Consider the following 141,437-nt stretch of genomic DNA (forward strand, 5'->3'; position numbering starts at 1 on the left):
CTTTCTGGTAGAGTGGGTGGTGTTGGTCCTGTTGGTGCAATTAAACCTTTTTCATTTAATTTCTCTAGCAATTCTTTATAGCTCACAGGAAATGGAGTAAATTTTCTTTCTCTTGTCCATCTTTTCCTAGGATCATTATATTGATTTGTGTTATTGTATTGCGTGGCGGTCGCAAATACGCCAATGAAGGATGATGTGCTATCATTCCCCTTTTTGTAGTTATTTCTAGAATGATGATGATGATGGGGTTTATTTGCTTTTTCTTTAGCAAGATCATCTTCAACCCTAGTAGCCACGGAATAGACCTTTTGAAAAGTGTCTAAACCAAGGTAACGTAGATGTTTGTTGTACTTTTCATGACAGTTGTCAATGAATTTTTGTACTAATTCGAGTTCGGGTGGCCTTTGGGCAAGGTGGGCCGCCTTTTCTCGCCATCTACCATAGAAAGCAAGGAAACCTTCATCGTCGCCTTGCTTTAGCATTTCGAGTTCACGTAGAGTGGATTTGAACTCTACGTTACTCTCATATTGGGTAATGAAAGCCGAAACTACAGCTTCCCATGTTGCCTTGAATTTTGGATCTAGCCCATAGTACCACTCTCTTGCGGTTGGGTCTAGAGATAAAGGGAAAGTCAAAGCATAAAGCTTAGGATCAACTCCCTTTAATGCCATGGTGCCAGTAAAACACATTAAATAATTTTGTGGATTATTGGTCACCTTAAATATTGGCAAGTTCGTAGCTACGAACTTTTCTGGTAAAGCAAGTCCTGTGGGAGGAGCAAACTTTTCTGCGTCAAAGTACTTGTTCCCCATTGTAGAACGAAGAACTAGCTTCTCCAACGAATTTTCTTTGATGGATAATTGTTCCATCTTTTCTTGCAAGAATAAGGCTTCAGCATTATTCTTATTAGCCTTTTCAATTTTCTTAATTCTTTTCTCCTCGGCTTCTTGAGCCTTTTCCTCTCTCAAACGAAGAATCTCCTCTTGAAGTTCTTCAATGGTTGACATTGTTGTTGGACTAGGACTAGTTGTCGAATGAAAATGGTTTGAAAGGGATTGATCTTTGGATGGTAAACGTAGAAGGCGAGTGCCCAGGAGTCTTCTTTCCCAAGATTGGAAACCGGCCCTAAAAGAAGTATGAAAGAATAAGTAAACCGATATGCTTTCTTAGAAGGGGAAGAAAGAAAAAGAAAATGACGCAAGATATATTCGAACAGATAACATCGCCCTTAACAATTCTTAAATAAAGATATCGTTTTGATGAGTCAATTTGTTTTTGAAAAATCAAAATTGATTCGTACAGTGGGCGCACGCAAGTGATTCAGTTGCGCACAGACGTCGCGCGCAACGAAATGACTTGCGCTGGGAGGGGTCGCGAAACTCAGTAAGTTGCGCGCGCCACCTGCTCGTATGATTTTTTTTAATTCGAGCGCTTTTTTTTGTTTTCCCTTTTTTTTTTTGCATTGTTCCATTTGTTTTTTTTTTATGTTACCCTTCGAATATTACTCTAAATCACGAACAGACGACTTCGTAATTGGGAACCTAGATCAAACTAAAAGGAAAAAAAAAAAGACTATCCTAACACGTTGCATATAGTCACATAATCACATAAGGATGTCACAAGTCAAGATTCATGTATTGTCATTCTAAGGTCAAATGGCTTGGGTGTCCAAGGTACCATATCTTAAGAAACGACGCATAAATAAATCACTCAACGAGTTGACCTATGACATTGTCCTCCCAACATTTTGTTGGCGATATGGGTGGGATGATTGTTATTGATTTCGGGATAGAAGCCTAGTGTTGGCAACCCCTAGTCAATGAGTCAATCCCCAATGTTTGAGTATGCTATACTTATGCATGATGAAATGTTGCTTGTTTAGTTTTTACTTTTGTGCAAAAGGAAGATATTATGCGTTCAAGTCTCGCTCTCTAACTAGAGATTATCCAAGTTCATTCTCGTTACAACCCATAGGCAACCTGGTGTTGGAAACCTTGGACCACAACTACGAACTAATCATGTAACCTCTAAGTCCCCAGTGGAGTCGCCACTGTAAAGAGGGTAATCCCATCGTAAGGGGTACTCTCCTTAAATGCCCATGGCCCTTTAAAAGCCTAGGACTTTACACTTGTTAGGGTGTATTAGGATTTGAATTCCTGACTGTTTGAGGAACCTTGAATTAGAAATGATTCTATCATACACGCTTTTTTGTAAGGAACCAGTAGGAGTTGCCCATGAGTTTTAGGAAACCCCATAAACCTCGTTCATGTCTTTCTCCCAAGTAGAGTTCAAGGGATATTTAGCATGAATCATAATTTACCCATGCCCAAATTGGTCTACATAAACCATAAATGAGTTTGGGAGCGAGGGTACCAAGATAACGTTCCCTTTAGAGGGGAATCGCGATCCTAACCCTAGTGCGGCCTCTGCTAGCTCTTCCTTTGCACAATTTCATCACCAAACAATATATGCAACGTGATACCTAAAACTATGTTAATTGATTTTATTTAAACACGTCAATTCACTTAGGAATTACATCGTAAGGTCATTATTCTTATTTAATTAAATTCGTGGAAAGAACAAGAAAATAAACAATATTCGCCTTGGCTTAAGTGATCAACCAACAATTATTTTATTCAATTCTAATCTTTATTTAAAGAAAGATACAATATGGAATTGATTAATTAATTATTTTAAAGGTGATCAAACAACACTAATTAATTAATTAAGGTTCTTTTAAACAAGAAAATAAATTTGATTTAACTTAGTGCTCGGGAATTTACCACTTCTCTTTGCTAGATTTCCGTTTAGAACACTTATGGATTCCTTCTTGTTGGGGAACCTCCACCGTAGTAACAAATTATCAAAAGGGGTGAGTGTTTAGGACAAGAGGGTTAGGAAGCACAAGTTCACAAGTATTCTGCCAGCGTTTTAGGTTATTTTCAGTGTGTTTAAGCCTCGGATTAGAGTCTTATTTATAGGGAATGATTAGGTTTAGGGTTAAGAGCATTTTGCCGTAGCACGTTGATATGTCCAATTAATATAGTATTTTACCGCCGTCCCTTGGTCATAATTAGTAGTTTTTTTGGCTCTTTAGAGCCACTTTTATTACTAATTGGTGTTTTCTAGTGTTTTTGTAGATGTGGTCGACTTTTGTAGGGATTTGCACTTTTGGAGCATTTTCCCGAGATATTATGGAGCAACTACGAGCATTGGAGAAGCACGACCAGTTTTTATAGCCTAGGATCGGTTAGAGCCATCGAACCGGTGATTTAAGGCTCGGTATATGTGATACCGGGGCATTTGGACCGCGTATTCAAGACACGAAGAGGAAATCCAGATTGGCCCAAAGAATTGGAGCCCAATCGAAGTCCAAACAGTGGCCCAAGAGTGCCGCCCGGCCAAAGAAGCTGGCGCCCGGAGGCGCGCCCGACCGGGCGAGGGAAGCAAGGCTGGCGCCCGAACTCACGCCCGGCCGGGCGCGAGAAACTCCCTGATGAGAAAAAAGGGCGCGCCCGATCGGGCGGTGCCTCGCCCGATCGGGCGCGTGTTATTATTAGGAGTTAATTTTCGACGTTTAAGTTTGTTTTAGTATAGGATTCTTGCTTAATATAAATACTTCTCCATTAAGCGAGTTTAGTATCTCTTTTTACTCTCTTTTCACTCTTTTTTAGATTTTCTCTCTCTACTTAGCTTTTAGATTAGTTTCTCTCTCTTATACTTTGTTCTTGACTTTATTCATAATTCCAGATTTCTTTGGTAACAATTTCTCTTCTCTTAATCTTAGTTATTTATTTTATTCCTTTGATCATGTCTTGTTTTATTGCTTTGATTAGTTTAGTTTTAATTATGTGTGAGTAGTTCTATTTCTAGGGTTCGTGGGGATCCATAAATAATATGAAGGGGGTAATTTATTGTTGTTAATATGTAATGTAGATTAATTTCCTATTGATTGATTTAATGCTCTGTGACTAGATTTGCGCAGATCTTTTATGCATGAGTTTGACAATATTGATTCGAGATTCGAGAGATGAGAATTAATGTTTAGGTCTAGTTTCAATAGGCAGGTTAATTTATAAATGGTTAAGTCGAGATTCGAGAGATGAGATTTAATACCGGTAAATTAATTGTGTGATTGTAATACGTAGCAAAAGCCCTTTATGATCTGATTAATGTATGCATTGATGATTGATTATTATGTTTTACCCTGGAATATTATTTATTGGTGAACCTATGCCCTAGACCTTTTTTTCATTGTTTTCTCCTTATTCTTAATCTTCGTAGTTTAGTTTTCTTCGATTATAATATTTTGGTTACTTTATAATCTAGATTATATTAATTAATTAGGAATAAAAAAGACTTGTTTCCCTGTGGATTCGACCCTACTTCCCTATCTATTATTAGTTAGTGGTTTTAGGAATTACTTTTGATTCGGTGATACGACTTTAGCATATCACAGGTGTCGCACGCAACTGAATGAGTTGCGCGAGGCTGTCACTCGCAAGTGAATAAGTCGCACGCGGATGATAAGATTCGATTTTCCAATATTTTTATATTCTGAATCCTTCGCGATCGCATCTCCAGAAGTTGCGCGGAGTGTTGTGCGCAACTGAATAAGTTGCGCGCGACAGCTAAGCGCGACTTTGTGAGATGCGCGCGACATTTTCCGCGACTGCTTAAATTTTAACCTAGACGCTCCTAAATCCGTCATTATTGGGTTTTAAGCACGGGCTTAAGCCTAATTATGATCGGGTTTAGTTAATTGGACCTTGTATTGGCCTTGTTCTTTTATTCGGGCTAGTCTTTTGTGTTTTGTGGCTTAACCAGTTATCCATAAGTATTTTTCACTTTGATCTAACACGAAGATGGCTTTATTTATCGTCATTGCACTTCCTATCGGGACAGGAATCCAAAAGTAGAAGTCTACAAAGGTATGTTTACCTTTTTCCATCAATCTATTGTATTTTTTAAAAAAAAGTTTTGGGTAGTGGTGGTCTGGTAGTGCGTATGGTGGGTGTGGCTCAGTGGTTGTGCGTGTGTGATGGTGCTGGTGGTGGTGCGTGTGGTGCTGGTGGTGGTGCGTGTGGTGGGTGTGGTTGTGCGTGTGTGGGGGGTAGTGGTGCTACAATTTTGTAAGGCAAGAAGAAGGATCCTACTCTCTTTTTTTTTTTTGAAAGGAAGAAGGATCCTACTTAATCGGTACTTCTCACACAGGGTAATATGATGTGAACAATTAAAGATACTTTAGTTCATGTTTGTTAAAGCATTATTTTAACATTATAGATCTAATTAAATATAAGTATAAGATTTTATTTGACTATATTTGTCTAATATATAAGTATAATACAATATTTCAATAACAAAAATTCTTAAATAAAATGAACTTTTATCAATCTATTGTAAGATAGATTAAAGTTACACCAAAAAAAATTAATACATTAACCACAAATTGACCATCTTTCAAAAAAAATAAACCAAACTTCAACTTATACAAAAGACAATAATGGTGATCAAATGACTACTTAAATCTTGTTAAGAGTTCAATCTCTTTTAGGTTGGATTTGTACCTTCATCCCCTAATATCTAGTCATGGTTCCAGACCACTATGGATTCAGCGATCTCATGGATCGTGAAGGGGTGTAACCTTCACCTTGTGAACGGTTTACAAGTTCCTAAAACTTGTTGGCGACTCTTTTACTCTAGCATCCTTTCCTTTGGACGCCACCATACTTAAGTGTATGATCACAGTAGGGCTCAAGTGTGAGATGCTTGAAATATTCCCTACAGTTTTTGGCGACTCCGCTGGGGAGGATTTCTGTTTTAATTCCTAAAATTTATTTTGGCAATGATTTAAAATGAGTGGATGAGACTTGAAAAGTTCTAAGTATTCATGTGCATAATTTTGATTGACATTATTGGCATAAGCATAAAAAAGGTTCGCATTGGATAGACCATCCGTAATGCGTAAAAAACATAGGATTTTTACACGTAGGAAATTTGGGAAATATCATTCACAACTATGATCGAAATAACGTTGCGAAAAACTGGAAAATTCAAAGAATAGAAAGCTGTTGAGGCATGTAGGAATTGACGCTAAGAAAACAAAGCCTATCGCAGTTGGACAACAATGAAGCGTGGCGACAGAGTCATCGTCTCATGACGGAATCTGTTGTCTCGGGTTAAGTTCCTCCAGTATCGAGCCAGAAATCTACCTTCTTGTTTCGACAAGTTCTAGTAGTGTTTGCTCGATTCTACTTCCTAATTGAGTTTTTCTCACTTTTCTGAACCCATATGTGCTCTACATATGGCCATAACCCTCTGGGATTTCATGCCCCATCTACCCAATTGAACGCTCATGACAACGAAGGGTACGTACATTCGAGTTTGTGAATTCACCAAACCGTGGAAGCAAGTTTAACTTGGGGGGCCCATCCACACGCGCCAACCCTTCCAAAGGTAAGGCTTCCACGCGGTGCATTCGGACTCATAACCATGGACCCTCTTTGTCTAACCCTTATCCTTGAACTTTATTAGAGAGCTAGAGCGGCTATGGTTAGGTTGCTAACTCATTGCATCATATTGTACTTACTTGACTACTCGTGCATCTCTTGTTTGTGCATATTTACACTAACCGTTTGTTTGACTTGTGTTTGATTCTAAATAAACTAATTAATGACTAAAGGACTTTTCTTAATTAATTAACCAATTAATATGAGTTTTTTAATACTAATTAAATTAATCAAACCTGACTTAGTACGGCTATAGGATTTTCCTCTAAGGTAGAACACTAGAAACAGACCCAGACTGACGTTTTAGCAATGATGCCAAAGCTTGGCCTGTAGCGCGATACGCTAGTGTCGGACGCGACACGATAGAAATGGCACGTTGCGACAGGGTCAGCGCATCGCAACAGTTCCATCGTTTGTGCGATGGTCCAGTTTTCTGCCTAAGTCTTCACGCCGAGACTATTTAATCAATTTATAAATGGTGTAAACCGTGTTGATTCCTTATTTGAGTCTGAGCACATAGTCCCATGGTCTTACACAAGAGTCAAATCATGTCACTTTCACTCACTTCTAAAGTACACGCTTTGTATATATGTTACACCTTGACCATGTCTAGAGATTCTTGTGTGCGCGTGTTTTACGTCATTTTTTTAGGGGGGTAAGTCGGATATTAATCCTCCAAATATAACCATATTGTTTGAACCCTATACTTGATTCCCAAAATATATGCACCCTATTTTTGCTTTTTTGCCTTTAAAACCAATAAAGTCAAAGTCAATTTGAGTCAAGTCATTAAAATAAATATGGTTTAATTTATAGTATTTGGTTAAGAAGAGAAGGACGATTAATCAAAGACAACACCTTTGTTAAAGGTCTACTTTTCGATATGACATAAGGAGAGCCGTTATATCTTGTCTCACGACACAAGAGAGCCAAAATACCTTTTTTCATTCTTTTTTTTAATAAAAAACTTAAAGCAATGTCTTTGTTTTCATCTTTACCTCAAGATACCATAAACCACTAGCTACCAATAAATTTATCAACAGTAAACAATATCAAAGATCTTTTAAAACAAGTGTGGAAGCTTTTTTTTTTTTTTTTTGAAAAAATAGAAAATAACACCAAATATTTTACAAAAATTGGATTATAACACCATAAAATCTCAAAATTTTATTATAACACCACAAAAAAAAAAAAAAAAAAAAAAAAAAAAAAAAAAACCCAAAAAATACGATTTTACCACAATTTAACAGAATTTTGGATAGAATCCGTTAGGGGAACACACCAAGTACACGTGTCATTCATTGGTTGGTTAAAAAAAAGAAATAAAAAAAACAACCTAAACCCCAACCTAGCCCTACCACTGGCAACTAGCTACCGCAACCCCTAAACCCCAACCCAGCCCCACCATGGACACCCCGAGCCACAGAGAAACCCACCTTATTCGACCTTGAAACACCCTAGCCACCGAAAAACCAACTTAACCCATCCTTGAAACACCCTAGCCACTGATAAAAACCCCAGCCGCCGCTAGCAAGGGATGGATCGCAGACAAGGGTAGGGATCAGGGAAGGGGTTGTTGCGTAGCACTACTAGAAAACAGCTCATTTCCGATGGAAAAAATGCATCGGAAAACACGTTTCCGACATAATTTCGTTCGAAAAAGGTTGTCGGAAAAGGGTTGGTAGGAAATAGGGTCCCTTCCGACGGAAATTCCGTCGGAATTCTTTCTTTGAAAGGGATTTTCCGGCACCGGAAAAATTCGTCGGAAATCTCCGTCGGACACAATTCCGTCACAGATTTTCGAGGGAAATTCTGTCAGAAACTGCATCAACAAAAATAAAAAAAATACGCCGCACCACCACGGCGCAGCGTATCACCACTAATAACCCCTAACTCCAACATCAGACCACCACCGCCACTACCACCCACATCAGACCACCACCACTCCACCACCCCCTAACTAACCATATCCCTAACCCTAAGCCCAGACCATCAAACCACCACTCTCCCCACCTGAACCCTAAACCCACCTAAGCCCATAGGCACCGCAAACCCAGCGCCACCACCAAACCCATACCCAGACCTATACCCTGACCTAACACTAACCAAAACCCCACCAAACCAGCCCATACCTAAACCCAACCAAACCCACCTCTCTCTTACCAAATTAACCCACCCCACCCTAACCCGTAGCCCTTGTCGGTTCAAAAGAGGACAATCGAAACCACTCAAACCCGAACTCAAACCCACCACCACCGCCATCGTAATTCTATCAAAAACCATTAAAAAAAACTCACAAACCAGAAATAATTAAGAAAAAAAAGAACATACCTTGAATTTCACCAACACCACCCCAAAATTGGCTTGAATTTGGGTTTTTTAAGGTTAAATTCGACCAAGAAAACTCTAGAACGAATTTGATAAGAAAAACTTTACTTTGTTCAAAAAATTAATTAGGGTTTCATGAGTTCGAGTTTAATGAAGAAGAAACGAAAAAGAAATTGGAAAGGGAGAAGAATGAGGGGCGAAGAAGAAGAGGAGGAAGAAGGAAGAAGAGAGAGGAGGAGGGAGTGGGAGAAACAGAAAGAAACAAAAAAGGAGAAGGGGCGGAGAAGAAGAAAGGAGGAGGGAGAAGGAGGACAGGAAGAATGGGGGCAGGAGAGAGAAATGAAGGGGTAAGGGTAAAGGGGTGGGTTTTATAATTAGGGTTTTGAGTTTTTTTTATTTTTTTAATCTAAATTCTGTCGGAAACCCATACTATTTCGTCGGAAATTTTCCAACGGAATTTAATTCGTCGAAAATTTCCTACGGAATAAAATCCGTCGAAAAACACTTAATTTCCGACAGAATTTAAATTTCGTCGTAATTTTCCACTGGAATTTAATTTTCGACGGATTTTCGATGGAAATTCCAAATTTGTCATAAATTGCCTACGAAAATTAAATCCGTCGGCAATTTCGTATTTTCCGACGGATTTTCATGTCCGTCGGAACCGTTCCGTTGGAATATGACCTTTTTCTTGTAGTGTAGGCGAAGTTTTTGGGTCGTCATTTGGGTGATGGAGTCGGGCAAGCAGAATTCTAGGCATTGCGTGAGACGGTTGCGCCTGGGGTGGTTTTTGGGAGGAGTTAAGGCGGATTAGGTAGGTGGATTTGACGGTTTTGAAGGATCAAGGGGTTCCAACGGGAGGTCAAGGGGTTTCGGCATATTCAACAGGAGGTTAGGGGGTACCGGCAGAAGTTCAAGGGGTTCCGGCGGTTGGCTTTGGGCTGTCGGTGGCTTTGGCATGTTGTTATGATGGTGGGGCTGGGTTGGGTTAGGATTTATAGTTTTTTTTTTAATTTTTGTTTTTGTATTTATTTATTTTTTGTAAAAAAAAAACAAATAGCTGACTGGCATGTGTCCACAGGGAGCCTTGCTAATGGATTCTCGGTCAAGGGTTACATAAGTTTTTCGGTCAGGGATTACTCAAGTTTCTCGTTCATGAGTTACTCGAGTTGCTGGGGTTACTCGAGTTTCTCGGTCAGGGGTTACTCAGTCAAGAGTTACTCAAGTTGTCGGGGTTACTTGAGTTACTCCTAACCGAGTAACCCCTGACCAAGTAACCCCTTGAGTAATCCATGATGGAACCCCTCGAGTAACCCCAGACCGAATAACCCCTGACCGAGTAATCCCTCAAGTAACCCCTGACTGAACCCTCAAGTAACCTTTGACGGAACTTTTTAAGTAACCTAGATACTCGAGTGGCCCTTGACCGTACTCCTAAAATAACCCTTGACCGAGTAACTCCTTGAGTAATCCTTGATCGATCCAAGTACCTTGAGTAACCCCTGACCGAGCAACTCTTGACCGAGTGAACCCCTCGAGTAACCACAGTTCGAACCCCTCAAGTAACCTCTAATTGAGTAACTCGAGCAACTCCAAACTGAATAATTTGGGTAACCCCAAATAAAAAAACTTGGGTAACCCCTGAAAAAAAAAAAAAAAAAAAAAAAAAAAAAAACAAAACAAAACAAAACAGATAGCCCCTAACAAAAAAAATCGGGTAACCCATGCTGCATGGTGTGACCTGCTGCATCAAAAAGTTGTTGTTTATGCAAAACCTAACATCATAAGATAGGAAACAATATTCCTTAAAGATATACTACTATAACCATATATCTTATAGATATATTCACTAAATATCATTTTAACATAAATATCCTAAATATATTATTTTCTTAATAATATCTACGAAATATATGTCACACATATATTTTCCGATATCTTATATCTCTAAGTCCTTACTCTAAATACATATATTTAAAAAATGGGTAATATTATATGTAGCACTTAGGGCTGTGTATGAGCATTAAATATATTTTCTAAAATGGAATTAAGTTGGGAATTCATGACAAAATCACGTGCAAATCGATGTGATTAATGTTAATTTATTATCAATATTTCCTTTTCCAAGCTTCTTATAGGGCTATGTTTATCATTTTCCAAAAATTAATTAAAAATTATGCCCATACTGTTGCATGTATCACATGATTTTCGTCCATACATGCCTATATAATATTATTACTATTAATTTAAAAAAATTCTCAAGTTGTAGGTGAGATGTGAGACAGTAAGAACCACAAGAGTTAGGAGCCACGAGGTGCATGCTTACCAAAATCACTTCTACACATTTTAAGAAGAACATTAGTATAGTAAAAGTTGGTTTAATTTGGACTATTCTCAAATTATTGTTAATTATTTAAATAGTTTTTTAATAAATTGTCCTGTATGGCCGCGTTATATTACTTATATATACAGTATAAAGCAAGGGCAACGAAACATATTATAGTGCTACAATATAGTATAGCCAAACAAATAAACACAATAATATTGTTGGGATTTTACATATACATAGCTATGGAAAATCCCATCAATCCTGGAATTTATTTGTTTATTTTCTTCATTTGGTTCATCTCTATTCTTTCTATTTTCCTAAAAAGCCAAAATAATAGCGTTGGCAAGCCTCAATTGCTTCACCAAGGCCATCATATCACTAGAACAAGTTTTAGTGCTTTTGCAATTCACTCAATTAACCCATCTTTTGAGCAATGCTTGGATTTTCAAGATCAAATGTGGGGTACGAGGTTCAATTAGGTCACAGCAATGCCCTAAGAAGGGCACAATTTATATGGCCAATGATATTGGAATGATGTACAAAAAAAAAGGGCTTCGTTTTGGATCATGGATTCGTTATTGGGTGCAATTTATGAGAAATTCCTCATTTTTTTCAAAAATTGATGAATGTAAAATTGCAAATTATACATTCAAAAGTACTTGAAATAGACATATCCAAGGAAAAGTTGTGTTCATTACTCATACTTTAATTTGCTAGAGGGTGCAATTGAGCAAAAAGAAAAATAATTTTTGCCTTGAGCGTGTAACTATCTCTAGCTAACCCTAAATGTATATAAGAAATTGCACAAATTCCGAGCCATTTCTATGGTTTCAAAAGGTCAGCCAATCTTTTGATTTCTTTCATTTTTTCACCCTTCAATTTTTATTTTTTTTAACCCAAAAGTGAGCCTTCTTTTTTTGGTATATACCTTTACTTATTTTTTTTCTTTTTCTTTTTCTTTTTCTTTTGGGATTATATAATCAAATAGTAGTGGCCTGTTCATAGAATTATTGTGGGATGATGTCAGAATCCATTAGCATACTTGCACAATTTATGAATGTAGGGATGGAGTACATCTACGTGCATAGGGCTTATGTATTTGGCATGTACATAGGAATGCATTCTGAAGTTCGGTGTTACATATTCTTTCTTATTTTAGTACAGTGGTATATTTTTGTGTACTATACATGTATAATATACCATTAAATACAAGTTATTTAAATAGTATTTATTATGTATTATTATGCATATAGTGGTACTTTTTACCATCATATTGTTCACCTTCAAGTTCCCATTATTAATAAAAATGACATCCTATTTGCATCCTTAATACATAGGGCCTATGCGCCAAGAGTTTTCCGTAGGGATGTAGCAAATGAACCATTCACTAGCTATTATTGTTATGTGCTGAGATGTGAAATTATACTTCATATATTAATACTTATATTACTGTTTCCCACAAAATATTGTACAATATAGGGATTTGTATTTTGTAATTTGTTGCTTACATGCAACGTTACACGCTGTTTGGCGTAAATTATAACAATGATTTTGATATAAAGAGTTGCCACTTGCAGTTGCAAGTTACAGTTGATTTTAATAAAATACTCGAATTTCGAATCAAAATTTGAGGTAGAACATGTATTGATTGATTTAGTTCCAAAACGCAATTGACAACACATCTGAATTGGCAGCAATATGGAAGTGAAGATAGCTTACATGAATTTATGGAAGACAATAATTAAACTAATCATTTGTGGAAAATGATATAATATCATGTATGGTTATACATGTGCGAGGGAGTATTAAAGTATCCTACAAAACAACACATTGAGAAAAGAAGAGAGGATTAATCACTTTATAAGGGTAAGGACTTGTTCTCTTCACCTAAAACAAAGAGATCTAGTCTGATTTTATTAAAGACTGGTCTGGTCTAATTTGAATTTTTTTTTTTTTTTTGATCTGATGATTCAATAATTTGACTAAACTTTGACCGCATTTTAATACTAATTTATACAAAAAAAAAAAAAAAAAACATTATCAAAATGGATCTTGTTAGATTTATCTCATTATTATGAACTTTTCAGATCTGATCTAAATGTTTCTGATCTAGTCTGATTTGATCTGAACTTATTATGAAATAAGTATTAAGTATCTGAAATAAGTTGAAGAAACTAAGTCTTCAAGGGCTAATAATTCTCCTATTGTCATATGGTTTTGGAATGGAACCTCCTTAGGACTTGTGAAGTGGACTCTCTCTCTCTTGGTTTGCAGATACAGCCCAGACCCGTATTTAACAATCTTTCATTAGATTTTTTTGTAAATCTCGATCTAACAAAGAATGAAAACCCCAAAAAATACAATAAATCACTATAAATGTACATAGTAGAAGGAGATAAAAAGTTTAACAAAAATGATATAGGCCAACCACCAATTTCTATTTGATTTTTAATCCATGGAAAATTGTGTAGTTAGTTAATTTAATCATAAAGTTTAATCCATGAAAAAAATAGGAAATATGCTATTTATCTAACAATTCAGAACCTTTATTTATCTTGAAAAAAAATTGATGTTACCATTAAATTTTTGGAGAGAAACTTTTTTATGAGAAGTTGACACTTGTACAACGATGATGTCAATAGTTATTACTTTAATTACTCTGTATATTTATAGATTTAACTACATGTTGTCTCATTTACGGGAAATAAAGAATCAATTTCAAAATATTAAGGCCTATATATAAAACAATTACCAATCATATAGAGTATTCCCTCCACATCATAATATAATGGTGAGGGTATAGGGTGTGGTGGTGGTGAGGCGACAAAGGGAAGGAGACGGGCGGCTGGTTTTCTGGGAGGAGGAAGGGTAGTTAAGCGTTGTCAGTTGTAGGCGTTGGATAGAGGGGTGGTAAAGGTGGCAATGGACCGTGGACAGTGGACAGTGGTGGTGAAGGTATAACTAGACTTAGTTATTGGGCGGGTTGTGTCAGGGTCGGTGCGGGTCGATTACGGGTTGGATCAAAGAGGGTCGCGGGTTGATAATAGGCAGGCCAACAAAATATTAATTAAAATAAATATTGAACAAAACCATTATTAAGTATATATGAATACAAATTTATCTATGTAATTATTTTTACATTATCTATTTTTTCTATTTATTAAATTGGAAAAATATATTGACCCTACTCAATAAGGGTCATGTCCGTTAAAGGCTCTATCCATTAAAAGCCCTTTAAGATTGGCCCTGACCCTATTATCATCGGGCTACCTTACATAATAACCAGATCTAAGTCTAACCATGATCAATCATTAAAGATCAATTATGTTAATTAAATTTCCTAAAATATAGCTAAACTAGTTCTTTGCTCGAGCAACGCTCTAATTCATTGAAAAAAAATTATTTTTATAAGGGTTCGTTTTGGCATCATTGTGGTTTTCTATTTTTTGGTTTTTTGTTTTTCAAAATCATATGATATATGTCATATAATGAATCAAAAATTAGTCAAATTTATTAAGATCATGATAATTTTGAAAACTGACAACAGAAAAGTGGAAACACCTTTATCTTGTTTCCTTATTTGAGCTTTTTTTTTTCAAAAAAATTAAAAGCCAAAAACAAAAACGATGCCAAACAAGGCCATTATTTGTTTAATTTGTATTAGTTTATAGGTTTTGTATAAAGTTAAATATATATTTACGTTTTCAAATTATTATAGACTACACATGTTAATATAAATATCTTTATTTTTATAGTTTGTTGACAAATTATGAATTTAAAATTTAGTAAATCTTTTCTCCGACGAAAATGACTCAAATGTACGTAACCATACCTCTGCTCGAATGACGAACACCAAAAAATCTGATTGAAAAAAATGCGAAAGAAGAATTTGGAGATGTTATTTGTATTAATCAATCCATATTAGCTTCGAATTTTTGAGCAATAATTTTAGTGTTTGAAACAATTAAAATTTTGATGAAATAAAGGTTCAAATTAAACAGGGGCAAAAGATGGAGGGGTTTGATTAGAAGGGGTTTTAATTTTCTATTTTAATTTAAATTATTTCCTTTGAATTTATTAGTAATTAACTATGGTGGGTGGTTAACCTAACCACATGTTAATTACCATTAACAAAATAACTTATGAAGGGCATATATTAAACAACATATTAAACTTGTGGGCACCGTGTAGAAATTTGGATTTAGGAGCGAGGGCACAACATAGAAAACACAAAACCTTGGGGGTACTATGTAGAAAAACCCAATAAAAAAAATTGTGGCTTTCCATGTGGCCAACCACATATGAAAGTTTGTATATTTTAATGGGTTATTTAATATTTAAGAAAACTTATTTTAGATTTTTAACAAAGTAAAAGTCATAATAATATATATTTTTTTTAATAGCAAAAGTCATAATAATATAGGTACAACTAGGTTAACCCCGTGCGATGCACGGTTTTATAATAAGAATTGAATTATAAACTTTTAACACATATTGAAAGAAAATAACTACCTCCTCCATTTTTCTAATTAATTTTTGATTAAATATGAATATACAATTCCCAAAAGTGCATAATTTTCATATTTAATTACGAGTTTTCAATTAAATTATATTATTAACTATTGTTTTTTTTTTTTTTTTTTGAATGGTATTAACTATTGTTAACAACTCATAAATAACTAAATAACATTTTTTTTTTTGAAGAAATAACTAAATAACATAATATGTGTAGAAAACCCAAATTTTAAAAGGCAAATGCTAACGAACTCCCCCGGGGCGTTGGATAAGCTAGCTAAAAGTAGTAAGATTAAAGTAAAAATTAACATTAATTACACCGATCATCGCGTGAATACGCTTTCCCTAATTAATACCACTTTAGGTAATATTTTAAACGCTTATCCAATGCCCCGGGGTCGTTCGTTAGCAAGATCCATTTAAAAATTCAAATGGAAATTAATTTTCAAAACAATGTTAAATAGAGTAGCTTATAAAGGAAAATAAATATGACATCATCCTTGCATTTTGGAGGGAAATATTAAATAAGAAAGTGACACGTAGACAGTGATGACATCAGCGGTTGTCATTTTAGTATATGTATAGAAGATTGTAGAAACCTTCTTTTTCTGTAACAATGAATTTTTTATTATTTTAAACAAGTAATTTTGAAAGAAAAACTTTATTTTAATAACATGCTGATAAGTGTCCCTTTAAGTTTTTCCATTAATATTATGTGATGTAATTGATTTGCAAATAAAAGTTTTTGAAGGAATCGTTTGTGGTATTATTCAATCATTATTTGTCATACAATATTACGTGAGATCTTAAATAACCATTTTTCAGAAAATTGGAGTTGCTTGATCCATTCATTAATGCTTTGTTTGGATAGCAAAGAAGGAAGGAAAGGAAGGGGAGGGGAAAGGGATGAAGGGAAGGGAAAAGAAAGGGAGGGGGAGGTGAGCTTCATTTTCCCTCCAAATCTCTCCAATTTTGGAGGGATTATGCTTATTAAAGAGAGAGGGGAAATTGATCCCTCTCTCTCCTTTCCCTTCCTTCCCCCAATCCTTCACCCAAACAAGAGAATTTACCCCCCTCCCTTTCTCTTCTCTTCTTTTCCTTCCATTTCTTTATATCCAAACAAAGTGTAAGAGTACAGCCAGCTATAATCTTGTTATTTGGGTGTATCATATATAGTCATTAGCCACAGCTATAATCTTGGAGAATCATTAGACTACGCTAACTAGCTAAGACGGGTTATAGCTGGCTGGCTGATGACAATTATACCCAAACATCAGCCAGCTATATTGTTTAGATAATTGTACCCTCTATAATATTTATATACTTATTTACCTTATTAACGTCAATTGTGTTAAGAGTGTTTTTTTTCCTACCTTTTAAAAGTATGAGATAACTCTTATAAATAGTGTTTGAACAATTAATTATACCCTCTAAAATGTTTATTTACTTATTTATCCTTATTAATCAATGAGTTATTGTCTTATCTTTTAAACTGTTAAGAATAGTGTGTAAATATTTATATCCTTAAAAATATTGTTTCCCTCGTTAATATTATTAGCTAAAGTCATGAATTAAGACAAATCAAAAAAGTTTTCCAAACATAGCTAGTTATGGCATGCACATATTAACCACCCTAGTAAATAATAAAATACTTGATGTAATCCGTCTTACGGAGTATTATTTTATTTTATTTTGAAAGATCCGTCTCATTATTTTAATCATTCACATTACTCGTATCTTTTAATTCAATCAATGAACTTTTAAAGGAAAATATCATAAATCATGCATTAGTCTGAGAAATCAGTATTAAGACAAGAATATCAATTTCATATGCTTTGGGAGATCCGAATTGATTATTGTTCCTGACTTGCTTATTGATTTCAGTTTCTAACAATTAAAACAATATCTTATAAATAAGAGAAAATCTCGTGCATTAATTCTTTATTCCATACGTAACACCGCATAGGCGCGCCTGTTTAATACGTATACGATTAATCGCTGGCATTCGCAAAAGACGGCCACGAGCAGCACGTGTAACCACCTAATTAAGGGAATGAGCAAATTAAATCGGATACTCCTCAAAAATTTTAAAACAGGATTTAAAATTACCTTGGAATAATTTCTAAAATTTTGTTAGGAATATTATCATATCTTTGTGATATTTATCATATACTTAGTTTCCTAGTTTATAGGCATAAGATATATATTGAGAATATTATTTGCTAGATATTAGGAAACTATGTACTCTATATATTGAATGATCAATCAATGAATGAGGCTTAAGCTTTGAGCCCTTAATTAATCTGACATGGTATCAGTCACTCAGGATTTCTGAAAAAAAAAAAAAAAAAAAAAAAAAAAAAAAAAAAAAAAATCAATCATAATCGAAACACACCATGGCTGGTGATGATCTACCACCGCCACCTCCACCTCGCATAGACATCACGTCTCCGTATTATCTAGGTCCTCACGACCGTCCAGGGGATTTCATTACTCCGACTCGCCTCCGTGGTGAACATTACGATGAGTGGGCCGGAGATATTCAAACGGCGTTGGAGGCTCGGCGGAAATTTGTTTTCTTAGATGGAACAATTAATACTCCTTCCTCTCCGTGCACTCTAACGGATTGGAACACTATACATGCCATGTTGATTTCATGGCTCGTGAATACAATAGAACCAGAGGTCAAGAGTACTTTGTCGAAATACAAGGATGCAAAGCGTTTGTGGGAAACCCTCAAGATGCGATTTTCGATTGTCAACGGTCCACGAATTCAACAGGTGAAATCATCAATTGCAAACTGCGAGCAGCCAAGGGACATGTCCGTGGCTTCTTATTTCGGTAAACTCACGGCTTTGAGGGAGGAATTGAACAGTCATGAACCTCTAATTACCTGCTCTTGCTGCGAGAGGTGCACTGCTGGTCCGGAACATGAACGGCGTCGCGAGAATACGCGTCTTCATGATTTCTTAATGGGGTTGAACACTGATTATTATGCTCAAACCCGCACCAATATACTCTCTCAAGACCCCCTCCCAAGTCTTGACCGTGCCTACCAGTTGGTTGTGCAAGATGAACGAGTGCGGCAGGCCAAGCAAACGACCACAGAACACCCACCAGAAGCAGTGGGCTTTGCTCTTCGCACTGCGTCAAAAAAAGGGAAGCAAGCAGGCAGCTCTGAGGATAAACCTGATCGGTCAGGGCTGCATTGTACACATTGCAAAAAGACTGGTCACTTAGTGTCTGATTGCTTTGAATTAAAAAGGTATCCAGAGTGGTGGCCAAACCCTTCAAAGCGTGGCAAACCGAAACAATTCAGGGGTCGAGCACCTGCTCGGGCAAATGCTACAGCAGTCAGCGGTCCTAGTTCAAGCAATGTGGATTCTGTGGGTGGTTCATCGCAAACATTCACAGCGGAGCAATGGAAAGCAATCGTCGGTTTTCTTGGTAACACAAAAATTCTCGATGATCGTTTGAATGATGAGTTTGATAACGACTTGTGGATTGTTGATACAGGTGCATCTAGACATGTCACAAGCAATGACAAATGGTTATTTAATACTCGGATCATCTCTCATTGTCCGGTAGGCCTTTCGGACGGCAAAATAGTAATCGCCACAAAGGAGGGCTCAGTTCGATTATCATCGAAAATTGTTCTTAACCATGTGTTATTTGTTCCTGATTTGTGTTGCAATTTAATTTCCGTATCTCATTTGATCGATGATACAAATTACACTGTCCAATTTAACTCTAATATGTGTGTTATACAGGACCAGTCGAGGGAGCTGATTGGAACGAGTGTTAGGCGGGATGGACTGTTTTATTTCGAAGGACGAGCTTCGGTGCAACATGTGGCTGTTTCTGAATCTTCAGCATTGTTAGAGTTATGGCACAAGCGCATGGGTCATCCATCGGAAAAGGTTGTGAAGCTTCTACCTCCCGTTCATAATTGTAAGGGTAGTTTAAATAAAGCATGTGAAGTTTGTTTTCGTGCTAAGCACCCTAGATCTAGTTTTCCTTTAAGTGAAAATAAAGCCTCTAGAATATTTGAAAAAATTCATTGTGATTTGTGGGGTTCTTATAAACATGCATCGTCATGCGGTGCTCGTTATTTTTTTACAATAGTGGATGATTTTTCTCGTGCGATTTGGATTTATTTGCTAGTTGATAAAACGGAGGTTTTTCGTATGTTTATGTCTTTTGTGGCAATGGTGGATAGACAATTCTCTCAAACAATTAAAATTGTTCAAAGTGATAATGGCACCGAATTTAATTGTTTGCGTGATTTCTTTAATGCAACTGGCATCTTATTTCAAACTTCATGTGTTGGAACCCCACAACAAAATGGTCGGGTTGAGAGAAAACACAAGCATATTTTGAATGTAGGTAGAGCTTTGAGATTTCAGGCTAATTTACCTATTTTTTCTTTGGGGTGAGAGTGTTCTTGCGACCGCACATTTAATAAACAGAACTCCTTCTCCTCTCTTGCACAATAAATCACCCTATGAAATTTTTTTTGGCACAAACCCATCTTACTCAACCATACGTACTTTTGGGTGTCTTTGCTTTGCTCACAATCAAAACACTAAGGGTGATAAATTTGCAACTCGGAGTCGTAAATGTGTCTTTGTTGGTTATCCGTTTGGGAAGATGGGTTGGAGATTATTTGATCTTGATTCGAAGGAATTTTTTGTGTCTCGTGATGTTAAATTCTTTGAAGATGTTTTTCCGTTTCTTAATCCAATTTCCACAAATATTATTCCGGAAAAAATTGTTCCAATACATACGGATGTGCCATTTGATTTTGACGATGTGAGTTTTGGATTTCACGAGAATGGTGAGGGCCACGCTAATGTGCCTCAAGTGAACTCGGAACAAGCTCGTTAACAGCCCACAACACAGCAGCATGCTGTGGGCAGCCACGGCCAGGCAGGCCGCGGCTGGAGCCTGCTGGCCGCGGGGAGGGTGCGGAGCCACCTGATCAGTCACGGAAGCACTCACATGACACCCAACAGCCTTCGAACAGTGAGCAACAAGCATAATTGGGCCGGGGAATGCGACAGAAATTTCCAAATGTCAAACATCGAGACTATGTTACGCATACAGTTATTACAAACAGTCCATCTCCATCTCTCTTACCTAACACTCCGTCTCCAAGGCATCCCTCAGGTACTCCTTACCCTATAGCACATTATATTAATTGTGACAGTTTTTCTCCACATTATAGAAATTATATTGCAGCTATTACTTCTGGCAAAGAGCCGCGGTCTTTTAAGGAGGCCATGAAAGATGCAGATTGGAGACGATCAATGCAAAATGAAATTCAAGCTCTAGAAAAAAATGGCACATGGAGAATGGAAGATCTCCCTCCCGGCAAGCGCCCTCTAGGGAGTCAGTGGGTGTATAAAATTAAATATAACTCCGATGGAAGTATTGAACGCCTCAAATCCAGATTAGTCGTCTTCGGCAATCATCAAAAGGAGGGTATTGATTATACCGAAACATTTGCTCCGGTTGCTAAGATGACCACAGTTAGAGCTTTTCTTGCTATTGCAGCTTCGAAAAATTGGGAGCTACATCAAATGGACGTCCACAACGCTTTTCTTCATGGCGATCTAATAGAGGAAGTCTATATGAAACTTCCCCCAGGTTTTGAATCATCTCATCCGAATAAGGTATGTCGTCTTCGGAAATCTTTGTATGGTTTAAAACAGGCTCCTCGATGTTGGTTTGCCAAACTAACGAAGTCTTTGAAGGCATATGGCTTTAGACAATCATATTCGGATTATTCTTTGTTCACTTATACAAAGAGTGCCGTACAAATTAATGTTCTTGTCTATGTGGATGATCTCATTGTTTCTGGTAATAATTCCGCTGCGTTAAGGGCTTTCAAAGCATATCTCAGTGAGTGTTTTCATATGAAAGACCTTGGTACTCTGAAATATTTTTTGGGAATTGAAGTGGCTCGTAGCTCTTCGAGCTTGTTCCTATGCCAGAGAAAATATACTCTTGACATCATTTCAGAAGCAGGGTTATTGGGATCAAAGTCAGCCGACTTTCCTATGGAGCAGAATCACAAACTTGGTCTAGCTAGTGGTCCTCTTCTAGATGATCCGGAACAGTATCGCAGACTTATTGGTCGGTTGATATATCTTGTCGTCACTAGGCCAGATTTGGCCTATTCAGTTCATATTTTGTCTCAGTTCATGCATGCTCCAAGAACTGAACATTGGGAGGCAGCTCTACGGGTTGTCAGATATTTGAAAGGATCTCCGGGTCAAGGTATTTTGCTACGATCAGACAGTGAACTAACCTTGTAGGGTTGGTGTGATTCGGATTGGGCCGCGTGTCCCTTGACACGTAGATCTTTGACAGGGTGGCTAATATTTCTGGGTAAGTCACCTATTTCTTGGAAAACCAAAAAGCAGAAGACTATCTCCACGAGCTCTTCTGAAGCCGAGTATCGTTGTATGTGTGCTACCACCATGGAGTTGAAGTGGTTGAAACGACTACTTTTGAGCTTGGGAGTGCAACACCCTAAGGCTATCAATTTATTTTGTGATAGTCAATCAGCTTTGCACATTGCAAAGTATCCGGTTTTTCATGAACGGACTAAGCATATTGAGGTCGATTGTCACTTCGTCCGAGATGCTATTACAGAAGGTTTGATTGATCCATCTTATGTTCCTACACGTGAACAACTGGCCGACATCTTTACCAAAGCTCTCGGCAAAACTCAATTTGATCTATTACTTGGCAAGTTGGGCATCTTCACTCCACCTGCTCCAACTTGAGGGGGGGGGGGTGTTAGGAATATTATCATATCTTTGTGATATTTATCATATACTTAGTTTCCTAGTTTATAGGCATAAGATATATATTGAGAATATTATTTGCTAGATATTAGGAAACTATGTACTCTATATATTGGATGATCAATCAATGAATGAGGTTTAAGCTTTGAGCCCTTAATTAATCTGACAAATTTAGAAACGGAATTAGTATCAGATAACTTGGTTCGTACTCCGTAAAATGATGGATCCAGAATTGACAATACCAGTTTAACCGGTTTTGCATTGATTTCAAGTACCTGCTTAATTATATACTCCCTTCGTTTTTAAATATTTATTCCACTTTTCTTTTTCGGGCGTTTAAAATACTTATGCTATTTTTTTATTAGAAAATTTGTCAGAAAAAACTTTTTAAATGACTCATTTCAGGGTCGTAGCATTGATTTTGAGGGCCCTGTTCTAAATCGAAAAAGGGGCCCTTAATAATGTAAAAATTATACTATGAAACGAAGTATTTCGTACTTTTTATCTATAATTTAGACAATGCACAATTTTCCTATATATACATTACAAAATGAAAATGCTTTTGTATAACAATGATATATTCAATTATGAAAAATTAATTCAAATATTTTATTCATGTTAATATATCAACTAAATATAACATCATAATTATAATAATAATGTCACATATACAATTATAGGTCCGTAGAAAACTAGAAACAACCAATTAGAATTCTAATCTTTAACATACAAGTTGCAAAATTAAAAATAAAAAATAAAAAATTCATCCAACTGTGAAATAATAGTAATGATTAAGATACTGCATAATTGCATTCATACAATTTATACATGCCCATAGAAAAATTAAAATCCAGGAGTCTAGGACCGTATAAAAAAAATCAATTAAAATTGCTTCAATTGATATTATCAAACCAGAAACATTAAAAAAATTTGAAATAAAATAAACATCAAAATTTTACCTTTAACCAATAGACAAAGTAGGAATCAATGAAATCAATCATTCAAAAAGTTATCAAAACAATACCCCCAAGTGAAGTTCCAATTGGTTTTGGTTTTTGTTTGATTGTGTATCAATTGAGAATTAGATGAAATAATCATGGAAAATAAAATATAATTAATTGTTCATTGCCAATGTGATAGAAGAAAAAACGTTTGAATTTGACTGAGTATGTATATGTAATTTTCCATTAAAAATCCTTGAATGGAGAAATTATTTTCCATGGAATTGAATTGATTTAATTAAGATACTACGATACTAATTTAAATTGATGAAGGAATTTGGAAAGTTGTAGAAATTAATATGAAGCTTGAATAAAGGGAGGAAAATGTTTTTGATGAAAATAATAGCGTGATTTGCTACATTGAAACTTGACGACATTATAAACAAGAAGACTAACAAATACTCCGTATACAATCAATAGTTAAAAATAAAAAAATTAAAAAAAATGGGCCCTCTTAAAATTAGAGGCCCTGTGCAAGAGGGCACCTTGCACACCCTCTTCTACGGCCCTGACTCATTTGCAAGAAATAACCGTTTTAAGCATTTTTTGTTAAAAAAAAACACGATCACTTTTTTTGTTGAATGAAACCTGGGCTAACTTTTCCGACATTGACCAAGACTTTCTAGCGTTGACTCCCTTAGAGTCGTGAGTTTGAGATCGACTCGAAACATTAACGAGCCAAGCCGAGCAAGTCAAAGCTCGGCTCGAAAAGCTCGTGAACATGCTCGACTAAAATATATATACTAAAACATACGGAGTACAATTGTAAAAATATAAATTTATTTTTTAATAAATTTTTACTATGAAACTATGAATTTTTTTAATTGCCACATTCATTAAATTTTTAATATTCATTTTAGTTTATATACAAGTATATATGTAAGTATATTAATTATATGTATAACCTTTAGATTGTTAGTGGGGTAAAACTCTATAATTTTTTAACCCTAACTAAAGTCCCACTAGTCCACTACTCCACTGCTCCACACCAATCTCGCATAGCCGTCATCCAATTCTTGTTAAAGCAATTCTTGTAAAACAAGCACTTCACCTTCCCTCATAACCTCTACTCACGACTGCCGTTGTTCAAGCTCCACCATCGTCAAATTTGACTTTTGTACTATTTTGTGAAATCATTAACATAGCAAAATCGGTTTTTCTTTTCCATAGTTCCCTCTAGGTTTTCCTTGGGAGGGTTTGCGTTCTAGCTTCCTTGGCTAGTTTTTCCTTGTTTCTTGAGGTTTTTCTCGATTTCGATCGAGTTTTCTTTTGTTTTTCTCTGTGCTCTTTCTTTTTCTCTAGATCTTGTTCTTTGTCAAGATGGGGGAACCTGAAAAAACCCTAACTGTGATGGAGAAGGAGGTTGATGACAATAACTCTGTTAATACCATAGCAACGGAGGATCCTAACTGTGGTGGAGATGATGATGACGCTCGCATTGAACTCGCTCTAGTAGGTAACCTCTGGACTAGTCGTAATGTTAATGTGAATGCTTTCATTGAAACGATTAAAGGAGTTTGGCAACCTAAACATGGTGTGGACATTACGAACATAGGAAAGAATCGTTTTTTATTTCAATTTTATCATTGGAAGGACAAACAGCGTATTCTTGATGAACAACCTTGGCACTTTGATAGACATGCTCTTGTTCTTGGTGAGACGGTTGATTCGGTGAAACCGTCGAATATTGATCTCTTTTATCTGCCAATGTGGGTGAGGGTTTATAATCTTCCCCTAAAAGGGAGACTTAACTTAGCAAATGTTGAAAAAATTGGAAATAAATTAGGGGTGTATGTTAAACTTGATGCGGATGCAAAGGTAGGAATTGATAAATCTATCAGAATCCGTGTTATGGTTGATGTTCGTAGACCTTTATTCAAGCAGGTGCGTTTGAAGCTGAGAGGTGGAGTAGAAGAGGCCTTCGAGGTGAAATATGAAAAACCCCTGTTGTTCTGTTTCTTTTGTGGAATGATGGGGCATGGAGTTCAGGATTGCGAGGAGTATAAGGAGGTGGATGAGCCAACTCTTTCTTTTGGAACATGGCTAAAGACTTCACCATGGAAGTATTATTTAGGAGTAGGGGCTGAAGGGGAAGGGAAGGGCAGCAAGTGTGCAAAAACTCTGTTTGTCACAAAGCCGAAAAATCAAGGGAAGCTGAAACGTGATGATCAGGGGCAGGTTAATGAGGTCCTAAATAAACTTGTTGACGTGGGTTTAGGTGATAAGGGAGGGGAGGTTAGTATACAGAAGAAGATGCAGGAGGGAGGTGTCTTTATTTTTGAAAGTGGAGATGACTCAGGTGGGAAGGATGCTCAAAAGGGGAGTGATGGTTTAGGAAAAAAGAAGGTTGACTCTTTAAACAAAAGCTGGAAACGCACTCAAAGGGACTCTGATCATAGTATGGATGGCAGTTGCAATATAGCTGGAGAAAAAAGGAAGACCCCTGATATTGATAAGGTCGAAGGCAGCAGCATGGTGTTGGATGGTGATGGTGAAAGAAATAAAAGAAGACTTACAGTGAACTCGACTAAGCAAGTGGCGAGCCCCACGACTTGGGCTCTCGGTGAATAATGATCTACATATTATCGTGGAATTGTAGGGGTTTGGGTGGCACTCCTACAATTAATGCCTTGAAACGCATTGTGTTTCTTGAATGCCCCCAAATGGTGTTTCTCTCGGAGACACGCTTGAAAGCCTTTGAGTTCGAGAAGATAAAACAAAAGACGAAGTATGACAATGCCTTAGTAGTTGACTGTGAAGGGGAGGGAAGGAAAAGAAGAGGGGGTTTAGCTTTGATGTGGAAGAATTCTTTGGATGTTGATGTGAACTCATACTCCCAAAATCATATAGATGTTGATGTGACTTCCGTGCAGCAGGGGAGGTGGCGTTTCTCGGGTATTTATGGATTTCCGGATGATGACAACAAGCATAGAACTGGTCTGCTCATAAAGAATTTGTGGGATGGTCAAGGGGGCCCGTGATTGTGTGGGGGGGATTTCAATCTTATGTTGCAATCAAGTGAGAAGCAAGGTGGGAGGGATTTTTGCTGTGAAGAAGCTGATATTTTCCGTGAAGCCATTGATCACTGTCAACTTGAGGATTTGGGCTTTATTGGGCATGACTTTACATGGTCTAATAATAGAGGAGGGGAGGAAACCATCCAAGAGCGTCTCGATAGGTTCCTGGCAAACCGTGCTTGGAGAGATTGTTTCCTGGGCTCTTTTGTCACTCACCTCACAAAGAGGAAATCTGATCACTTGCCAATTTTGGTATGCATCAAGGAAGCTCTAAATACCCCGAAGAAGAAAAAGAAAAAGAAACTTTATAGGTTTGAGGAGATGTGGTTGCGTGATGAGAATTGTAATGCAATTATTTCGGAGGCGTGGGAGAGGGGAGGGGATTTGTGTTCAAAAATTGCTTTTACGTCGTCAAAATTGAGCTCTTGGAGTAGGGAGAAATTTGGTGATTTTATGAAGGAGTTGCAAGATTGTAAGGCGGAAATGGAGAAACTAATGGGGGAATGCCAATCGGAAGATGTCATTGCCCAAATGAGAGCCATTGATGATCGTATGGATCGATGAACTAGAAAGAAGGGAGGAGTTGTATTGGAAGCAACGGAGTAGGCAAGATTGGCTCAAACATGGGGATAAGAACACCACTTTTTTCCACACGAAGACGAAACAAAGAGCTAGCCGAAATAATATCAAGAAACTTCATGACATTGTTGGGAATGAATTCGTGGATGAGGATTAGATCACCGAAGTCTTGGTAAATTATTTCGAGACCCTCTTTGCAGGAAATAGTGACATCGAGCCAGACCCAGTCATCGCAAAAGTTGAGCCAATTGTTAGTGAGCGGCAGCATAGTAACGTGGCTGCTTCTTTTTGTGCCGAATAAGTAAAGAATGCATTATTCCAAATGCATCCGACGAAGGCTCCGGGCCCTGATGGTATGTCTGCAATTTTTTTCCAAAATTTTTGGGAAACTGTGGGAGCGGATGTGACTGATAAGGTGCTTGATATTCTGAATAATAATGGGGATATAGGTTCTATTAATCAGACTCATATTGTTTTAATCCCGAAAAAAAAGGAATGTGAGTCTCTTGTTGATTATAGGCCTATAAGTTTATGCAATGTCTTATATAAAATTGTCACCAAAGTTCTAGCTAATAGATTGAAGCTAGTCCTTCCCTTCATTAATCATGAGTCGCAGAGTGGTTTTGTTCCTGGGAGACTTATTTCTGATAATGTGTTGGTTGCATATGAGTGTTTTCACTATCTCAAGAAGAAGAAAAAGGGGGAAAAAGGTTTTCTGAGTCTCAAGCTCGATATGAGTAAAGCTTATGACCGGGTTGAGTGGGAGTTTCTGGAAAAAATAATGATCAAATTGGGTCTGCCGGAAAGTTTTGTGAGTTTGGTTATGAGATGTGTTAGCTCTGCAGAGTTCGATGTCCTAGTTAATGGGCAACCGTCGAGGAGTTTCAAACCGAGTCGGGGCCTTAGGCAAGGTGATCCCCTTTCACCCTTCCTTTTTTTTATGTGTGCGGAAGGCTTGTCGACTTTGCTACGTGATGCTGAGAGCCGGAACATCATTCATGGTATTAAAATTGGGAGAAATGTTAATCCGATTTCCCATCTATTTTTTGCGGATGATAGCCTTCTTTTTGTAAGAGCGACAGAGGAAGAGGTGGATGATGTGCTTGGCATTCTTTCTACGTATGAAGTGGCTTCGGGTCAGAAACTGAATATGGATAAATCAGAGGTGTCTTTTAGCCGAAACATTGAGCAAGAACGGAAGAACATGCTTCAGATGAAGTTAACTTTTAAGGTCGCCGATGGACACGATAAATACTTGGGGTTGCCAACTTACATTGGTAGCTCTAAGAAACAGGTTTTCTAGATTATTCAGGATCGGGTTTGGAAGAAACTTAAAGGGTGGAAAGGAAATTTTTTGTCCCAAGCGGGAAGAGAGGTGTTGATAAAGGCAGTTGCTCAGGCCATTCCAACGTAAGCAATGCAGTGTTTTGTTATCCCAAATAGCATTATTGCTGAGATTGAGAAATTGTGTCGGCAAATTTTTTGGGGTCAGAAGCGGGAAGAGAGGAAGCTTTGTTGGATTGCTTGGGAAAAATTGTATGTCTCGAAGAAGGAAGGGGTCTCGGCTTTAGGAATATGAGGAACTTTAATAATGCTCTCCTAGCTAAACAAGCGTGGCAAATTCTTACCAACGGAGAGTCTTTAATGGAAAAAGTACTCAGAGGGAAATATTTCCCTCTTTCGACCCTATTGGAGGCCAAGATGAGTTCGAACTCGAGCTATACTTGGAGATCAATTTTGGGTGCTCGTGAGGTTTTGGTCAAGGGTATAAGGAAAGCTGTTGGGAATGGGTCGTCTATTCATATTTGGAACGATCCCTGGGTCCCCAACCTCCCTAATTTCAAAGTGGTGTCGAGTAGAAGGTTGGAAGAGGAGACTCCCACTTATGTTCGTGAGCTCTGGGCTGACAACTCATGGGATATTCATGCTCTAAATGCAAATTTCACCTCTGTTGAAGTTAATGAAATCTGCAAGCTTCCCACCCCTCTTTTCAATAGAAATGATTCATGGGTTTAGAACTATACAAAAGATGGGAATTTTTCTGTTAAGAGTCCCTATAATCTGATCACTTTGGAGCAGAAAAATGTTGTAGCTACTTCTTCCAATGTGGCTTGCAACTTCGAATGGTCGATAGTCTGGAATGCGGAGGTTCCCCCAAAGATAAAATTTTTTACTTGGCGTGCTATTAGAGGTGATGTGGCTACTCAATATAATTTGATGCAAAGAGGTATGAACATTGATCCTATTTGCCTTATGTGTGGCTCTAAGAATGAAAGTGTGCTGCATATGCTTGTTAAGTGTGTAGAAGCTAAGCGTATATGGTATCTCTCGCCTTTACGTTTGGCTGTTGATAATTATGTGGGATAGTCTTTTGGTGATTGGTGTTGCTCGGTTTGGCTCTGCACAAGGACTCTCAATGGTGGAACATTTTTTGGTGTGTCTTATGGGGAATCTGGCTTCGTAGGAATGGGTGGTTTTTCGATGGTAAGAAGAAAGATGAGAGGGAAGTAATCCACAAGGCCATTGGCATTGTTGGTGAATTTTCTGCAGCTCAAGAAAGTGTAATCATGACTCACACACCTCCCATTTTACAGTCTAAGTGGAAACCTCCTGCAATTGGACTCATAAAAGTGAATTCTGATGCTGCTGTCCCTGGATCAGATTGGGTTAACTTGGGTGGCGTTTTGAGGGACTCGGTGGGGGATGTAGTTGTCTCTACCTGCCTTCGTTTGAGGGGTAAGTTTGATGTAGATGTAGCTGAGGCCCTAGCTATGAGACATGCTTTATCTATCTCCATGGAATCGGGTTTCAACAAGCTTTGTTTGGAGACTGATTGCCTTAAGCTGTTCAATCATTTGGCGAAGGGTTATGCTCCTCATACCACTTTTGGGTTGGTAGTAAATGACATACTCCAACTCGCTCGTAGTTGAATTTCCTGCTCTTTTTCTTTTGTTAAAAGAAGTGGCAACACTGTTGCTCATAGCCTTGCTAAACTTAGCCTTGCCTTCCATGACCTTAGAGTATGGATGGAGGAGGCCCCTAGTGAAGCTGCTAATCTTGTACTTGATGATTTAAACCTGTTGGTTGAGTAATAAAAGGCTGAGTGAAGTTCCCGTCAAAAAAAAAAAAAAAAGCTCCACCATCGTCTACTCACCATCGATTACTCAATTAGTGCTCAATTGCTGATCGTCGTCGTCTCGGCGTCAATTAGTGCTCACGCACCGCCAATTAGTTCTAACCGTCGTCTACTCATCCTTGATTAGTGTTCATCATTGTAATGTCTACTCATTTACTTAACTATGGCAGGAATAGGGGTTAAAATCGATCCAGAAGTTAAGTTTTTTTTTTTTTTTTTTTTTGAAGAAGACAGAAATCGAGCTTCATTATAAATAAACTACCGAATAAAAAACATCAAGCTCGAGCTGAGCTTTGAGCCAAGCCGAACTTGGGTTTGAAGTCTCGAGCTCGAACCGAGCCTAAGTTTCCGAAGCTCGTCGAGCTTCGAGCTCGAGCTCCCTTTGTGAGAAACGAGCTCGAGCCGAGCCTACCACTGTTCAAACTCGGCTGAAGGTTTAGCACCCCTAGGCAACACCTTTTTTTGACACAAACCCAAGCTTAGCATTTATTAAATCAAAATATTAATGTCATTACAAACCACCCCATGAATTTCCGGGGGTACTCTTCAAGCCAAACACGAAACTCATTAAAAGAATTACTAATCTTAGCTAAGCTATGAGCGACACAATTTCCTTTCCTCTTAACAAATGAGAAGGAAAACGAGAGACAATCAATAGAGAGGCAAAGAATGTCTTTCACCACATTTCCAAAAGCATTCTTTGGCGTAACTCCTTTCTTCAAGTGATAAAGCTTGATATTATCTGTTTCCAACACTTAAGATTGCAACACTTACAGAAATGTTACTCTTAATAATCTAACGCAACAATATTTATTTGTTACCTTAAACTAAAGTAACAGAAAAAGAAAATATTGCTCTAGACTATATAAGACAACAGTCGCTTAGAGTGTTACCTTTATCTTTATATATATATATATATATAGCAAGTTTGGTGGAGTTAGTGGGAAACTCACCTTGTGACTTTGAGGTCACAAGTTCGAGCCCCACTATAGGGAATATTTCAAGCATTACCCCAAACTTGAACCCCACTGTAAACCGTTCACAAATAATAAATATCAGCAACATAATAATAAAAATCATTATCATGTTAAAGCACAATATTAGCAAGAACCTAGGCATGATACTAACAAGATTAATAAGAAACCCTATCATGTCACAAGACAATAAAAATCAAAGCTTTAACCCTAACATGATACTAACAGCATTCTTTTAATCATACTTGATATTGGAGATTTTTTAATAAAAACTAACCGCAACACTAGACTTTCCACACTTTCACTTCATTCAATTATGATTCGACGCGAAAGGTATTCATTACTGGGTTTGGTTTTGGGGAGACACATATGGGTGTCTACACCTACCAACTACTAAATGCTTGGGAGTGACAACGTTTAGAAACATTTTCGAATTATCTCCTTAGATGGCAACATTTTTCATTTGTTGTCATTGTAAAAGTGTTGCCTTACGCATCATTTTACCTTGGCTTTCAAAATTGTTACCTTTGAATAAAAATGTGTTGCCTTATGAATAGACAACGGGGGCATATATTACGCCTCATATGTGTTGCCTTAGGTACAAGGCAACAATTTTTTTATATTAGGCAATGGTTTTGCACTGTTACCTTTGCTTTATTTTGTTGTAGTGTTTATATATAACCCTAAGGGCTACATATATCATTACCCTTATTCGGAATTGATGAATTTGAAATTACATAAAGGCCTAATTTTTTTTTTAATCCTACTATTTATCGAGAATGAGGAATGAGAAGGATGGAGGAATGGTTAGTCCCTCCATCTCCCTCCCCCCCTTCCCCAAGTGATGGAGGTTCGATTCCTCACCCAGCCCTCCAATCCTATAATAAGGTCGAGGGGGCCCACCTCGTATCTTACTGTATAAAAACAAAAATGCCATTGATTGGGAATATAATTTCATTCATTTTTTTTCCCACAATTTCCTTTTAAAAACTCTTAATTACATGATCAATTTGAGAGTAAATTTAACCATTTTAATGGTAACTTTAATCCCTTTAAGGACAACTTTTAATTTGTAATGAGTTTGATTGTTGTATTTAAATGTGTAAATGCTAATATGATTAATGATACAATATAAGTGTTAGGGTAAAATTTAGTTAGAAAAATGACAATTTTTGTAGTATACAAGGGTAGCTTTTAATACTTCACTCTAGGGTAATAACTTTAAGTCTTTAACCCGAATTACAATAAGTTAATGAAAGTCCACCAAAATTAAGAGTTTGTGTTTATACAAAACTCCTAAATCTTAGGGTTCAAATTCAATGCTTTTATAGTTTATAGTAGGATGAAATAACCATGCCTAAATTGTTTAGAGCATTTTCAATGGTTATAGTAGTTAAGGATTTGTTTGTAATTATCAAAACTCACTACCTACTAGTTGGAGCATTGGAGCTAAAATATATATACCATTAGCTTATTACCCCCAAACAAATTAGGTTGGACAAACCAATTTGCTTGTGAAAAAGTTTCCAAAACATGAAAGGTAGATATATTAATAAAATTAAATACTCTGTATAAATGACCAATTAAGAAAGGGGATCTCATTTAAATAATAAACTATGGAGTAGTTAATCATTGTGGTATAAAATAGCTACAAAGTGAATTAGCTTGAAATCTCATGTGGCATGAAAAGCAAATTTGATAATTATCTTGCTATTGGAGTTGCTCGTGGAAGTGGTTCAGATTTGTTTGGTAGATTTACATATATGCTCCCCTTGTTCGAAATTACTTGCAACACTTTCGTGATTAATAAGATGATCCATTTTAGGCTTTGTTTAGTTCATCTTAGTTTATCTGAAATTGATTTTTTATTTATTTTATCTAATCTAATTTTATTTAATGTAAGTTGAACTAAACATATTTTTATTTTATATGATCATATTTTATATTTTAGAAGTTATTTTATTTATTTCGTCTTAACTTATAATTGAATTTTATTTTAATTTTATATTGTAAAGACAATCACCAACACATCTAGAAACAGAGCAACAAAATACACTACAAGAGTGTAGGTTGTGAGCTCACAGTTTGTTTTGCTAGACACCAATTACTACCTCTATTTCTAATTATATGTAACAAAGGGGTATTATTCGTGAGACATAAAATATTCCTTTATTGCACATAATAAAAAAACAGAGGTAGTATGAAATCTAAGCCATGTATCACACAAACAAGTATTGGATTGGATCATAATAGACAAAAGCCCAACAAGTGTTGCAGCAGCCAGTTGTATGGAGTCCTATTAAATAAGAAATTGTTCTACAAATAACCTAATTTATATTAGAAAAAATTGTAAAAAAAAACCTTTTAAAAGCACCATTTTGCGAAAAAAAAATCTTTTAAAAGCTTTTTAGTTTAAAATAACCACCACGTTCATTATTTTGGCGAGAGGAAACCCATTTCCTTAATTATCCTCTAATTAACTTAATTAGATTGTAATTTTCTCCCATTTTTTCTAATTAACCTCTATCCTACCCAATTACTTAATAATTAGATTTAATTTATACATAATAAAAAATAAAAATAAAATAAAAAAACCACCAACCAACCACTCCTTCCCCCCTTTCCTCCTCCCTTGGAAGCAACCCCTTTACCCACCGGACCCGCTGCCCAAATCCCGGCACCTCTGGCGATCTACCTCCATCGTCGGTTGACCCTCCCTTTCCCCTAATCCCCATTGGCGACCACCACCCCCTTTGAATTTTGTCTCTTACTTACTCAAACATGCTCAAATCAAGTCTAAATTGATTGTCATTTGATTCTAAATCACGCTAGCATCACATACATACATAAGCAAACCCAAAACAAGCATCAATTGCAAGCAAGATGCACAAAATTAAAAACCCCCAAATCAATTTTCTAGGGTTTTCAAAATCAAAGAGGGGGTTGTTGGGCAGTGATTAGGGGGAAAGAGAGGGTTGTCTGGCAGTGGAGGAGGTCGCCGAAGAGGGGGATATGGACAGCGGGTCCGGTGGGGGAGGGGGGTTGATGCCATGGGAGGAGGAAAGAGGAAGGAGGAAGTAGGGGAGGGGGAGGAGGAGGAGGAGGAGGGGAGGGGGTGGTGGTTTTTTGTATATTAATCAAATCTAATTATTTAGTAATTTGGTGGGTTAGAGGTTAATTAGAAGGAAAAAAAAAAGAAGAAATTAGAGTCTAATTAAGTTAATTAGAGGGTAATTAAATAAATAGGTTTGCTCTCGCAAAAAAATGAACGTGGTGGTTTTTTTTACCCAAAAAGCTTTTATAAGGTTTTTCTTTTTGTAAAATGGTGCTTTTAAAAAGTTTTTTTTTTTATTTTTTACAAAATTTCCCTTTATATTATAAATAGAGGTTATGTAGTTATGTTTATGTTATTGTAACATGGTCTTTGGATCTCATAATCTTTTTCTGATCTTAACATTTTGTCTACTAACAACTTCAGAGAAAATTCTGAACCGTTATGCAAATGGGGACCCCTCACAATAAAAGCAATATGTGTGAAATCTAACCCCTACTTGTGAACCAAATTGAGGAACTACAATTGAAGTTCTAGATCTCTAAGGAAGACAAAAAGGACACAGAACTAGAGTCCGCATCAAAAGTATATATATATATTTTTTTTAACGGACATCAAAAGTAATCTTACTACTTATATGATTCATAGTAATTTGTGCATGAGATTATGTTTGTTTGGATGATTAGAAAGTGTTTCACGAAATTTCACTAATCAGATCTATAAGGTTCCATAAAGTCAATGTATTAATAAGTATCATATGGAGCATAATAAAAGGCAAAAGGTTGTAACATAAAGATATAATCTGTGCACTAAGGTTCACAACTCTAAGAGACAGAGAATCCAATGTAAAATGATGATGATGTCCCAAAATTAAGTATAGGAGAAAGTTAGTGCGTAAGACACTTGGATTATATGCTCAAGTTATGAAAGAGTGCGATTCACCTAATGACCAATATGGCACTAACTAAACCTCACACAAACGAGAAAATCCTAGTTAGGGTCTGTTCTCATTGACTGAAATCAGCTGAACTGAACTGAACTGAGCTGAGCTGAGCTGAATTGAACTGAACTGAATTTCAACGTATGAGAACAGGCCCTTAATATCCATGATAAATGAGTATTGTTTATATCGTGGTAAAATTTTCATAAAAGTCCGTTGATTTTCGTGCTGGACCAATAAACAAGTGTTTTCTCAGCAAAAGCTCTGACATTGGGCACATGGGCTTCAAAAAGAACACTTCACGTCGTTATTGCTCCATCCATCTACCTTGACCCAGCTTTGAGGGTGAGTTAAGCTCACTCTTGCAATTGTCTTCGTCTTTGTCATGAGAGAGAAACAAAAAGGCAAGCTCACATAGTACATGAAAATGGCTTTGTAAAACCTTTAATGGAGAAATCGAGAAGCACGAACAACTTCAATGGAGAAGGAAGCAAACCTTGCCCTTAAGGGTTAACCATGCCCCAATTTCTCTAATTTTTCTAGGGTTTTTCGTTTAATTCGACGGCGAGCCGTCAGAAATTCGTCGCCGAAAAGGTGAAAGAGGGTGAAGAAGATAGGGGACAATAAGTTACTAGGTAATGTCAAGCATTCAAGCATGGAGCCATGGCGATTGCCGATTGGTGGTTTCGACTTTTCATTTTTTCGGATCGGAAGATGCAAAATTCCAGTTTGTGTACTATTGTTGGAGATTTTCAGTCACTAACCATGGTTAGTGTTATCCTCTTAACGCCCATCTAACAGCATAAGTCCATCCAACTAATGTTAACAAAATTACCCTTACTTTTACATGCGAAAAAACGAATTTATCCTGATACAAACAACCCTTGTTTCTATCAGATATTAACCTGGGCATGCTCCACACAAACCTATAGCATCGATCCAAACAAGAAGACAATGTTAGATATATACTAGATGTGCTGATGGGAGATGCAATGCAAAGGAAGGAAAAGTATTGGTGCATAGGTCCTATGTATTTAGCATGCACATAAGATGGCGTTTTTGTAAATAATGAAAACGTGATGGTGGAAAATATGATGGTATAATATACCACTACATGCATAATAGTACATAAAAAGTACTATTCAAACAACTTATACTTTAATGGTACATTATACATGCATAATAGTACACAAAAATGTACCACTGTATCATTAAGAGAGAAAAAATGTACCACCGAATCCCAGATTGCTCCCTACGTGCATGCCAAATACATAGGTCCTACGCGCCTAGATGCACTCAAGGAAAATTGATACTACCTTATTTATGATATAGAAATTCTCAATGATAGCCCCTAAATTTTGCTACTCATAAATGATAATTCCTTTTATTAAAATTCAAAATAATGACCCTTAGCTTTTTTAAGTTCTTTATTCCACATATGAGATTGATGAGGTTTAAATTAGTTTTCGTTAACTTGCTATCCATGGTTAACCTATCCCTCCACCACATCATTTCCCTGACCTAAACCGCTCTCCCATAGCAAACAACACCCCACAATTTCTCATAGCAGCAGCACCAACCTCCCCAAAGCAATAGCTGAGACGACCACGACCACGTTCTTCAGTTCTTGCTACCAACACCTCCCCACTCTATCCTACACCACACCATTTCTTATCCTACACTACTCCAACTTCATCTTCCACAAACTTCCTCACGCTGCTCTCCTTGACACCAACATAATTTCCGGAAATTGAAGCTCCTACGAGGGTTTAGTGAGAAAGTTTTTGAAGGAAAAGGGGCTGTGCAGGCGCTAGCCTGGGCATTTGGGCAGAGGGGGCAGCGTTAGGCGGCAAGCCTGGGCGCAGTTGGCTAGTAGTCTAAGGTGGCAACATGGAGGAGAGAGAGGGAAGATGAGAGAACTGGCTGACACAGTGAAGGTAGCTGATTTCATGGTAATTCATTAAAAGGAGAATGTGGTTTTGGCTTGCAGTCACCAGCCATGCGTGGGTGGAGGAATAGCCGAATAGGTGGTCAGGTTGGAGAAGAGAAAGTATGTAACACATGTTAAAGGATAAATAAAGAAGCATAACCAAATGAATGTATTACAAATTTTACACCAAATGAGATAACTACAACGATTTGATTCAGATAAGCAATGCAATTGCAGCTGATGGTTTGGTCACATGCGGATATTTTCTCTCATGTCATACTGGAAATATGATTCAGTAGCAGTAGCCAGCAGTTCTGCAGCTGAACAAACTTGAGACAATAGTCAAAAAAAAAAAATAGTAATATAAATTTGAGATTAAGCTGTTGAAATCTGAGCAATATCGGATGCATATTATATAAGTCAATAATACATAATGTGAACTCAAAATGATCCAGAAGTGTAACAGGCTAACAGCCCCTACATTCAAAAGAAAACTAATGAAACTAACCCCAAAGATATAATTCAGGGAAGACAAGTATAAACTTTTAACTATTTCTCATGTCCTAAAATCCACTAAAAGACCTGAAGTTTTTTTGATTTTTGAAACAATTTCTATAATGAGAATCCTGAAATACATACCAGTTATCATTTTCTGAAAGAAGATATATCCTTGTACGAAGATTTTAAAGATCTATACAGCATAACATCCTAAATTCATTCGATTGCTCGTCACTATTTGCTATAGAATCTCCCTGTCACAACCTTTTTTTACGCCCAAAAATTTTTGAAAAGAAAAAAGAATCCAAGCGACAGTTCAAGTACAACATCCTCCTCCTCCTCCTTTCCCTTGGTTATTTATCTCAGGTCCTGGAACAATAATCTGGGTTCCCTTAAGAAGAGCTGCATTACTGCTCGCATCATGATCACCGTTGACAGTAAGAGTCTTCTTACTGACTGTTCTGTATATCTCAGTCAGAACGGTTAAGAAAGCCGCCTCAACATTGGTTGAATCTAGAGCAGACGTCTCCATAAAGAAAAGATTCTCTCTCTCAGCAAACTCCTTTGCATCTTCAACTGGCACTGCCCGAAGAGAAGCCAAGTCACACTTGTTTCCAATAAGCATGATCACGATATTTTTATCGGCATGCCCCCTCAACTCATCTAGCCATCTAGCAATGTGGTCAAATGATTGGCGCTTGGTCATGTCATATACTAACATTGCTCCAACTGCTCCTCTGTAATATGCACTTGTAACAGCTCGATACCTGAATGTGAGAGATGGTTAGCAGAAGAGAACGCTAAACAAAAATTATTTTTAAAAATCAGCAAGAAACAGAAACATATGGGGTTATTCCACAGGAATGGCATCCTCTTTCTTTCATTTTCCACAGCATATATTACTTTTTTTTTTTGAGAACCACAGCATATATTACTTAACAGTATATAACAGGTTTGAATCTTGTTTGATACATAAGATTTAAGCTAAGATGATTATTAAAGCATATACAAAGAGCAGATAGGAAAGCTAAAGGGAATCAGCAAGTACAAGTTAATCATGGGAACATTTTGTCATTCCACAAGCTAAAAACCATGGCTTTGTATCTTAATTGATACATGGGATATAGGTCAATATGTAGCAATTAAACTTGCTGAATCAAAACTTCTCAAGTTGTGAAGGACTCTGTCATATCACCTGATCCTGTTGATACAGAGCTGTGGTGGCCAATACAAACTAAAAAAGCTGATACAACTGATATATAATCAATCAGACAATGACACAACACCATGATCCTTTACATGTCATCAGTCACCACTAAGTATTCTTCCATGGTGTGAAATATTGACTGACTGTGACTGTGACTGTGACTGTGACTGTGATTGTATCCAAACTAAAAAAGCTAAGGATTTTGTTTGTATAACTATGTTGCTCAAGTAAGCACCTTGTTAATAGACCTTGACCAACACCAGACAAAGCTTACATACAAGACTTTTTATAATGAAAAAGAAAGGCAGACTCTTGCTAAGATAACCATTAAAAGCTTTGCTAAAATACGGCCATAAGAAGCTCTAAAAAGAACAAGTACATGTTTATACATTAATAAATAACAAACTAATTTAGTAGAAGTTTTGATGGAGATCGTGAACAATTCCATACAATCATCACAACCATCAAAATAACCTCCTGAACATCCAGAGGAGAAATTCTAGAATGAACTTTACACCAATTAACTTCAGATGACCACTCCTAAAGAAAACAAACAAACAAACAAACAAACAAACAAAAAAACACCAAGCAAATAATCCTTATTTTCACGCGAGAACTCTCAACTAAAACTAGAGTTGAAAACTTGAGATCAAAACATGTTTTCCTTTGATTTTTAATTTTTATTTTTCTGAATTGCTGCCTTGGTGGTTGGTGCAATGGTGCTCATCAAACTCCCATAAAGTGTCACTGGATAAAGAGAAAAAAAATCCTAGATGATGTTTTCATCAACTATAATAAACTTTTGACCAAATCTTTTACAGCGTGTTTGAATGAAGGAATTGGGAGAGATGGGACTATGGGAGAGTAAAAGGTGAATATCCTAGATGATAATTTTCATCAACTTTTACTCAATTTGAAGCTTCATCTTCCACTACACTAAACTACATGTTTTCATCCTTGTTTCAATATTTTCAAGCATCGTCCTCTTTCATTGTGATACTGTCTGCATGTTTAATGACTAAATAATGCCAATCTAATATCCAGATCTAAGACTGCATTATGTGACACTAGTGTTAGCTGGAAAGCATACGTTCTGCCATTCTGGTACTCGAAACAATTATGCAATATAAATCACTTTTGGTTAAACAATCCCTATGGTCAATGGTATCAAATTTTGTATTTTGTATGCACGTTCCAGAACATGGTAAGTAGATAAGAAAGGAAGCACAATAGGAAACACTGATTGACATACAAAATAAAAAGCTTGAATTTCAGTAATAGGATGAACAAAATTGGTTGTCATAGACAAGGAAGGAGTGAGAAATTAGGAAATACTGAGAGCTGATAAATGTCCAGCAACGGAGGAGAAAGAGATTCTGGTAACTAGATCTCTACAGCTGTTTAAGGAAAAAATCCCAGTATTCATTACCCTGCTTTCAAAAAAAAGTTACAGGAGATTTTAAATGTTGGCAATTACTTGTCTTTCAAAAAAAAATGTTGGCAATTACTTTTGCACTTAGTGGAATAAGACTATAAGGGCTAATTGGTGTTTGCATACAGCACCAAAGCATGGAACAATAACTGTCAGCATCTTGCTATGTTGGAAATTAATTTCATTGTCAAGGATTTTGTTTGGACATTCTTTAGAGGATCCAAATATTGTTAATTAAAATTTTATTGCTAAGTAGAACAAGTTGTTGATGCTGAGAACAAAGTGAATCACAGCTAAAAGCGACATCATTACCCAGTCAAACCACCCCCCCCCCCCCCCCCCCCCCTCTTTTCCAAACCCAGAAGGCCCCAACCACAGGTCCACAACCCATAAAAGAGAAGAAATTCTCAGAAACCTCCTCAAAAGAGCTAGAGAACATTAGCGAGTAAGATGAAGAGTCACAAAATGAAGAGAGGGACAAAAAGATGCAATAATATAAAGCCATCAACATTTTGATCCTCTAAAGAATGTCCAAACAAAATCCTTAGATCATGGCCCCATACTAGTGTAGACAAACAAGTGAAATGACCGATAAGTAATTTTCTTTTTTCTGGTAAATTATCACTACATATATATTCTAAAGACTATCGCAACAAAAGAAGCAATTAAAATAAAGAAAACTGATAACAACTTAAAGAGGGAGCACATAAAACATGTGCACAATACCAAGGTAAAATGAAGGCCATATATAGCCCAAACAAACAGATAAACCAGGACCATATTTCTAGCTACCAACAAAATCTATTGAGCAGATAATTACAAGATACGGTAGCACTTCACTTTCCTAAAAAGACACAGAGACCCGTATCCAGCTTTCTCTTATCAAAATCTTTTTTCCCCACATAAATCACATGTTGTGTATCAACATCACACATAAACATTTTATCAAAGGGTACCTCATCACGAATAGCAAAAAAGTTGATAGAATGAGAACTAAATTGCTTATATTATGGCGAGTATAAATTTACAATTCAACATCATAAATAGTCATGATGTATATCCACTTACCATCCAAAAGTCAAATCGTTATCCAACTATCATTCACCTAACCTCTCTTTCACCATTGAGTATATTTTCACCTCGAATTCTATTACGAACTTTAAACACATGCAGAGTAAGGCAAAAGGCTGATAACATTGTTCGACTAGCATTCTAATAAAATCAGCAGTATAAAGAGAAGAACTAAGACATTATAATGATTAACCCATACATATCAAATCAAGTAAATATTCAATTTTCTTTGCAACTTGAGCACTTCATTCCAACTCAACAAACCCACAATTGAATAAACTTAAACGTCCTAATAATATATGAGAATTACACACCCAAATTAAATCGAAACAAAAGCTGAAGGTAACATCAAATAGCTAACTACAATCCCCTAATCATCACCTAAAAACAATCCTTGAAAAGCTAAACAAGGCCACAATTGCTGCAATTCTACACCAAACTTTTATAAGCCACAAACATACAGCAGCAGCAGCAACAACATCAATAAAAACAAAGATCATATCAAAATGAAAAGCAACAAAATGATGATCAACCTACAAAATGGGCATTTTACAATTGATCATAAATTGAATTTTTTTCAACATGAAAAATATTAACAAAATAATAAGCTAGAAAATGAAATTTGCAAACCTTTCTTGGCCAGCAGTATCCCATATCTGAGCCTTGACGATCTTTTGATCAATCACAAGGGTTTTTGTCTGAAATTCAACCCCAATTGTTGCTTTCGAATCAACACTAAATTCATTCCTCGCAAATCGAGCTAAAAGCTGGGATTTCCCAACAGCTGAATCCCCAATTAATACCACCTTAAAAACATAATCGATTTTCTGATTAAAATCTCCATATAAATTCGACATTCTTTTTTTCGATCAAACAGTAATCTTCAAAAATCTAATCCAATCCCCTTAAAATATTATCAAATTCGCTTATAAATGATCGCAGTATTAGGATTATACGCAATCAATTCTTACACCAAGATCGAAAATCAAACAACCAAAATTTCTGGGTAAATTATGATCAAAATCAAGTTAAAAAAATTGGCAGATGGTTCGATCGATAGAATAGGGTTAGGGTTTGAGGATCAAATAAAAATTGAGAAAATTTGATGAATTTGTTGAGAGAAGATGATCAATTGGAAAACTGGAAAAGAGGAGAGAGAAAAAGAGAGCGAGCAACGGCTGAAGCGGGACCCATTAACGGCTTTTTCCTACCTTCCATTGGAACATTTTTAGAGTGGAGGATCATTACATTTGCGTAATTCTAAATTAATTTAATTTTTTTCTTTTAATTAATTAAAATGTGAAGCCCAATTTGTAATTTGACTTCTCTTTTAAGGGCTTATATGCCAACATGACCAATATTCAAGGTTTTGATATTGTGATCCAAGTTTGACTTGATTTAGAAATTTGGATTCAAAATTGATCATATTTGAACGCGAGTTAAATTATTACTTCAGTTTTTATTTATCGAAAAACTTATCATGTTTTAGCCTAGTTGGTTTGCTTCGATTGTGCATTTTTTTTTTTGTGTTAGTTATGGTGTGGACTCATGCATTCAGCTTAAATATCAATTGACATAATGTTTTTTAGCGCGTGAGCTTGACTAGTTGGCAACTATTTTTACTGGATTATTTTTGTAAATCAAAGATTTAAGGAAAGAGCATTGAAAAAGAAATTGAAAAGGCAACTTTACAATAACAAGGAAATAATATATAAAATGAATAAGCATTAGAACCCAATCAGTAGCCATAAACTTGCTTTTCTAAATCAAGTTAAGTACTTTTCGACCTATATTTCGAAATGACCCAACCGAAAAAAATTCAAACCTGAATATGATCCGATTAAAAAGGTTAGTCCTCAAACCAATTGACAATGTAATTGTGCTATGCTTAGCAATAGCAAGATGTGTTACGTTTCTTTCACCAACTCCATAGATCTATCTAGTCTAATATGGTACTCCGTACTATTGCCCTATTGTACTATTGCCCTATTGAATCGTGCCCTAAAAAAGGGTAGACATCTAGGAAAGCTAAGGTAATTTAACTAAAAATATTGATTAATTTGTAAAGCTTTATAATTTTAGTGACATCCGTAAATAATTAAGTATATTACTAGTGATCAAAGTAGAATATAAAATGCAATCATCTCTTAAGCTTAGAGCATGGCCAATGGTTAACCAATTGGGTTGGTTATTAGGAGAGAGAAAGTGAAAAAATAATAAAAAATTGAAGAGAGAAAAAGTTGGGGGAATATTTCAATAACCTAGTTATTCTCATAACCGGTTATTTGGGGTTGGTTATGCAATAAAATATTGCAAGTGGGTGGGTTTTTGTGATTGTATTTATATTATATCGATCAGCTACATGTTTAGAGACCGCGAAAAGCCAATGGCCTGATGCAATAAGGGACTGCGGGACGGAATACAATATGTTGTTCTAGTCTTTCATACCATGCATGATGTCATGTTAGTCCACCAACCAGACAGCAATCAAACTATGCACTTATCAAGGTTCTTGTTTTCTTAAACTTTCATTGCTTCAATCATCAAGTTAGTTGCAAAGGCTAAGCAAGTTGACAATGCCTCAAAGATATCAAAATTGGAAAATTTATAATAATAAATTATCCTATTATTGAGATACGTAAATCCCTAGTAAGGAAATTGCTAGATTCTATACAGATTAATTGCATACTTATGATCCTTATTTTTTTCTTCCACATACATGGAAATTTAGCAATAACAATTCAACAAAATCTACACTGCTAACAAGGTATCAAAGATCCTCCACATCCTTTGGACGAGAGCAGAAAGAACCTGAAGTACAGTCGAAAATACCCTACATATTACTGAGTATATGTATATATGCTACCATGCTGCTACTGCTTCCTCTTGATCATCCATCTAAGTGCATCGATTTGCAAGGGAATAAGATTAATTATTACTATGCTATGCTGTTGAGAATTGTCGATTTAGATAACACACTTGCACTTGGCTCGACTGTCACTTAAAACCTGCAAACAAACGGACACTGTCATTATAAGTTGGATACAACACCCCAAGATCATTTTGGTTGTTTACAAGAAATTATCCATTTGCAGAGCTAGTTATTAGGCTTCTAGAAAGGAGCGATGTCTTTAAGACTCTTGATGAGCAAATTGCTATGGCACTATTGGCATTTCGCCCTCTATTAGCTAGCCAGATTATTTACCTAATAATTGAAAGAGAATACAAATCCAATGTGCATCTGATTACAAGAGAATTAGGAGAACAAGCTCTTGTTACCTTATACTGATTTTGAAGATTTTTGATATAATCAACAGCTAAATCCAGCATGTCCGATGTATTGGTTTGCTATATCAGAAAACGGAAATATTATTAGGCATTTACAGCAGAAACATGTTAATTTGGAAGCATATTCTACATGGACCAACCTTGTCCATGTTTGGAACGAGTTCTTGTAATTTCCTCATTCGTTCACTGATCCTGTTTCTTCTCATCTGAAATCAGACATATAATTGTCATTATCCAGTATCATGATTAATTTCATTACAACTAATGATCGTATTAAGCTTACCCTTTCAGCGATACTTCTAGGGTGTGTTGCACAACCTCTTTTCGCTCTGACCTTACAAGGAACCACATCCTGGAAATGCAGCAACTTTTCAACAGCGGCCATCTCAGCTGAAGTCTTTGGCAAGCTCAAATGATGTGTCAATCCAGCAGAGCGGCTTGTGATACCACCATTCTAATAATCATTTGAGCATCAATATTAGAGTGCTACTATGAGTTAAGTTCAAGAAGGGAACATTTCTCTGTTAAGATGTTTACCTCAGAAAGATGAAGAGATGCATCTGAAGTAGAATCATTCCAAGGAACGAAAGGGTATCCTGTGGGACTAGTACTGTCAAACCCTGCATCACTTTCGTGGTTTCTGAACTTCCCTTCATCTGCACTTGTTTCCTTTACAATATCATTTCCTAGCTCAGGAATTCGTGGCAAAAGGCTCATATTCAGCCTACTTGCACGAGGACTAGATTCGCCACTAGTACTATTCCCTACTCTGAAGTTCCCAATACCCCTCATAATTGTGTACCCTACAAGTTTTTATGAAGAGTTTAGCAACAACTTAATCAATATAATACTTGACGTCTACATTAACATACATAGTGCAGAACTTCGTTAAGAAGACACAGATTAGAGGTAGATGCATCAAAAAATTACTGTATTAGTAGCAAGTTACATTCACACATTGCTTATACGGAATTATATTCTCAACATAATCCAAGCACTGTCATTAAGTATGATTTCAAATAAGCTCAAACTGCTAATCAAAATGCATTCTCTAACCAAACACCCAATACGTGTCAAAACTATACGAAGTATAATGACCTACAAGTTGTTACACATACATGAAGCCTTGGAGCTACACATCCTAATAAGCCGGTGACATCTCTAGATTGAACTATCAACGCACACTTATCAAGCGGCCAATCTTGAGCAATCTACCTAGATAATATGTTTTGAAAGCAATTTTCATCTGTGCTTCTAGTAATCACAAGAAACACAAGAACAGGTACCACCAAAAACAGAAACCACTAAGATTTGCTACCGTGACCAACTTAAGATATTGCATAAAATAAGATTTATTGCTAAAGATAAATGGTGCATAAACAAAGGTTCAAAACAAGGACGGAATAAGAAATCTGTTTAATAATTTATTGAACTCCCTTGATGTTACTATAAAAAGTCATTTCTACATTTTGCATCTTATCTACAAGTATTTATAGAAACGTACTAACGTATTTAATTACGCGTTTACACCTTCTCAGGCCTTCTTTAACTTAAGATTAACCTAGCAGCTTTCCTTATTTTTGCCTCAAGATATACTAACTTCTATACATTGCAATTAGCCTAAACTCTTCTCCAATGTTTCCCTCCTGCCTACAGTAGTACTTCATTTTTTCAGTTTTATTATTATAACAATATTTTAATATTCATATCCGCCATTGTAAATACCTTTGGTTGATTTAACATTTAAAAATAAAAAAATAAAAAATAAAATAAAAAAAACTTAGCAGCAGAAAAATTCTACAATATAACAATATACTTTATTTACTAGTATTAAAATTTTACATATAATGATTTTTTTTTCTTTTTACGCGGAGTACTCAGTAAATAGTCAAACATGTCAAGTCAATATAGTTTGGAGTTATACAACTAAAATTTCAAATAAGGCACAGTACAAAATAAAGAGCAAGAACAGATTTTAGTGGACCCTCTATTGAACACCAAAAACTAGCGTCCTCCACAAAATAAGATAAAACTGTCATATAAAACAATTCAGTAAAAATTTTTGTTTAAGAATTATATGAAATGGAGGTAGTACTTTAGTTTAAGAATTATATAATCACAGTTTTATATTAATTGCAATGATTTGTCATATAAAATACTTTAGTAAAAAAGTTTGTTTAAGAATTATATGATCTCTGTTTCATATTAATTGCAATTATTAGACATTTTCCTATCTACTTTATGTCAAATCATTTTAAATAATATGAAATGGACGTAGTACTTTAGTTGGTTAAAGCATAGACGGATTCAAGGACGGACCTACTAGGGCCATGGCCTACCCCAAGCCCAGAAAAATTTAAAGTTGTGTAACTAATAACATAGAAAATGGGCAAGCAGAGTAGGTTTTTCACATTTAGATAAAGGGTTTTTTTTTTTTTTTCTGATTTGTTAATTGATTTTTTGCTTTTGCCTGCTTCCATTGAAATAAATTACAGTTTACGGTCCACACTATGCAAAATTCCTGGATCAGACAATGGTTTATATTCTTAAAAGGCAATACCCAAGACTTAAAAATAAATCTAAAAAAAAATAGTAATATTAAGCCCCTATCTTAAGGCGGCAGGATAAGGATATACAATTAACTCTGGTGTACTATGTACTGTACATCTTAATTAGTGACCTTACCCTGTACCCACTATTATTATTATTGTTTTTTTTAGAGCGAGTCTTCAAAAATGGTCGTATAGACTAATAGACGAGATTTGATATCAGTTGTAAACCACTCTTCAAGACTTTAATCAACTTAAACTAGCTAACACAATTAAGCTAGGTACCATTCACACTATTATTGCTAGTATTCACACTTTACTTTTGGAATTAATTACTAAGTTGATAATGTAATATAGAATGAATAATTTTTTAAACAAGGTGGGTCTCTCTCACTTTGCATTGAAATTTCCTCACAAGCAACGTGACAACTAAATCGAACAAATATACTCCGTAGTACATACGGAGTAACGCAACACCAATACTCAATCTGGAAACTTAAATTAATATTGCAAAAATTTACCAAAAACAAATTAAGAAATAGTTACCATTTTGGGTGTTATTAAGATGATTGAAGAATCCAGCAGGGGAGCTACTCTGGCGATTAAGATTCAAACCACAATTACCCTGTCTCGTCGTCGAGAGATTGATTGTTGATCGATCCATTGAACTTGAGGTATTTATCTTTGGATATTGAGGAGGTAACTGACTACTCTGTTCGCCACCGCTGCCGCCGCCGCTGCCTACCATTAGATTCTGAGGCTTTCTTTCATATGATTCAAAAATATCATCTGTAATTCTGCCATTGAACTTCTCAGAATCACTGGAATTCTGGGTTAATTCATTGAATAAAGAACTTGGAGCAGAGCGAAATCGCAATAACCCGGAATTATTCTGCTGTTGTTGATGATGAGGATTATGACTAAGGAATTGGGGTTCTATATAAGAATCCATAACACCAAAAGCTAAAAGAGGAAAGTATATATTGTTGCAAAGATCTCTTTACTATTTTTAGATGATTGAAAAATAAAAATAAATAAAAAAAAAAACTGAGTAATAAGAAATAATCAAAGGTTTCTATAATCGGAAAAATTCTACAATAAGTGTTGACTTTAGCTTATAATCACCCCTAATACCAAATGAGTAGTGACGGATCTAAGAATTTGGAACAAACTTCAAAAGAGGAAAAGGAGGACAAAGTTGACACGGGTCAACGAGATGTTATACTCCCTCCGTTTCAGAATAACTGCAATAGCTTATTAGTTATTACAAGGATTGTCATAGTTTGAGGTAAGTTTAGGATTGAAAGGGTGTAAGACTAAGAGAGAGAGGAATAAAAGTAGGAGGGGACAAAGGGGGCCTAGATTTTGTCTACACCGAATCTAATCGCTAGATTTGGGAGATAATGAGAGGTACACACAAATACAAGATAGTAAATTATGTTAGATTGTTATATTAGCGCTATGTATATCATTTTCCTAAAATCGATTAACGTTTTGTGTTTGCGATGTGAGAAGAGAGCAGCAGTAAAAGCAAAGGGAACGGAGAAAGAGAGAGCAGGTAGGAGAAAGCGAAGGCTGCGGAGGTGGTGGGTGGGTTGATGAAAGTGATAACAATGAAGAAGACAGCCACAAAAAATTAAAAATATTAAAGAAAAGAAAATGAAAATAAAAAGGAGAATTTGTGGGTTTTTATTTAATTGATGAAGAAAATAATGGGAGTTTGAAAATGTATTTCCTAAAGAGGAAGTAGTTTCCACAAATGCGAAGCATATCTTTCATTTATTCCTTTCTCCTTTGGTTGTCTCCATGTCTTGCTCATCCCGCGCCGCCACCCTTCACCACTCTTTTCTTTTTCTTTTTCTTTTTGTTTTAACATAAATTAGGAACCATTCTTTTTTTTTTTTTTTTTTTTTTTTTTTTTACATTTATGTTTTTTGTATTTTACGGCACAGGTAAAGCTATACAAAGACTAGAATAGACCCGATGTACAATAACTTATTGTAGACCCAACCTTCTTATATACCATACGAATGTGATTATATCATACGAGATGTGATTATATTACTACAAAAGTGATTATATCATTTTGAAACTGTTATGTAAATGTATAACTCAAAAAGTGAATTTATCATTATAAAAAGTATCAAATAGTAAATTACATCATTCAAAACATGATTTTTAAATTTTATCATCCTAAAGATAATTATATAATCTCATTAAATGGTTTAATATGAGATTATATAATTCAAAAATATGACTCACAAAAAGATAATTATATCATCTAAAAAGGTGATCATACAGAATGTGATTATATTATTTGAAAGTGTCAAATTTTGGGTCTACAATAATTTATTGTAGACCGGGTCCATACAAGACCGATTGGTAAAGCTAAGCCTATAAAGCCCCACCAATTACTAAACTAAGTTTAATCTAATTGTTCCTTAAAAAAAAGTTTAATATAATTGTAAGGATTCTATCTTCCAATTTTGAGAATAGGGTAACGACACTTTAAGGAAGGAGATCTCTTACCCTTCTCCCCTCACTCTTAAAGTCTCTAACCTGCATATATCAGACCAAAAACCTGTAGAGGTTAAGGTACGGTTAGGTTCATTCTCCTTACCTTAAAAAAAATATATATGTTCTCAAGGTTTTTTTAGTGCAACACTTGACCATTATTTTCTTATTGCTATAACTATTTGATAGGTCGTCGAGCCTACCAAAGATAAAGTCTTATCTTGGTCACACTAGCTAATAGCAAGGGTAAGAAAGGGTCGTACCTAAAAGAGGCGTTGAATCAATCACCGAGATAATATCGTTTAAATAAGTTAAATGAAGTTGAAATTGGGTTACTTTAAGTAACTTCTACTAATTCAAGCAACTAACACTAAGAGGAGATTAACAATAATTAGAGGATTCTAGGGCTCGGGTTATACCACTCAACTTCATCACAAATCACAATTAGCGTGTAACAATCAAGGTAAATTAAAATGAAAATATAGGGGAAGTCATCTAAAGCATCCAACTACTCTCTCAAGCTAGATAGATTACTTGAATTATGAATACAACCTACTCTCGTGGTCACAAAGCATAAAACAGGTATTAAAGCATAATCACGATGACAAAAACATTCCCTTGACTTGAAATTCCTATTCTCATGGCATTTCAAGTCAATTAAGCATAAGGGAGCTAACTCAAATTCATCTCGATCCTTCGTTGAGAAAGCTTGGGTAAATAGTTCTAGCAATCGCCATATACAAGAACTAAGCAATTAAACCACTTAAGCTCAACTAATTAACACCCAACAACTACCAAATTAGCACATGCAACAAGTAAATAGTGACTACATTGAAGGTTTTACCCAAACCCTAGAAAATTAGACTACTCACAATCCATGGAGATTAAAGCAATTAAGAATTCAAGCAATTCATGAACAAGATTTAGACTAAAGATTAAGCTAAATAACAATCTAAGCATACAAGAATTAAGCAAATAATTAGCAATTAAAGCAATTAAAATGGAAGAAAAGAGTAAGAAATGTTACCAAAAGCTTCAACTTTGAATAACAATGGTGGAATTTGTCTTCTACAATGATTGAGATTGAAATTTCCAAGCTAATAATTAAGATAACTAATGATTTGAGAGTTTTTGTGTTTCTAAGATTACAAACTAAGAGAAAAGCTCTAAAAACTTGGATTTTGTACAAATGAGCTCAAGGGGTTATTTATAAGACCCCCAAATAAAAAAGATGGAGAAACAAGATTCAGGCAGGCCTACACAGACGTGCAGCCTAAGTTGCACGGACGTGCCACCCTATGCACGGTCGTGCAAGGACAGAGGATTAGAAGCAGTTTGTTCCTGTTTTGGCATGGGAATCTTGCACGGACGTGCCAATTATGGCACAGATGTAAATGCCTTGAAATGCAGAATCAGTTGTGAAACTGATTTGGGATGGACAAGCTGCACGGACGTGCTGAGTATCCTGCACGGACGTGCCTAACTCTGCACGGTCGTGCAAGCTTTGAATGCCACAAGCAGAAACTTCTGATTGTCTTAAAACACTCCTGCACGAACGTGCAAGGTATGGCATGGTCGTGCAGTCTCTCTTAGGCCCTTTTCTTCACCTTTTCTTTGGCTTTGCTTGTTTGTCTTAGCTTCTATCCTTAGTTCAACATCCATATGCTTTAAATGATCGTCATTGGACCTAAAAACTCAACAAAAACAATAACAACTCGTGAAGCATATGATACACAAAATTTGCATAATAATAGAGTAAAAGTGAACCAAAACATCATTTTATCAAGGAAACAAGGTTCAAAATCACCCTAAAATCATATCGAATATCAAGTTATCACTATTCTAACCCTTTATAGCATTATATCATTTGTTTTGTCAAAAATTCAAGCCTAATGCACTACTTCACAACTATCATAAGTGCAATAAGTTGAGTGAGGAATGAGGAGATTAAGGGATGGTTAGTCATGGGGATTTGATTCCTCGTTAAAGGGTTTAAGATTTATTGTAAATGAGTCGTGTTTAGGGTTACTTGGAATAATTTAGGCCCCAATCAACTCTAAAAAGCCCTACTATAGGGTTTGCACCAAGGGCATTTATGTAGGGGTCGAGTTACTCTGTAATTCTTTTACAAGTGGCCATATAGTGTGGTCAGCCGCACAAAAAAGGCATTAATAATAATAATAATAATAATAATAATAATAATAATAATAATAATAATAATAATAATAATAATAATAATAATAATAATAATAATAATAATAATAATTTTGCGATACCCTTGTTGATATTTGTTTTCGGTTCCGGATTTCTGCTCGAGGAGTATAACGTTGGGTTGACTGGAGGAAACGATGGAGCTCATCTTCGACCTACAGATGTGTTGCTTTATTCTTGCGATAGAGGCCTGGATGTGTGTGTTAACTTGACGGGGTCTTTTCCTTTAACACAATCAGAGATGGCTAATTTTGTTCCTGGTCGTGTTGTGTCGGTTGCTGCTCAACGAAAGCAGGACAAGTATGGGGCGTGTTGCAAGGCTACTGACTATGGTTTTATTCCCTTCTCTTTTTCTTCATTATGGGAAATTAGAGAAGGATGTTGTTGCGTTGCTGAAGCGGGTTCAGACGCTTGCAAGGACTCTGGATATAGGTGCTCATGCAGCCGCTCAAATCTTTAACAGGATCGGGTTCGCTGTAGCTGGAAGCAGGGGCAAAGCCAGGAATTGAAACCTAAGGGGGCAGAAACTTATACAAATAAAATAGTACTCCATATTATATTTGGTACGTTTTTTTCATTATTAAATTATTATTCATGCGCTAATACAATTACCTTTATTTGATCATATATATTTTTAAAACCACTTATTTTAACTTTTAATAATTATTAATACATCTGTTTCTTATGACTTGCACCAAAGGAATTTTTTTATATCTCACAATAATACCCCTTTTGTTGCAAATAATAAGAAACATATATAGGTAATATTAAAGTTATCAATGGTTAATTTGTATAATATGATTATAAGTAGTCGTTCAAAAGTAAAATCAAGAAAAATGAATAAAATATTGGAATAAAATAGTAAATGGGCAAAATTAATTAAATGAAAGATGTAGTAACCAAAGAAAATATGCGAGAACTAATAAAAAAAACATTAGTACGGAGTACGCACTAAAATACATAATCAGAGAAAAAAAAAATGTGCAAAACTAACCAAAAAAATATAAGAAAGTACACGGAACAAGATTTGACCTTGGGTCTTAGCATATAGCAACGATATGAATTACCACTAAGCTATAATTTTTTGGCGTATTACTGTAAGAAACATTTACTATAAATACTATATACTAAAAGACACACCAACAATGACACATGTCATCTCCTGGTGTGTCCTTAGTTATTTTTTTTCTTTTTCTTGTAAAAAAATATTTTAATTAAGGAAACAAATCAATTACAAAAATCATATATTTTTTTTGTAGATATTCCATATTGACACGTGATAATTATTATCTTTAAAATAAAAGATTTATTCACAAATTTTTCTTAAAAAAAATTGGGCAATATATAACAAAAAACAATATTTTTAAGTAATCAATCAATCAATCAATTACTATATACTAAAAGACACACCACCGATGACACATGTCATCTCCTGGTGTGTCTTTAGTTATTTTTTTTCTTTTTCTTTTAAAAAATATTTTAATTAAGGAAACAAATCATTTACAAAAATCATAAATTTTTTTTGTACATATTCCATATTGACACGTGATAATTATTATATTCAAATAAATTTATTCACAAATTTTTCTTAAACAAAATTGGGCAATATATAACAAAAAAACAATATTTTTAAATAATTATTGACCTATTTTACAATAAAAACAAATTGCTCAGATTTTTTGCCTACTTTGTTTTAGTTGTGTATTTGAAGCTACAATTAAAATTGCAAATATCAAATTAACATATCACATACTTTTATTATTTCTTGACTAATTTATGATTATAATATTTCTCAATCAATAATATATAACTATATATAAAGATCACCGTGCATGACACGGGATTTAACCTAACTTTAAATGGGGCCAGCAGTGAAAGATAAAAGAATTGGTGTTTGGGCCACGGGGGTCGGGCCTCCACCAGCCCCCCTTGGCTCCGCCACTGGCTAGAGGAGTAGGGGCCTAGATTGTACCTCGGCTCTCCACTAATTTCTTGTAAATTGATTAACTTTATAGATTTTTGTTAGTAATAGTAATAGTAATAGTAATAATAATAGTAATAATAATAATAATAATAATAATAATAATAATAATAATGGGATGGTGGGTATTAAACATCAACATAATGTTGTTCATGATACCCTTGTTGATATTTGTTTTCGGTCCGTAATTTCTGCTCGAAAGGAGGTTAACGTTGGGTTGACCGAAGGAAACGATGGGGCTCTTCGACCAGCGGATGTGTTGCTTTATTCCTAGGACAGAGGCCTTGATGTATGTGTTGACTTTACGGGATCTTCTCCTTTGACACAATCCGGATTGTCTGACTTCGTTCCTGATCGTGTTGCGTCAGTTTCGACTCAACGGAAGCAGGACAAGTATAGGACGCATTGCAGGGCTATTGGCTATGGGTTTCTTCCTTTTTTTTTATTCGGGGAATTAGAGAAGGATGTTGTTGCTTTGCTAAAAATGGTTCAGGCGTTCCCTAGGATATTGGTGCTCTTACAGCTGCTCACATCTTCACCAGGATCAGATTCGCTATAGCTAGAGGGGGTGGGAGGCTCAGATTGTGTCTCGGCTCTCAACTAATTTCTTGTAAATTTATTGACTTTAATTTGTAGGTTTTTGTTATTATTATTATTATTATTATTATTATTATTATTATTATTATTATTTACATCTACTCTACTATGTTCTGTTTGTTGTGCTATGCTCATAATCTCAAAAGGACATGACATTTATTCTTTAGGACATGACTTTGTAGGTTTTTGTTATTCTTTTTTATTACTTTTAACCTAAAGAATAACAAAAAGAATACTTTTTCACCTAAAGAATAACAAAAGAATACTTTGTAGTCGTGTTTGACTAATGTGGAACAAGTTAATGAAAAATAAGAACGAGAATAACATAAAGAAGATAAACAAATAACACAATGCAAGGATTTACGCGGTTTTAGACCTACAACCACGGGTAAGGGATTCGAGAGCTTATTCACTATATTAAAGAAAGAACGAGAGAATAATATGGGAGTCGTAATCTAATGGCTCAAAAGATATGATTTAATTGATCAACTAAAGGGTCCTTTTATGACACAAGGAAACACTAATAAAATCCTAAATTATTCCCAAGTATACTTAAATAGCTGTCATAGAAAAGATTAAATATTTGAAAATATTCTATAAGTTGTCCTAGAATAATCAAACTACTGAGCTATAGCTCAGCAGCTAGCTCAAGCTTGCCGCAAGTCTTCATAGGGCCGAGCTATAGCTCAATCGCCTAGAAGTATAGCTCGCCTGCTCGTCGCAATTTTCCAGCTTTGTCAGATTTTCGTAAAACGACCATAACTTTCTTGTTTCTTATCGGAATTGGGCATATGACCTATCGTTGGAAAAATCTTGAAACGAGCTATTATCTCCAACTTAAATAATCTCAAATCACTTGTACCTTGAGAGATATCCGGCATTTAAAGTCAACCCTACTAGATTTCGAGTCACAATTTAACACATACAAACTACAACTATGATGATGGTTACATATTAACCTCACAGTTTCTTCCCATAAATCTTATACGAGTAAAATTAATGCAATGTTTAAAAGTTCAAAGTATTATTGGAGAAACTCATAGTCTCATACATCTCAAACTAATTTTGTTCTTAAAATAACAAGTTATTTATTAAAGATTTTTCCTTATAAGTAGTACAAGTACGTCCATAATTTTGGTGTCGTACACATGCTTAGCGCATAAATGAAAGAATAAAAACAAAAACATGCACATGAGTTAGGTGAAAGAGCCAATCGCTTACGTTTGACTTCGATTAGGTTTTGGCGTTCAACTATGAACTTTCGGGAGAATGTGTCAAATCTTAATTTCTTATTCTATTATTCTATAATTATGAGACTCATGTGAGTATTTTTTACAATGTATACCAATAAGTTGGTATCTAAATTTAGCAAGTTTAAAATAAAGTTATTCTAATATATTTTGTAATTTATTTAAGTTTATTTATTTATTTTTGTTAATCTAACAATATTAACAATATTTGATATTAAAAAAAGAAAAAGGATTTGGTGAGCAATAAATTGAAAATGACATTTGTATATTTTAGAGAGTCTCACTGATCATTGGGATATTAGGCTTCACATGAGTTGCTAAATTGAGAAGTGGGTATGGTATCAAAAAAAAAAAAAAAAAAAAAAACCTCGTTTTGTATTTCAATACTCAAACTTGAGTCACCATTGAAAATGGTCTTAACAATAATAATACATATGCTACACTTTATATACAAGTACTACTTTTGAATTTTATATCTAATAAATAATATTCAAAAATTGCACATATATTATGTAATAATAATAATAATAATAATAATAATAATAATAATAATAATAATAATAATAATAATAATAATAATAAGTCAATAACCACTTGTTAATTAATATCACCTAGTTCATTGCTATGATCCCTTAATTGAAGGATTTATTTGAGACTCATAATAAGGGTTCAATCCCTAGTAATTTTTATAAGTGGAGTACTAGATAGGCTAGGGGTATGAAAAAAATCTACTCCATATAAGTTATCACTTATTAATAGTAATGTCAATGGTGCGGGACGGGGCGGATGTTCCCATCCCCACCTAACATTTTCATCCCCATCCCCGTCCTGGCGGATACAACTCCAAAACCATCCCCGTCCCACCCTCCACTTGGATATCCATACCCACTTAATCCCCACCAAAGACCCACTTAATTCCCATCCAAAATCCACCTAATTTATAATAATAATAATAATAATAATAATAATAATAATAATAATAATAATAATAATAATAATAATAATAATAATAATAATAAAACATTCTTAATATTACACACATTTTTATTTATAATATAATTGTAGTATATTAAAAGTATTTTAATTAATATATCATTTCACGTAATTATTTTATAAAACAGTATAAAAGTATATAATTTGCTTTTAAAGATATATAGATGTGGGTATGAGGTAAGGATGAGGCGGTGGGGCGGGGATGAGGCGAGTACAACTTAAAATCCACCCCCGCCCCATCACCCATGGCGGGTGTGGTTTTTATCCCTATCCCCGCCCCATCACCCGCCAAACCAAGACCCATCCTCGCCCCATTGGGGTGGGGATAGGGCGGGTCTCCTACTTGACCCACCCCATATTTTAAAGGTAAGGTTGGTGGTTTAAACCCTTTACATTTTTGTTTAAAATCCGCCACTGATGATCGAGCCTCAATTAATTTTGACATTATTATGTGAATTGTGTTGCTCAAGCTATAGAGAAAGGAAAGACTGTAGAAATACTCCGTTTGTTAACGTCTGCACCATTTCTTAGCGGTTTTCAATTTAATGCATTTGTTTAATCATTAATAGTTTCACTAGTAGAAAAATACAAAAAGACAACCCCCAAATGGCACCGGTTCAGACCAAACCGGTGGCAAAAACCGCCCTAAAAATAGGCGGGATTTTAGACCAAGAGTAATGGCACCGGTTCAGCTCAAATCGGTGCCAAAAATACAAAGGGCACCGGTTTGAACCGGTGCCACTGAACCGTCCAACATTAAAAAGAAAAAAAACCGGGTCATTTTTATAACCTAATATCTTTCCTCTCGCTCTTCGCCTCCATTTCCTCTCCTCTCCTTCTCTCTCCTCTCCCTTCTCTATCCTCTCTCTCTCTACGTCTTCTTTCAGATCTCCATTTTCGATCTCCTCTCTCTCTCTCTCTTAGTTTTTCTTTCATCTCCCTTCCATCTCCACTCCCCTTAGATCTGCAACAACAACAGCCGCCACAACAACATCCGCCACCACAACCACAAAGTTCGAGCACCGCCTCCATTCCCACCGACATCAACAACAATTTTTGGGTTTTTGTTTTCAAGTTCTGTTTTTTTTTTATTTTAATTGTTTTTTTTTCGATTTTGGTTTTTTTTTTCGGATTTGGGTTTTTTTTTTCGATTTTGGTTTTTTTTTTTCCCGATTTCTGGGATTTTTTTTTTGTTTTTTGATTTTAATTGTTTTTTTTTCGATTTAAATTTTTCGATTTTGGTTTTTTTTCCGGATTTGGTTTTTTTTTCTATTTTGGTTTTTATTTTCGTTTTTGGTTTTTTTTTTCGATTTCTGGGATTTTTTTTTTATTTTAATTGTTTTTTTTCGATTCAAATTTTTCGATTTTGGTTTTTTTTTTCGGATTTGATTTTTTTTTTTCGATTTTGGTTTTTATTTTCGATTTCTGGGATTTTTTTTTCGATTTCTGGGATTTTTTTTTCGATTTTGGTTTTCTGGGTTTCAATTTTGATTTTTTTTTTCGATTTCTGGGATTTTGGTTTTCTGGGTTTCAATTTTGATTTTTTTTTTTTTCAATTTCTGGGATTTTGATTTTGATTTTGGTTTTTTGGATTTCAATTTGATTTTGATTTTAATTTTTATTTTGGTTTTTGTTTTCGATTTCTGGGATTTTGTTTTTTATTTTGGTTTTTTGGGTTTTCTGGTATTTTGTTTTCCATTTGGTTTTTTTTTTCGATTTCAATTTTTGTTTTTTTTTTCGATTTCGATTTTTTTTAATTTCGATTTTAATTTCTGTTTTTTTTCCTTTGTTTGACTTAATGCTTTTTTTCTGGGTTTGAATTGTTTGGATTGAATTTCTGGGTTTTTTTTATTTTTTTTCTTAAGCTTATTTTTACCATTTTTTTTTTCTGTTTTACTTGGTGCAGGTACAGATGCAAGAATATTGATATGTTCATATTGTAATTTTCTTTTTGATTTACAAGTATATTGTAATTTTTTTTAATGATTTAAAATATAATTTTTTTTATTTATTTATATGTTAGTTGTAATTGATCTATATTGTAATTTTGTATTTGATTATATATTGTAAATTTTGGATTATATTGAAACCAATTCGATTTATATTGTGATGTTATTTTTTTAGTTGATTTAATTGTTAAGTGAAAAAAAAAAAAAACAACAAAAAATGGACATTTTTGGCACCGGTTAACCGGTGCCAAAAGGAGGGATAATATTTTTTTTTGAGTATTTTTGGCACCGGTTAACCGGTGCCAAAACCTGTTTATGGCATCGGTTTTGAACCGGTGCCAAAAAGGGGGTAATTGGCACCCCCCACATTGGCACCGGTTCAAACCGGTGCCTTAGGCCGGGTTTGAACCGGTGTCATTTTCATTTTTCCACGTAGTGTTTTAATCACTAATCTAATAAAATAATACTCCCTCCGTCCCTTAATATAAAGCCTCATTTTTTTTTTAATAAATCAAAATATAATGTCTCTTTCTATTTAAAGGTTGTATTTTTTGACATTATTACCCTCTTTTTATGAGTTGTCATTTTTTTCCTTTACTTTTTTGTACTTTTAACATCAACTATGCACGGATTGTTTATAGAAAGTTGTATTGAAAGGTAGTGATCGAGGAAATACCAATAAATCATTATGGGATGTAATGTGTAATCTAAAATATAATTAAAGAAATTAGATTTTTAGGGCTCTAATTCAAAATGAGGCTTTAAAATAAGAAGGTGAAGGGACTAAAATTAAAGAGAGAAAAGGAAAAGGTTGAAATGAATAGGGGAGATGAATATGAAGCGTGTATGAAAAAGATGAAAATATAAGTTTAATGAAATAATTAAGATAGTGTAATAAAAAATTAAAAAAAAATATATAAGAATACATGTGGCACATCTGGTGTAAAAGAAGCTAGAATAGTGTAATAGAATGGAGACATATGTATTTTTCCGGTTAGAGTTTTTAAATACTAAGTATAGATTCCCAACATTTTCTCTCTCTATCACTTTATTTATTCTCAACTACTTTTTCTTTATCTCTAACCCCACATGACATTAATAGTTTTACTCCCTTCGTCCCTGAAAGAACGACCCATTTAGCCTAATTTTAGTCCAAAAAAGAATGACCTATTTGTTTTTCTAAACATCTATTTATTTTCCTTCTTTTTAAAAGTGTCAGCTTGGCAATCTTGTGTAATTTAATTATATTGGTTGTTGTAAAACAATATTTTAATCTTATTGGCTAATAAAGCATCACATGGATTAATGCATTATTACATCATGTTTATTAGGTATAGGATAAAGATAAAAACTTACATCTAGGACTTTCTCTATCCAGATATTAATTGCAAATTATTACTAACTTGTGTTTTCCCATCATATCATATCATATCATATCATATAACTAATATATAAAGCTAAACTTTTAGCCAGGCGACGAGACAGCGACACTTGGCGTTCCAACTTTTCATCAAGTGTCGCACCACATTGGATGTACTTAGATAGAGTTCATAAGATAAATTAATTAGTTTCAATCAAATTTGGATAGAATTTTAGAATAAAATTGTTAGTTGAGAGTTTTATTTTCGATAAAATACCAATATTTCATAGGTATAAATTGAATTATAATTTTTTTTTAAAAAAATATTAGATTATAACTCTAAAATATTTCTTATGCATGAATTGAATTATAATTTTATTTACAAAAATATTAGATTATAACTCTAAGAAAAATAACAATATTTTTTTTGGTGTTTAGAGAGCCCATAAGGACAGGGGTGAGAATTGATCCCAAGACCTGCTAGAATCGGGAGGGAAGCTCTAACCACTTGAGCTATCCCTCACTCTCATAAAATACCAATATTATTATTAGTCATTTACATGTCTACTACATAGTTTAAATCGTTACAAAATCACATTAATTCCTAACTAATTGCGTATTAAAAATATATTTTAAAATTTGACATTTTGATTAAAAATTTATTTCAAAATTTAAAAAATAACCTGGGCATCGCACGGGGCACAAAACTAGTAACTAATATATAAAGTTAAACTTTTAGCCAGGTCACAAAACAGCGACACTTGGCATTCCAACTTTTCGCCAAGTGTTGCGCCATCTTGATTAGATTTAAATAGATTTCGTAAGATAAAAAAGTTAGTTAAAAATTCCATTTTCAATCAAATTAGGATAGAATTTTAGAATAAGATGATTAATTTAGAGGTTTATTTTCGATAAAATACCAAATAATAAACTTATAATTAGGCCACGAGACAACATCGTATAGCGTTTTAACTTTTCGTCAGGTGTCGTACCACGTTTGATAAATATAGATAGACTTTGTAGCAAAAAAATAAATAAATAATTTAAAATTCTATTTTTAATAAAATTGAATTATAATATAATTTTATCTTAAAAGTCCACAAACAACCCGAACATCGCACGGGGCACAAAACTAGTATATTTATTCTTGCAAATTAAGATTTTAATGCCAGCGAAATAAACCTAAATGGATCGTTTTTTCAGAGACGGAGGGAGTACAAAATTTACAATTTTCTTAATTCCTGTGCTAAAACCAATTGTATAAATAAAATAAAATAAATAAATAAAAAAAAAAAAAACAATTGGCTTTGTATTTTTTGGCGAAAGAAAGAGAATTTATTGGATATAAAGATTTTGGATAGTGCTTTAAATTTTTTATGTTTGACGGAAGACTTTTGAGTATTAATTGAGGCATTAATAACTGTGTGAAAATTGTCATGTAATGAAGACAGATTCTTCGTTCAAGGCATAAAATTCGGGGTTCCACCGCTCATTCGTAATTTTGCTGCCGCACATCAGTAAATTAATAATGAAAAATAAAAAGGAAAAAAGTTTTTTTTTTTTTTTTTTTTTTTGAACACAAAGGAAAAAAAGTATATAAAGTTGTAAGGGCGCATATAAAAAACTAAAAATAGGAAGAATTGACAATAAATATTTATTACTTTGATATAATCGTAAATTGTCGATAAATTTGATGTTATGAAAATGTAAGTTATACTACCTCCGTTACATATTATGTGCAACAAAAACATCAACACAGACTCCTATACAAAATTTGTATGTGAGTGGTAAATGGAGAGAGAAATATAAAAAAGCATGTGATGAGGAGAGAGATAGAAGGAAATGACAACAATAAAAGGAAAGAAAATATTTGTTATAAATACAATATTGCATGATAATTTTTTTTTAAGAAAAACTAGTTATTACAAATTTGAGTCAAAGTTTTTATTTTTTTAATTTTTTTGGTGTTTGATCCGATTCACCCTTTGGGTTAATCTAGATTCGGGACCAGTTTTAGATGGTTAGGTTCCAATCTCCTTCCGATTATTGTTAAAGGGGACCGAACACATGTCATTCCTACCAAGTGTAGTCTCAATCACCACTGCACCAACAAACAATCGGTGCAGTCAAGTTTTATGAGTATGCGAAGATTTAAAAAAAAAATGGGGCAAGTACTTGACATTAGCATTAATACAAAATCTTATATGTTCCGGTAAATTTAGAGTTATGATTGTTTATCTGTTTTTATGGGTTTTTTTTTCCTCTTTTATGAGTCTTCTACCAACGAAACAAGATCCTCCTCCATCTCCGCACGCCTACCAAAGGATTGGTGATTCGGAGTGTCATGGTTCGAAGGGTCAGGAGGTTTAGGTGAGACAATGATGTTCTGCTTCGGGTTATCCTTATTGGGTTGGTTTGGGGGATGGAAGATGGCCTTTTTGCATGGCACTATTACATGCAGGCACACGCATGGGCTTTGACAACTAGGACGGGTCAGTCTATCTACTGCTTGCGCAATAGGTCCATTATATCTATTACTTGCGATCATCAGTCAACTTACTTTCTTTCAGCTTTCCCCCGTGTGGATATCGCCCGCTTCAAAAAGAGAAAAATGATAAAATGAAGCACATTCACATACTAAGATCCCCCGGAGAATGGAAATGTGAAGCATATCGCCTAGGCCATCGACCAGAATCCCAGCTGAACTTCTTAAGTTCACTTCTCCTGAAAGAGTCTTAATGGTAGAAGAAACAGCTGATGGTGAAGTCAGTGAAGAAGATTTTTCCTATAATACGCATCGAATGGGCAGAATGCGCCCTTAGCAATTGAATCAGAATAGGCTGTTGGAGAATGGCTTGTTTGCTATTAAATAGAGTCGGTTGTTAACGAATAAGCTGCTTGAGTAACCGATGTGATGTGAGAGTTAGAAAAGAAAGCTAACTTCACTTCATGCGTAATCCTGTTCTTGCAATAGCCGGTCTGTCTGGTCTTGTTGGTGAATGCTTATCCGTTGTTAGCGCTTTTGACTTCTCTTCTCATCTCACAGATGTCGTCTTGAGAGTTCCATCCTCACCCGGGCTTAGCTCTTTGAAGCAGATGTTGAAGGAATAAGCGATACCATTGAATCCGTTGTCAGAGTATGAGCTGCAGTTGTTCACGAATCCGTTTCAGGTTCTCGGGAAGAAGAGAAGGAAGACGGTGCTATAGAAGAAGTTCGTGTAGGAAGAGTAGCTGTTGTCTCTTTCCCCGCAATGTCAAATCAGGAAGAGCCGACTTGACTTTCTCTGTGGTTCGCTTTCCCTTCCTTACTTATTCAAGTAAGTAAGTCAATTGCATTGCCTTACTCTAACAAGAAAGAGGGAACTGATTCCTCAGATTTCCAGGGTTAATAGGCGAGTCAGGGGGGGTTGAATCAGAATAAGAGTTAGCAGATTGTATTGTTGAATCAGAATAAGAGTCGGGGGGGGTTGAATCAGAATAAGAGTCGGGGGGGTTGAATCAGAATAAGATTGATAGAATCACTTATGTTCATTAGACTACTCATAATTGTATTGTTTTCTAAATGAAATTAAATGGTGGAACGAGTAAAAAATTAAATAGAGGTGCTACAAGATTAACCCCCCGTGACAATGAGAGAGATGTGCGCACACACCGGATCACAAGCAATGATCTAGTATCGGATACGCGTCGTTTTCAATCTGTACTGTAAAATTGGTGATAGTATATTTCTCTTTATACGTGATACGGAGTAAAACAATAATAAAATAAAAATTAAAAAAATGGTTGGCTATAAATTGATGTTCAATAAATGAGTAGGTCACTCATTGAACGCCGCCTTTGTTACAGTTACGTATTCCTATGGATATTGCTTTGGATGTCTTCAATTATTTTTACACTTTCATAAAGTTTGAATTTTATAATATGGCAAAAGCTAAAAGCGCAATAAGAGAATTAAAAGTGGGAGTATTAGAGTAAAATTAATATTAATTATATCGAACGACGCGTGATTTTGTCATGCATTCCTAATTTAATACCATATCAACCAATATAATTATTTCTTATCTAACGTCCCGGAGTGCTCGTTAGCAAGATCCTTATAATATTCATATACCCCATTTTGACTAATTTTGTTGATTTATAACTAAGAAAAAATATAGTCACATGAGATCTTATTATATTCGTTTCGGTTTATACTATTTTACTACTAATATTTACGGAGTATAATTTTTACATACTCCCTCCGTGTTTTAATAAGTATTACATTTTTACCAAACACGTATGTCGTGACACAACTCTGACCATTAATTTATCTAATCATATTGTTAATAAAATTACACAAAGCCTCACCCAAACATTGGTCGATCCATCTTAACTCTTCCGTAAACACTCTCTCATCTTCTTCTTCATTTTCTCTCTACTCTTACTATTTTCAACACACTTGATAATCAAACCTTAACAATGGTGAGATTGGTATTGTCGACGGCGAGAAACTCATCGGGATCAAAGATGTCATCCATGAAGGAAGAGAGAGATAGTTTAAGAGAATTGAAGAGGATGGAGAGGAAAGAAAATAAAGATTGTTGATTATATTTGTCCATGTATGTTTGATTTGGTTTGATAATTATTGCTTGAAATTCTCGAATTTTTCAAAAAAAAGCTAAAAAAAAAAAACAATTTGGGGCTTTCTTGTGGTGTGTATATTTGTTGAGATTAATTGTGCTATGTGATTGTATGTTCAATTTTAAGCGTTTTGATAACAAATGCATATATTTTAGTTGAGAAACGAGCATGTTATGTTATACCCATGAGCTTAGTACGCGGCCTTCAATGATGTTCCTCCATTGTTGACCTTTTAATTATTTTTATAAAATAAATTATATTGTCTAGATTATATCATCTATAATAAGTTGTATGATATCCTCTATAACTTGGATTATATCCTTTATAAGTTGGATGGTATCAATAGTATCATCCATTGTCTAGATGATATCCCATATTATATTAGCTCCATAATATCCTTTATTAGTTTAATGATATCTTCTATTATATAGGTTTCATGATATTATCTATAGGTTGGATGATATCCTCTATCAACTGGATGATATCATCCATTGCCTAAGCTATATGATATAATTTATAGGCTTGATAATATCATTTATAGGTTGGATGATATATACTTCCTCTATATTTTGAAAGTGTTACACTTTGACCAAACACACATGCCTAGACACGACTTTGACCATAAATTTATCTAATTATATGTTGTAAAACAATATGAAAATTGATATTATGAGAATATACATTATAATGATTCCAACAATGTATTATACAATAACATGTGTTTTTTTATATATATTAGTAAATTAATCAAGTCAAAATCATTATATAAATAGTAATAAAAGTCAAAGTGTAACACTTATTAAAATACGGAGGGAGTATCCTCTAATGGATATATGATATTATTTGTAGGCTAAATGATATCCTCTATTAGCTTAGTTTGTTGGATGCATGATATCTTTTACAATATTAGTTATTAATATTATCTATTGTATCTATGATAATCCTTTATTAATATTATGATATTCTCCATTGGTTCCATGATATCATCCTAGATAATATCATCTAGTGCATGTGTATATATTGATATCATTTGTTTGTTCAATGATATTCTCTCTTTGTTCCATGATATCATGTATAGGCTTAATTATATCCTCTATTGTTTATATGATATCATCTCCAAAGTGAAATTATTGTTTTGAAACAAGCCTTTGGTGAGGCAAGCGCAATACCTTCTCATAAAATTATAGGAAAATTGATATTATAAAAGTATATGTTATAATGAATTCAACAATGTATTAAATAATAATATTGGATTTTTATATATTAGTAAATTAATCAAGTCAAACTCATTATGTGAATAGTAAAAAAAATCAAACTGTAACACTTATTAAAACACGGAGAAAGTATAAAAAATGGTTGAAATAATGAGTTAAGTACTGCATCAAACGACTAATCAAAGATATAAACGATTGAAATAATGTATCGACAAGCGTGAAATGAGAATTGTTGCAAGTATAAAAAAGCGGAGGAAGTATGAATTAAGTACTGTATCATCAAACTGTGAAATTAAATTTGCTGGATTTTATGATTAAGTTTGTGTGTAGTCATTTTAGCTCAAGAATGTACTCCCTCTATTTCTGAAAGTTCGACTCACTTAGCATTTGCACGGTTCCCAATAAGCATCTTTGACTATTAATAACTTCGGATACGTATAAGTAAAATTTATGAAAAATTGTGATTTGAAAAATTTATCATAAGGGGAATCTAATAAGATCAAATGTGTTAATTCCTTTTGATTGTACAAATAATAAAATATGGTCAATTTTTTTTTTTTTTTTTATTTTGATTGCATGAATAGTAAAGGAGGTCGAACTTTTAAAAACAAATGTAGTATAGTCACTTGATTACACTTTATTCGTTCGTAATTGATGATTGTGTCTTATAATTATTGATAAATAAACCCTGAACTTGTGTACATACGGAGTATCTCTCAACCTACATATGAATTTAAAGCAATTCTAGTTGGAGCTTGAAGGTAAAGCATTGTCTCAATAGCTTTTGAAATCATTGACAGTAAGGTTTCACTAGAGTTTGAGCATACTTATATACTTTCTCCGTTTTTTTATTATTGCACCATAGGGGTTGGGTACTAATATTATGGTAGTGGAAAAAAGTAAAAGAGAGAAAGGTAAAAATACAAAATTGCCCATGTGACATATTGATAAATTAAAAAGTAAGTGTGAAAAGGCAATGGTATGTTGGTATTTGTAGTGTGAACACAAATAATTTTTTTCCTAAAGAGGAAATGGTGCAATATTTGTGAAACTTCATAAAAAGGCAAGTGGTGCAATGATAAAAGAGCAGAGAAAGTATTAAAAAACGTTCCTAAAAATGCGCGTTAAATGACTTACCATCTCATCTACATAAAATAATCATACTTTTATATCCGACCGATTGGAGATCTGAACCTTTAAGTCTTACAAAAAAATCGATTATGTTATTTTGATAATAATTAAGTTTTTATTTTCATTACATTATAAAATTTATACAAAGAACATGTTTATATAAATAATCAATAGTTGTTCCATAAATAATTTATCCAAATATTTAATGAAAAACTATTAAAAATAAATAACTAATGAATAAATAAATAAATAATAAATGTATCTATTAAATTACAAGTGTTCAAAGTAATAACGCGGAGCATCGCCCGGGCCACACACTAGTTGAATATAATAACTGTCATCAATAACTTCCATCTAAAAAGTGCCCAAAATTTTTCTTCAAAATTTACCCAATTATATTTGTGCCATTTTGATCTATTCTTCTCAAATTGAGTTTGCTTAAATCAAACTTAGGTTTCCCCATGTAATTCAGTGATTCAGTCAGTAGCTTACTTATCTAAAAGTTTGCTGGTTATCGTGTGTTTATTGAGTCGATAATGGCATGCGTAGCAAGTTAATACTTATTACTGTTGGAAGTTCTTGATATAAAATAAGAGGGATGGGGAAAACAAGAGAGAGAGAAAAACAAATGAAAGGGGAAAATCCCACATTGGTTGGGGGGAAAGGTTTTTCCTTGTTTTTATATTGTAGTGTCTTAACACTACTTAGTTGAGTGAGTGGGAGTTAAGTGTTACTCCACACACACGCGCGCGCGCCGAGCCGGGTCGGGCACGGGTCTTGGGGAATGCTATGCGCGGGCGTGGGTCCTTGTTATCTTTTTGGAGGAATTTTATTTCTTTTTCCTTGTTAAACAGAATATTCTTTTTATGTCTGTTGGGAATATTCTTTTCTGTCTGTTGGGAATATTCTTTTCTGACTGTATAGCTGATTAATTCCTTGTTTCTTGCTTACGTTGTTGACTGGTTGAATGAATCTGGTCGTTTTCTTAGCCAGATTCGTACCTCGTTTTACGTTTCATGTCTCCCTTCTTCTGCCTATATATACTCGTTGCTTTTTCCAGTCAAAAATACACAACACATTCAGTTATCTCTCCTCTCTAAAATTATCTAAACACGAGTTTCTTCTGTTCTGTTTTCTGGGCAAGTATTCTGAGTTCCAGTCGGGTTTGTGAGTGCACATAAACTCCGGCGCCGTGCTTATCCTGGAGGGCGACCGCTTCTAGTCTACTGCACCGGGAGGTAGCGCGGAATCGTCTTTTAGGTCAGTGGTTTTCCACGACGCGGCTATTGTCACTTTGGTTCACGCATCAAGAGATAAGTAATTTCTGTTTTATTGCTTAGTAGTATAACAATTACAAGTATGAACAAATAGATACAAAGTGTGATTGTGATAGCGAGGGATAAATCAAATTATAAGATATTTTCTCTAGATTTTAGGGGATTTTGAAATCGATTCTCATCACTTACCTTTGTGACTCTTTAAACACCCTTTGTGGTTCTTTAAACACCAAAAATTATGAATGTGAAAGCGTAAGAAAACATCATATATTCCTATAGACTAAATACAAATAGAATAGTCTGGGCTTGATTGAGCTAGCCCAATGGCTCTTGAATTTTGGATACATTTTTAATGGGTTTGTACAACTCTTGTAAGTGTGACGAAAAGGGCAATGTATTTTAACTTCAAGGGTGGAAGCTATCAAAACTCGAAGAGCCACTAAATGTGAAGTCGAAGCAAAGCTTCATCTCTCTTCCCTAATCCCTACTGTTGTCAACATCCAAATAGTCGAACTACGTTTTAATCACCTACCCATTAGGGTTCCGCCCTTCAACCGAGTTAGTTTACAATCGTCCTTAGGCTATGGAGTATTCCTTAGGAGAAATCACCGATTGATGCTTGCCACGTAAATAAGGTAGTACTCCCTCCGTTTTTTTTTTTTATTTGTATCACTTGAAAATGCACGGAATTTTAGGAGTAATATAATATTGTAGGTGGGTGAATGAATTTTATAGTAAATTTGTAAAAGTAATATGGGAAGAAAGCATGTAAAAGAGGATAGATATATTTATTACTACCTTCGTCCCTTAATACAATGCCTCTTTTTTTTATTATTTTTTTTTTATTTTATTATGTGAGGAATAAATGCTCAAAAGAGACATTGTATTAAGGGACGAAAAGAATATTTAAGTGAGACCATTGATAGAAATGATAAAATAATTAGTAGGGTTGAAAAGTGAGTGAGAGAAATGATAAAATATAATATGGAGTATAAGTTACCGAATATAAGAGTGATGCATTTTAAAAAGGCAAATGTTAAACAAAAAAAAAAATACACTCATAAAAATAAAGTGATGTAAATTAAAAAAAAAAAAAAAAGGAATATAAAATATAATTAGAAAAACTAGAACACAATTAGCTATTGTTTGTACAGTCACTAGACCATATTCTACTGAAATTGAAGCCAATAAAGTTAAAATACCGATTCAAAAATTAATCGTGTTAGCATCAATTGTCATTCAATCAACTAGATAGGTCACACAAAATAGTCAAGTCACTTCTGTTGGTGACTTGGTTCCCATGCACCCCCCTGAACCTCCGAGCAAAGCAAAAAGAAAATTCAGGCAGCATATGTAACGATATCATTCTTTCTAAATTCTACTACAAAATATCACTACTGAAGATAGGCAAAGATACTCTACATCAATTGAGTCAACCTAATGCTTCTAACAAACATTTACACTATTTAACATCTTACTTCTCATTGAAACTTGAGACGATCAAGGCTCTCGGAAACAGTTCTCATCCTCGGCCTCAGCTCAGGGTCCAGCTCTGTGCAGTTTAGAGCCATATGAAATGTGGCCAATACCTGCTTCTTGGCATGAACTTCATGCAGCAGAGCTGGATCTATGATCTCTGATAAAGGTCTCTCTTCCCTAAAAATCTTCCTCACAAGGCTTTCTAAGCCCTTTTCATCGTTGTCAGGTCCTGCACTTGGTAGCCGACCAGTTAATATCTCCATCAGTACAATCCCAAATGAGTAAACATCAGATTTTTGGGTGAGCTTGCCACCATTAGTTTGGACCTCTGGGGCTGAATAGGCAACCACAGATGGACCCAAGACCTTGGAGCCTGTTAAGAAAGACTGGCTTAAACTGGGCCTTTTTAATGAAGGGTTTGCCGATTTTGAGCGCCCACATTGGAGACGATTGATACCAAACCCAGAGATGTACGGATTAAGGTCCTCGTCAAGTAGGATTTTGGATGATTTAATGTTTCCATGAACGTATTTTCTCGGACTGCACTCATGAATATGCATCAAACCCCTTGCAGTGCCTTGTGCGATTTTCAGTCTTGAAGCCCATGATAAAGGTGACAAATCATTGGAGGATCCACCTTCAAAACCAAGTCACAGGCACAAATTAGCAAATAGAATCATACGCAGCTTAGATCATGGAACCAATAAGACTAGTGACACGAGCATTAATTATGATCACAGAAAAATCTCCGTACACGTTAGATTGACATAGATTGAATCAACACTGAAGATTGCCGTTCGACTCAAGTGAAGAAAAAGTAAGGACGCAAAGGTTATGGGAAAACTGTTTCCAGAAAGCTCATGATACAGATATAGTAAGATACTCAAAATAAGTCCATTTAAAGTGCCATTCAGACAAATGATCATATGATAATGCAGTACTGCAGTAGCATAATGGCATCACATAGTTTAAACAGTTGGATATGTGGCAGTATACGTGGGATACATTATCTAGATTCTAGTGCAATTGAATGAATTGATGACCTACTGTGTATTGTATATGGAAGTAGAGAGGCATGTATCAACAAGATAGCCCAAGGAATACCAGGGAAAATAACACAAATCAGATGTTTGTTGGTAATAATCATTATGTCACAAGATCTAATATCCATGAATCCTATGTAATGTCAGAAAAATACATGTATCCAAAGCAATTACAATTTTTCAACAATTAAAAAATAAACCCGGCCATTTTAATCAATTCTGCACAGATACATTAGCCCATTATCTACATGTAAACAAGTAGAACGTGCTGCTTTGAAAACAAAGGAAGACACTATTTCAAAGCATGATCTGCAGTTTACTCAGTATATCTTACAAGCTACAAATACAGAATAAGGTTACTTATTCCCCCCATTATTGTAAGTGAGTATCCCTCTTCTCTTCAAAAGGCCAATCATGCTAGGAGATGGAATCTGTTGTAAGCATCTTATCAACTCTAACTCCTAAGGCCCCAACACTACTCTCCCACCCACCACCCCCTTCCAATATAAGGAAAGACAGAGGTTCAATATCACACACTATATACAGCCTACGTTAACAATTACGGTACTTAAAAGCACATGCTAGCTTAGCAGGTTACCAGGACACACCCCAACCAAGTATCAGGTTTCCAAGCAAAAAATTCCCATGTTCCTTAGTTCACTAGTTCAGTAGTATTGTTCAGCCATTTGAATGAGAACATGTAAAAATCATAGACCAGGTGGTGTGGCACTGTGGCCTGTAGGGCATAGGAGGCAAGATCTCCTAACTTTCAAATTTTCAACTTTTGTGGTTAATCGCATATCTTTACAGTTTACAAGTATGGTGCAGTTACAAATAGCAATAAGGAAATACTCCCTAGTCCCCACAGTTTTGCACGGTCGCACCACCAATTGTCTACCCTTTTCCTGATTCCTCTGATCCTCTCCTGCCAACATATGCTTATTTGATGACAAATACATTATCTTTTTTAAGGACACAGTCATATAATTCTGGGTTTAAACCTTTAGACACAGCTATTCTATCGAAGATATTCTTTTCAAGAGTCCCCATCCTTGATAGAATGGTTTGCCTTTGTTTTAGATGTGGAAAAGGCAATTTATAAAAAGGATAATATTACTACATAATTCATCCACATCAATATGTAATTATCTAACTAGGTAAAAATGAACAAAATATCACCATCTTTTCCTAATCATAAAGGCTGATTAGAAATTGCTTCATAGCGTCCTACCACTTGTAATCTATCTTTCACAATGCTTCTCCACTAATGTCAACACTTAGTCTCAACTAGTCGGGTACTTAGATGGTAATTAGACTAATCGCTGCTAAATATTAACAACTACAGACCCAGCAATAATGGTATTGAAAACAATTTTAGCATCTCCAGCCTCACCATTTACTTTTAACTCAACTGATCGGTGTACATGTTTTTAAATGCATGCGGCAAAAAGTCTTTAAAAATTCCACAAATCAAATCAGATAACAGCAGTTTTTGAAAAGGCATGCTAGGGCATATAGAGACACGCAAAGCAAATAAAGGCACAGTAATAGCATTAATTTAACACATGCAACAAGTTTTTACATAAATCTATCTACATAAAAGATGAATATTCAAGTGCATAGAGAGTGTCCCATAAGCGTGCCTTGTTATAAGCTAAATTTTGAAGTGAAAATAAATAGTTTAAAAAGTATTGAATACATATATACAGTAGTATTTAGGAAAAGGTACATGAGAGTTTAACTTTTATGAGCCACCTAAGGATTTTTCAGTGCTGAATATCTATCTATCATATAACCTATAGTTATTTGAATTTCTTTTAATGTTAGTATTGAGTTTGCAATTTACTTGTATTTAGTAAGAAGTGAGTCAAGTGACTATATTGTTGGAGTGCTAGTACGAATAATACCATAGTCTATAGGTGACAATAGTAATTGAAGTCAAACATAATCATTAAGTTTATAACCCGTGCGATGTACGAAAATATGGAAGCTAATAATCCTAAATTTCAAGAAATGTGCCTCATGAAAAGGACTATTATTGCCTCCATGAACCCTTTTTAAACACTAGGTACTAGGTCTATGATTTGATTCTTGAATTTCATTTCACATTTTCCCAGCTACAATCCGAGTAGTTTGTTAGACAAACAGAAAGGCCTCCTATGCACTAATGTTAACCCTCTTTTTCTGCCACAATAACTACTGAAGTACATATACAATCTCACAACCTACACCACTGCCAAATGCAACTTCTTAGTGTAACACACTAATACCAATCTATAAGACCAAGTAGAATACCAAAATATTCATTTCTATTTCAACATCAGATTGATCATTATAATAATATCTAAACCCATGTCACCATGTTTTTACACATGAGCAGGCTCTTCCATTCATGTTAGAATTCATTTTACGAGGTAAATCATTCCATTTAAAAATTCAAATGCGCTACATTTAAACCTCAAGCCGTGTTAAATGATACCTCAAACAAACTTACAACCTTGTCTTCAAACATAAACAAATAATTTTACCAATTAATTAAACAAAGAAACAAAGTACAGTACTAAGAATTTGAATTTTGAACTAGGCAGCATTAATTAACACAATAACAATAATGAAAGAGAGATTATACCATGCAATGCAGTGTACAAACTGCCATTCCGAATGTAATCAGACACCAACAGCTTCTCATCTTGTGCATAATAATATGCCCTGAACCTTACTATATTTGGATGTTGGACTCTACTAATTGCCTCCACCTCGGTCTCAAAATCACGAAGCCGCCACGTGACATCATCGGCCTCACTTAACCTCCTGACGGCAACAACCGTAGGGGGCACCACACCCGATCCTTTACCACCGCCAACCACCACTTTGTACACTATCCCACTCCTACTCTTCCCCACTACATAAGCTGATGCTCTCAACAAATCCTCTAATTCCAACCCAAACCCCTCCTCATCCACCACCACGAATTTACCATTTTGCCCTTCATCATCATCTGACTCCCCCACCACCACCCTCACGTGACTCACCATCTCCCCTTTCCCCATCTTCTCCTCACCTGAATTCCCCATTTTACCCTCCTTCGCCCTCAAATTCTTCCTCACAATGAACAAAAAGACCAAAATACCCCCAGCAATCAAAACAGCAAAAACCCCTAAAATCAACGAAATTGAAATCGTCTTCTTCCCCCCACTTTCTGCATTCTCCCCATTACCCAAATTAGGGTTCTTCGGGTCATCCGGATTTTCCGGGTTTCCGATCACATTAGGGTTTTGCGCTTCAGGGCACGGCGAACTCAGCGGAAATCCACATAAATTAGGGTTTCCGGCGAATGCAGTAGGCCCCTGATTAAGCAACGACCCCACCTGAGGAATCTTCCCGGTGAGATTGTTATGCCGGAGATCCAAGCTAACCATCACCGGAAACCTTCCAAAACTCGCCGGAACTTCGCCGGAAAACTGATTATACGACAAATTCAGCGTCCCTTCGAGTAACGTCAACTCACTGAGCCCACTCGGAAGCGACCCGTTTAGAAAATTCGATGAAAGGTCCAAGAACCGGAGGCCCGTAAGAGACTCGATTTGGGCCGGAATCGGGCCGGAGAGTGAGTTATGAGAGAGGTCAAGGGAAGTGAGAGAAGTAGCATTGAAGAGACGAGGTGGGATAGTACTGGAGAAGTTGTTGTAGGAGAGAGAAAGACGACGAAGAGAGAGAATAGCGCCGAGTTCAGAAGGGAGATACCCAGTTAACGATTTGTTAGAGAGAGTGACGTCAGTAACTCGGTCGCCATTGCAGCGGACTCCGACCCAGTTACATGGGTCCGGGTCGGATTCGGACCAGGAGGAGAGAGAGCGAGTTGGGTCGGAAGTAATGGCGGATTTGAGTGCGAGGAGGGAGAGACCGTCGGAGTTGAGGGAAGAGGAGAGAGAAAAGGAGAGGTTTATGAGGAGAAAAAGGGTGAAAAATGTGGGTGTTTTCATGGCTGAAAATGGAGGTTTTTGGGGATTAAAAATGGCGGAAAGAGGAGAAAGCAACGAGGTGTTGCAGTAGCAGAGGAAGAAGAAGGAGTTGCAGAGTAGTGAAGAAGGAGAAGAGGCCAAAGAATTAGACGAAAGGGAAGCATTATTAGGATTTGAATTGAAAGGTGTTTAAAGTGTGGAGATTGTTGTTGGTATCGATGTTGTGTTTAGGTGGTGTTTGTTGTGGAGTGTTGATTTCGAGAAGAGGGGCCATTATAGTGTGTACTAAAATTGCATATAGCACATGTTTGAGCGTATGCTTCATTTTTGAATTTCTCTTCTTACCAAGTGGAGGGAGACTTATGCCTTATGGAGTTATGGGTGTGTTTGACTATTTGGTCCAAAATACTTCTCAATTAAACTATACGCCATTACGTCGTATGTCCGTATTGACGATTTAAGAGCATTCCCACCAATGAGCAAAAATTGGTTTCCTCATTCTCTCTCTACCCACTTTCTCTCTCTTTCAACCCATGAGCATTTTTGTGATCATATTTTTATCCCATCAATGATCAAAATATTCTTTTTTTACTTGTATTGTGGACCCCACATGATTACTATTCATCTTAAAAAATGCTCATTCTATGAGCAATTTTCATTTTGCTCATGAGCATTTTTCAATATGCTCATTGATGGGGAACATCTTCTACCATTTTTGCTCATGAGCAAAAAAATGCTCATTGATGGAGATGCTCTAAGCTCTGTTTTTTGAGCTTCTGCTACAGCACAGCAGACCACAACAACTTAAAAGAACAGAGCCTTATATGGATTATGCGAAGTACTTTATTTATTCATTAAACTACTAGTATATGACGTATGGATCATTTTAATTTCTGTAGTATTCATATGGATTATGAAGTATATATGCCTATATTTATATTTGAATGTTGTTTCTAGTCTATCTTATGAATAAGGTTGTAAATGACCGAAGCCGAATTGAGCTGATTTTTGGTATTTTAGAGCTTAAATTAGTAAGAAAAGGTTAATGTACATGATATCTCGAACAAAAACGGGCTTTTTGTTTGAGGCTGACTTGTTAAGAGTATGATTTATTTGAGCTTTTATCACAAATGCAGTTTTTGCATTTAAAGTTTAAGCTTGCACATATGAGCTTCAATTGAGCTTTAAAAATTGATTTCTTTCCATTTTCAATACATTCACATATTATATATCAATATATGAGACATTTTTCCATATCTCATAGCGAAGTTTCTATGCATAGATGTGATGTAATAATTTGTAAATTTTACACATGTATAAAATAATAGAGATTTTTTCGAGCTTGAACGAGTTTTGAGTGAAATGTGAACAAGATGATGGGCTCGATAGATTACTCAATTTAGAGTCTATTCAATTCAGCTTAATTTCAGTTTAGTTCAGCTGCAATTTCTTTCTCTCATAAACAATTCATCTCACTTCTGTTGTTTTCAGTCAACCGAAACATGCCTTTAGTCTTTCAAATTAAATTGAGTTGCTGCTAAGGAAATTAATGTACGAGTAGCATATTGTACTAGTCATATATAACTAAGAGTCACGTAAATTTAATAGGTTAAGTCACGTAAATCCTTGCATATCTTGTTTATTTCAATCATCAATGTTTGATTATATGTTATATCCTCGATTATAGTTAAGCATAAATCAAATACAACACCGCCTAATACATAACATCATACAATTGAGGTTTTAAAAAACAAAAATTGTTTTAAGTGAGACAAATCAATTCCTATTCGTGTTTTCCTAATGCATGGGGTTGGGACAATTTAAATTTGTTTGGATCCAAAATCAACAATTTGAATCGAATAAACAAATTTGTCACCAATATAGGTCCAAAGTCACCAAAGAAGTGATGATAGCGTCAACTCTTTATCTAGAGTAGTGGCCTTATTAGGGAAAAAGCTGTCAAGATCAAATAAATGATGGAGTAGAGACATGTGAGTGTGAGTCGTCTTTTCCAGTTTCCACCTAAATCAACTTTTTGCTAAACTCAACGCACCAAAAAGTAGTGATTATTATGTCTCTTTGGCTGTTTCCCCTTTTTGATTAACTCCTACAGTTTTACTCACGGATCATAAACGGTCCACTCCCATGTAATTGGTACCACTAATTTTATCTCTAATCTCCATTGACAACCTAATGAATACATCACTATCTAATTAAAACATCGTTATGTATCGTAATGTTCCTCAAGGTCATTTTGCACAGTTACAAACACAGGGATTTTACTAACATGTTTATACAACTATACATTATACATCAAAAGTCAAATAACCAACATAGGTAACTACTGACATTTATAGTCGTTCAAATTAAGGGCCTGTTCTCATTAGGGGTGAGCAAAAATTTCGGGTACTCGGAATTGGAATTGGAACCGGTTGGGTACCGGCGGGTCCGGAACCGAAATTGGAACCACCAGTTCCAATTCCGGGTAATAAATTAAGGACCCGGTTATAACCAATTCCAATTCTCAACTTTTTGGAACCGGAACCGGTTGGGTACCCGGTTACCAAATATATGCTAAACTAAATAAATTTTAAATAATAAAAATATGTTAAATGTATCTAATTTGTAAATTAAAAAAGTATATTTAATACTTAACATAAATACAAATAGCTTAATACCCGGTTACCCGGTTTGCTCACCCCTAGTTCTCATACGTTTCAGTTCAGCTCCTAATTTCCTTCTCTTATAAAATCAGATCAGTTCAGCTAAGTTCAGTCAATGAAAACATGCCCTAAATCTAAGTATCTAACAACCAATAACAAATGATTATCAAACAAGGTCAATTATAACTATGTTATTGCTTGTACATACTACGGAGTAAATATAATAACTTTGAAATTAAGTAATTAACTATCAAGTTTTATAATTACTTACTAAAAAAAATTGTACAAGTAATAACAAAAAAGTAGGGAGTATCATGAAATTCTTCTCTTGTCAAAAAGATCTTATAAATTAAGAATACCCCATATTAGATTTGTTGAGGACATGAGGGACAGAGTGAGTTTGAATATGATGGCGGGGGTCATATGCTAATTGATTAGAGAATATACATTTAAACATTTTCTATTACTACAATGATAAATAGGCTGACAAATGGTGGTTATGACATGTTGTGGAATGATATGATGTGACTAAAAAACCACTGTAAATTCTGAATCACGTATAAATACTACTCACATTGACATAAGCACATAGTGTAGAAATTCAGATTAAAAATGGTTCCTCTCGAATTCTCCGTAGCTTAAAGATTGTCTCATTTTATTTAGCATGATCTCAGCCAATCCTCTATCTCAATTACCGTACATACTATTAGAAAAAAAAAACTACCTACTTACTCAATACAACTCTTAGTAAAGTGAAAATAAAAAATGAGACAATCATTAAAGAACAGAGTATGACATCATACTCCATTTCATAATGGTTATGCTTTGAACTATTTACAACCATCAAAGGCTAAAACAAATTTAACAAGAAAACAAATTAAGGCTAAAACTTCAAATTTTAGAATTAACCTTACACTGAATGCCTTAAACAATACTAAATGATCTTCAGAAACCACAAACACCATGATAGTAATTGATGCAACTAAGCACATTAACTCAGAATTTATAGTGGTAAAAAAATAAAATTTTAAAAAAATTCAGAATTTACAGTAAGCATGGAAATGAGTTAGAAACCAATTTCTATTTCATATAGTAATCTGTTGTCGAAATTAATTGAAATAAAGGAAGAATATATGAATATATCTCACCAGTGAACAGTGCTTGGAGATTGTAACTAACCATCTTAAGCTCCATATGCTACATCACCAGCTAGTCAATACAGGAAATCTTTTGTTAATCTAAATGGCTCCACGACAGACAGACAAATAATTCCATCTTGCCTGTGGTCTTGCAATTGACAGCTTTAGTAGTCGTCGATAGAAAAGAAGCTACAACCTAGATTTGGTACCGTTCTTTCCAGGCATTAGTAATGCATCATAATGACCATAACCATGATATAGAACTTGTATCGGGTTGTCTTTGCCATATTCCTGGCCATACTCAGCAATGGGTATCAGTCCGTCATATTTGTCATCACGCATATAAACTGTAATTGGCATCCTGTGATAGATATATAAGGGTTAAAACCCTTAATGCACTGATTTGCAGCAAAGAATGAATATATAATAGAGCAGAAGATTGTAGCAAAGCAACACTCTCCCATCAATTTCACTGGCAGAAGCGAATCACAATTAGAATCATACCTTAACACATGGGAGAGCATAAGCAACTCAGGCTCACCTCCCCATACATGTGGCTTCCTTATTTGTGAAACATAAGTGTCAAAGTCACCTTCAATAAACCTGTTGTCAATACCATCAAGAACTTTCACTTGGCCAGAACCCTAGTTCGTAAACAAAGAATAACAACTTTGAAAATCCAAGGGATTATTATGCAGAACGGCAAGTAAAGAGGGAAAAAAACATAATACAGAACAACAGAAGAATCTCATATGTATTTTTCTTTAACCAACTACTACGTATAATATAATTCTGGCAAGTGTGTGTGTGTGTGTATCTACTGTTACATCAACTTTTTCTCCTGCGACACTTCTAATAGACCTCCACCCAGGGAAAAGTTACTTTTTATTCTTGGTGTTAGAAAGGAGGGAGAGGATACCAATACATTACCCCTGGGTCAACAAAGAAGTTTCTAAGTAGACTTTAAGGTGAAATACGATGCCCATCAGCTACTTGACATTGACAAAGAGGCCTGGACAGTTTAATTGTTTCACTTCATTATGGTGCAAAGCAAAAGAACACATATACTAGTGTACCATTTATGAATATTTCATAAATTTTAAACAATTCCCTAGATTTAATTAAGCACCGATCTACTGACAACTACAGCACAATTAGTCTAATGAAGCTAATAATCAATTACCTAAAGTAAAAAGAAAATGAAGTTGGCTACTAGTAATTTCTTGTATTTTCAGCTCCTTGGGCCCCATTACCCTAGACAATCTACCAGAATGACCAGAAACATAGGAACTACACAAGAGGAACTGCCCCTTACTCTGAGATAATTGGGGATGATAAAGAGTACTTACCACTCAGTTTCTTGTCGCCTTCTAATAAATTCATCTGCAACCTGAAACCATCATGTTATTCACATATGAGCAATTTCATGTTTGATAATGCTACATTGCTACCAGGATATGCTTTTGGCTGAGCTAAAGCAAGATTCTGGTGTCATGTACGAAAATGCATTCTAATTATTAAATCATTTATGATATCTACAGTCATAGCAAGAGAGAGGTTTGCCATGGTAAACTAAACTCAGCTGAGGCAATTTCGTACCTTAGAGATCAAATTGAAAGATAAGATTTTAAAAAATGAAACTACATCATTACAATCACTCGTGGGTGGCAGACATCATTCATAATATAATATGGAGCCTTTTGAGATGTAAAGAATCAACACAAATTTTGATTTTTACCACGAGTACATGTGTCTCTATCAGGAATTGTAGCCTGAGGGTTCAAGGATTTGCAAGAAGTATAATTGGAAATTTGAAATAACAGTCTAGGTGAGGTTCTCTTCAATAACGTAAAATGTTATAAACAGTGATGATTTTTTTTTTTTAGTTTAATCCTGCTAAATAGAAACTAAATACATATACAATTGGTCATGAATCTCCATACACTTCATAGACTGACGTACCATAGTCCGCAACTCGTCAGCTAATTGTTTCTGAAGGCCTTCATTTGGAGCAGGTTTGCCACGCCTTAAACAAGCCCCATGAGCAACGGAACGAAATAAACATCTTCCATCTCCAGGTATTCCTGCACCACAAGCAGTGAAAAATCATGTTGGCCATGCTAAAGAAACTATTCCAGCACAAAGCATAAAAATACTCTCCATGTCTGTTTATGGAGTTCAATTTACAACCTTGACCATTAATTATTACTTTTACATATTCATAAAGATAAACACTTATAAGAATAGATTTTGAAGAAATATCCAATATTGAATTTTTTTTTTTTCCCTTTGAAACTCGATGTATTATTTTAAAATAGAAGCAATAAAATTAGTAAGCTTTGCCAAAATGGGACATATTATAAACAGTGTAGAACAGAGGTTGAACAAAGGAATGATTAGAATGGGAGAGAGGCATGAATCTTCTCCATACACAAACAGCACACAGAATAGTCATTCTCCAACTTGTATCAGCTATCAAATAAAAATTTGAAGAAGACATACATATCTCTTTACAGTCTGCATAAAGCTATCAAACTACTCTCTCCATCCTATAAAATTACAAAAATTTTCATTTATTACTTGCCCCAAAATGCATATGAATAATAATTGTAAATGTGGGTAGACTAAATATTAGCTGCTTCTTTGATATCTTTTATGCCTGCAAAGTTTTACCGACTTCAAGAACCTTTAGGACGTATTAGAGGATCTGGTGTTTGCAATTAAATATGATTGAAACAGTAATAAGTCATCATATACTCTCATACCTATGACAGAAAAATCGGTGTACACTTTCTTTCCATGGGAAACATGGTCAGTTGATGGATTTGTGCATTCCTTTTTGTCTCCTGCATCCTCTGAAGCTTCAGCATGCACTGGATTTGAAGCGGAATAACAAACTAGTAATCCAGAAATCAAACCGACACCACCATATCCCTTTGACCAAGAAAATGGTCCAACTTTTAATTTAAAATCAGACAGCAGTCTTTTTCTTGGCACAAAAATGTTTACAGTAGCATCTTGAGGCCAAGATGAGAAACCAATTGATGTCTCTTGAGAATTTCTAGCATTTGCTGAGCTTTTAGCCGTTAATAAAGGACATGATCCCTTCTTACTGGATACACCAGATTTGCACTGAATCCATTGAAATGCACGGAAGCTACAATTGGAAAACCATAATGACTGTCTGGAGACAAATATTCGAGAATACCTTATTCTAGAGATTCCTTGTTTCAAAATGAGACAGCATGAACTAGATGCAGTGGGGGATCCCATATTATGAACATGACCTCTCATCTGCTTTTGAAAACACCCACTAATAGGAAGCACATTTTTGGTGCAAGTCTTGATAGGAGTGCAAACTACCATCATTCTGAGGCCTTGCAAACACTCCTCAAGTTAACTAATCCAGAGCAACTTTAAGTACTTAACACCAGAAACACCGCATAATGAATGCCACCTGACCATCAGCATAAAGCAGCTAATGAGATGAAAGTGTAACTATTTTTACCCTGAGTACTTAGCTTCTCATTCCACTCTCTCAAAAAAAAAATTGAATTTATAATTTAAGTCAGGTAATAATGACCTAACCAACAACTCAGTAAGCTCCTTCGCATACAAAGTCAGCTAAAGCAAAGCTCAGTTGAGTCAAGCACAACTCAAGCAGTTGAGCTAGAGGCCTAGAGCTAGAGCTCAACTCTAAAGCATGTGGAGTTACTTTATCTTCAGTTACATATCACAACTTGGAGCAGCTTCTATGAGGACGTTGTTAGAATGTACAATCAACATTAGGTTCAGAAAACTAGAGTTTAGAGCTAAAACAACTGAACACTAAACCTAGAAAACAAGCTGAATATACAACAGTTTTCAGCACACAGCTTTTAAAAGGCCGACATGCCGATTGCTCAAAAACATACGTAGTATCCAATATACTACATGGAACTATCACTCAAAGTTGAAGCGGAAAATCAAATCTGAGAAAGAAAATAAGATCACTAATCTGTGAAAGGCAATCATAGCATATCCACTACTCAAGGGAATCCACAAGTTGTGCTCATCTGCTCAAAAATTCTTGCAGCCATTACAAGCAAGGGATAACAGTGAGGAAAATGTAATGAACTAACAATGAGTCGGCTCATAGACTTAATAAGAAATAGGAACAGCAACCAATCACGCTATACAATTGAGTGTCACTCAATGAGGGATAAAGAGAATGTAGCTACGAAAGTAATCTGCAAAGCAGCTTAAAGTTGTTTTCATTTTAGTTGCATTGGCTTAATCAATGTAGTAAAGAACAATTTCAGATATGGAATAAACTTGCTAAATCTACAAGCACTTCATCCTGGCGATGGAAAATTGTAAGTGTCTAATCTAAATCTATAAAAATGACACTTTCCTCAAACAGTGTGAAGCACATATCTATCGCTCTGTATCAATGAGTATGTCATCTATCTTGGTTGAAATGAAGGTGGGTGCTAACCAAAACTGTGTCTAGTCACCAGTACCACCCTTTGTGGCTCTCTTTACAACAACAAAAGAATATGAGTATATGACTAATGCCATTTATCATATCTATAGTGTCACAATGTTCCATTTTCCATGTTTACATAAATTTTCGAACTTCTCAAGTTTACTTAGAGCAAGTTTAGCCCCAAGTCTTAAGACTTGGGGTGACATCATCATTTTGGGTCTTAAGACCTATGTCTAAGATTTTCCCCATTTTTCTTCTAAAATCTTAGCCAAGTCTCAAGTTGAGTCTTGAAATTTCAAGACTCAACTTAAGACTTGAGTGGGACCCACCTTATTATTATTTTTTTTATCTTTTTTTTTTTTTTTTTACATTTTCCTACATATAATTACTCATTGCAACAGTTAGTTGAATTCAACGGCTATTTTTTTAATTTTCATCCAAAACCAATTCTCACATTTTCCACCTCCACCACTTTTACAGCACACCCAAAGCCACCATTTCTACATCAAGCACTACAGTTCATACATGGCGGAACCTAGCCAAAACTTTGACTTGAATTCCTTAATGAATTTGATGCAAAATTCTCAATTTCAAAATCTAGTTTCTCAACAAAACCAAAATCAGAATTATGAAATTTTCGCTGTTCAAAATTTAGCCAACTTTTTCAATGTTTCATCTCAACCCCAATCATCTCCAAGCATGACTCTTAATAGTGTGAGTTCCAATTCTTCACCCCAAATGTCTGATTTTGAAATATAACATATACATTAGTATTATTTAGCTTTGTTCATTAATATACATTAGTATTATTTAGCTTTGTTCATTAATATTGTTATTTATATAGTATAAAGAGAATAAAAAAAATGTCATATATTTGAGTCTTAGTGAGTCTTAGGGCTAAAGTGATAAATTTAAACAAATCTTAGTGAGTCTTAACAAGAATTTGATGACATCATTTTCAGTGGGGACCACCAAAAATGATGTCATATCCAAGTCTTAAGACTTGGGGCTAAACTTGCTCTTAGGCCCTGTTAGACAATTAGCTTTTACCTGTATTGACCAGTTGTTAGTTGTTTGCATCAGCTGTTTTGACTATCTGATTGTAATCAGCTCTGTTGATGTAAAAGTGTTTGGTAAATAACTGTTTTAAAGCATAAACAACCAAAAAGCTAAAAGCTCTTGCAAAAACCTCATACTCCTCATATGAGTTTTTTTATGGAGAACCAAACACTCCAAAGAGCTTTTTCAAATGGCCAAACATCTCCCTTTGCTCCAAAAAGCTAATAACCAAAGACCCCTTAAACTTATAAACACTTTTATAATATGGAAAAACTACATAATTTGTACAAGACTAATTACAAAGGTTTCAAAAGGTCAAAAAAAAACCCTTGATTAGAATCGAATGTAAGTTTTAAGATCAATATACTGCCTCTGTTTCATAATATTTGCAACGATTAGACATTTTCCCACTCTACTTTATGTCAAATCGTTGCAAATAATATGTAAAGGAGATAGTTAAATGATAAGACAATACGAAATCAATTCAATTGAACAAACCAAATAAGCAATCTAAAAACTAAAATGGCTAAATTGATAATTATAGATGCAATCAAGTTGACGTTAAGAACAAGATAAATAACGCTAAATTATTAAAAATTGAAATTGAATCTTACAGAGCAGATAAAATTCAAATTAAACCTGAATTCCGCTACATTGGAGTCGTCAAATTGAATGAAATTGTAAGTTTTGATTTTTAATTTGGAGATTAAGCCATGAAAGTTCTAGAGAGTAATGTAAGAATAGCGTAAATGTAGCACGGGAAATAAAGAAATGGGAGAAAGGGAGGCAAAGAATACCTGGGTATCTTTGCAGAAAGAAGAAGATTTCAGAGGTAGCTTGATGAGGTCATCAATGGCGGATTGCTGAACAAGTAATTGATTGTTGAATGTGTCGCGCGAATGAAGGTGATTATTGGAGAAGGTGCGAGAGGTTTGGATGGTTTTTGATGTTATCAACACACCATTCAATTCAACTATTCACCGCCTTTACTAAACGGTGGAATAGACCGTTAGGACTTGCGATGAAATGGTTTTTTTTTTTTTTTTTTTTGGGCCTTTTTTTTATGGTCTACCTCCTAAATTTGAAAGAACTGTTTAATGCCCTTATGGTTTATTTCAAGTTATGTCTTGTTTAATTCGCATTACTCTCTCTATGTTTTTTAAATGTTACAGTTTGATCGGCACATAGTATAATTTTTTTTTTTTTTGGTGTTTAGAGAGCCACAAGGGCGGGGGGTGAGAATCGATCACAAGATCTCTTAGAATCGGGAGGAAAACTCTAATCACTTGAGTTATCCCTTACTCTCAGTATTAAAAAAAATTGTAAAGAAAAGATAGTAGGATTAATAGTTTATTGAAAAGTAATGAATGTGAGAGAAATGATATAATAATAATAAAAAAAAAGTAGTAGTGGATTTGGGTGGGGATCATAAGAGGAGAGAGATATAATAGTTTAATGTAGCTTTTTGCTAAAATAGGAAGTGTAACACTTATTAAAACACGACCGGATTTGGTAAGTGTAACACTTAAAAAATATAGAGGGAGTATATTTGCTTACTAGATTAATGCACGATTTGATCAAATAAAATATTCTAAGTTTATTTATTTTTTCATATCAAAATTAAATACAAAAATATTTCTAAAACAAATAAAACATCAAATATTAAAATAAATAAATAAAGCTCATAGAAAAATTGAATGATGAAAGAGTATTCAAGGAAGACAAAATTAAATTCCTTTCAAAAAAAAAAAAACACAAAATTTTCAAATTTGATACTAATAATAATGTAATAGACCAGAATTTTAATAAAAATGTAAAAACAAATTACAAAACGGTGACATCATTTATAGTTTTGAAGGGAAAATTTATAATGACAACATGATATGTGTCTAGTTTAAAAATAGAAATATATCAATTGGAATCTTGCTAGATTCGTAATAATGTGTATTTTATTAATATGTAATTTTCATAATTTTTTCATTACGAAATTAAAGATATTTGCACATAAAACATGTTTTATTTGAAATTATTTTTTCTGATCTGGTCTTATCTAAATTTATTTTTTCTGAAATAAGTAAAAATAAGGGGAAATAAGCAAGGTCATATCTAGAGTAAAGTGCCTTTTAAAGTGTTAACAAGTTGGTTATCTCTTTACCTAGAATACCCTGTCTACCTATCTGTAGTTCTTTTTGTTTTTCCTTTGCTATTGTCAAAAAAAAAAAAAAAAAAACCGCCAACTCTTTAGCGATTTGACATTTTTTTTTTGTGCAAACAAAAATTTGTGCATGTAATTGTGGGTGTTATTTCACTCCACAACTAAATTCAATTAGCAGTTAACTACAAAATCGTAGGGGAAATAATAATTTAGATGCTGAATTGGATGGTATATGGGGGATTTTTTGTAAGAGTGTAATTTGGGAATTTTTGCATTTGAAATGTTTTTTTATGAAAATCACTCTTTTATTGAGCCGTATTAATTGTTTGATTAGTTTAAAAAGCTAATTTGAATGTTTGGGTAAAAAAATATCTTATTGAAAGTGTTTTTTGGGCTTAAAATACTCATTATAGGAGCTTTTTGAAATTAGCTATTTAGCTAGCCTTTTGAAATTAGCTATTTAGCTATTAAATACACTAAAGCAACTAATAACTAACAACTATTTACCAAATGTTTTTACACAATCAGCTATTTACAACTAGCTAGTAAAACTACCTAATATAACCATTTAGTCAAACCAGATTAATACAACCAACTATATCAATCAGCTACCAGCTTATAATTACCAAATGGAGCCTTATAATTTCCTTTTAGAGTAATTGCTAATACTAGGTTAGACAAGGGTATAATAGGCTTGAAATATACAAGGATACCAATACAGTGTGGAGTTGTGGACGACCTTTAAAAAGGAATACACCATGGAAAAGTAAAATATATATTACTCCCTTAGTCTCTTTATTAGAATCTCATTTCTAACAATGGCAACGGATCGGATTCGGGTCGGATGTGGCTAAATCCGAATCCGATCCGTTTAGTAAACGGACCCTGGACTCGGATCCGAATCCAAGTCCGAATTCGAAAAATCCGAGTCCGAATCCGATCCGACTCTTAATTTTCGGATCCAAATCCGGTCCGTTTATTCGGACCTCCGAAATGATCCGAATATTTTTTATTTTTTTATTTTTTGTAATGTCATATACCTATAATTGCTTGTATTGTCATACCAATTAAAATATAAACATAACATATTTAAATTATAAACTAAGTTACATAACAAAATTTTGCTACAAAACAAGCAAATAATTATCCTAAGTTATAGAGCATATGCTTATACTTTTGGATTCGGACTCGGATCGGACTCCGTCGGACTTTGCGTAGGGTCCAAGTCCGATCCACCTCCTATTCGGATTCAGATCTATTTTATCGGATTCGGATTCGGGCTAATATTAAACGGATTCGAATCGGATTATTTCCTTCGGATCGGATCGGATTCGAATCGAACTCGGATTAAATTGCCATCCCTAAGAAAGAAGATTCTAATAAAGAGACGGAGGGACTGTTATATATTAATAAATATACAATGAGACGAATCTAACAAGATCTCAAAATCAGGCCCGACTAAGGACCTATGCAAACAGGCCCTTAGCACAGGGCTCGGAGGGCCCAAAATTTTGGAGTCCAAGCTTTAAGTTTAAAAAAAAAGAAAAAAAGAAAAAGTCAGCAATACTCTTCACGTGAATGAATACAGCCAGCTGTTCCTCACTTCCTCCATTTACTCCCCACTTGTCTAGATTCTTCATCTCCTTCCTTGGTAATTAGCTCCATCAAAATAGCCCCAACTTCCCAAAATTTCTGAAATTTTCTTTAATTTCCTTTCTTTGATTCTTTGAATCCTTCCTATTTTGTCATTTAATTTTATTGTTTTACCCCCAAATTTTTAATTTTCAAAATTTGACATTTTGGTTTCAAAAAAATTACAACGGGTATGAAGAATTTTTCCTCAAATCTCGAATTGCTTTCAATGGAGATATTAATTTCGTGTATTTCACAATTAAACCCCTTAATTTTCGTTTATCAAACGGTAAATTTTTTTACCCCTTATAAATTCCATTTCAATCTTCAATCTTTTTCAATTACTTGTGTTCTTCGTACTCAAATTACATTTAACAAATAAAAAAACAATTAAGAAATTGGTTAACAAGAAGATCAGAGATTCAGAGCCAAGGAGTGTTTGTTGCGGCAAGAAGATTCGTAAGTTTACAAGAAGATTGGTTAACAAGAACACTCCCTGGTTGTGGCAAATCGTGATTTTGGCTTCGTTTTAATATGTTGTTATACAATAATTTCGTTTTAAAAAAAAATTTAGGGCCCAATTTCTAAGTTTAGAACAGGGCCCCCAAAATGATTAAGACGACCCTGCTCAAAATGAATAAATAGACATGAAACCTAAGTCATTAACCATCTAAGATTAGCTTGCTATTTTTTATTTATTTTTTTAATTTTTTCACATCAAACCTTAAGTACTTAATAACCATCTCAGTTTTTTTTTTTGTTCATTACTTACAAAATAGACATCTAAAAGTATGGGAAAAAGTACGTAAGGGTGCTCCGGCCGACCTTCAAGCAAATGTTCTCCAAATAAAAAGTAAATGGCTTTAATTCAAACTTGGGAGCCTTAGCTTGCATGGTAGTGTATCAGTGTATGTATTTTTATAATAAACACGAATATTAGTTACATAATTATATTATGTAAAGTACAACTCGATTATATATTTCATGCTTTTATCATTGACTGCACCTATCTCTAATCAACTTTGCTATAAAGCGAATGCCATGTCCAAGGAGCAAAATTGCTATCAACAAAGCCCAAGGAATAACGATGATCTTGCATAGGCATGTAACCCATGTTGTACGGTCCCATTCGGAGCCATGTATATAGCGTGACAAAAAACATATTGAGAACAAGTACGTCATAGTTGTAGCTGACACTGCGATCCACATGGTAATCGTCAAAATTCCTACAAGTAGCTTCCTGAAGGGAAGCCCGCTTATAAGGAGAAGAATAACACTTAGAGACGAAATTAGTCCTATGGTATTACTAACTAGTAGTGCATCGTATAGACCTTGAGTTTTTATTGTCATTATAGATGTACCCGTAACATGGTCCAAATTTTTATTACCACCTGCAATAGTTGTCATTTTGGAAGAAACGTGATTATTTTGATTTTCCTCCCAAGTGCCTCCAGGAGGGTTGATTCCGACTTGAAAAGCCATGGTTGCTATGAGGGATGCAACCACCATTAGTGTGTTGCGTTTTTTCTCCAACCAATCTTGATCACTCGCTATTCTTTGTGATTTGAGCATATTCTTTGATTGTAAGGCTTTGTAATGCTTGAGTGATTGCAAAATAGCCTCATCCCTCAAATCCTTCTTGCTTCGAATGTGAGTATCCATTGCTGTGAAGCCATTTGTGTTAATGGCATTTACTTCAATGGATGTGGCTTTTAGTAAAAATGTTACAATCTGCAATGACAAGTAATTAAATTCAAAATTGAAATAATAAATAATCATTACTTTCTTATCTTTATATGTCCAGCATCTTGAAGCTCAGCTCTAATGTACTCCTTCTGTCTCTTAAAGATTGTCTCATTGTATATTTAAAGACTGAATCAAACCTGAATTACAAATTTTATTGACTACGCATTTTCATTAATAATCCATAATAAATAAATCATCTAGGATTTTGTTGAATTTGTTTCAAAAACTGGTACAAAATTATCAAATTTTTATACTCCGTAATTTTTATGCACATATAATATTTAGAGATATTTATATTATAGGAAATTTCCTACTACAAAGTAGTGAGCATATAGTTTAGCATGGCAATTTTGTACTTAAAACGAGAGGCATAGGCGGATCTAGGGGGTGGCCTACCCAGGCCTTGCCCCCCCCCCCCCCCCCCCGCCCAGATTTTGATACATATAAATAAAAAATGTTGTGTAAAATATATAAGTTTTGTAGTTGGTTTAGTTACTTGATGTATAGATGTGGGAAGTTTAAGGGTTCAATTTCCCTTATTTGCTGTTTAACACAATTTTAAAATTTAAACTCTCATTTTATATAAAAGTTGCATTTAGCAAATCAAATAGGAAAAAAAAAAAAGTCCGTTTTTAAAAGTGGATGGAAATCTCACCTCTGGTTGTTTTGCAATCACTGCTAAGTGCAAAATGCTATTACCATCACTATCCTTTAAATTAATCAACTGATGATCATCTAGAACCATCGACAGAAACATAAGAGCCTCCGGTTGTCTATATTTGATGCACAAATGTAAAACAGAATCACCGTTATTAGTCCGCTCCCATGCTGCTTGTGAGTTAGCCTGAAGGAGCACATCAAGCACATGAACTTGCCCACACATCGCGGCGACATGCACCGGGTTCCTTCCATCCCCATCACGCCAAAAACATAAGTTAGGCTTCACTGCAAGCAAATGTCTAACAACTTCCAAGTGCCCTTTCACCGAGGCCAAATGTAGTGGTGACGGTCCTTTGGTGTAACAATAATCAAGTTCCTCAACTATTTCTGGTTTTCGACGTAGAATCTCAATTATGAAATCTAAATGTCCCAAATTAGCAGCTACATGTAAAGGAGATTGCATCACACGACTTGAATTTTCGATATTGCATCGATCAAGGATTAGTGGATCTTCGTCTAGCAAGTCGAGCAAGGATGGTACGTCTCCCTTAAGTGCTGCATCATACATTTTATCTATTATTTGTGCTTCCATGTTTTTGTGGTGCATCATGAAATTTAATGTACTGACTAGCTTGTTGGCTTACAAGTTTGGTACGTTAATGATATATTGATATAATAAATAATTTAATATACTAGTACTTCGTACATTATATGTAGAAACTAGAACATCTAAACATAATCTTTCCTACAAATCCAAAGAAATGTATGTCGGAGAATAGGTCTAAGTATTTAGTTTTTTAATTCATATAATTTGTAGTGTGTTTTGCTGAATTAAATAATTGTTGATGAAATGGTGTTGTAATATTTGACTGATTCACTTAAACTAATTGCTTTTGTTAAAATAAACATGGAATTCTTTGACCTTGATTCATAAAGATGTTGAACTTTGTATACTTCCTCTTTTTTTAAATAGTTGTAACAGTATGACTTTTACACTATTCATGTATTTCGCTTTGATGGTTTATATTTAAGTAAAAATATAGTGGATTTTGTTATATTCATCTCGACTTATACAATTTTAATATCAAATGTTTAAAATTTTTACATGTTAGGAATTAAAGATATTAACAATTGAAAACATTAATTGACAAACTTGAAAAGAAAAGTGTTGTAACTATAAAAAAAACAGAGGAAGTACTATTTACTGAAAAGAGTATGAAATTAACTTTTATTTATTTTTTGAATTGAAAAGGATTGTTGAGTAATTGACTTAAACTGCTAGGGATTAGGGGGTAAGGTTTCATAATGTTTAATTGCCAGACAAATGTATGCCTATTTGAAGTCATGAGTTGCAGTAAACATGGAATTTGCTTAATACTTTCTAGACAATATAGTAGAAAAAGGAAAACTCACAGAAGTATCCCAACCTTTATTGTCCGATCATTTGACAAAAATGAGACAAATCAGTCAATGTAAATTTATAATAGAAAAACTTACAAGTAAATGTCATGATCTAAAAACCTTATTTCTCGTTTAATAATTTTGATAGTGAGCTAAGATGGCACAAATTTGAACAAGATATCATATTATAGTCAAATTGATACAAGTGGAATAGATCACCAACTTTTCTCCAATAAGACAATTAATTCCAACTCAAATGTTGCTGATGTAAGGTGGTATTAACAATAACATGACATTACTTAGCTTCTTCACATCCGAATAAACTTAGGGCCTGTTCCGATTGACTGAACTCAGCTGAACTGAACTGAACTGAACTGAACTCAACTGAACTGAACTGAACTGAACTGAACTCAGCTGAACTGAACTGAACTGAACTGAACTGAACTGAAATGAATATTTTATAAGAGAAGGAAATTAGGAGCTGAGCTGAACTGAACTGAACTGAACTGAACTGAACTGAACTGAACTGAATTTCAACGGAACAGAACAGGCCCTAATCAGCGCACTTCAAGTTTTCTTGCTTTAGGGGAATTAACTAATTAAGGGTCATCAATTTAATTAGGAAACTAAATTACGGTTTATCAATTTGGGGAATTATTAGAGTTGATAAATTTGGGGATTTAGGGGATCGAATAAAGTTATAACATTTTTTTTTTGAAAGAATAAGGTTATAACATTTAAGGAATAATTGTTTATAAAATTAATTTAGGTGATCGATATGCAAAGACAAAAGTGTGTATATATATATATATATATATACATACTGTTACACTTTTGCTTTGAAATGAAACTTAATTACTACAATAAAGTACCATCCATGTAAGATTGGATACGGTTTCTCAAACTAGCGATGTATCTAGAAATTCTAGTAGTTAAAACTTAAAAGTCGCTATTTAGGATATTAGCGGTTAATCAGAAAAGGCGGCTTGCTAGCTACTTTGGATAGTGATTTGTAGACCTGGCAAACAGGTCATTCAGGTCGGGTTCGGGTCAGGTCAATTCAGGTCGGGTCAAGTTCGGGTCAGCAAATGTTTGGGTCGAGTTGGGTCGATTCGGGTTTCGGGTCAAAATCGGGTCAGCACTTCAGGTCAAGTTCGGGTCATGTCAATTCGGGTCGGGTCAATTTTTAAGATCAATTTTTGGTTCAATTTCGGATCGAGTCAAATTCGGATCGAGTCAATTCGGGTCGGGTCTATTCGGGTCAAGTTTGTGTCGGGTCACCAAAATAAATTCACTTCTAAAAAATAGTTGGAAAAATAAAGTAAAATCGTTAAAAAAAACTAAAAAAAAAAAAATCATGAGTGCCTATTATGTAAGAAATATAGAAGCCCTAAACTAAGTAATTCACTATTTCACCTTATTCACTTAGGATTCAGGTCAATTCGGGTTGGGTAACTAAGGGTCGGGTCGATTCGGGTCAATTAATTTGGGTTAAAATTGGGTCAGGTCACTTCGGGTTTCGGGTCATTTTGGGTCGGGTCAAGTTCAAGTTTCGGGTTAATTTCGGGTCAGGTCTTTCAGGTTGGGTCACTAATTTAGGTCATCGGGTCATGTTCGGGTCAACTCTATTTCGGGTCGAGTCGGGTTAGTTCAGGTTCAGGTCATTTTCGGGTCAATGATTTCGGGTCAACTTTCGGGTTACGAGTCGGGTCAATCAGATCAGGTTAGGATTGCCGGGTCTAGTGATTTGGCCTTTAGTATATATATATATATATATATATATATATATATATATATATATATATATATATATATATATATATATATATATATATATACACACACACACACTAGTATATAAATTCCCTCTGAATTCTGAACCTACATGGACAACAAAATTGCAATTAAGATTCTAAATCAAAGCACAATGCTTAATAACATATATGGATAACAACTGTGTAATCAAGTTTTAAAAACTATCTTCTACAATTATAAACTCTTAAATAGACCTTGTTCACATTAATTTATTGTGAACCACTTAAATTAGTCATTACGGTCGTTTTATTAATAAAAAAAGTCATTATGTTAACATAAAAGTTATTATGTTAAAATAAAAGTCCTCATTATACAAGTCATATATAAGAGGTTAATTTTTTTTTGTTTTTACTGAAATTATCAACACAAACTATTGGGTGCGAACATCCGCACCCGATACTTCGTGCGGCAACATCGTTACTCTCTTCTTTACCTTCCATTCCTCACTTTCTCTCTCCTCACTCACTTTCTTCCCAACTTCACTCCAAACCGACTACCATGAATTTTCTCTCTCCTTGACGACAACATCTTTGCTAAATGGAGGCCGGTTCTCAAATCTTTGGTGGAGGTACGATTTGGTGGAGGTGCGATTTGGTGGAGGTTCGTTTTGGAGGTGTGATTTGGTGGAGGTTCGTTCGTTTTGGAGGTGTGATTTGGTGGAGGTTAGATTGGGAGGTGCAATAATTTGGTGAAGGTTCGATTTGGTGGAGGTTGCAGGCGGCCTTTCCAGCGAATTTCTAGGGCCTTTTTCATCCGGTGGATGTGCAGGTTAGGCGAATTTTCAAGAGGTATGTAATTCAGGCGATTTTAGGTGTTATTTTGTTGTGTTTTAGGGTGAGTGGTGAGGAGGTTCAGTGGTGAATGGGTTCGGTGGTTGGTGAATGGGTTTGGTGGTAAGGGGGTTTGGTGGTTGGGTTCCGTTTGTGGTGGTGGTGCTACGATTTTTGTGGTGGCATAAGGATTTGTGGTGTTGGTGTGACCACTAGTAGAAATAAGCAATTGGGAAGCCCAAATGGGAAGCGATTATTGAATTCCGCTTCCAAAAACCCACTCCAAAAAAAAAGTAAAACATACAAATGGGAAGCGATTATGTGTGAACATCTCCCAAATATTGTAACTGGAAGTGGTTTGAACATTGAATCGCTTCCCATTCCTAAAAAAACCCTAAAAGTAATACTAACGGGCCTCCACACTAATCTCACGTGTCCTTTCTCTATCCTCCTCTGTCCTCTCCACTTTCATGTTCTCATCTTCTTTCTCACTCCTCCTTCACTTCTCACGCATCTCTCCTTTTTCTCTCCTCAATATCCTTCTTCCTCGCCATTTTCATCTTTCAATTTCTCTCGTTCTCCTTCTCTCTCCTCTTTTCTTTCCTTTTCCTCTTCGATTTCTTTCTCTGTCCTTGTCTCTTTCTCACGCCACCATTGTTTTCTCCTCTCTTCTTTCTCTTTGTTCTTTCTTTAATTTCTCACGAAATTATTATTTCTTTTGCAGAATTCGGTCACGACCGTGGAATTTTAGGTTTTTAATTTTAAAAACAAACTACATTTTTTTCATGTCAAATTCGACCATGAATACTCTAGATCTAGAGTTTTCATGGTCGAACTTGACCTTTAAAACCAAATTCAAGCTAATTTCGGGGTTTAGGTGGAATTCAAGGTATATTCCTTTTTTTTTGAGATTTTTTTATAAAAAAAATAAAATAAAATAAAATTATGGTGATGTATGGATGTATTGGTTTAATTCAAGCGGATCTGGTTTGGGTAGGGTTTTGGTGGGGGTCGTGGCGGGTGAGGTGGGTTTTTTGTTTGTTTGGTGGTGGTGATACGTAAAGGGGCCGGTGGCTGAAGGCTGGTAGTGCATGGCTGAGGGTTGATGGTTGGTGGTGTGCGTGGCTAGGGTCTAGTGGCTAGGGTCCCGTGTTGGTGGTGCGCGTGGTTGGGCTCTGGTGGTTGAACAAGAGCAGCAACAGGCCAACAATAACAATTTTTATTGAACTTATTGTTATTTTTTTTATGAAAATGTAAAATTAGATCAATTGATTAATAAAAATAATGTTTCTACATATGTTAATTGTTTGTATTTCAATTTAAGTGAAAAAAAAGAATAAAAAAATTATTTTTTTAGGCATAATGGGAAACGGTTCGGAGCCAAAACTGCTTGCCATTACCTTCAAATGGGAAGCGGTTCAAATCGCTCCCCATTTAGGAGCAATAAGAAGCCCCCCAAGCCCGAGCGATTCAAAACCGTTTGCCATTAGGATGTTTGAACTGCTTCGCAATTGGTTTATTCAACTAGTGGACCGTGTGAGGATTTGTGGTGCGTGATGGCATGAGATTTGTTCCCATTCTCATAAGAAAGAGAAAGAGAGAGGAAGAAATAAAGGAAGAGGGGGAAAGAGGAGAGAAAATGAAATTAAAAAAAAACTTTGTGAGTTGTTAATTATATAAGACAATAAATGACGCATATCAATCAATATTAAGGTCATATAGACATTAATAAATATGTATCAGCCAACAAAAGATACATATCAGCCAAAAGACGGAACACATAAGCCAACTAAGAGCCTGTTCACTTCAGCTTAATTTCAGTTCAGTTTAATTCAGCTCCAATTAGTTCAGTTCAGTTTAGTTCAGTTCAGCTCCAATCAGTTCAGTTCAATTCAGCTCCTAATTTCCTTTTCTAATAAAATATTCATTTCAGTTCACTTCAGCTCCAATCAATTAAGTTCAGCTCAGTTCAGTAAATGTGGACAAGCCCTAAGGAAGCATATCAGCCAACAAAAGGATGAAATCAACAAACAAAAACAACAGGTAAGCTAACAAAATAAACATATAAGCCAATAAAATGAAACATTTAAGCGAACTAAATGAAACATATAAGCCAACAATTAAAATATAGATGTCAGCCAACAAAATAAATATATCAGCCAACTAACGAAACATATAAGCAAAATGATGTCTGATATTAGCAAACAAAAGAAAAAAAAAACACACATATCAGCCAATAACAGGAATATATTATCCAATACAAAAACCATATCAGCCAACAAATGAAACATTTAAGCCAATACACGTACATGAAACATATCAACGAACAAGTAAAATATATCAATCAAGCCTCCCGCACCAAATTTGCGTGCGGGCGTCCTCATCCAATACCTTCTTAATTATTAATATAATGGTTAATATGATTATATGAATAGTAAAGCTCACTATGTTTAACATAACATCGTACTTCAAGTTTACAATAATATTAAAGGTCACACAAATTTTAGTAAAGGTTGCTAATTTAAAATTAAGGTCACTATGTTAAGATTAGGGTTACTATGTTCAATAGAACATTAGTTGCACGTGTGTATGGACCTCAGGTTCACTATAATATTATTATGAACTAGGTCCATACAAGTATATTTCCTTGTTTCTGCTATAAGTAGCTCCTAATTAAAGGGATATCATTGTGGTAAAAGACAATGAATGATGTCGATTTTGCCTTCCGTTTAGTTAAAACTAGATGTATAATACAATATATTAAATTATTGTGTCTATACGAGTTGAAATCTAAATCGAATATATTTCAGTCAGTTATGAGTCACGATGTACGCACAACACAACTGCACAAGTATATGGTAGCTTTTGTACTTCCTCGTCCATAATATAGTTTCTATTTTCCTATTTTGGAAAATCAAAAATGTTGTTCCGGTTTTTATTTTTGAATAGTATGCGAAACCATTATACCCTCACTTTTTAACTTTATTCATTATACTTTTTAATTCACACTTGAATTTTGTGCATGTTATAACTTGTACTTTGTTGAGTTTGTTCCTTTTTCTCTCTCAAACTTTTGTCTATGATTGTACTTTTTATTTTATTGATGTGTTTCATCCACTTTCTGCTCTTATTTATATTATGGGACGGATGGAATACCAAATACCCTGCAAACAATAGCCGAACTTTTCGACGTGAATAATGATGACATTTCCAGACAATTGCAGCGGGCAAACACTCTATTTCCCACTGCATTTCTTTTCTCATATTTCTCCGCTCACTTTCCCTTTATTTTTTCTTCCCTGCAACTTTTCTCTCTCTTCCCTATCTCTTCAATTCTGCAACTCTAGGTTAAACTCAATTAAGGTTATCAAATCATCCCTAAAACAATGCATTGGGACTTAATCTTATGGCTAATTGCCCTTGCCTCCAACATCGCCCTCCTCATTCTCCTAATTTACCAGGTTTTTAATTTCAATCTTTCCAAATCCTATTTCTCTAATTTTTATGTGTTCTTCCCCAATTTTACAAGATTGTGTATTAACAATTTGATTGTTATGATTGTTGCAGTTGATTTGTTTGTCGGATTTGGAGGCTGATTATATGAATCCATATGAGACGGCGTCGAATATCAATTCTTTGGTTTTACCAGAGTTTGGATTGCAGGCAGCTTTTTCTGCTCTTTTTCTTGTTACTGGCCATTTCTTGATGTTTTTTGTCACTCTTCCTGTTGTCATTTATCATGCTAGATTGTAAGTAGTTTCTGAATTGATTAACTTATTACTAATTTCTGGTTTTGATTTATTACTTTGTGAATGATATGATATGATATGATATGCTCTGTATGTGTAATATTGGATTATTGGTAGTGTAGTGATATTGATAATGATGGGAGATTGAATCCTACAGGACTACAGGAGGTTGGGGCGAGGGGTGGAATCGTCGAATGGGGTTTGTGAGAGCAGAATTAGTGTGTTTAGAATACTCTATATGGGTATTGGGTAGTACATAATTGCTGAATAATTGATAATTGCTAAGGAATTGATGAGGCGGGTTTTACCGTCTATGTGTAAAGTGAGGCTTGAGTTAAATTAGAGTTGAGTTGTGTGAGGTTTTGAGTAAGCTACTACATGGGATATTTAATTGTGTGTAATCATTAAATTGAACACTGTACAAGTATATATTTTTACTCTTAAGTCACATTATGGATCCATGACCTTTGCTTCTGATGGAGGTTTTTTGGTGGGCGGGCAAGGTTGTTTCAGATATATGCCACATAAGCATGTGGTACTGCCTAAAACTATTAAAAAGATGGAATGTATTTATGATGGACTTTCTTTTAAATTCAAATATGGTCTTTTAGAGCTGATATAAGAGTTAGTGGTCGATATGATTGAATATTGAGTTCGTAGTTTATTTTTATAAAGATGAATTCAGGAGGTGTTTGGTATAAACATTGTAAATGAAACGGAAAGGGTTCAAATAAGTATAGGGAAAGAGTAATGATAAATGTTACCTTTACTATATGTGGTATCCTAGTGGAATGGAAACAATTTGAGGAGAATGTGATTGAGTAAGGAAACACATTTTATTTCCACTAGTTTGTCAAGGGTAACATATTCGGGGATTTTGTTACTCTCCGGAAACGGTATTTGTTACATTTAACCCATACCAAACAACTAGAAATGAAAACACTTAATTGAATCCGTTTCCTACATCTAAAATTACTATACCAAACGCCCCCTCAGTGTTTTAGACAGATGAGAGAATGAATGAGGATGGATTGATTGATTAAGCAAGCTTGCACAATGAAATCCAGTGTTTCAGACAAGATTTAGCCTGGTGCTAGCTTTACTCCAAATTTCTGACAAGCTGCTTGCTTCTTGCTGTGATTTATTGATCAGCTTCAGTAGCAATATTTGAACTTTCAAAATCAGACATGGTTGTAGGAAAAAGACTTGTGAAATCTCATAAGTCCCTTAGGTCCTTCTACATTCTTGGGTAAATTTGATGAAAGGATTTGATTCTCTTTAATTGTTTGTCTTAGAACTATCATAAGCAATTTGAGAAGAGTCTTCATCTACCCCCCCCCCCCCTCTGGCGCCTAAATTTCTTCTGACATTTGAAGTGCCAAAGAAAGTGAGAACAGCGAAAGCTTATCTTTGAATGAAAATGTTGCGTAAGTTAAACAACAGTGGTAAATTGTACCTTTTAGAGACCAATTACGCCTATCTAGTTTATGTTGTAAAAGTGGTTATAATGGTTGAAATTCATCTGTAGATTGAGAGCTGGGCAATTCTATGTGGCATAAATTTTTGGCAATCCTATGTGCCTATTTTTGTGCAGTGGGCAGGAAATTTTGGAAATTTGGACCTGCATTTCTTTCAAGAGTTTCAACTATACATGTACTAAAAAGGTATCTTACAAGTTTTAAATATTCTGATTTGTCAGAACCTTCTCCGTTAATGATCGACTTATTTGTCAATCATACCATTTTCTAGGAATATGAATCGGCAAAGCACTTGCCACTAGTCCCCCTGGTGACAAGACCTTGAGATTAGTTACATGTGGTTCAGCATTGACAAAGACTTCATAGATTATTTCTGTCTTAGAAATTTCATACGAGAAAAAGTTGCGGTCTCTTAAAACTTAGAAGCAGCCAACTCCAAAAGCTTAATATGAATCCTATTTAGCAAGAAATTTGTATAGCATATATTCATTTCATCATGATATTGATGCGGAACAAATTCGTGAGCACTGGGCAAATAATAATTGCACACATGAAACTTATGGATGAACACTTCTAGGGTTTGTGTTGCTTTGTTGATTTTTATTCAAGAACAGGACCAGGATCAGGTGTCTGTGTAGAGTTCTATTCAGACATGCCTATTTCTGCTGATTTTTATTAAAGTCTTGTAGGACCTCATCCTCCTGGAGAATGTTTCTGCGTCATGTGCATATATTTGGGAAGCACTTGTGTGTCAGTTCACTTGAGAAGAGTACCTTTCAGTTAAAAAAGGAAAGTATATCAGGATTAAAGTGAACTAGTGAAGCATGTCTTTCAAAAAAAAAAAAAAAAAAGAAAAGAAAAAGTAAAGCATGTTTTACTCTAGCTTAGCTATAGCTGTAGCCATTAGATAAACACCGGTGTGCCACTTTGTCTCTAAGGCACATTTATTTATATTTTTAATTTTTTTTTTTCTAGGAACAATTGTGTTCAATTTGTATAAAATGGTAGTGAAGCCTATTTACAAATTTTGATGAAGATTAATAATTAGATTGAGCTCCTATTTACCTGTACAATTTATACAGTGCCTTAAGTTTCTCTAGAACTTAGTGACCATCTAAATCTTAGTCATAGGCTCCTAATATAAGATCATGTGATTCAGATACAAAAGTTGCAAATTTTGAGATGAGAGAGCTGATGTTATAAAGAGTGAGTGAAATTAGTAGAAAGTTGTGTATGACGAGCTTAATTCAGTGATGGCCTGAATGACTGGTAATAGTCAAGGATTGAGCTATGCAAGTATGATTGGGAGAATCAAGTGTTGATGCTTGATAATGCAGAAATCTATTGTTCCACATCTTGATAAAGGGCATTTTCTAATGATAAGTACGGGCTAATTTTTTATTGGTAGTAGTCTATGTAGAGCAATGGCTAGGGTGGGTTGGCTGTAAGTTGATAGATTTTCTATTGGTTTTACAATCAATGTCTTCCTTATGTCAAAGATTGTTACGATATGTTAGATATTTGTTATTACAACTCCTTTTCCAGAGTTCTTTAATCTTCCTTTTCCCTGTTAGGCTGAGCTGGGGATTGGCATCAGTTTTTGATTTTAGTGTTGTTAGTTGTTACAGTTTCAAGTAGCCACTGATTGCCTGAAGCCAGTGGACTGATTACTTTAGTATTCAAATAGAAAGTATTATGCTTTTTGTGAATTTCTGCTATTATTGGCTTACTGATTTGATTCATGGATAGATTGTTACAGCTACATTATTAAATCTGTTTATGAATATTGATGAGTGATGAGGAATAGAAATGAAATGTTTGTTTTTTTAGTTCTTGTTGTGTATGGCTTTTTATGTTAGCTGTCAAAAACAAGTATATAGTCAGTGTTTTCAGAATAGGTTTTGTTGTTGCACTTAACCATTATGAGTGGTATTTTACTTTTCTTCAAACTTGTAATTTTGGCTAACCCCCACGTTTTCTGTCTGATTATTTTATTTCTTTAGTCTTTTCTGATCTCTATATTGACCATCCAGTATTGTCTTTGTTCCACTCTTGAGTTGCAAATGATTTTTACTCAATCGATCTATTAAGAGATCTAAGGGAGTATTTAGTATGGAGTTTCCGCTTATTGCCCTTGCTTCTTTTTATTTGGTTATTTCTGGATGAAGATCATCTAGTTCATACGCTTACTATTATTTATTTTGCCAAAAGTTTCCACTGCATCAACTTGAGCATTTTAAAACATATGTAATCATTTGTTCACCATATATAGAACCGAATACTTAGTTGAGGAATAATTGTACAATTAAGTTGCAAAAGATTTTTATACGTCCTTTTTCTCTATGCAACATTTTTAAAAAAGAAGAAAAAAAAAAGAGGTTTATCCAAGATGAGATACTATGGTGTTTGTTGTTGGTTTGTGAAAAATTGGAGCGATGGTGACACAAGTAAGAATCTCGGGAGTCTAGGCTATGTCAGAATAACTAAGCACAAAGAGGCCATACTAGTATAGGGAAGGGGTTAAGCGACGATTTCTTGGCTTAAAATGGTAAGGTGTTACTCCCTTCGTATTTATTTAAGTGAAACGTTTCACCTGGGCATGTATGCCAATTTAAGACTTTGACCAATATTATTTTTAATTATCAATAAGTAAAAGTTATAACAACTGAATATTAATAAATTATTTTTCGAGACGATTCCTATAAGTATTCACAAAACTATATTTTTTCTTATTTTACTAACATTTTTTAAAGTGGATAAGGGGAATAATGCTAAAAGTCAAAATGATTCACTTAAAAAAATACGGAGAGAGTACCTATTGGGAATATTTTAAGTATATCAATTCGATATTACTAAGATATGGGAATGCCAATCATGATGTAACAAAATTTTGTTTTGCGTAGCTCAAATGGAGAGCAGAGCCGAGTTGGTTGTTGTGCAAGGACTGCAAGCGTATTGTGTTTTTAAGGTTGAAAAGAAAAATTTCAGGACGTTACTGTTCAGGTCAAAATAATATGTTTTAGAATCAATCATATTAAAATTTTGATTGTAGCATAGATCTGTATGTTTAGATGGATGTTTGGGAACATCTTTGAGAGATAGATATGTATGTTGACCTGAGGATGCATCTGTAAGGAAGGTGGGAGGTTGGGGTAATGTAGATTTCAATAGGAGTCGAAAGAGGCCACATATGTCTTAGATAGAGGGAGTATAGAAATGACATTAAAAATGTGGATTTGAAAAAGCTGTCTTCTAAGCTCATCTGAATTTGTGATTCTGTAGGCCTGGTATGAAGATCGTAGGACTTGCTCCCTTTCAATTAAATTTTAAAAAATGAACTGCAGAAAGGTTGCAACAGAAAATTTGAAACTACTCTCAGCTTGTGGTATGCAAGTGTCACAATATGTTAGCTCACTTGTCCTTTACTCATATGCAGGTTTACTAGGGGAGAGCATCTTGTAGATGTGACAGAGATTTTCAGAGCACTTAGTGTTGAGAAGAAACATCGGTTTCTAAAGCTTTGCGTTTACCTATTATTTTTCTTCTTGGTCATTTTCAGGTAATTGATTTTTATTTAAATGTGTGTGTGTGTTTGTGTGAGAGTGTGTGTTTGTGTAATATCTATTTTTAGCAGCTTTAGATCAATTCTGAATGCCTTTTCTTGCTACTTGGTCATAGATTTCCGGCAGGCTCCTTTTCGAGTTTACCAGTATTCTCATCTGAGCATGGAGACTTAGATATCCGTTCCTCTTTTCTTGAATTCTAGATATGAGCTGTTTAACATTAGCCAATTTAGAGCATTGTAATTCTATTGTTTGTCCCATCCTGAGGATCTTTTTCAATCTCCCCTCTGGGTCTGTTAGGAACTATAAGGCTTTTTTTTTTTTTTTTTTGGTTTGGTCTATTGCAAACAATGGATGACAAATATATTAGAACACTATCTTTTTTATGACCGACTTCTGAAGATGATAATAATGTCAAACTCTGCCTAGTTATTTTATCGTGAGCTGAAGTGTGAAAATCAGTAAAGTGCTAAAGAACCTCTCTGGTTCAAGCTATATTAAGAAAGTGGATCAGTTGCATTGTTGATTAATGCATCTCTTTTTGTTCTTTATGTGCCTCTGCCATTATCCTATGAATGTACTATGATTTACTGTCTGTTCACTTCACACCATATCAGGGAAGGTTGTATGGTGCAGCAACACGGATAGTTGTAAATGTTTTGTTGGAAATTGCCCTTAGCTTTTTTTTTTTTTTTTTTTTTTTTTTTAAACTCTCAAAAGTGATTCTGTGATTTTAGTGTGCATGGGGTTTGGAGGTATACATTTTGTGTTAATGATCAGTTGATCACCCTGTCGCTATCAGTGATGAATTATAATTATGCAGGCTTGTGATAGCTATATATAATTCTTTAGCGGATGAAGATGAAGCATTACATGGATTTTGGGTGTTCTAGATCACCAAGGTTTAATCTCCTATTAACTGTTTTCCCTTGTAAGTGCTGTTTATCTTTGGATATTTGTCAACATGAATAATCAACTTCCATTACAGACGTACATGTAAAGAAAAGAAAGTGACTTAAAGTGCATTTTCTTAAACAGTTTTGACCTTGGGCTGTAAACCATCAATTTTGAGCTCCATCATTCTCAGTAAGTGAAGGGACTAGTGAAGGAGGAGCGTGTCATTGATCATGGCCACTGAAACTGTCTAAGTGATGATGCCTTTACATGTCATGTTGCAAAGATGATTTCACTATCTGTGGAGTTGGAATCTAGCATCAAAGTTGCTTATGCTGTCTAAGATGCCCTTTTTAGTTTGGGTATAAAGGTTGTACGAGAAAGGCTGTCATTAGGTTGTTCCAGTAATCGTGTTTGTCAATGCGACACGTTTTTATCCTTGTTGATTTGATAGTTATAGCCTTTAGTTGTGAGGTAGGATGAACGATGTTGAAACCGAACTAGAGCATAAAGTTGGGGCTCGAAAGCAGAAAGATTTCATAGAGGATGTATTTTGTGGACCAAAAGGCTTCTTTGTTATCCAAAACCTTTTTTTTAGGGGCTGACATTAGAATCTAAGGTTCTAAGTGAAGTGAGGTAGGCAATGGGGGGAAGAATAGATGTGACATTCTTGTGCAACTCCCATGTGCTGCTGTGTCCAGTTTATCATAAGTTGATGATTTTTAATTCTATTTTTGGCTGTCATAATTTGATGATTGATATCATGATTCTGGTTTCCCCATCCACAAATTAAATTAATAAATGGAAAAAAATATATATATATATCAGTAATATTATACTATAAGAATTATTATTTTAAATTTTTTTTTTTTTTAAAGGCATGGGCTAAAATGTTTTAGTATTAATGTATACTGATAAATCTGTGCTCAACAATGCTGAAGTCATTTATGATGTATTGATGTGTAACAAGTCTTTTTTTTTTCCTTAAAAATCTTGCCATTATTATACTGTCTAAAATTCACTGTTTAGTTTAAAATGGCAGAGACAAAAGTTATGCTAGTTAAACCATCACTGTCAAGGGAGTGAGATTATTAAACTTTTACTTATTGTCCCTTACTCGCTTTGCCTTGATTATTGCCAACTTCAGTAATAGTGACCTAAGTCCTTTGCGCATGGCTGCTAAATACGACCCTCCTCTTCCCAACTGATTTTCCTCGAAGGCTCGAATGAGCACCTAGTGGATAAGGGTTGAGTCTATCATTTGGGATCGAATTAGTGAATTTCTGTATTGGTCTAGAGGTGTGCAAGGCAACGGACATAAATTGTACTAACTACTAAGAATACTTAAAAACTGTGGCGTACATAGAATTACCAAGCTTAAATGTAGACTGTGGCGTACATAGATAGAATTACCAAGCTTAAATGTAGACTGTGGCATACATAGAATTATGAAGCTTAAATGTCAATTCCGGCTGGTCGTTGGACTCATTACGCTATAAAGCTAGCTGCGAGTACAATCCGGAAGTGGGTTAGAGGAACAAGATCACCTTAGCATCTTCATATCCATAAACCAGCAGGGCGTGTGTTGTCAACTTTACGCCCTTGAGAGTTGAGACTATTCATTCTCATACTTAACAGTTGATAATGACTTAAACAGCACATTTATATCGACCCACTTACCATCACTACTGTCGGGTCACCCGACAATGACCCTTGGCCCTGGACCCGGGCCCATAGTTATCACCTGTTTAATTTCCTTGTGTTTTTCTTAAATTTAATAATAATAATAATTATTATTATTATTATTATTATTTACATTTTTATAACATTGCTTTCTGGGCCACCCATTCAGTAATGGGCCATATTATAAATGGCTCAATCTTTTTAAATATCTACCACTCGAAAAGGCAATGGTGGATCCTAAATTCTGACCCGACCATTTCACAACATGTTGGGTCGCTTTCGGGCCCATTGTAGACTGTCACTGTTCCTTTGTTTCCTATGTCCAAATGTGGAGCCCAAAACATATGAGTTGGACTTAACGGTTAAGGGGTCCAATCTTGTACTATTTGTTGGGCCCACAATCCACTTTGGGAGGACAATTTCTGATCGTTGATTTTGTGATTGTTAGAACTTAATGATGGGAGTTTACTAGTACTATACTTGTATTTTCTAAGGAGTTAGCTAACATGTCATTATATCAAGTGTTGGTAGCTTGAGTTATAGCCTTTGCTTCAATTTGAGTAAAGTGAAAACATTGCTTTGTTTGCCTTCATGCTTTAGGGTTGTTTTTTAATTTACTAAATTTTGGCAAAGGACAAGAACTACCTATTACAAATTCAATGGACTCTTTTTTCGTGTGTATTCCCGATTTGTACTAGTGGTTGTTCTTTCTTGCTTGGGGTCTTCCATTAAAGTAGACATAAAATACATTTTGCGTTATAACAATTGGGAATTCTCGAAAGATATTTCGAAATGCATGCGTAAAATGTTAAGAGCAACTTCAGCGTACAATATTTTGCGCATTTCTTAAGGCTTTGACCCTACCATGTCTAGAAAACAAGATTCCATTGCAAGGATGGAAATACTTCGTATGGACAAAATTATATGATACTTATCAAGATCATTTACGTAAAGCTTTGAAAAGGTTTTTAAGATGAATTTGAGGGTTTAGGTTTAGAATTGGTTAAGGAATATTAGTAAAGAAAAATAAAAAACTTTGAAGATTTTTTTTTAATTTTTTTTATTTTTTTTTTTGACAAAAAGAAAAAGGGATTTCATTAATAAAATATTGCCAAACGGCACTTATATATAATTCTTCAAGAATTCCAGCACAAGTACACACCTTAAAACTAAATACATCATAGAATTGATTAACAATCGCCTTTATAAAAAACTTCATCTGAAGCAATACAATATGTGAGTTCGCACTGATTCGGCTTGAAATCCACGGATGCGTAGTCGTTTGAGTGAAAATATTCATGTGGTCCTCCGGATTCTTGTAGACAATATGAAACCCTAAATCTTCAACTCTTACCATAGAAACATAAAAAGAAAATAAACTCAAGAGAAAAATCATCATCTCAAGGATGAGATCTGTTTTTTGAAAGCAATTTAAAGGTTTTTGGGGCTTACCACCGACAAGAACACAGTGGAGGCTCCTACAAAGATTCACAAGAGAAAAGGGAGAGGAGTGAAGGAAAACCTTCAAAAGAATTGAAAAAAACCTAGCAATGGAGGCTAAGGAAAACCCTCCCAAGGGAGAAACCCTAGAGGGAACCAAAAAAACCCCCCCAAGGAGAAAACCTAGAGGGAACTTAACTTTGAAGATAGATACGAATGAAGAAAAATTAGTAAAAAAAAAAGCTAATTTGTCATATAAATGAAGTCTTAAAACCCCACTATGATTATATATTAACCCCACTATAATTTATATATTAACCCCACTATGATTATACAAAGTATTATTTTTAGGTCAAGCCATGATCAAAACATGGTTTTAAATATCATATAATATAAATTATATGTTTGATTGTGTGATATTAAAAAAAACGTGTTAAATCTAACTTTAAGTATTAAAATGCTTTTAATTAGTGATAATGAATTTAATGATTTATACCTGTAAAAGGAATACACCTATTTCCAATATAAAAATGAAAATATTATCAAACATTTATTAGGTCAATTTTTGAGTTATTGATTTTTCATGCATTATTAAAAGGCAAAAGCTAATGAGCGCCCCCGGAGCGTTAGATAAGAGAATTAAAGTGCAAATATTAGAGTAAAATTAACATTAATTACACCGAACGACGCGTGATTTTGTCATGAATTCCTAACTTAATACCATTTCAACCAATAAAATTTATCCTTATCTAACGCCCCGGGGCGCTCGTTAGCAAGATCGTTATTAAAATAGTATTGATTTAAGAAACGGATTTAGTGCTTATATATGTATATCTAAAGACAAAATTAAAAAAGCTATTAAGAAAAAAGACAGAATCAAAAAGAGCCTTTGTATTCTATGTGGAGCAAAAAAAGCCTCAAATCCAGACAGAAGAAAAATATCAATTACATTGGTCATAAGTTCTTACCATTTCACCTTTAAGATGATGGACTATCGTTTATCATGATGAAAATTAACAACCCTTAACCAATAGTTCTAATCCATTTATATATAGAAGTAAATATAGTAATAGAAAACTAATAAAAATAAAAAATAAAAAAAATAATAACAATACTAATAATGAAAAATTCATTTTAACAATTCCACTTTGCTCAATTTACTTTGAATAATCTTAACTTCTGATTATTTTGCAATAATCCTTACTTTAAGGGTGGCACCCCTGAATCTGGTGTACTGTGACCATTAAAATACCTGTGCGCAGTAGGCTAGGTTGGTTTTTTAAGGGGTGGCAGAGGGTTAAGTAGGGGAGGGTAGTTTTTGAGGGGGCAAAGGGATAGGGTTGAGTTTCAAGGGCGGGGGTTTTACGGTGGTTTCGAGGTGGAGTATTTGAGTTATGGGCGGTTTGGGGGGGGGGGGGGGGTGGGGGTGGGAGTGGTTTTGGCAAGGGTTTGGGGATAAGGGGGTGGGGTTGAGGAAAGAGGTTGTTTCTAGTTAGGTGTTTCGAGAAAGGGTGTGGCAGGTGTAAGGGGTGGCTGATGGGGATGATGCATGAGGAGAGGGTGGGGAAGGTGTAGAGGGTGGCTTATAGGGCTGACGCATGGGGAGAGGTTGTTAGGGTTAGGTAGGATGGTGCATAGTTTTTCTTTTTTAATTTATTTTTTGTTTTTTTTTTTAATTATTTTGGACGGTTCAAATGTTGACATCTATCAAGTTGAAAATGCCGGTGAAAGTTGAGATATTTGCAAAATTATCAAAAGTAGTGATTATTCAAAGTAATTGGGTAATTTTGAGATTATTAAAATGATTTTTTTTCATAATAATAATAATAATAATAATAATAATGAAAATTTGTCAAAAGTAAAACAATCTTTATGCGGTTGTTTTTAAACAACACAACTTTTAATTATTATTACTGAATATTTCAATAATTATAGGTCTAAATTTTAAACAAGAAAAAATTGCACTCAAAACACACTGTTATAACTTATAAGTATATAATTAGGCCTTGATTGGTTGAACTTCAATAATGGGGGAAGTATAAATTCATGGGAATATATATGTATGATATATTTTCCGTAGATATCATTCAGAGAATAATATATTTAGTATTATCTTATGTTAAGATATTATTTAGAGAATATATCATTAGGTTATATGGTATATCTTTTAGGAATATTGTTTCCTATCTTATGTTCGTAGGTTTTGTATAAATACTCTACCTATTGATGAATAATAATCAAGTCATTCTATTCTATATTTCTCTCTAATTTCTCTCTAATTTGTCATGGTATCAAGAGCAGGTTAAATCTTGGGACCGTTCATAAAAAAATTTTCCCCCCTACCGGTGGGTTAGAAATTAAACTCACCGGTGGGATGATCCATTAGCAAAAATTACCAATTTTTTTTTTTTTTAGTTTATTCCGCTGTGCAAGTTAGTGTTGGTGCAGAGTTTGAGTTGATGACTTGATGTATACATTACATCATGCGTGGCTTTTCTAAGCATTGAGATCAAAATAAAGTTGTTGGTGTGTCTTTGACTCTCTAAAGATGAAAAAAAAAAAAAAAAGTTTTCGGCTCTCTTGTGTTGTGAGACAAGAAATTGGTTCTCCTTGTGCCGTGAGACAAGGTTTGTGAGTTGATTCGAGCATAATTTTGCTCATTTGGATTTGAGTGTGGTTTACTCTGAAAGACCAAATAAGAAATTTTAGTGTGGTTTACTCTAAAAGACCAATTTGAGTGTGGTTTACTCTAAAAGACCAATAAGAAATTTGAGTGTGGTTTACTCTGAAATACCAATAAGAAATTTGAGTGTGGTTTACTCTGAAAGACCAATAAGAAATTTGAGTGTGGTTTACTCTGACAAACCAATATTTGATTGGAGCTCGGTTTTGCTCTGGAAAAACCAAAATTTGTTATATTTGCAGGTTCGAAAAGAATGACGTTCCTGTTTGATTGATGACAGATGAGTTCGAAAAGATGAACGTTCTCATCATTGAAAAAAAAAAGAAAAATTGAAGGCGACATCACAAGAGTGTGCATCTCGGCTTCAACAATTTGAAGAATTTCCAATCGCAACGTTCGTGTTACTGTCGTTACGATTGCGGGAGGGTGTTAGAGATAATATCGGAAAATATATGTATGATATATTTTCCGTAGATATCATTCAGAGAATAATATATTTAGTATTATCTTATGTTAAGATATTATTTAGAGAATATATCATTAGGTTATATGGTATATCTTTTAAGAATATTGTTTCCTATCTTATGTTCGTAGGTTTTATATAAATACTCTACCTATTGATGAATAATAATCTAAGCCATTCTATTCTATATTTCTCTCTAATTTGTCAGATATGTGTTAAAGAGTAGTTGTTTGGTTAGCGAAAATGTAGGAAGTGGAAATTCCCAAGGAATTTGAAATTGGAAAAATACACATTAATCATCCTAACTATTGTCGATTTACTTTTAATAATCCCAACTAAGGTTTATTATCTAATAATCCTAAGTATTGGGCAGGTTTGCCTAGAGCAGTCCCAAATCAGGTCACTACCAAGTCAATGACTTGTTGTAACAGGTAACCAATACACGTGTCAGCACATGGTTGGTCTAAAATTATAAATTAAAAAAAACCTAACAACCACCACCCTTTCACCGTAAAACCCAAGGCAAAACCCCTAGTCACTGGGAAACGGACTGCCGCCTCTCCTAACCCCCAAAACCATCAGCCACACTCCACCCCAAGCCACCACCTAAACACCACACTTCCGTCATTTTCCGGAGATAAAGAGATAGAATCAACCTCCAAGATTTTCTTAAGAGTAGATTCAATGGAGAGAGAACAAAGTTTAACGTTTGAGATGGGTGTAATACTACTGATGTTGATGAGTTTCAATTCAGAGAGTGTAAGTTGTGGGTTGTGAAGGTGGAAGGGTTGGGAGGAGAGAGTAGAAAAGAGTTAGGTGAGATTGAATGTGGTAGAAAACCAACAAAAGCATACCACTACCTCCCTTCTCACGTCCAACCCCAAAAAGTCACCAATTACCAGCCACACTTAACCCCAAGCAACCCAGCAACTTGCAGCTCCCAGCTCCAACCAACAAAATCAGCCTTTTGCGAGGGTTAAGGGAGGTCGCCGGTCGGTTACCGGTGGCCTAGGTTTGGGCCCTAGGGTTTTACAGTGTTGGGGGGGGGGGGGGGGATGGGTTTTGGGGTTTTTTTAAAAAATTTATTTATGGAGCAATTACATGCTGACAAGTGGAGTTTAAAAAAAAAAAAAAAAGTAAATCATCAATAGTTAGGATTAGTAATGTGTATTTTTTTCCTTTAAAATTCCTACAAAATATGGAAGTTAACTTCCCACATGTATTTTGGGTACGGTTAAATTACATTATTATCTTCAAAATTTTGGAAAATTAGTTCAAGTTATATTAATACATGTGTATTTCATAAGTTAACCAAACAAAACATTGGAAACTAATTCATGGAAAATACAATTATTTATTTATTTATTTTATGTTAACCAAACACAATTTAGTATTTTGGCAATAAAATTTCCTATATATTGTAACAATCTATAGGCATTTAATTTTCATATGCAACCAAACGAAGCCTTACAATATAATGAGCATAAACATTAGGAAAATTGACATTTACTACCATCAAAAGAACTGTGTGTTACATTTGCTACATGTATTTTTTTTTTTTTTTTGACATTTACTACCATTAAAAGAACTGTGTGTTACCACCCAAATTTCTAAAATATTTATTTCACTACCAACTAACTTACGCCGTTACTATTTCCGTTAATTGGGTTTAGGCACCATCCAACCACGACACCTTGCAGCCACCCCTCCACCTGACTGCCACCCTCCCCCCAATTGCCACCCCACCCCTCCACCTCACTACCACCCTCCCCTCAATTGCCACCTCCACCTCACTGCCACCCTCCCCTCAACTGCCACCCCCTCCCCGCTGTTGGCGTCGGCCCCAACCCCACCCCATTCCCCAACCCCAAACGAACCCCTTCCCTTTCCCTGTTCTTGTTGCCCCGACCCCCCACCCTGAACCAAAACCACCCCTTTCCCCTCACTGAAATCCACCCCTAGCCCCGTTTCCCCCACCAAAATCGACCCCCCTCCCCTTCCCCCTACCGTTTTCGACCTTCCCTAACCCTAAACCACCACCCCAAAACCACCCAAAATGAATTTAGGGTTTCTCTTATGGTGGTTTTGGGGTGGTGGTTTAGGGTTAGGGAAGGCCGAAAACGGTAGGGGAAGGGGAGGGGGGTCGATTTCGGTGGGGGAAACGGGGCTAGGGGGCGGATTTCGGTGGGGTGAAGGGGAAAAAGGTGGTTTTGGTTCGGGGTGGGGGGTCGGGGCAGCGAGAATGGGGAAAGGGAAGTTGGCTGCGTAGGGTGTGGAGGAAAGGGGTGGTTTCGCCGCCGGCGCCAGCCAAAGCTCTGAGCGCTGGCCGCCGACAGGAGGGAGGGAAGTGGTGGCAGTTGAGGGGTGGGTGGTTGGGTTACTTTTTTTTTTTTGAATAAACTTAGCGGAAACTTAACATATAAGTGGTATTGAAATTTTAATTATTTGATTTTAGGTGGTAGCAAAATAAAATAAAAAATTAAACGGGTAGCAAAAGTAACACAAAGTACTTTTGAGTAAATGTCAATTTTTCTAAACATTATTATTTTATTTTTTTTAGGAAGACCATATTTTTTTTTTTAAAATAAAAAAAATCAAAATCATCCGCATAAATGCAAAGAAAAAGACGGGTCACATCCAGTTTCAATCATAAACTGATATCCTGGATTGCTCCGTACCCGTTACCCCGACCCCCTTTTTCTTTCTCATCCCTACTTTCTCTCTCCTCTCCCTTTACGTTCCTTTCACACTACCCCTTTATCTTTCTCTCTCCTCTCCTTCTTCTCTTTCCCCTTTCTCTCTCCTCCTCCATTTTCACCACCTTCATTTTCTTCTTTCCTACTATAAATGTCACCCCCATTTCAACGGCTACAATTTCCTGCATTTCAAACCTCGTAATTCAACAATGGAGAATAACACCAGTTACCCATTTGGGGAAGAGTTTCAGAAGCTCATTATTGCGCCGGAAAATGGAAATTCCTTCACTGCCCTTCTTGGGTTACCCCCTAATCAAGCTATGGAGCTTCTCACCGACGATTCTTCTGCCGGTGCCGGCGGCGGCGGCGGTGGGGATGTGGTGAAACGACATCGTATTAGTGCGTTTAATCATTCTCTCTCCTCTTTACCTGCTTTGCCGTCGAATCGAGCTCTCATTGAGAGAGCTACGAAGTATTCTGTGTTTGCGAATGAGGATTCTTCTTCTCCGGAGTTGAAGGTGAAATCTGAGCCGTTGGATGATGCTGGGTCAAACCCTAATTCGGGTTCTGATCCGACGGCTGGAAGTGAGAGTGACAAGGAGAAGCCATTAAAGCGAAAGGAGAGAGAAAAGAAGGTTGGATTTTAATTTACAAATTAGGGTTTTTGATAGCTGAATTTGTTGTAATTTGGGTTCAATTGATTTGGGAATTTTGTATTTTAGGGTAAGGGATCGAGTAAGAAGAACAAAACGACGTCGGAAGATGATGAGAAGCTTCCGTATGTTCATGTTCGAGCACGGCGAGGTCAAGCTACTGATAGCCATAGTTTAGCTGAACGAGTAATTTACTAATTAATTATTCTATTAATTAAGCATTTTAATTTTAATTAAGCAATTTAATTACTTCTTATTGATCATATTAGGTGTTAATCCTGTAATTATTGTTTTCTGTGATTTTTTTGCAGGCTAGGAGAGAGAAAATCAATGCTCGGATGAAGTTGTTGCAGGAGTTGGTCCCTGGATGCAACAAGGTATGGTGGTGTTGTATTTTTTATTACTTCCGCTTCATATTATATATTATTTGTAATGATTAGACATTTCTACTCACACTGATATGTCAACACTGGTCGATCAGTGTGAGAGTCGCTAATTTTGATGGTCGAGTCAATTAATCGTTGTACGGTTTAATTAATTAGTTTACGTTTCGATTTGATAGTGATTTTGTAAAGTTGATTAAGGCATAATGATTATAATTATGATTATGATTGTGATTAAGACTAACTCCAATTAAATATTTAATTATGCTTTTTGAGATGATTAACCGTTCTAGTCATTATCACCTTTTTAAAAAAAGATGTGAGTTGCTTTTTGGGCAAGGAAAGAGTCTTCTTTGGTAGTGTTGTGAATTTCTTTCTTTTCCTTTCAACTTTCACTTTGCCATTTGCAGAGGTTTGTTATGTGTCTCTTTACAGGACAAGCATATCATTGTCTTTTTCACTCTTGGTAGTACTCGAATATGTTTTTCCAATTTTACTTTTTTTTCACAATTTGGTAGAGTTGTGGAGTTTTCGACAACCTTAATGCTAATTTCAACTAGCTAAGATATTACCTTTATTAAGGATTTATATAAATTAATGGGAAAATTAAGAAATTAAGTGAGACTAGACTTGGATCATGCTTTGATCTATTTTAAGAGTTGTTTTTAAATTTTGTGCTCATATTTTGACATAATTTTATAAATTTCCTTTATAAATAATTAATACTTCCTTTGGTTTTTAAAATCATTTTACGGTTGCCAATGCACATCTTATAACATTAATATCTGAAATAATATTTTATTCCGTGTAAAAATTAAGAAGTTGATATTTTGGAAATATATATCAATATATGAGATAAACCTAACAATATCCTACACGATTATTTTTTCCAAGTATAAATCATAAAAGACGATAAAACGAGTGTGTCTGGATCGCATAAAATTTCAAATGTTGTGATTGATAAAGAGTGAAGTATTATAAAATTACTTATCATCCTTCCAATTTCATTAACTTTTTTTTTTTCTGATAATGTTGACCTCAAAATGAAAATATGACACGGCGTACTTGATTTGGATCAATATATCTAATGAGTATTAATATCCTGAAAAATGATTGGCTCTTTCACTCTTGACCACTACAGGCTAATCAAGATATGATCTCAAAGTTGGGGTACCCTTTCATTCATTTGAGTAGACAGATTGTGCCTCTTAAGAATTTTGCACTGCTTACCAATTACTCCATATGTTTTTGTGATGGTTATATGTCTTTGTCAAGGAGAAACTGAGAGAGAGAGGGAAGAAAGGAGATATAGAGGGAGAGAGGGGGGGGGGGGGGTGTAGAGGGCTTTCTGAATATTTCGTTTTAACATGTTAGGTGCTCCTGAAGTTATGAGGACAATTTAGAGGACAGCTCTGGCTATAATTCTCTGCTGAATGCCCAAGTTGAATAGAACACATCTATGATGGTAGGGTTGTCCTGGTGCTATATTAAATTGAAGAAAATCAGTGGGTTCAAATTAATTTTGTCTACACCCAGACTGGCAGAAATAGACAGTAGAGCTCTTCTGTTTTCTGGGACCATCAGTGCTGATTATTTACAGACTTCCATTTATTTTTTATAGAAATAAATTTAATAATTTTTATATTAAGTTTCAAACAAGTAACAACAGTGAGAAATCTTTGGATAGGGGTGACGCTGAATTTTCTCTGATGATATGATCTAGGTATGATACGGTTCATTGGATTGATTGTCAATGTGCTTGTCTGTATACCACATATTTTGTTGCTTTATACCAAAGACTGAATCACTGTGGTGGAAGTGGTGGCTTATTATTTTCGGTTTATAAGTTTTTAGTCATTTGATTGCTATGCAGATTTCGGGTACTGCATTGGTGTTGGATGAGATAATCAATCATGTGCAGTACTTGCAACGCCAAGTAGAGGTACTTATCTTTGACTGTACCATTTCATTCTCTTATTCTATGAGGGACTACTGTAACAAATTTGTACTAGAACAAAGGAAGATCTTGCGGATTGGTCCTGTAATCTGCCAAAAGGGTTATTAAGATCCCTTCCTCCTCTTATTTTCCTTTTGAAAATCTTAAATGTGCTGAATCTTAACTATGAAAGTTGATCAAGGACTTGGATTCTCATCATCCAGTCTTAAATCAACCATCCATATGCCACCTAAATCAGCCGTCAGTGTGAACCAGGAATATGTGAGGAGCAACCCTAATTAATTCTAGGAATAATCAATAGCCACAACGAATTATTTTATTGCTTTGTTTTGTTTGACCTAACATAAAAATGTCTAATATTTCCTGTGTTGTTGCAGTATCTGTCGATGAGGCTTGCAGCAGTTAATCCAAGAATAGATTTCAATCTTGACAGCCTAATTTCAGGAGTGAGTGACTCTCTTGTTTGAAATTCTTATCATCCTAATAAGTTTGCAATTGGAACAGAATACAAATTACTTTTGGAGTTATGTTTTAGAAAATTGTTTTGGAGAGAGATTTGACCATTGCTCCAAAGCAACGAATCAGATGATGGATTGCTTGACCCTGTGTTCAAATCCCTACCATCCATAGAATACTTGAAAAATGTCCTCTATCCTGTCTTAAAAAGTACGTTATTATTTCATGACATCAATTTTAAGGAATATCATTCATAGAATACTTGAAATACTTCTCTCTGGGATTTTATTTAAGATGGGAGGACAATTTTTCCATACCGATTGTCTTTATATTCAGGCCCACTTTTGCTTTTGTGTCATCCAACTGGTAATGTAATACAAGTAAACAATAACCTTGGTTAAGCATTATTGACATTCAGAATAGATTGAAATATCTGTGTACCAGACTAAATATGCCTTGTAAAGCCATTGACAGTTGGGCTCTTTTCTTTATTTTGTTAATCTTTTTAGCAGCTTAAATAATATTCAAAACTCAAACAATGTATTAATTGTATGCTGAACTCTGAAAAGAATCAACAAGAATGACCTTGAGGATTCTGTTTTCTGGATTTTACATTGTAGTATGCGGCTTTTGGATATTGGTTCCAATGGGTGCAGGCGTACAGCATTTGGCCTGATTCTGTTGTGCCATGATTTCTCATGTGCCCTTAAATATCTGCAGACTGAATCTGTGATGAGCTGCAATTTACCGAACATGACTATGCCACTAATGTGGCCAGAAATTCATGTCAATGGAGACAGACAGCAATTTCAACAGCAATGGCACCCCCTTGAGGCTCTAAGTCAGCCAGTTTGGGTCAAGGAAGAAAATCACCCTAATTTAGTTGCATCCGAGAACTCACTCATGACCTACGACTCACCTGCAAATTCAGGTAAATTGCTTCAGAATCGTTAAGATAATTTGCAGTTGCTGTGTTGATTCACATATGATATTATTAGCTTCCGGACAATAGTTGCGCAATAATAATGTCACACTCCAGTTATGCTGTGCCTATGACTCTATGAGTATTTATATCCTGTATAGTTCTGAAGTCTACTTAGATTTGTGTTAAGTACATGTACTTTTAATACCCTGTTAGAGACTCACTTTGTCATATAAATTCTTTGAAGGACACTGTTTACTGCTGAAAATTAAAAGACAAATAATTGTTTGTAATTGGTAGGATCTTTCTGAACATTCACCTATATTTCTTGAACATTAAGAAATTATAATTTTTCTATGCTCGTCATGGTGTTTTCTGCAAGTATCTTTCTCTTAGACCCATGCCATTTTTCTATGAATACATTGACCCACTGCACAGAAAACTCAGCTAGGCTTAGCAATGCAGAAGGGTGTGACACATTTAATAGTCTGTATACAGAAAGGTTCCACCTGACTCGTCATTGTTTGTCTGATGCAGCATCTTTGCACTCAAGCCAGCTGAAGATGGAAATGTGAAGGCAATAACGAAGCATGTGTTTGTAGCCAATCTGTGTATATATAGCAGAAAATATGATTATATATTAGAAGTTTAGCTGGGAAGTAGAAGAGTTTAGGCATCAAAAATTCAGGTTGGGGTTTCCATGTCTTCATCATTATTCAAGAATGGACTGGAAACCCTTGGAGTAGATCTATCTCACTAGTTGTTCTACCGATTTCACCATAGTCTACATATATTTATATACAACATGATGAACGATTCAGTCCTAAGTCTCACGCGAGATGGCTGATTGATTCTGCTGTCAAAGGGGCATCTAAATGCAGTCAGTTGTCTGAAAGATGAACCTGGTTTGCTTCAGATGAATGGAGTTGATCATCTGAATCTAAACTGGGTTTGGTTCAGATGAATGCATTTTCTCTTGTGAATAAAGCCAGTTGTAATGCGTCAACCTTTTTTGCAAAATTTGTGTATTCGTGAACAGGAATGAAAAAACAAGGTGAAAGATACAGAGTATCAATTTATTGTGTTTAGTTCAGTATCCTCTGATGTATCCTATATCTGATTGTTATTTACTTCAGTGCTAAGTCTGTCTGGAATCAGTGCCCTGTGCTACTGCACACATCGTCAGAGTCTGATAACTAACTTAAACATAATTGTACAAGGAGATTTCAGCTGATAATCCTTATCTGGGCATTTAGAGGAAAAGTATTTTGTTCTGTCATCTAGGCAAATCTGAAATCGTTTTCGAAGTATTAATCAAGCTGATATTTATGTAGTATTTACGAACTTTTCTTATAAATGAGCTTTGCGCTTTTGACCTTCAAAAATCGCGTAATGGAGCATAACTTTCAAAATTTAATAATCAAGTCTAGCATTTTATTCAATAACATATTTTTTTTTTCTTTCTAAAAACACCTAAATGTTTATTACTCCGTCTCCATATACGAGCTTAGAAATTTATTTGTAATCAAGCTTGTACATGAACACAAATAAAACAAATAAAGGAGTAGTTCATATGTAGGTCTGTCTATTTTAAGATAAGTATTAGAAATATGATTAGATTAGATATTGTTTTAGGATAACATATATAGATAAACTTAGTTTTATTTTAATCTTATCATATATACTAACATTAACCCTAATCAAAGTAAAATTCTTGATGAACATAACTGTAAAAGTGATTTAAAAGTTTCTAGCTTTTATTAATGCTTCGTTGAAGTAACAACATTAATTCACCATACTTGGACATGGCATTCAAGGTACCTCTCTTCATCCTCATAATTCTATGTATTACAACCAGTTTTTGTCATGCTGGAGAAACTAGCTCTTATACACGATCAACTGATGCCTCGGCCGACATGCCTGCCACGGCTTTCCCTTCCCCGGAAGGCTCCAATGCCCCGGAGCAAGTCCATATCACGCAGGGGGACCGAGGAGGGCGAGGTGTGATCATCTCGTGGGTGACGCCTAACGAACGCCATCCTAATAGTGTTAGGTACTGGAAAGCTTATGATCCTAGTGATGTTTACACAGCACATTCTCAGATCCTTACCTATCGTTACTACAACTATAGTTCTGGCTATATTCATCATGCTACCATCAAGAAATTAGAGGTTCAAATACTATTTAATTTTATTAACTTTGAATGGTAGTTCTATGTATTTGTTATGTACATGTTAGAGTAAATAAACTTTATTTTGGTGGTTTTTTTGCAGTACTATACCAAGTATTTCTATGAACTTGGGACAGGTGACGCAATTCGCCAATTTTCGTTTACCACTCCTCCAAGACCTGGACCTGATGTCCCTTACACATTCGGTATCATAGGTTGGTATCAACTCGTCTGATTATTATATTACAATGTGGATGTCAACTAACTTAGTTGGTTAATTTAAGTCTCGGTGGTAGAGTTCAAGACTTCTCATCGAGCAATTGGTGCTTAATAATAAGTTTATTTGTTGAATGTGTAGGTGATCTGGGACAAACATATGCATCAAATTCAACACTAGGACATTACATGGCAAATCCGAAAGGTGAAGCAGTGTTATTTGTGGGAGATTTATCTTATGCTGATAATTATCCTTTTCATGACCAAAGAAAATGGGATATTTGGGGTCGTTTTGTGGAGAAAAGTACAGCTTACCAACCTTGGATTTGGACTGCTGGAAATCATGAACTTGATTTTGCTCCTGAAATTGTAAGTCCCATATTTTCTTGGATTTTATTTCACTTACAAACTTCTATTTCATTTAATTGACGCGTTTTGACTTTCATATATACTATTTTGACTATTAAAGATTTAAGAAACTAGTCAACTAAATAGAAAGCTGAAGGAAATATTTAAATATGGGTGAAATTGTGAATTACTATCAAATAATTGTTTTTCAGGGTGAATATCTGCCGTTTAAGCCATTTATGCATCGTTATCATGTCCCTTACAAACAAAGTGGAAGCACGTCTCCTCTTTGGTACTCTATCAAGAGAGGACCAGCTTATATCATTGTCCTTTCTTCTTACTCCGCTTTTCGTAAGTAAACATAAACCATACACAATTTAACCATTAATATGCACAAATTGTCGCGATTAATTTATCAATTTCAATTCTAATTGATTGAATTTCTATGTTTAATGTAGCCAAGTATTCGCCGCAATACCAATGGTTTGAAGCAGAGCTTAAGAAAGTGGATAGGCATGAGACTCCATGGTTGATTCTTATGATGCATGCTCCATTGTATAATTCAGACAATTACCATTACATGGAAGGAGAAAGTATGAGAGTCATATTCGAACCTTGGATTGTTCAATACAAAGTAGACCTTGTTTTAGCTGGTCATGTTCATGCATATGAGCGTTCGGTTAGTACTATTATTACTTCCTTTTTTAAAGTCGTCTCATTTTGTTAACAGACCAATTCAACCAAAAACTTAAGCTCATGGTTGAGGTCTAAAATTTTGTTTATACTCTATCACGCCCCTTCACATGAGAGCCTGTTGAGCTTGAAGTATGGATGCCGTATTGGCCCACCTCATGACCAATGCTCAATATTCACTTAAAGATAGGGGTGGATGAGATTTGAACCCCTGACTTCTCTATCACGTTGGCTCCGAACACCATGTTAATAGACTAATTCAACCAAAAGCTCAACCTCATAGTTGAGGCCCAAGATTTTGTATCATACTGTATCATTAATATCATTAATCTTGTGTATATGCTCTAAATGTTGTTATTAGGAGCGAATATCAAATATACGCTACAACATTACAAATGGACTAAGTACTCCCATCAAAGATAAATCAGCACCTGTTTACGTGACTATTGGTGATGGTGGAAACATAGAAGGACTTGCTAACAAGTAAGATTTCCATTCTTTTCTATTACTCCTCGTGTCCAGACTTAATAGTCACGTTGATAATGTTGTGACAATTCATTCCGAATGATAGATGGGACTAGATTATGATTTGTTACAACCTTACAATGTTTCCATTTTGTTCTTTGATGCAGTTTTACTAATCCACAACCTTTCTACTCTGCTTATCGAGAAGCAAGTTTTGGGCATGCAATTTTGGAGATTAAAAACCGAACTCATGCTTATTATACTTGGCACCGTAACCAAGATGATGAAGCAGTGGCTTCTGATTCTACATGGTTCTTCAATAGATTTTGGTATCCAATGGATGAAAGTAATTGAGTTCATTCAATCTTTGATTTGCTAGTTTTGGTGGTACTTTGACAACCCTTATATATATTAGCTATATTGGTTAGATTTTGATTGTTTGAACTTGATTCTTTCTTATAGTAGTTGTATATTCTTTTATTATAGTAGTAGTATGTTATGTTGATGATGCATATTTAAACTTAGATATTATTGACAACTTATACGATACTCCTTCCGTCTTTAAAAGTTTACTACCTTTTGTTATTTAACTTTTTATACCAAAACAAACTTTGTCCTGTCGATCTTAGAGATATTCATGCACATGTATGTACTATGTATTTCTTTGCTCACAAAGGTCGCTTTTCTTGTTGGGGGGTGAGCTTCCTCGAGGGACATTGGCTTGGATGGCCCCAAATCCAAAACAATAAACCCTTGATGTTACTCACGTCCAAATATGTTCGACTTTAGGTAAAGGATCAAATGTTAGCTCGTCCAATTGAATGTCCAAGCTCTCTTGATTGTTAAAGACTATAATCGTAGCATTTCTCATTTTCTTTCTATTATTCACCGATGGACAATCTCTTAGGTTATCTCCAAATATGTTATCAGTCTGTCTCTACATTGATATCATTTATGTGCCTTGCCACCCAATAGGTTATATTAGGAATTAGGATTTCTATTTTACATAAGGGCTAAATGATTGGCTCCCTAATTTATAGTTAGATGATCCTGATTTGTAGGTGTCTAATCACCAATTCGAGATGTATTTCTTTGCATGTAATTTGACATTTTCGAGCAAGTTTAGGCTATGCTTAGTTCACCTGGCCTTATTTTACCTTATTACTAATATCAAATCATATGAGAATAGAAAAGTTTAGAGTATACTTTATCATTATATGTACAAAATTTTTATGGTTAAATACCTTTCCATAGTGAAATTTTTTATTGAAATTATGTATTTGGTAATACAAACTAGTACAAGTCTAATTAAAACCTCTTTTTGATATACTTTTCCTTATGGATTAGCGTACAAGGTCAAAGTTTGTCAAATCAAGCAATTAGATAAGATTAGATTAAAAAAAAAAAGAGTTCATATTAGGTCTGAATAAATATGTTCAAATTAGATAAGCAAAAAAGGTGAACTACACATAGTCTTAGCATTTGATTTACTCTCCTTATACAACATACCCTTACTAATGAATGTATCTAATAATACGAGCTTTATTTTGCTTGCCTACACTAGAAGGGAGGTTTCTTGGTTAGTTGTGTATTAATCAATCAAAGCCTTAATCACAAAGTGGGGTCGTCAATTATTACATGAACCAAATTTGATTATTCCGTGTAATCATCGACAAAGATCCTCTTCCATCCTTATGTGTTGTGTGTGTGTGTGTGTGAGAGAGAGAGAGCAATAAAGAAAAAGGTGCGGCCAGAAATGAGAAAAGGATTGGAAGAGAGAGAGAGGGCCGAGAAAGAAAAGGGAAGACGAAAGATAGAGAGGGCAAATCAAAAGAGAGAGGGGTTGGCTAGGAAAAGAGAGAGAGGCCAGGAGTAAAAGAGCGAGAAAATTGGGGGAGAGGAGTCGGGAGAAAAGATAGAGAGGGATAAAGTGCAACCTATAATTTTCAAAGCATTAGAGGATGGAACAAAGACAAGAAGGATTGAGAATTTTCAAGGCAATTTATGATTTTCAAAGCCTTTAATTACAAGATGGAACAAGGACAAATCATCTAATTAGTAGCACATTTAACATATATAAAAGTTTAACATTATGGTAGAAACGTGTTAGATTCATGAGTAAGTACTTTTTTTAGTTTTTATTTTTGTATGTTTGTACAAGCATAGGGAAACAAAGAGAGATATAAAGATAAATGGGGATAGGGAGAAGGAGAAAAAGAAACTGGGAAATAGAATGGTTGGAAGAGAAAGAAAGGGATAAAAAGGGAGAAAGTGTGTATGATATAGTGATAAAAAATGAAAAGGTTCGAGAGAAAGATACATATACATACAGAGAAGGACAAGGAGAGAAAGACAGAGGAGGAGGCCCGGTAGAGCCATTCTCCTTACCATAAAAAATAAACAAATGTTACGATTACAAATTAGTCTTGAACCTATCTAACTTTAATCAAGATACTTAATTAAATCAACTTTATTATTAATTGTGATAAAGAAATTATGATTTTTTCGCCATATACCACTGAGTTTTATGTTATGTCACAATATACCACCAAGAATTTTCAAATTCACCATATAACCTTCAGTTTTATGAAAATATCACAACATGCCATTAATGACTAACAGACGTTAACACCGTTAGTCATCAAGGCTAACAATGCCACGTGGCAATGTCTAATTGGTTGCCTTTTAATTACTTATTTTAAAATAAATATTTAATTAATTACAAAAAAATTTAAAAATATCCAGCCACCCACATCCTGCCAGCCAGCCACCACGCAGGCGCATAATCCGACCAGAACCCTCGCGCTGACGCGAAATTCGACCATAACCCCTGGCGACGAACCTCCCTTTCCCTTGAACAATCGTACCCGAACCCTAAAACCCCATATATCCCTTGAAAAACCCTCCCCTAACCATCGACCGACGCACATACCCCCATCCCTCGCGTCGGCGTACCAAATTCACCCCTGCGATGCCATCTCCACCCCATAAACCACCACGTACGCCCGCTGAAACCCTAAACCAAAATCTAGGGTTTCAATTTCGGTTTTTTAGGGTTTCGGGGTGGTGATTTTTGGCAAGTTGGACGGTGGCAATGTGTGTGTGAAGGCTTGGACTGCCGACGAAAGGATTTCGGGGTGGTGGCTGGGTTTTAAGCCGTGGGGAATTGAGTTAAGGTGGTGGTTAGGGAATTGGGCTAAGGTGGTGGTTGTGCTAAGGTGGTGATTGGGCTCAGGGTTTTCGCTGACTGGGAAGGAGGATGGTTGTCGGCCACCCGGGAAACGAACCAGACACCGGTCAGCTAATGGGGGTCGAGGTTTGGGGAGGTCGTGGCTAAGTTGGTAGTGTTTTTTTTTTCTTTTTTAATTTTGTTTTAAAGTGAATTAATTAATATTAATAATAAACAATTACAAGCTGCCACGTGGCACAATTAACGTTTAATGACTAACTGAGTTAACAGAAAGGGCATGTTGTGACATTTTCATAAAACTGAAGGTTATATGCTGAATTTGAAAATTCTTGGTGATATATGGTGAATTAACGTTAAGCTCAGTGATATATGGTGAAAAAGCCGAAGAAATTATGATAAATTGGGGTAGCAATTGCCAAAAAAAATATATATATAAAAAAAAAAACCTGACAATAACTACACCGATTAATGAATTTTATTATCACAATAGAATTATCTTTAGTGGCATACATACACTTATGCTACATAATATCCACACCCGATTGGGATATGTGTCTTATTTTATGGAAAACAACAATTGGTCTTGTATGGACCCGGTACGGTCTACAATAAATTATTGTAGACCCAAAATTTGATACTTTCAAATATTATAATCACATTATGGATGATATAATCACTTTTTTAGATGATATAATTATCTTTTTGTGAGTCATATTTTGATCTCATATTAAACCATTTAATGAGATTATATAATTATCTTTAGGATGATAAAATTTAAAAATCATCTTTTGAATGATGTAATTTACTATTTGATACTTTTTATAATGATAAATTCACTTTTTAAGTGATACATTTACATAACAGTTTCAAGATGATATAATCACTTTTGTAATATTATAATCACATTTCGTATGATATAATCACATTCGTATGTGTAGACACCCATTTGTGTCTCCCCAACACCGAACCCAGTGATGAGTACCTTTCGCGTCGAATCATAATCGAATGAAGTGAAAGTGTAGAAAGTTTAGTGTTGCGGATAGCTTTAATTTCTTTCCTCTTCTCTCTGTTTTTTGAAAATTTATTTTAAGAAAAACAGCCAATCCAGTTTGGTTGGTCCTTGATATGGGTCCAATAGTAGTGTATTTGGATAGGGCTTGACAAAAGCTTTCCAACGATTTATTATAAGCCCAATTCCGATGAATATTGAGGAAGTTATGACCAATTTACTGAACTGGGCCTGGTTTGAGCCTTATATGCGGCCCAATGATTTAGAGGAGGGCCTAATATGATTTATCATTCCTAATGCAATTAGGAATGGTTATAGTCTTCTAGATTCTTCTAGAAGGTTCTTTTCATTCCTAATTCAATTAGCATTGATTTATTGACTTTTGTTGACTTTTCAGAGTTTTAATTAAAATCAAAGAACGTTTTTTGAGGAAGATACGATTTTATCCTCCTGTACGACAATTTATATCTGATTTTAAGAAAACGCGTGAATTTCTGAATCAGCGCCTGACGCTACGCTTGGCAACTGGCGCTAGCATTGGCCCCTGGCGCTAATGTTGGCGTCTGGCGCCAATAGCCAGCGTTGGCGCTAATTCAATTTATCTGCGCCATAACTTTGTTTTGGTATTTTATCTTTTTGGCTGATTTTCTCTATAAATAACGTGCTAAAAACTCCGTTTTCGATAACCAGTTTTCATCAACAATCATCAATTCTCTCTCATTCTCTTCTACAATCTACCAACTCTCGTCGAGATTCTCTTGATTACTCTCTCTCTCTCTCTCTCTCTCTCTCTCTCTCTCTCTCTCTCTCTCTCTCTTTTTCTAAACTAGCCTTTTTACATATAAAATTCCGCATTCATTAGATCTAGATACACCTAGCCATATTCGAAGTTGCCTTCGCCCTAGACGTGAAAGGTTTAATTTCTGAGGGTTTGGTCCCAAATCTTTATTTCAATTATTTAATTTAATTGTTTTGTTTATTATTTTCCTTGAAGTTACTAACGCGTGTATTTTGTTATTAGAAAGAGGTACGAGGCATCAAAGTAAGTATTTTAATGATTTTTATTAATGTTATGATGTAGATATCATGTTTATGTTGTTATTATGATATTCCTAGTATCATGTTAGAATGCTTGATGTTTTGAATGACAACAATGATTCCTAGTATCATGTCTAGGGTAACTTTAATATTAAATATGATTGTTACGATGCCTTTTATGTTCTTCCTAATATTTATGATTGTTAGTATCATGTTAGGGCTAAAGATTTGATTTTTATTGCTTAGTGGCATGCTAGGGTTTGTTATTAATCTTGTTAGTATCATGCCTAGGATCTTGCTATAATTATGCTTTAACATGATTATTTTAATTAATATTTTGATTATGATTATTTTTATAATTCTTATGATTGTTATAGTTTATGGTGATTATATATTATGTTGCTTGATATTTATTGTTATTGCTTGATCACGCCTTTTATGCATGTTTAAAGGGAATTTATACTTGTAATCATGCTTAATAAGATAATTAATAATCTAGTTTAGGGTTAATTTGATTATAATTCAAGTGATCGTCAATAATAGTTATATTTGTGCATTATATTCAACCAACATAGATAAACAGGTTTAGGGTTAATCCTATTGATTGTATGTTAGTCAGAAAGTGCACATGAATTCGATCAGAATAAAGTAGAGGTCTATTATTAGGATAGGTTCAATCTCTTTTAGGTTGGATTTGTACCTTCATCCCCGAACCCTATTTGGTTCAAGATCTTATGGAGTTGACGATCTCTTGGATCGTTAAGGGGTGTAACCTTCATCTCGTGAACGGTTTACAAGTTCCTAAAAAACTTGTTGGCGACTCTTTTGCTCTATCTTCTTTCCCTTTGGACGCCACCGTACTTTAGTGTATGATCACAGTGGGGTTCAAGCTAGGGTATTAACGCTTGAAATATTCCCTACAGTATGGTATACTAGAAGGTTGGTCTACAATAAGTTATTGTAGATCGGGTCTATTCTAGTCTTTACCGCATACCCATGCATACAATTCCTCCAAAAACTACTTTGCATTGTGAAGGCGTCGTTCGAAGTGCGCCTACGTTAAAAGCATGTGGTGAATATGCTTGGCACTCATAAGAAGTGGGAATTGACATTACGATTAGGGACAACGACTAGGGACAAATAAAGTAGGGAGCCGCCAACAAGTTTTTAAGGAACTTGTAAACCGTTCACGGATCATAAAAGGCAACCACGATAAAGGGACAACGATAGGCAACAACGACTGACCCGTGAAGGTTACACCCCATTCATAATCCATGAGATTACTAACTCCATATGGTTCGGAACCACGAAAGGAGGATCGGGGATGATGGTACGAAGTGAGTCATGGAGTCACTTTCGCCCGTATTGGCCTCTACTCGATTCTTATAGTGAAAAATGATTCCTGCGATCTCAAAGGCATACAAACAAAATATTCAATTTGCTCCAAACTATTATTAAGCTAAATTGGTTTAATATTAATGCTACACATTATTCTAAAATATTTGTGATCACTTGATTAAATAACAAGATTAAAAAGGAACCTAAACCGGTTGTCCAAATTATCTTATTAGGCGTGATTTTCAATTACATATTCCCTTTAACATGCAATATGGTGATCGATAAAAATTATAGAACAACATTAATATTAGAACCAATTTAATCACAATTCCAACAACATAAAATCGTAAGAAAAATAATAAAAACAAAAGGAGCATGATCCTTACTTTGATTCTGTTTGTTTGCAACTACAAAATAATAAACGAGTTAGTAACTTCAAGGAAATAAATAAACAATAATTAAATTAAATTAAATAAAGTATAGTTGATTTTGGGGCCAAACCCTCAAACAGTTCTACCTTTCACGCCTTGGCATAAGGACAGAACCTCGAGTAAAATATGGACTCCTTTGAGTGCTTAAAGAAGGAATTTTGAAGTGAAAAGGGTAGGCTAGTGTTTAGGCTAAAGCATAGAAGAGAGAAAATAAAATAAGAGAATTACTCGGTGCCCCGTTCATCAGAAATGAGGGGGTATTTATAGGGAAAATGTGTTGAGGGAGCACACGGAACCCTAAAATGATAAAAACCCTAAAAAAGTATCCCGTGACACGGTCAAACTGTACCGTGACACGGGAAGCTCCACCGTCAGACGGTACACTTTCCTGTGACACGGTACATTTTTGGTGTGACGCGGGAAATTTTCAGAAAACGGGATAAAAAACGCGTCAAGGGTTTACGCGGAAAAGACACGGAATGTCCCGTGTCACGGGAAATCCCACCGTCAGACGGGAAGGATTCCCGTGACACGGTAGGTACCTGCCGTGGCGCGGGAAATTCCTGCCCGTTTTTCGGTCTAAATACATTTTTAACCCTAATTTCCTTCGGCATTTTAAGTGCCGATTGATAATTTCGGGCCTTTTCTGACTTTTTATTATTCGGGCTAAAATAAGAAAATAATTAAATAAAAATAAATAAAAGGTTTGGGCCAAAAATAAATAATAAAACAATAAAATAAAAAAGGTTTGGGCTTAAAATTAATTAATAAGTTTGGGCTGAAATTAAAACTATGCTTTTACCAAACATAAAGACTAATCCATGGACTGTTCAAAAATATGAATTTAATAAAATATGATTTTTTAAGCACTCTTGGGATTAAATACTAAACCCGACCAATAGTGGCGGTGAAAGGTTGTTCATCATCGGGTTTGGTTTTGGGGAGACATTTTTAGGTGTCTACACATTGCATGCATATCATTTCTTTTGAAAAAATTAAACCTTACTAAAAAAAAAAAGTATTACTAACATTGTATTTTATTATCACAATAGAATTATCTTCACAAACAAACTAAGGCCCCGTTCACTTCACTTTAATTTTGTTGAACTGAAATTATTTTTTTAATGATTTTCTATCATATTTCTTTTTTAAGTTTACTTATTTTTACTGAGCTGAAATTATTTTTGATGAACTGAACTTAAATTAATTTATTGATATGAAATTATTTTTACTGAATATTATTTTTTTTAGGTGAAGTGAACATGGCCTAAATAATTCATTCCAATTGTAAGCATTCCTAATATCATTTCCTAAGATAATTAGTACCTCCGTTAATTGTTATATGCTTAGCAACTTGAATTAAATTTCTTAGGAAATGATGCTAAGCATTTAGTTTTTTATAATAGCATGCCTAGGCGACGAGATTGCGATCTTTCTACCCACGGCCGGCGTCGGGCTTTTCGGGAGGGCACTCCCACTATTCCTGAGGGTATGGACGACGATGCTTTAGAGTCCGAGCCTTGGGCATCCGCGAGTAGAGGTAGGTGGGTTCCACCTCCGTGGACTCCAGACCAGTTGGTTTTCTGCCGTGAAAACCATGTCTCTCATCGCTCACTTTCCGGCATAGTCGATGGCACGCTTCGCCACCACGGTTTTGGAGCCGGCGATTTGATCCCTCAACTTCACCAGATCATTACGAGAGATCCTGCTACGAGCGCCCTATGGGAATCGGCTGGTTTAGTAGATTTCTATACGGCGGTTGTAGGGTTTCGCAGCCCCCGGGGTTGCGGTGCGACGGTCGTTCGCGCATTGTTGGAGTATTTCGGGGATACTACCAACACTTTTCATTTTTCTTGGGGGGAGATGACGGTGACCCCCCTAGACTTCAGTATGATCAGCGGGTTGCGCTTCACCGACCGGGCTGTAGCTCAGATGTCTGATCTGTCTTGGGGATCGGCTGAGACAACTAATTTGTTGGGTTCGATCGTTCAGCGCATCAGGTCCCGACCGGTGTCTCGAGGTGGTCCTAGGAGCGGACGATCAGAGCTGGCTTCAGTTTTAGCTCGTGGCTTCGACATGGAGGATACGACGGCTGAGCAGCGAGTGCGGATCTTCATCCTGATCCTGATCTCTATGACCCTTTCTCCCGATAGGAGTTCACGTGTACTCCTTTGCTACCTCCCCGCTCTGGTCAGGATCCATGAGATAGGATCCTATAGCTGGGCCAGCCTTGGATATGCCGATCTCCTCTTATCGCTACGTCATGGCTGTCGGCAGTTGAATGACGAGTCTCCCATCACCGTCTATGGTCTGTGGAGAGTCGTAGAGGTGATGATCTTTTCCCTTTCTATTTCACTTTAACTTGTTTGACTCATGTGCTAAAGATTACTTTTCATCGCAGCTATGGTTCTACGAGTACTTCCCAGGCTTGGCTCCTCGCCGGCGTCGTGGAGCGGTCCATGATTTCCCTGTCGGGGCCAGTTGGCGTGATCGAGGAGAGTCGCGGGTGGAGTCTGTCCCTGCACTGCGTGGGCTGCTACGCCGAGGCACCTCTTCTGTCGGCGTAAGAATTAGTTTTGTTGCTGTTATTTTCCCTCTGACGTTGTTTCTGTTGTTTCACGCCGACTTTTTATGGTTTTCAGGTTGCCATTGATGTCCAGTATCGTCCTTGGGCCGGGATGACTGATCTACCTGAGGCCTTGCGTCTTTCTGCGCACCGCACCATTTTGGTTGGTACCGGATGCTTTGTCTGGTATTTGGGGGAGCGAGTCGTTCGTCAGCATAGCGGCGATCGTTTTGTGGTGCCCTCATCTCCACCAGAGTCGATGCTGGACTCACGCTTGATCAGAGAGTTGATCAACAGGGGAGAGCGCTATACTTTTCCATGGCAGGAGCTTGTACACATGGAGAGTGACTATGCGCGGGATTTGCTTCCCTCTCTGGCTCCTCCACCCCGTCTTCCTGAGGTATGATTTCTTTTGAGGATCTTCTTTATTAGTCTCTGTTTTAAACAGTCGAATAACTTGATTATTCGATCATATTTTCAGACGACTATTCGCCCTGTGGGGAGTATCGAGATTCCTCCTCAGTCTGTTCGCTATCCAGGGCCGATTGGTATCACAGAGGACCATATTGCTCACGCGCCAGAGGGTTACAGACAGGCGCAGGAGTCTCTGCCCGAGATCTTTGAGCCGGTGAGTTTTCTTTGATGCATTATTCATCCTTTTAACACTGTTTATTACTGACTTTTCTTTGTTTTATCCTCAGCCTAACCGCCCGGAGATGATGGGACTCATGAAGCTGGTTGACGCCCTGAAGTATTGCATCATCAAGCTTCGGCGTGGTGCGAGTTGTCGGAGCTCTAGCGACGTTCTTGAGGTATCATTCATTTTTTACTTCTACCATTTGTTTTGTTTTGCATTGTTGACACCTTTTGACTTTGTATCTTTCAGGAGCGACGGAGGTCCCGCTCGCGCTCGAGGCCTAGAGGCTCGGACGAGGAGGAGCTTGGTCGTGGTAGACGATCTCCTGAGATTAACCGGCGTTCTCATTCTCAGTGAGAGCCTCAGACTACTCAGCCATTTCAGGAGGCTCAGTGGCAGCAGCCTCAGTCTTCCCAGCGCTTTTCGGGCCAGAGTCAGGGGCAGCGTTAGTCGTTTTCACAGCCTGAGCTTGGGTCTGTTTTGACTCCCTTGGATCCTGGTTCATTTTCAGCTCCATTGTCCGGGATTCCTCCACCGGTGTCGGGTTTGTTCTCAGTTCCGATGCCTTCACCGAAGATTCCTGTGTCTTTGAGCCAGTCTACCCCGTTTTCCGGTTGGACGGGTCCTGCCTTGAGTTTGACTACCGCTGGGGTCACAGGGACTAGTAGGGATACTACTCCCCATACTCGGATGATGGAGGGACTCTTCGGCTCACCGTTCCCATATGCACAGGGTGGAGATGATACTGATTATGGCTCTAGAGACTTTTGACCGAGGGTTTTTATTTGTACATACTATAATGACACTTGACATGTTTATTTATTACGACTCTTTTGTACACTATTCATAGCTTATGTATTTATTATTGTGTGTTAGTGTGTGCTTGAAACTCATTGTGTGTGACCGTGTATTTATTAATGACGCGACAATATAAGTGGAGTAATGGAGGGTACCGACCTTCCCCAAAAGAAATAAAAAGACAAACAAAAATAAATAAAAAGAGAATATTAAAGCGAGGAAAAAATAAATAAATAAAATTACCTTCCCCAAAAGAAAAAGAAATAAAAAGACAAGCAAAAATAAAATGATAAAGAAATATAATATTAAAGTGATGAATAAATAAGTAAAATAAAGATAATAATAAAATAAAATAAAAAATAGAGATAAAAGTTGAGAATTTTATTAGAAATAAAACTCTCAGAAGACTGAAAAATAAACGGAGAAGATAAAATACTATAAAAAATCCGGATAGATACGGGAAAAGATGAAAAAAGGAAAACGCGTGGGGTGCCGTGACACGGCACTGTTCACCGTGTCAAGGCAGAACTTGCCGTGTCGCGGCAAAAGTTCCCGTGACACGGTAGGACTTGTCGTGTCACGGTACGCGTATTTCTCAGTGGTTTGTTTTACGCGTTTAAAAAGATAAATTCTGGGCAGTGTCGAGCGCTTTTGCTATAAAATAAGACCAGTTTATTCATGATATGCATAATTACGAAACACAAAATAATATAGAATTTCATATTTCAATAATCATGTCTCAAAATTTTGATAATACATTGCGTGACTGGTCTTATTCTTTGACCAATGCTGAAAAAAAAGAGTTAGAATTATTTCATGTCAGGGGTTTGCTAGCCCTGCGACATGTAGCTATTGAACATGATTTTCTTAGGGCATCATTAGATTATTGGAGTCCAGAAACGCATTGTTTCAAATTTGATTATGATGAAATCTGTCCCTTGCCGGAGGAATTCGGTGCAATCTTTGGATTTCCTGCTAGAAACCTTATTGCCATGCCTACCCTACGTGAATATTATTATCAAGATTTCAAACGCCATGTGAATCTAACAGATCCAGATTTAAATAGAATTGTTTGTGGTAATGAAGTAGACTTAGAAAAACTTGCTAATTTATATTTTAATCGCCCTATCTCTGAGTCTTATCATGTATATCGTAGAAGGGCATATATTTTTTGCATGTTTAGCAAGCTCTTATTTGCAAACGGTAGGGTAGGACATGCTTGTCTAGCGTCTGTGCTTGAACATGTCGAATCTGGAAGATCTCCTATGCCGACGTGCCTTGGAGAGACATTTCGTGGCCTTGACGAGGCAAAAGCTGACCGGAAAGCCATCAGGAAGGGCTCTCTGGTACTACTGCAGGTAAAAATACGCTCCGAGTAGCCCCCGTGACACAAAACAGGCACCGTGTCACGGTGGGTGTCTGCCGTGACACGGCAAAACCTGCCGTGTCACAGGAATCTGTTCAATAATTTATTTTTTTTTTTGTTGCCGTGACACAATGCTGAACTGACGCGCATATTTGATCAACAGAGGGAGGATTTTTATTTTTTAAAGTGGCCGGGCCCCCTTGAGGGGTTGCCTACGTATCCTAAAAAGGAATCAGGCCAAACGTAGCTCTATTGGGTCATGAACCCATGCGACTAGGCATAGAATTTCTTGAGTTGATCCAAGTTGGTTAAATTATGGAAGCCGTTACCGTCCATGTCTACCAATTGTGCCGCTCCGCCAGACAAGATGGCTTTAACAATGTACGGGCCTGACCAGTTCGGTCTGAATTTTCCTCTTGGATCTAACACATTTTTGCGAAGTGCCTTAAGCACTAGGTCACCCTCTTTGATATTCCTGGTCTTGACTTTCTTATTAAAATGTCGCGCCATACGCTGTTGGTAGGTTTGGACATGATGCAAAGCTGCCAAGCGTTTTTCATCAAGTAAGACCAGTTCGTCGTATCTTGCTCTAATCCAGTCGACTTCATCTAGTTGGCTTTCCAATGCGATTCGAAGAGAAGGGATTTCGATTTCGATTGGTTGTACAACTTCAACTCCATAGACCAAAGAGAAAGGGGTAGCCCCCGTTTATGTACGAACAGAGGTTCGATAACCCAAAGGGCGAAATGTAACTTACTTGGCCAATCTTTGTAATTTTCTGTCATCTTTTCGATGATAGTCTTCACATTTTTGTTGGACGATTCGACTGCACCATTTGTTTGTGGTCTGTAAGGTGATGATCTGTGATGCTTGATATGATATTTCTGTAATAATTCCGCGCATTCGGCTTGAAAATGTGTTCCATTATCATTGATCATCTCATGTGGTACCCCATAGCGGCATATGATATTTTTCTCAATGAATTGAGCTACATGTTTTGCCGTCAGCTTAGCATATGAGGCAGCTTCGACCCATTTGGTGAAATAGTCGATTGCTACAAGAATGAATTCATGCCCCCCTTGTCCTGGTGGTGTTATTTTTCCAATGATGTCAATGCCCCAAGCGGAGAAAAGCCATGGAGAAGTATATGTGTAGAGAAGCGAAGGTGGAACATGCTGTAAATTTGCGTAGATTTGACACTTCATACATTTCTTGACGTAGTCGTGACAATCTCTCTCCATAGTAGTCCAATAGTAACCTTGTCGTTGAATCTTTTGGACTAACATCTTTGCATTCATGTGCGTTCCACATATACCGGCATGAAGGTTTTCCATGGTTTTATGTGCTTCTTTCTTGGCTATGCATAAGAGATTTCTTCCCATTGCAGTTCTTTTGTGGAGTTCTCCCCTGATGAGCACATACTGTGAGGCCAGGAGCCTTAAAGAACGGCGTGCCCTTTTATCAGTATTAGTAGGGTATTCTCCTCTTGTCACATAATTAAGGATGTCTGTATACCATGGCTCTTCATCTTCTTCCTGTGGTTCTTGTTCATCGTCCAGTGCGTGAACATAAGCCGGCTCATATCTTATTTCTATGGTTAGAGGCATTCTGATTGTATCAGTTGGAATTCGCACCATTGATGCTAATTTAGCTAGTGCGTCGGCGAATTGGTTTTCTTCTCTTGGCAAATACGTATATTCCACTTCATCTAGTTGCTCCGTGAGAGTTTCTAGATGAGCTTGATACGTGGCGAGACTTTCGCTTCTCACTTTCCATCTCTTGAAGATTTGGTTAATGATTAGTGAAGAGTCACCATAGATTCTAAGTTTCTTAATTCCCAAGGCGACAACTGTTTCTAACCCCAAAATGCATGCTTCATATTCTGCGGCATTTTTGGTGACATCAAAGTCGAGCTTCATGGAAATTGGGATGTGTTCTTCATTGGGTGATACGAGCAAGACTCCTACGCCACAACCTTTCTGGTTTGAAGCTCCATCGAAATAGAGCGTCCAGCTATCATCTTCGGTCATGAGTAAATCTTCGTCAGGGAAATCGTACTCATCTTCTTCTTTTTCAGCTTCTTCTAGCGGAAATTCTGCTAAGAAGTCAGAAACCGCAGAACCTTTGATGGCTTTTTGTGGCACAAATCTCAAGTCAAACTGAGCAAGATTGACTATCCACCTTGATAATCTGCCGTTGAGTGTTGCTTTTTCGAACAGGTATTTGAGAGGATCCATCTTGGACACGACATGCACTGTATGAGTGAGCATGTAATGTCTTAGCTTCTGTGCGGCCCATACGAGTGCGAGACACAACTTCTCAAGTGGTGTGTATCGCGTCTCATATCCTTGAAGTTTCTTGCTCAAGTAATCGATTGCATTCTCCTTGCTTTCGATTTCTTGTGCTAGCATTGCCCCCATCGTTTCTCTTGTGACCGTAAGGTAGAGTCGAAGAGGAAAATCAGGTATTGCTGGCGCTAGCACGGGTGGGTTTGCCAAATACTCTTTGATTTTGTCGAAAGCCTTTTGGCAATCGTCATCCCATGTGACTGGGACATTTTTCTTGAGCTTCTTGAATATAGGTTCACATATCGCTGTGAGCTTTGATATGAACCTACTTATATACTGCAACCTTCCAATGAAACCTCGGATCTCTTTCTCATTTTTGGGTGGTGGCATAGCCATGATCGCCTTTACTTTTGTAGGATCTATTTCAATCCCTCGAGAACTGATTACGTATCCGAGTAATTTGCCTGACGTGACTCCGAATGCACATTTTGCTGGATTTAATCTCATGTTGTACTTACGGAGTCTTTCAAAGAACTTGCGAAGTGCAATGATATGGCCTGGGCAATCTTTAGACTTAACGATCATATCGTCGACATAGACCTCCACCTCTTTGTGCATCATGTCGTGTAACAATGCTGTAGCTGCTCTTTGGTAGGTGGCACCCGCGTTTTTCAACCCGAATGGCCTTACCGTATAGCAATATGTACCCCATTGCGTGATGAATGTGGTTTTCTCCATGTCTTCTTCGGCCATCAATACCTGATTATATCCGGCGTAACCGTCCATGAATGACAGGAGTGCATGGTTTGCTGTATTATCGACCAGAATGTCAATGTGAGGTAGAGGGAACCCATCTTTTGGGCTTACTTTATTAAGATCCCTGTAATCAACACACATTCTGACCCTTCCATCCTTCTTTGGAACTGGAACCACATTTGTTATCCATTCCGGATATTTGGATACTCTGATGAAACCTGCGGCCAACTGCTTCCTGATTTCTTCCTTGATTTTGAGAGCCACATCCGGTTTCATACGGCGCAGCTTTTGTTTTACAGGCTTCATACCTGGAATGAGTGGTATCGTATGCTGAGCTATATCCCTGTCAATTCCTGGAATATCTTGGTATGACCAAGCAAATACATCAACAAATTCACTTAGCAAGTTAATTAGCTCTTTGCATTCATCTTGACTTAGTGTTAATCCAATTTTTACTTCTTTAACAGTCATATCATTGGAAATGTTAACTGTTTCTGTATCTTCGATAACTGTTGTTTTATTTTCGTGTTCTTCCATTGCTTTTATTATTTCTTTGTCATTTTTATCATTAGAAAAGCAATATTGATCAGGGCTAGGGGAATGACACGCATCATAAGCAAAGGTACTCCTTTTATTTAATTCATTGGCTAATACATCAAGAGAGGCAAGGTCGGCTGCGACCTCACCGGAATTATTAGGACTAGAAAGAGAGGACTCAACAAGGGACTCAGGATTGAACTCTATAGCAGAAAGAGGGTCGGCCTCAGATTCTAAGGACTCGTCTACAGACTTAGACTCAGACTCGGACTCGGACCCAGACGATTCAGACTCATCAAACATAGGACCCTCGCCAGCGGTTATTTCCAACTTCTCTCCACTCGGCGTAGTGATCCTCAATGTCTTGCGCCATCCCCTTGAAATGTCGTCAGCTTGGACGATTAACTCGGAGGGGTCAAAATCCTTGTTTGCTATGACAGCTTGAACGAGCTCGGAGTTACCATTGCGGACCAGCTTGGACTCATTTTTCTCCATTCCAAAAAGAAGGTTGATTCCTAGATCATCAGAGTTCAAGCTATCTAGCTTCTCGGTTGTGAAGAGCTCTTCGTCTTCATCAACGAAGTCACAATCGAGGAACACCTCGAATCCTGATTCACAGATCCCATCATGGACGAATGGCTCAGGGAATTCATAGCATGGGAAGTCTTCCCCTTCTTTGATGTACTGGCCATTGAGGGTGAACGGATATGGATCCATGGCCATTTCTGTCTTCGTGATTCGAGCATTATTGCGAGCCTTTATCTTCAATGAAACTTGTTTCAGATCTTCTTTTGTTGGCTTGAATCCCAAGCCAAAAGTATCCTTCTTGAGTGCACCAGGATGGCCCTAAGATTCAGCCATTTTCTTCTTGAGTCCAAGGGTCATTCCAGGGAAATGACCTTGCTTCTTCAGAATGGCATTGATACTGGTGTTTGAATAGGGATCGAAGTCGAGATGACACTTTTCCTCTTCTTCAATCACGAGAACATCATCTAGTGAAAACCCCCAAAGATCTTCATCTTCTTCGTCATGTTCAACATGGACGATAGGAGTATCAATAACTTGAATGCGCATAGGAGAAGCATCGATAGTAATTGGAACCCCTCCAACTATGGCTTTCACTTTCTGGTGAAGCGATGATGGAATCGTCTTTAGCTCATGAAGCCAAGGGCGTCCTAACAACAGATTGAAATAGGCCTTAATGTCCACCACCTGAAATTTGGTGCGACGTTCAATGGCCCCAGTAGTTATATTCAGTATGATAGTACCCACGGCTTGACGGCGAGTATTATCATAAGCACGAATCCCTTGAGTGGAGGGAGTCAATTCTTCATTCTTTATGCCCAACTTCTTTGCAGTACGGAGTGGGCACACATTGATTGCAGAGCCATTATCAACCAGGCTCATAGGAACATTCATCTGCCTACACACCACAGTGAGGTGTAAGGCCTTATTATGTTGATCCCCTTCCGGGGGCAGATCCTTATCAGAAAACGAAATCAGATTGCTAGTACTTGGCAACTCAGTAGTGAGAAAATTGACCAGTCCTTGAGGAGTCATGTCATCATCAACTCCTATCTTCACCAGAGCATTCATCACAGCCTTTCGATGCTCGTGGGAAGTGGCCAAAAGCTTTCATACATTCATCTCCACCTTGGTCTTTTGCAGTTGTTTGACCACATCGCTGTTCACAGGATCGATGGGATCAACTATCGGATGTGATTGTGGTGGAGGTGAAGGTGGATTAGGTTGTTGCAACTGTCCACTTCTGGTGAGAACCTTGACCTCAAAGTCCCCCCAAACGTCTTCACTGGTTCCAAGAGATGAACAGGCTATATCCTTGAGATAGACGTCATCATCATCAATATCCCAAATTCCATTCACTTCTTCAGTACTTGAGATAAATACAACTTCCGGCAGAGGTTCATTCACAGGTTGAATGAGTATCGACGGATCAAAGGAGACTTCATCTCCCATGATAGCCAAAGCATCAGAAAGAGGACCTGTTTGAATGTTAGGCTTCTTGCCCCCTGGAGGGACAGGAAGTTGATTAGCATCGATCAGGTCTTGGATTGCATCCTTCAGCCTCCAACACTTCTCAGTGTTATGACCCTTGCCTTGATGAAACTTGCAATAAGCATTGGGGTCGTAGCTAGCGGTCCTATTCTCAGGTCGAGGCTCTGGAAATGGTCCGATTGGCATAATCAGTCCTTGACCATGCAAACGGTCATAAGCAGCGTCATAAGTCATTCCCAAAGGCGTGTAAACCCTCATTTGCCTTTGAAATCTTTGGGGAGGAGCATTAAGGGCCAGGACATCATTGATACTGATATTATTGGTAGCATTATTGGGCTTAGAAGACGAAGAAGAAGGAGTGTCGTTCTTCTTGTTTTTCCAAGTGCTATTGTTATTGTTGCTACCAACAGACTTCATCAGTTCATCTTCGATATTGATTCCAATATCGTATACAGCTTCAAAGGTACTCAGAGGCAGAAACTTCAAGTGTTGCTTGTACTTATGAGTCAGATTGGCAATGAACAAGCGAACCATTTCTTTCTCCTTGGGGGGATCCACCAGGAGCGCATCTGTTTCCCTCCACCTGCTTAAGTAAGTGGTGAAGCCTTCATTCTCTTTCTGTTTGAGAATGGAGAGTTCACGTTCAGAAGTCTTGGCCTGGATGTTACACTTGTAACGATTCATAAAGCTCTCAGCAACATCCTCCCAGGTCGCGACATGCTTGGATTCCAAAGAATAGAACCACTGTTGACAGGCATGCTCTAAGGAAAGAGGGAACACCGTAGGGAAGAGTGTCACATCTACTCCCTTAAGAGCCATAGTTGCAGAAAAAGCCTTCAAGTGGAAAAGCGGATTATCAGTAGGCTTGAATTTGGAATGTCAGCAGCGGAAAACTTCTCAGGAAGCTTCTCTCTTATGGACGAAGAGGTGACAGGTTGTTCCACATAAGTGAACTCTTCAGAAATCTTGCTCATCTGTTCCTTAATTTTGTCCATTGCGGCAGTAGTGACATTGTTTTGATTGTCTTGTTCTACAGTGCCGACTCTAGTGGTGAGTGTCTGCATCATGTCAGACAATCTTTCAATTGTCCTGTTAGGTTCTCAATGTCTTCCTTAGTGGCCATTGGTTCAAAGTAGACTGGAGACGAATCTTGTGGAGATGATTGAGGTGGTTTCCTTGTACGCCTCTTTGGTATAAGAGGTTGTTGAGGTATGGACTCGAACCGTAACAATCTACCCCTGCTTCTTGACCAAGTGCTGTGACACCGAAACAAACACACCTTTAATGACCAAACTTAACCTAACCCATCCGGAATTTTTTTTTTTTATTAAAAATCTATAATTTTGAAATTCTACTTGTTTATTTATTTATTTTTTTTTTAAAAAAACATATGGGAGGATACCATCCGACTTACTCCGAAGAAAAAACGACACAAAAAAAAACAAGTCTTCCCTAAAATACGGTCAAAAGGTGGTGCACGACTTAAAAAAAAAGTGTGTGAACATAATGTGTGAGTGATTAAGTGAGGTTATAGACGCGTGTTTTGACCGTATAGCTAAACACGACACAAAACTGGACACAGCATTCGCACAGAAATCGAAAAAAGGACTGACAGGACACTTACCTGGGCACCGTGTCGCGGTACAGATTGTCGTGACACGGTGCAGTCTACCGTTAGACGGCAGACAGCCCCGTGTCGTGGCACGGCAGACAATGCTGTGACACGGTGCGCAGTTCCAGGTCAGTTTTGTGATTTTTCCAGATTTTAACCGATTTTAGGTCCGTACTAATTACTATGTGAGAATAAAAACCCTCGGTCATGGGTTAAACAAAAGAGCAAACACATAAAGGTTAGCACCAAACAATCACATAGCATTTAGGCACGATGATAAAAAAAGTTCGCAACCTAGAGTCAAGATCTATGTTCAACTATTGGTCAAGCTTTGGGTATCAAAAGGGTACCATGGTTAAGAGTTTGGACGCGTTAGCAAGGCAGCCTCCCTTGAGGGTGTATGCCAACGGGCGGCTCCGCGAGTTCGTGATGAAATCGAACTCGACTCCATGGTTTGGGTGGATTTAATAACTCGGATGAACCCTTATTGCCGTGAGCGTTTTTGGGTTGATAGAGCTTAAATCCCCCGGGGCTAAGACGCATGTAGAACACATACGTTTTTTCAGAAAAATCAAAGGAAGTCGACTGTGAGGAAAGAAAATAAGCCACCGGACTGATTTTAGGACTGCCGTGACACGGCAAAAATTCCCGTGTCACGGTACTGTGCACCGTCTGACGATATGA

At 35.8% G+C, this 141,437-nt stretch overlaps 10 protein-coding genes across 12 annotated transcripts; 5 read left to right on the top strand and 5 right to left on the bottom strand.

Annotated features, from left to right (window-relative positions):
* Positions 1-18,077: 18,077 nt before the first annotated feature.
* LOC145633094 (uncharacterized) lies at positions 18,078-20,568 on the top strand. The gene is made up of 3 exons (XM_081685387.1): positions 18,078-19,265; positions 19,452-19,601; positions 20,272-20,568. The coding sequence occupies exons 1-3, from the start codon at positions 18,078-18,080 to the stop codon at positions 20,566-20,568; spliced, it is 1,635 nt and encodes a 544-aa protein (XP_081541513.1).
* A 5,934-nt stretch (positions 20,569-26,502) lies between these two features.
* LOC145633095 (uncharacterized) lies at positions 26,503-27,078 on the top strand. Its single transcript, XM_081685388.1, has one exon. The coding sequence runs from the start codon at positions 26,503-26,505 to the stop codon at positions 27,076-27,078; it is 576 nt and encodes a 191-aa protein (XP_081541514.1).
* Positions 27,079-37,512: 10,434 nt separating this feature from the next.
* On the bottom strand, positions 37,513-42,616 carry LOC145630970 (ras-related protein RABA4d-like). Its single transcript, XM_081683085.1, has 2 exons — positions 41,964-42,616; positions 37,513-38,390 (listed from the first exon to the last, which is right to left on the bottom strand). The coding sequence occupies exons 1-2, from the start codon at positions 42,188-42,190 to the stop codon at positions 37,940-37,942; spliced, it is 678 nt and encodes a 225-aa protein (XP_081539211.1). The 5' UTR covers positions 42,191-42,616; the 3' UTR covers positions 37,513-37,939.
* Positions 42,617-43,923: 1,307 nt separating this feature from the next.
* LOC145630971 (transcription factor bHLH130-like) lies at positions 43,924-48,649 on the bottom strand. Its single transcript, XM_081683086.1, has 6 exons — positions 47,717-48,649; positions 45,159-45,424; positions 44,905-45,075; positions 44,762-44,827; positions 44,613-44,681; positions 43,924-44,341 (listed from the first exon to the last, which is right to left on the bottom strand). The coding sequence occupies exons 1-6, from the start codon at positions 48,120-48,122 to the stop codon at positions 44,300-44,302; spliced, it is 1,020 nt and encodes a 339-aa protein (XP_081539212.1). The 5' UTR covers positions 48,123-48,649; the 3' UTR covers positions 43,924-44,299.
* A 20,760-nt stretch (positions 48,650-69,409) lies between these two features.
* LOC145630973 (receptor protein kinase-like protein ZAR1) lies at positions 69,410-75,191 on the bottom strand. The gene is made up of 2 exons (XM_081683088.1): positions 73,419-75,191; positions 69,410-70,383 (listed from the first exon to the last, which is right to left on the bottom strand). Exons 1-2 carry the CDS (start codon positions 74,770-74,772, stop codon positions 69,749-69,751), a joined length of 1,989 nt encoding a protein of 662 aa, XP_081539214.1. The 5' UTR covers positions 74,773-75,191; the 3' UTR covers positions 69,410-69,748.
* A 3,225-nt stretch (positions 75,192-78,416) lies between these two features.
* Positions 78,417-85,016, bottom strand: LOC145630972 (OVARIAN TUMOR DOMAIN-containing deubiquitinating enzyme 4-like). The gene is made up of 6 exons (XM_081683087.1): positions 84,878-85,016; positions 81,319-82,010; positions 80,516-80,637; positions 79,903-79,943; positions 79,058-79,156; positions 78,417-78,914 (listed from the first exon to the last, which is right to left on the bottom strand). The coding sequence occupies exons 2-6, from the start codon at positions 81,920-81,922 to the stop codon at positions 78,743-78,745; spliced, it is 1,038 nt and encodes a 345-aa protein (XP_081539213.1). The 5' UTR covers positions 81,923-82,010; positions 84,878-85,016; the 3' UTR covers positions 78,417-78,742.
* Positions 85,017-88,860: 3,844 nt separating this feature from the next.
* LOC145633096 (uncharacterized) lies at positions 88,861-90,841 on the bottom strand. Its single transcript, XM_081685389.1, has 2 exons — positions 90,269-90,841; positions 88,861-89,598 (listed from the first exon to the last, which is right to left on the bottom strand). The coding sequence occupies exons 1-2, from the start codon at positions 90,839-90,841 to the stop codon at positions 88,861-88,863; spliced, it is 1,311 nt and encodes a 436-aa protein (XP_081541515.1).
* A 6,636-nt stretch (positions 90,842-97,477) lies between these two features.
* On the top strand, positions 97,478-104,674 carry LOC145632219 (protein cornichon homolog 1-like). 2 transcript variants are annotated; one of them, XM_081684530.1, is made up of 5 exons: positions 97,479-97,720; positions 97,827-98,008; positions 102,923-103,045; positions 103,873-103,980; positions 104,088-104,674. In XM_081684530.1, exons 1-4 carry the CDS (start codon positions 97,646-97,648, stop codon positions 103,940-103,942), a joined length of 450 nt encoding a protein of 149 aa, XP_081540656.1. In that variant the 5' UTR covers positions 97,479-97,645; the 3' UTR covers positions 103,943-103,980; positions 104,088-104,674. The 2 variants fall into 2 exon arrangements, with proteins under 2 accessions (XP_081540655.1, XP_081540656.1); XM_081684529.1 differs by lacking the exons at positions 103,873-103,980; positions 104,088-104,674 and adding an exon at positions 103,165-103,481 and having other exon boundaries at positions 97,478-97,720.
* An 8,228-nt stretch (positions 104,675-112,902) lies between these two features.
* On the top strand, positions 112,903-118,375 carry LOC145632221 (transcription factor bHLH48-like). 2 transcript variants are annotated; one of them, XM_081684531.1, is made up of 7 exons: positions 112,907-113,543; positions 113,631-113,747; positions 113,873-113,938; positions 115,818-115,886; positions 116,279-116,347; positions 117,078-117,288; positions 117,817-118,375. In XM_081684531.1, exons 1-7 carry the CDS (start codon positions 113,118-113,120, stop codon positions 117,852-117,854), a joined length of 996 nt encoding a protein of 331 aa, XP_081540657.1. In that variant the 5' UTR covers positions 112,907-113,117; the 3' UTR covers positions 117,855-118,375. The 2 variants fall into 2 exon arrangements, with proteins under 2 accessions (XP_081540658.1, XP_081540657.1); XM_081684532.1 differs by lacking the exon at positions 117,817-118,375 and having other exon boundaries at positions 112,903-113,543; positions 116,978-117,116.
* A 762-nt stretch (positions 118,376-119,137) lies between these two features.
* On the top strand, positions 119,138-121,525 carry LOC145630974 (purple acid phosphatase 25-like). The gene is made up of 7 exons (XM_081683089.1): positions 119,138-119,450; positions 119,553-119,664; positions 119,808-120,034; positions 120,226-120,364; positions 120,472-120,692; positions 121,068-121,189; positions 121,339-121,525. Exons 1-7 carry the CDS (start codon positions 119,196-119,198, stop codon positions 121,523-121,525), a joined length of 1,263 nt encoding a protein of 420 aa, XP_081539215.1. The 5' UTR covers positions 119,138-119,195.
* The last annotated feature ends 19,912 nt before the right edge of the window (positions 121,526-141,437 follow it).

The sequence above is a fragment of the Chenopodium album genome, chromosome 5 (genome assembly GCF_948465745.1).
Source record: "Chenopodium album chromosome 5, dcCheAlbu1.1, whole genome shotgun sequence".
Taxonomy (NCBI): Eukaryota; Viridiplantae; Streptophyta; class Magnoliopsida; order Caryophyllales; family Amaranthaceae; genus Chenopodium; species Chenopodium album.

What these genes read in the sequence shown, in the direction of transcription:
- LOC145633096 (XM_081685389.1), bottom strand. Translation starts at nt 90,841, where the DNA reads ATGTATGATGCAGCACTTAAGGGAGACGTACCATCCTTGCTCGACTTG. An exon ending in TGATTGCAAAACAACCAGAG is followed by an intron (nt 89,599 to 90,268) that starts GTGAGATTTCCA and finishes TTGTCATTGCAG; the next exon opens with ATTGTAACATTTTTACTAAA.
- LOC145630970 (XM_081683085.1), bottom strand. Translation starts at nt 42,190, where the DNA reads ATGTCGAATTTATATGGAGATTTTAATCAGAAAATCGATTATGTTTTT. An exon ending in GATACTGCTGGCCAAGAAAG is followed by an intron (nt 38,391 to 41,963) that starts GTTTGCAAATTT and finishes TCTCACATTCAG; the next exon opens with GTATCGAGCTGTTACAAGTG.
- LOC145630973 (XM_081683088.1), bottom strand. Translation starts at nt 74,772, where the DNA reads ATGAAAACACCCACATTTTTCACCCTTTTTCTCCTCATAAACCTCTCC. An exon ending in TTTGTACACTGCATTGCATG is followed by an intron (nt 70,384 to 73,418) that starts GTATAATCTCTC and finishes TTGGTTTTGAAG; the next exon opens with GTGGATCCTCCAATGATTTG.
- LOC145633095 (XM_081685388.1), top strand. Translation starts at nt 26,503, where the DNA reads ATGTTGCAATCAAGTGAGAAGCAAGGTGGGAGGGATTTTTGCTGTGAA.
- LOC145632221 (XM_081684531.1), top strand. Translation starts at nt 113,118, where the DNA reads ATGGAGAATAACACCAGTTACCCATTTGGGGAAGAGTTTCAGAAGCTC. An exon ending in GCCATAGTTTAGCTGAACGA is followed by an intron (nt 113,748 to 113,872) that starts GTAATTTACTAA and finishes ATTTTTTTGCAG; the next exon opens with GCTAGGAGAGAGAAAATCAA. An exon ending in TTGACAGCCTAATTTCAGGA is followed by an intron (nt 116,348 to 117,077) that starts GTGAGTGACTCT and finishes AAATATCTGCAG; the next exon opens with ACTGAATCTGTGATGAGCTG.
- LOC145630972 (XM_081683087.1), bottom strand. Translation starts at nt 81,922, where the DNA reads ATGATGGTAGTTTGCACTCCTATCAAGACTTGCACCAAAAATGTGCTT. An exon ending in CTGACGAGTTGCGGACTATG is followed by an intron (nt 79,944 to 80,515) that starts GTACGTCAGTCT and finishes TGATGGTTTCAG; the next exon opens with GTTGCAGATGAATTTATTAG. An exon ending in ATGCTCTCCCATGTGTTAAG is followed by an intron (nt 78,915 to 79,057) that starts GTATGATTCTAA and finishes TATCTATCACAG; the next exon opens with GATGCCAATTACAGTTTATA.
- LOC145630971 (XM_081683086.1), bottom strand. Translation starts at nt 48,122, where the DNA reads ATGGATTCTTATATAGAACCCCAATTCCTTAGTCATAATCCTCATCAT. An exon ending in TCTTAATAACACCCAAAATG is followed by an intron (nt 45,425 to 47,716) that starts GTAACTATTTCT and finishes AAAAACTTGTAG; the next exon opens with GGTACACAATTATGAGGGGT. An exon ending in TCGTTCCAAACATGGACAAG is followed by an intron (nt 44,682 to 44,761) that starts GTTGGTCCATGT and finishes TTTCTGATATAG; the next exon opens with CAAACCAATACATCGGACAT.
- LOC145630974 (XM_081683089.1), top strand. Translation starts at nt 119,196, where the DNA reads ATGCCTGCCACGGCTTTCCCTTCCCCGGAAGGCTCCAATGCCCCGGAG. An exon ending in TTACACATTCGGTATCATAG is followed by an intron (nt 119,665 to 119,807) that starts GTTGGTATCAAC and finishes TTGAATGTGTAG; the next exon opens with GTGATCTGGGACAAACATAT. An exon ending in ATAGAAGGACTTGCTAACAA is followed by an intron (nt 121,190 to 121,338) that starts GTAAGATTTCCA and finishes TCTTTGATGCAG; the next exon opens with TTTTACTAATCCACAACCTT.
- LOC145632219 (XM_081684529.1), top strand. Translation starts at nt 97,646, where the DNA reads ATGCATTGGGACTTAATCTTATGGCTAATTGCCCTTGCCTCCAACATC. An exon ending in GTCATTTATCATGCTAGATT is followed by an intron (nt 98,009 to 102,922) that starts GTAAGTAGTTTC and finishes ACTCATATGCAG; the next exon opens with GTTTACTAGGGGAGAGCATC. An exon ending in TTCTTCTTGGTCATTTTCAG is followed by an intron (nt 103,046 to 103,164) that starts GTAATTGATTTT and finishes ACTTGGTCATAG; the next exon opens with ATTTCCGGCAGGCTCCTTTT.
- LOC145633094 (XM_081685387.1), top strand. Translation starts at nt 18,078, where the DNA reads ATGGCTGGTGATGATCTACCACCGCCACCTCCACCTCGCATAGACATC. An exon ending in GGATCATCTCTCATTGTCCG is followed by an intron (nt 19,266 to 19,451) that starts GTAGGCCTTTCG and finishes TGTGTTATACAG; the next exon opens with GACCAGTCGAGGGAGCTGAT. An exon ending in TGGGTCATCCATCGGAAAAG is followed by an intron (nt 19,602 to 20,271) that starts GTTGTGAAGCTT and finishes CAAAACACTAAG; the next exon opens with GGTGATAAATTTGCAACTCG.